The following is a 132,585-nucleotide window of genomic DNA, read 5'->3' on the forward strand; positions in this document are numbered from 1 at the left end:
TCAATGACATGGCATATAAACACAAACACACCCACTATCCCACAAACACACTCAAACGCAACACACCATGTCATACTTAAAAATCCCTCATTAACAGCACAACCTCCCCAGAAAATCCTACATGAGTCAAAAAAACCCACATGGCATGAAATCAAAGAGCTTTAACTCTCCTCTCTCTCAGCTCCTGCCTGAATGTAGGTTAGTCTATTCTCCACTCAGACCATTAGTGCGTCTGACTCTACTATTCATTGTGTGAGTGAGAGGCATCTCATTTCCATGACAACCAGAAAGGATATGATACCTTCCCAGCGCAAATTAAATTCGATTTCAGCTTCATTTGCTCTTGGTGACAACACACACACACACACACACACACACACACACACACACACACACACACACACACACACAGATACAATATGAGCTGCTGTACGCGTACTGACATATCAACAGGTTATAGGCAAAAAGTTGGACAGACCAGACACCAATGATGTGATCAAAGTATAAATTGAAAATGTCATAAGATTTAGGGAACAGAAGCGAAACCATGCGAGCTGTGCGTTAATGTTTGGTTCTGTGTGAATCTGACAACATAACAAGTGCGATATAGCACGACAGGATAACACGGATTCATTCATTCACAATTTACTTACTGATTTGCTGTAGCGGTTCCGTCTTTACATGTGGTAATAACCTCGCATGAAGTATCCTATTTCCATCCAGAATAATCACCAAGAGTCGAAGTAATGAGGAGAAAACTATATATAAAAAAAGTCTTAGTCGTATTGGAGAGGTACAGGATGCATCGGTGGCAAAAAAAAGTTCTTCCTCTTACTTTTTCTGAAGTCGAGCAAAGTAGAAAAAAATGAAATAGAAAAATAAAAAAATGAAAAATAAAAACTCCCGAGTGTAAGGAGTGTGTCTGCGTCCGTGAGCTGAGTGTGTCAGTGCTGATGGGTGCTTTGCAAAGTGTGGAGTTGTAACGCGGGTTTGTTTATGTGCGCCGTCTGAGGGGAGAAAGTCAAATAGTGCATTTATGTGGGCTCTGCCTCCACATAGAGCGGCTGGTATGCGCTACGTCAATGTGACGCCATGGGAGAGGTGACGTCACTCAAAGTAGAGCTCTCCCTCTCGCTCTCTCTCTCTCTCTCCGTACAGTACCAGACACATAAGCCCTGCTCGCCGTGCCAGAGAGTGAAGGAGAGAGAGAGAGCGAGAGGGAGAGAGAGAGAGAAAGGCGGTTGGTTTGATGGTTGCAGGGGAGGAAGTAGAGGGGGATCCAGCGGGCAAGCTTGCACAATTACTGGTTACGGCAGACAGCCGCGCACCATGTGCATTTGCCAGGCTCTTCAGTCCAAATTTGAGGCTTAGCATTACCATGGAAAGTACTTTTAAAAGCTTTAAAACAAAAACGACAACAACAACAAAATGTTATGTTGTTTGAAAAAAATACTTATCAAATCAAGTAAGCAAAATGAAAGGTCAAATCACATGTCAGTCACCACCTACTCTTTCTATAGGGCAATACATGTCAGGAAAAAAATCTAAGTACATTTACTCAGCTAGGCCTAGTTTATAGTACAATCTTAGAATATTTTATGAGAATATTTCCATTTTAAGCTACTCTCTTGCCTACTACATTTCAGAGATATTGCACTTCTCACACCACTACTTTTATCTAATATTTGCTAATTTGGAGATTCAGATTCTACAACATATTACTGTATTAAAATAGGATGCAGTTTTAAAAAAACTACTCACTGACATATAAAGTAGAATTAGCTCCACCAGGACCAACTACAACATTAAAATGACACGTCCATGCCCTTGCATCAATATCAACACAGAGACGTTGACTTTTCGACTTAATGACCTACTGAAGTGCCCTCTCTCTTTATCCTGCTTTGTGTGTTTTTAATGAGGTGACAGAGATAAAATTATTATTGTTACTTATATTTGTAAAGTCTGTGGCCTGTAGTTGACCTCATGCTTCCCTCGTCACATGAGCCTGCCAGTAAAGATGTTCAATTTAGTCTCTGTATACCTAAGGCCATAATAAGACTCTGTTGTCTTGTCATGTCACAGACCATCATTAAAATAAATCAATTGATAGGATATCTGAATTGCTTCTTAGGTTAATTTTATGATCTTTCTTTGACTTAAGTTATTAAAAATCACCATCATTATTTGTAATGTAGTCCATTATCAAGCCTTCAAGTGTTATTTTGTCAAGTCAAATGATACAGTTAAAAGATTTCACCCTTTTTCAAATGTATATCAGCCACAATCTGATGTCAGTGTCCAGCCTTATTGTATCCTGGCACAAAGGAAATTGCAGTGGGAGCAAACAGAATAATCTCATCCCGTAAGCAGAATTTATTAATTTTTTTTTACATATTGGGAACTTGTTAAAATAGTGCTTTTGTAATTTAAACATTACATTTTAGCTTCCTATGTGTCCCAACAGTGAGGCAATAGTAAAAGGCCCCCAACATAAAGAAAACGTGACTAAAGTTAAAACTTGACTCTATCGAGGGCCATTGTAACTTGCTAAAAACTGTGGTTTTATTGATTGCACATACACTTGGTCAAGAGAGAGGAAATCCTAACACTAATCACATACGGCAGACGAGCAGGTACAAGAAGAAACGATCATTGCAGCGTACCCGGCAACCTCAGAATTAAAAAGGCGCCTCCAGAGCCACCGAGAACAATAACTCACAGCAGCCAATCACGAGGCGCGTATTTTTTCACTCAACGTCCTCATTCTGACCAATGATGAGCTCCCGGGGGCGGGGGATGCCTTGACGCACTGAGGCTCGTGATTGACGCAAGCTTTGTTGCTAAATTTAGCAGCTGGCGAACGGAGGCAGAGTGAGATAGCAGAGAACCCATTCATTGTGCCGGGGCGGGCCCGACTATTTTAGCGTTGTGATTGTGATCCAGCCAAGCCAAATATAGTCGTAGACAGGTATTTTTAGCCGTAAACCGTGCCCCCGTTTTCATTCGGCTAAGGCAACCTGGGAGATATGGGATGCAGTTTGAACTGAGCCCCGACTCCACAGTCAGCACACTTATTGACAACCTGTTAAGTCAGTAGGGGATAGTTTTACAGTCAGCTGACAGAGAGAGGGAGAGAGATAAACAACTGTAGGAGCCGTTGAGAGTAAACTCTCACTGCCACTGGCTCTCTCTCTCTCTGTCAATCTTTGTCTCTCTCCGTGGAAAAGGTTGGAAAAGCGGGGGAATGAAAAGACCTTAGATCCGAAGATGCTTAGCCTTCGGTTCGTCAAGCAGACACTTACAACAGGTTTGTGAATGTGATGGCTTGCAGCTTCGCACAGCAGCGCCGCTTTTTCCTCACCAGCTGCGCAGACTTAAGGCGTCTTTAGCTGAGAGGACTTGGCGGGGGTAGGTGGGGGTACAGCCCACTACCTTAGTCAAACTACAGTGAAATTTGTAGCAGCCAGGGCGAAACGTTTTTTTAGGTTAAAGGTGTGTTGATTTTGAAAAACAACCCGGGAAAGAAGACTGTGCACACTTTTAGGTAGGCTTTAAAGTACCCGTCCTCTCTGGGAAACCCCTCCTCCGTGGAACACCTTGAAACCGATTCTCTCTGGACTTCAGTTAAGGAAGCCTCACATTTGCTTATGCATGTGTGCAGACAGACGTGGGGAGCCTTGTTTGTCCAGTAGAACATGCAGTGACCCAAATTCTCCCCCTTCCTCGAAGAGGCAGTGAAATGTGCAGGGGACCCAGCATCCCAGTCCTTTGCTAAGTTTGTGTGTAACGTGCTTTAAATGTGACTGGTTAATGCTGGGGAAAGGGAAATCTGTGGCCAGTCCCACTGTGCCAGGATCAGCTGCAGGGCATACAGATCACATGCCACCGGGCCTTAGACCACTAGAGCCTTAGCGCACACCAGCATTCACGCGTTTGTAATTTGATGTAAAATATGCCTACTCAATTCAAATTTGAACTCAGTTCATTTAAACGATTGTGCATAGTATTGTTTCTTCAATCTGATGGTGGTGAGCACGGTTAAGTGCGTGTCATCTTAGGTGCACAAATTGCAGGGTGATAAGCACCCTTCAGCCTGGTCTCATCTGCTCTTTGCTGCGTTTTTTAAATCTTTTTCTCATGTGCCATCTTATCGTGACAATATCCAATAAATGATAAATTAACCTTACCCCCCCCCCCCCCCCCCATTTTGTTTTTAGGGCAAAACATATCCTATAGGCATAGATCACAAGTTCGTCTGCATGTCCCTCTCGTCAGAATTGTAAAGAAATATCTGTCATCTAGGGTGATCTCTAAATGGATTATTTATTTTTTATAAATGGACCTTTTATCATTTTATTATTGTTGTTATATATTGTTTATCAATATTGTTTATTGCATGTCAGAACCTTTTGTAGGTCATATTCCCTGACAGTATATGTATCTTGGTCGTGTTAGGGTAAGATTTAGTAAATAGATCATTTATCTCTAAAAATAAAGCATCGTCTTCTTCACTGTTTTTCTTCTCCCCTCTGTGTGTTTCACCTGTCTCTCTCCCGCTCTTCCTGGCTGGTCAGGGTATCAGCTGCCTCGGCTGTGACCTCACCATGGTGACGTGTAAATCCAGATTAACCTGCTCTCTTATTCCGCCAGACTTGGAAGTGATTAGAGATTATGACCGTGTCCTTTTAATAGCATTGGACATGTGGGTAATCAACTGCGTCCACCAACGTCTCGTGTCAGGTGACTCTCTCTCTCTCTCACACACACACACACACACACACACACACACACACACACACACACACACAAGCACTTATTTTTATCACAAAGGAGGACATTGCATTGATTTGCACAAATTCCCCAGAGACTCACCCTACTCTAAACCATAAACAATACATGCCTACACCTAACCTCAACCATACACCGAGTTATAAGCCTGAAATTGAGTGGCTTACCTCAAAGGCACTATGTTTTTGTTCACAATTGGGGAATGAGTCCCAATAATGTGACTGTGACACTTTTATGACAGTATTCGGATCTTGACCCCTATATATCATTCATATCATTTCCTCAGTGTATGTTGCCTCTGTCCTTTAGTTTTGTCTCGCTACATCTGAAAATATATTTCCTAACTTCATCAGTTACTTGTGCTATCTCACCACGCAGCTAGGGGTGGAAAAAAGGGGAAAAAAATGAAGGAAATGTAAAAGATTACTCAGCAACACAAACTACCTTATTGGAAAAGCACATAGTCTGGTAAAACAAGATGTTTTTGCTCCAATGTCTGATGAAAACCACGTGCCGAAACTTGAAGTGTATGCTCCTATTTTTTTCTCTACGTAGTCAGCACCCCAGGAGAACTCATCTCTTAACTTTAAGGAAACTTACATTTTTAGATATTCAAGCTTTTCTTTAACTTTACCCCAACTTCATTTCCCCCTTCAATGCCTTATTTCTTCATATATTTTGGTGAGAGTCAGGTGGAACTTGAGAAACACTACCTTTCCACACTAAAAATGATACACCTATTTATATTTAACACTTTGTTCTTTGTACCCCCTGTTCCTGTTGGATCCCCCTTTTCTGCTGCGTTTATTCGTCCACTGTGCATTTATATAAATATAAAAAGGCTACAGTTAAAAACTTGCTGATGACAAGGTCACTCCCATTGGCAATTGGTTTGCTTTTTTTTTTTTTTTTTGCAGGGTGAAGTTCATTTAGACTGAGTTCCTCACAAAGTGAACAACGTGGCCAATTTGTGCAAGACAGCAGGAACATCTTGGATGAATGGTGAGTGAATTTTGGTATCACTATTTTCTGCCAGGCAAATTGAATTTTACAAATCAAATCAATTCTTTTTGTTCTTGAGCTTCTTTTTCTGCCTCTGTTTAAAACTAATTATCCAGCAATAAAGAATCACACTGACAGGTTGAGTGTTTTCCTGCCTCCGTGCAGAACTGTTAAACCTCTGCAGGCTTGTCACTGTTGTCAGATTTATGACAGAGGAAGTTATGGCCTTTGTGTAAAAAAGTGCTTCAAAGATGCTACCATTCACAGTAGTCCAGGGTTGTAAGTATATAGAGTGGCGTAGCACCTTTAGGCCTCTTGTACAAAGCTGCTGACTGTATGGTGGAGATAATGCACCGAGACACTCTGATCTCTGTCTAATCACACAGCAGAAGTGAAAAGTAATTGTGTCAGTTTGAATGAGCTCTCTATGTGGACAGCAAAGGCACCAGCACTCAGCACTCTGGTGACACTGGAGAAAGAGGAAAGCAGAGAAACAGAGAAACAGAGGAAGGCTTTTATCATCGTGTCACCAAATCTGCTCCAACTGTACGTCAGAGTGCAAGTGAGGACGGGAAGGGGTGGGGGTGCGGGTGCGGGGGAGAGGATTGCTGGCGCAATGGCAGGGTGCTCAATGGTGGCATTCTTCCCTTTCTGTGGACACACACACACACGCACACGCACACACACAAACACACACACACACACACATAAACAGCAACACCAGGGGATTCCCCCCGGGAGTACCCAAGTGAGGTAACACTACCCATCACTGCCTTATCGCACCAGTGCCCAAAGACAGGAGCGAGGGATTGTGGACCATTTTATGATGTTATCATGATGCATTTTTACACTTTTTTTTGTGTTTTAATGTGTGGGTGTGTGCATATGTGTGTGTGTGTGTGTCAGTGGAGGGAGAGGAGGGTAATGTACAGCAGCTTGTGCGTAATGTTCTGTAGTTTCCCTCGCTTGTTTGATGGCAGATTTATCACCTTTCTTATTATTACTCTGCAGTGAAATGTAACCGCGTGATTCACCGCTTTGTGTAAATTTTGGAGGGTGTGTGGCATTGAGAGTAAAACCCAGTCGAGTGTTTGTTTCCTTTGTGTGTGCATTTATCTCTACTTTTGTGCATGTGTTTATATACAGTATGTGGACATATTTATGCTTGTGTGCTGCAGTGGCAGTTTTACAAGACCACCACCACGCACCCATACATTTTTCTTCAGTGTAAAAGTTGAGCAAGCACATTAAAGGGGATGTCTGCAGTGGATTCATTTGCATGCACACAGTGAAATACTCAATAAGCTCATGCATTTTTTTGCTGTTAAGCCCACATCATCTTCTGTGCACATCTGTAGAGTCAGAGGGTGATAGAGTTGCAGGCTTGCTGCGACAGTAGTGGGAGGTCAGACAATGTTGTGGGACTAGAATAACCTCTCTTTACATCATTTCAGAAATCTTTCCTGAAGCACTTACGCACAAGCTTCTGTGTACGAAAAGAACAGTATATATAACCGTCTGTCATACACACACAATTGTGAGAAGCAGGTGTGCGTCATGCAGGATCCAGCATGTTAGAGGCTATTTCATACCTTCTTAAGTGACTGATTATTTCACTAATACCACCTGCCAGTAGGAATCTCTTGTGTTTCAGCTCGATTTATAATATTAGAAGTGCATTATATATTGATATTACTTAAGAATAAAGTTTAGAGGTCAAATAGAAACTTTAGCATTGCTATGTTTTGTGATATAAAGCTGGAATCACGCAGTCAGTCAAACTGGCTTGACTTTTTTTTAATAATTCAATTCAGACTTTTGCAAGTTCGTCTACACCCTTCAAGTCTGAGTAAACTGGCAGATTATCTCCATTATTAGCCAGTCTGCCGGGCTGCTATGTGTTTGGGCGGAACAGTTGTCAGTTGCAGACAGTTGCAGACTGTACTCAACCAAACAGGTAACAGTAGTCGTCCCAGGTTTAATGAGACACTGCAGCAGCAGAAGATTAGTAATTAAATGTAACATTTGTATTGTGTGTATCGGGCTGTTGATGGTGGGCATATCAATCGTTTCAGTCACACAAAAGATCCCATCTGGGTGATGGTGCACTCGTTGACTTTGGAGAAACACAAGCAGCTCGAATATTAGTACATAATGCAAATGTGAAGGAAGCTTATTCATATCCAGATGTTACTGACAGAGAAGAGATTTCTGTCACCAACGTAAACCCACTGATGATTATTTTGTCCATGTAGTGTTAGTGTGGCACACATTGTCGTTTGCCAGGCTGCAGAAAAGAAAGATATAAAACCCCACAGACATTGAACCCAATGGAATTTAGATGTTAAGCAATCTTGGTATTGAGCAATGTCATCAGATGAGCACATGCCTTCCTTTTGTTCATGGTTATGGTCTCTTTATCCCAAATCTGCCTGCCTGGTTTTCACTTGTGTCATCTTGGATTAAAAGAAAATCCTGTCACTCAGCACCTGTATACCTGCCGGTGAGAAGCCTAGCCACTCACCTGTTATGTACTTGAATGACTACTTGTATCACTATTGTAGGTATTAAGTTTACAACCCAACTACCAGTGGTAATTTAAGTGTGTGTGGGGGTGTAATTTATAATATAGTGTGTTGAAATATGTGAACAGTGGGTGTATGAGTCACCTTAGTGTGGGCAGTTGTTTAAAGGCCATTTTCTAGGAGATGTCAGAAACAGGAACGTGTATTAGCACAAATGTGTGTGTGATGTGGTTTTGTCGTTTCAGTTAAAACATCGCAGGACTCCCCCTGTTAGCGTGTTTAGATCAAGATAACAGACATTAAACAGATAGATTCTCTGCAGAGGTATAGTAGGTGTCCACTTGAAAATACATGGTGTGGAGTACAGCAAGTGATAGAGGAGTAACCAAATATTTGCATGCAGTCTATAAATAAACTTAATATAAAACATGCTGTTGAGGGTCTTGAATGATACAGTACATGTTATCCTAAAAGTGTGGGAATTTCGGCTGCATGCAGAAGTGTGTATATGTATTTGCAGACTGTATTGAAGCCGTATTTGTGGCGCTTGTGTGAGAAACAGTTGCCCTTTAGTTATTCACATCTGGGTGCTGCTTTGGGAAGCCACTTGTGCCATTTGGCTGGATGCCCTGCACACCTCGATTAGTTTCACCTCTGCTCCAGTCCCACAGCTTCAGCCCAGGTATGTGTTTGAGAGCTTGTAATTGTGGTTCCGGCTTACTTTGTATAAAGACATGATGACATTTTAACGAACTGAGTCAGTGTCTTCGTCGTCCTTCAGATATTCAACACTTGAGTAGAATGTGTGTGTGTGTGTGTGTGTGTGTGTGTGTGTGTGTATTCTGTGATTTTTAATCTCTATGGGGTCTAAATAGGTGCTTGCTGTTTGACGCTATGCTGCGTCTCAGAGTAATGTCACCCTGGGTCACGCATTGACCACATGGGCATTTACACTGGCAAACAGGCACATACACACACACGCAAACACACACACTCACAGAGATAAACAAGTGGTTGCATTTCTGCATGAGTCACAGTCGTGGGTAGAGGTGGAAAGTTTCCTTGTTTGGGCTATTCCCCCCTGCTGACACTTTTGATACTTTTTGTAGTATCTGATGCGTTTGTAGTGGACAGCAGATTCAGCTCATACCTTCTAAGACTACGTATATCCTAACCACACTCCCTCTCTTCCACTGCTGTCATATCAGTGAATATCAGCACACTGTTATAGAACCGTACACACCTCTATTATTTTCTCTCTGTGAGTTGAAAGATCAGATCAGATAGTTGATCTATCTAGTGTAAGGAGCTCAGACATCTGGAGGCAGCTCAGAATAGAGCAGCTGCTCCTTCGCATTGAAAGGAGCCTTTTGAGGTGGTTTGGGCATCTGATCTTCTGGGCACGTCCAACTAGTATGAGGCCCCGGGGTAGACCTGGGAGAGGGAACGCCTCAGGGTCCCCCAGGAGGAACTGGAAAACAATGCTGGGAAGATAAATTGCTGCTTCCAGCTTCTTAAAAATGGGGATTTGTTGCTTGTTTTATCATATGATTGTGGAATATTTTTTGGTTTTGGACTGTTGTTCAAATCAAACAAGCAATTGAATCACTTTACACTCTACGAAGTTTGGCATTTTTATTAGCCTAATTGTTGACATTTCATAGCCTAAATGATCTTAAATCATAGTCTGGTTTATTGAGGGAATAATGGGCAGATTACTTGATAATGAAAGAAATGATCAGCTGCAACACTAGTCTTAATTTCCGAGAAAATAAATCTTCAACAAATCTGCATGATTCAAATCCGCTTTCTAGGTGTGAAAGTATGTAGTGTGCCAAGCTGAAAAAAAAGGAAGACAGACTGGAAAAAAAGAAAGGGCGTTCACATCCTGTGGTTATACACTTTCACACCTGGAAAAGAAAGACAGACTTGTTCTCGGTGAAACTTCCCGTTGATCAATAAAGTTTAAAAACGTTTTGCATTATCATACCATAACAGTAATCGGACAAAATCATCCTCTCTGATGCGTTAAATCAACACAATAAATCTTCCAGTTTGCATATTAATTGTCAGCTGATTAAAATGTCTGTGACTTTGCATTGTCAGTATTTGGTTTTCTCACTGAGGTAATTATTTATATTTGCAATATTGGATTATAAAGGTGTTTTTTATTATTATTCATTTATTTTTCGATTATACACCCAAGAATTAACAACACTACCAGCCAAGCTTGCATTCACCCTCTCCCTCGGAGTGTGTGATGAAATGTTTGAAGGCCTGTGCAGTGAGAGTCTCTTGGTAATGAGACATAATAAGTTTATGCTTTATAAACCTCAGATATGTGCTGCTTTGCACAGAGAGAGGAAACAGCAAACGTTGGCCGACAGGGAGGAACTTGTCTAACCATGTCTTTGCCTGTGGCTATCTGCGGGTACACTCGTGTGTATTTGTGCGTGGATACTTGCGTGTACATGTAACATAAAAGTTGATGACATTTTACAGGTTGACTCATTAAGTGCGATCATTTGCCAAAATCCCGTCAATCTTTGGTATTTTGGGAAGTGTGGGTGGATAGGATTAAGAGAATTTTTCGATGTAGTGTCACAGGTTTACCTCATAACACATTAACCTTCAAGGATGGTTCACTTACAAAACTATCTACCTGCATCCTACATTTAGATTTCTATTTTTTTTTTTTTTTAATTTTTTGTCAGTGTTGATTGCAAATATGCAAACGTTTTTCTTAAGAAAAATAAAAAACTTGTGATTTAACATGATACAAAAAAATAACCCTTGTCATGTTTATCAGTAGGGAGTTTCACACCTGCATATTTTGGTGCACATAGATCACTTTTGAGAACTTATCACACTGTGAACTTCTGGTGAAGCCTCATTTTCTCTAAATTAGGCCGCAGTGGACACTGACAGTTCACATTTGTTGATATTCTCCCCTTTTCATCACAGAATGTCCTCGAGATGATCAATGTTAAAATCATTCCAAAAATAACTCTAATAATAGAAATAATACTACTGAACGAACGTGAATCAGTTATGGAAATGTACACATTCTAGGATAGTCTGATGTTAAAAGAGAAAACTATGTGCTTCAAAATGATTCTAAATTTTCTTTAGTAGCATAACTATCACATGACTTTATTTATTAATATGTTCATTCATCATTTCACAGACAGTCATTCAGTCAAAACCAGAAACAAAGCAACACTTTCACTTTTTATTTGGTCACATTATGAGAGGTGTTGGTCTTCTGGTCTGCTGGTTTTCATGATGAAAACAGAAGTCATACTCACTATTGGAAGCAGAGCATTCATTTTACAGGCAGAATTAAAACATCATGGTAAACTATGTACTGTTATTAAGTATACAGTATGACTAAATTACTCACTATACACTGTAGCTGGATACTTGATGACCCTGAATAACCTCATGCAGTCACTTTTATTACTGCAAGCCTGGTCATCATTAACACCATCAAGAGTCTTCTTATAAGTTTAACAGTATTTTTTCCTTTATTCTTCTTTTTTCATGTTCGTTATCTTTTTGTTTTACAGAAAATAAAAGTCATTTTGATAAGATCGGCATCTCATTTGTGAGTAACATCTCGCTATGGGTTAAATGAGAGGATTCATTTTGTTATTTTAGTTGGCTTCCCCTCAGCCTTGACCTTTTCTTTTAAAAAGTTCACCTCTTATGATTCACTGCATCTCAGCTTTGACATTTAAATTCCTTCTCCTTCTCACGATAGAAACCTGGTGCCCAACAATTACCTGAGAGTGACGATCTAAAATATGCATCATGGAGTATCATGGCCGCTGTGTGGGTACCACGTAACAATAGTTCCAACGCACCCATGAGTGCCATTATGATATTCCCAGAAGTCCGTCGTGCGCAGTGGGAGACACTCCCAGAAATTTCCATAAAAAAAGATTTCCTCAGGTGAGAGTGGGGCATCAGGACTTCCCTTCTGATGCCAGCTGCATACCTGAAGAGCAAGTATTTACGCGTGCCGCTCCCTGTGACTGGAAGTGCTGACTTATTGTGTGGGAGTATAGCGCCAAAAACACTGACATAATCCCATGCTGATGTAAGATGTTCAGAGGGAGTTCCAGTACAACGTAGAATTTTCAGGAATACTGGAAATCAAAATTTAGTTTAATTGTAAGTGCACCCACATCCAAACAACCACCTGCCTGTGCAATGACAACATAGAGAATTATACTTAAAAAAAAAAAAAAAACATCTTTTTGATCTTTTTGCATCATTTGGAGACTCTGATTTTCCACATACGCTCTCAGTGTACTCTCCCACACACACTCAGATGACCACATAATAGAGCTCCAACCAGACTGAGGTTCCTGAGGCTCAAAGTTCTGCCAAGTCCCAGACCACCAAGGTCCTTCTTTCTCTGTTCAAGCCTTTGATACTTTCACAGTGCTCTGCTGCAACTTGCCTGCACTAATCTCTACATAGGTCATGATATAAATCTTTGGATCTTTTGCTTAGTTACTTGGAAATTGAAAGTGTGACAAAACTGTGGTGCATCAGTTGAAACCAGCTCATTTGATAGATTTTTCTATCATTTGTTTGAGCAGTTTATGCATTTATTTGACAGCCACAGTGAAGACAGACAGGAAATGTGGGGAAAGAGAGGGAAGGACATGCTCAGGGCATATACGCCCACTTGGTATGTACCCTAACAGCTCCACTATGGGGTCACCACAGATATGCGTAAGTTGAGTAAACGCAAGTTGAGTTAATCTCAACGTCATTGTTAAACCTGTGGAGCGTCCCTTTAATAGTAAAATTTGCTCATTTAAAAATATGTAAATAGAAGCCTGTAGTGTAGTTCGCCCAGTCATCCATCTTTAGAGAAGTTTAAAGGTGTTACCTTCATAACTTTGAGCAGAAATTGTGCAATCATTTTCATGGCTAGATAGTAGGAGTGACCAAGACAGCAGCTTTAGCTCTGTCACCTGGGCAATGGAGACATCACTCCTCCCCTCCTTCTCGGTTGAATAATCTGCTTACTCACCGGATGTGATTCACCTAACTAACGCAGTCAGAAAGAAGGTTCTGTTGTCTAAATGTTTGGTCAGTAATGTGTAATGTTTGGAAAGTTGTGTGTTTGTGAGATAAATTCATTTGAGCCTCAGTGGCTGCTGCTTGGAAATCTTCACTCAATAAATGACTGAGGGTACAGTACAGTAAGTACAGATATATTTTGCACATACAGAGTGACGTTATTATGTTAGATTACACTACGACCACAGTTTGTGAATTAACTTTTACGGAATTGGATGGATCTAACAGAGTCGCCCTCATAACCATAATAGCTACAAAATTTCTATTTAGTTGATTATCCTAGAATATTACTAAATTATAATGCACTTTGCGTGTCTCCTTGGGGCCTATAAGAAACATGATGTAGACATTAGCCAACCCAATTTTTTTTGCACATTTTCTTTTTTGAAACCAGCATTTTTACACTGGCAAACATTGTCCTTCTTTCTTCCTACCATTCACTGGCACATTGGTATGGTTCTCGGGGCACTGGCCTATGTTTTTTGCCGCTGCACGGGCAGTCTGACAAAACAGTGCTGGATTGTGAAACAAAAACCTGGATGAACTTTAGCTGGACCGCAGTTCCATGTCATTCGGTAAGGCAGTGGCCAATTCTTTGTAGGTTAATTTGCGAAATCAATGCTGTACTTCTGTTGTTTACGTCACGCAGAAAGATAAAATAATTGCAGATGTGAGAAGCTTCCTTCCTCATGGTATTATAAATTGCTATTCAGTGTTTTGGCATCTGAAGCCTTAAGAACTCATGGATCTGTTGCACCATGTTGGCTTTGTTGGTGCAGGGCTGTTTTCTGTCTGAATTTCCACATTTCTTGTCTGACCTGTTTGTCGTCTTAGTGTTTTAAGGCTTGCACACAAGACACGTTTGCATGCACCTCACACCCTCTGCAGTCAACAACAATATGTTTTGAATCACCCGTATCCTCATGTGCGCACTAATAGAGCAACATGCTTATCAAAACATTGGTCTATAGCGCTACCAGTGGTCAAAAACGCCACAGGGTACCTTTAATTTACTTTTTTTTATGTGCACACACATATGTTGTCTGAACAGGGCAGCTTGAAGCAGAGAAGCTGCTCTTATAATCTCTCAGACAGTTGCCAAACCAGACTTGGGTCAATGGCAGGTCATGACCTCAGACTGACCCTCTTAGCCAATGTCAATAGCCCCCTCCTCCTTCCCTACAACACCTTCACCATCACCGTCTCTGTTACACTCTCCTCTATACTCTGTTGCTGTCTCTGGCCACAGTTTCCTCTCTCTGTTGCCCTCTCTTGACACTCAAGTACTCACTCCTTCCTCTGCTCTCTCTTTCCTCTTTCCCTCTCTTCTTTCCCTCCTCGTGTTCCCTTCGCTCCATGAGGGGGGAACTTCCACTGCAGCTTCTATCCAGGAACAGGCTTCCACTGTGGAAACACAGCTACATAGCATTGCTCCAATTCGCTTTCCACACTGAGCAGGAGAGGGGGAGCTGGGCTTCATGTCATTGCATCAACACACACACACACACACACACACACACACACACACACACACACACACACACACACACACACACACACATTTCCACAAATATATGTGTACACAAGCACACACACAGTACATCTCTACTCACATCATGCTGTGGTATTATTCTTTTTGTTGTATAATTTTCTTTTTCTTACAAATAATCTTAACTATCTTGGCGCAATGTGATTTTATGGACGTTAAAGAAAGATCTCCTTTTATCTCACCATCCATCATTAGTGGTACTTTGATTTAAATGACAAGAGTTGGACATCTAGCGAACATCTGAAATGACAACAGCATGCAAAGCAGAGGTCTATATCTGTCACTGTGTGCGTGCCGTTTTGGATCTTCTCCTGAAAGACAGTTGCTATAATTGGCCACTTATCAGCATTAATGGATAGACAAGACATGTACGTAGGTAGGTGCTTTAGAAAGACCACACACGTGCATACACACACCGAGGAAAAGCAGGAAGAGTCACCATATTCAAAGCAGACAGGAATAGAAACAGACTACATGAGGTAACCACAGTGGCGTAAGCAGTAGCCATTACCTCAACAATGACCATGACCAGAAGTAACCTTCATTGTGTGTGTGTGTGTGTGTGTGTGTTTGTGTTTGTGTGTGTGTGTGTGTGTGTGTGTGTGTGTATATACAGGCATATAGCATACAGCTGTCAAAGATGCCTTTTCCATAATCAAGATATTCCTTTTCTCCATGAACATATCTGGTCTTTATATAAAGTATGCCTGGGACTTACATAATTCTTGGCACTTTAAGTTTCTGTGTGTGTGTCTGGAAAGCTTGTGGAACTGCAATTGTGTGATTGTGTGTGTTTTTTGTGTGTGTGTGTTTTTTTGTGTGTGTGTGTGTGTGTGTGTGTGTGTGTGTTTGTGTGTGTGTGTGTGTGTGTGTGTGTGTGTGTGTGTGTGTGTGTGTGTGTGTGTGTGTGTGTGTGTGTGTGTGTGTGTGTGTGTGTGTGTGTGTGTGTGTGTGTGTGTGTGTGTGTGTGTGTGTGTGTGTGTGTGTGTGTGTGTCTGTCTCTGTGACACCGTGGAAGCTCTCCTGGCCACGGCTGTGGAAATGCTCCACTGCCCCACTCTGCTCAGTGGAGACTGGGGTTGGAGAGGCGCATGGATGGATAGATGGATGAATGAACGAATGAATGGGGAGTGGGGTCTTTGATGGTTGGATGGTGAAGAGGAACTATTGAACTGTGGCAGTGCCAGAAAGACAGTGGCAAACTGAGAGGGGGAAAGTTGAGCTTATTCCCATCTTATGTAAACCAGACCTCCTCAGTTGTCGCTTGGCTTCGGGGTTTGACTTCGATGTGACAGACTTATGTCACTGTCACAGTTTAATATGTTTCTTGTTTTGCGTTTAGTGACACGTCTTCGCTCTGAGCTTTGATACAGTTATCTATGATGCCTAGAGGATGAATTCGAATTTTGTAATACCCTGAACTTTCCAGCAGATCAAAGTTTTCACTTATTCCGTGAAAAACATCTACTGCATGAATTGATGTAAACTTTGGTACAGACATTTATGGTTCCCAGTTGAAATATCCTAATGACTTTGGTGATGCGCCAACCTTTCCTTCATGACCTTTCCTCAGCGACCTTTCCTCCATGACCTTTCCTCCACATATTAATACATAATACAACTAATGACATTCCAATCAGCTTAATCTGTGCTTTGTGTTTAGTGCCACTGTAATTAGCAAATGTTGGTGGATGGTTTGTGTACACTGCAGGACAGTTTTTTCTCTTTGAATTAACCGTGGATTTGTAATTGTACTCTATTCTGATAATGAAGGCTCTCAGTAAATGTTTAATCCAGTGCAGAATCCTATTGATAAATCCTACACTTATAAAGCTTAAAATGCTCAATTTGTATTATTGTGTCCAGCTCCTATATACAGCGTACAGTCATACTAATACATACTGTCATAACATTTTTTCTTAAATTGCCTTATAGATGTTGTTTGTAATACTTTCTCCATACTTTTCTCAGTGTGTTTACAGTACATTATCCTTGCTTCGAGTCTCATGCCAAGTCATATGACCGTGCCTGTGGTATTTTCTTTTCTTGTCTTTTGCTTGATGAAGCGTGACCTAACTTTGAAACTCACAACATAGGTGTTAATATATTCATACACTGTATTTCACTGTGCAGAAATAACTTTTTCTTCTGTACTGGAGGGACTGCCCTCACTTTGCATTATGGGAAGCCCCATTTGGAGTCTGGTATGGATTTGCATGCTGGGTGCAGGCTGCGGTAATATGAGCTAGTTCACTGCAACAACCTGCTTGTCTGCCACTCTTCATGACACTAATATACCAATAGGTTTTTATTTGTCAGAGTGTCTGTGCTGTGCCTCTCTTAAGTCCTTGTCTTCTGTTTCCCATAGTACATTAGATAGGAATTCATCTTGAGAGGCAGCATGTCTGTGTGTGCGTGTGTGTGTGTGTGCGTGTGTGTGTGTGTGTTACTTGTAGTGGAAACTCTTTGGGAATCTGTGCCATGGAATGTCTGGGCAGGATTCCCTCTTTTCCCCAGCGGAGCGGACCATTCACACACGGTTATCTGTACGCAACAGGAACACGTAGCACAGCACAGCATGGAGACACATGTCCATTTGTGAGATCTCTGCTTTGGGCTACTCTATCCAAAATTTGATTTACATGTTACTGAGGATGTGTTACCAAATCACTAAAACATAAACTGCCTCTGTCTGTCTGATTTTTCCCTTCTCTGTCTGACTTCTGACTTCTTCGCTCTCACTTTCTCTGACTTATTCTTTTCTTCTCTCTTCCTCTTCTTCCCCCTTCACTGGAATGTAACTTCAGTTTGACCCTGTGACTCATCTCTCCCACGCTGACCACACCAGTGCTGTCTGTCCTATACAGACGCAGTGCTGACCTAGACTCTCATACGGTACACGCATGCCAACACACACACACACACACGCAATCCTACACACACACACACACACACACACACACTGTTGCGTCACTCTCCTGTGGTGTGGTCTGTAACTACTAGACAGCTGTTCCTGCTTAGCTGTCATGTCAGCCATGATGTCAGAGCTTTGTTGTGTGTGATTGGCTGACGTCTGATTGTGTCCTGTGTATGTGGGAGACTGTCGCTCTTTGTGCCATAGAGAGTCGTGGTCATGGGCAAAATGGTCAATTGGTCTGTGACCTCTTATCCTACAGTGGAACACTTACGTCTTTCTTGTCACCACATTGTGAAAATGTGTTGCGCTTCTGTCACAGTGTTGCGCTTCCGTCATGGATTGCAACAGATACATTAGTGACCCAGAAGTCACACAGGCATGTGTATGATAAAATGAAAACACTGCGCTTCAAAGTTGAACTCAGTGCTGTCTGCAGCTTCAGAAATGAAAGATCAGAATACAGGAGAGAAGGTTAGGCCAACCATTAGCTTAAGTACAGTTTAATACAATATGGGGCTAATTTCTGGCTATCATTTATAGCAGTCCTGGCACAAACCTGGCGCCTACATTACCCACAATGCAACTCAATCACCAACAATTTGTTTGGAGATATTGGTGTGTTGATCTAGTAGAAGCTAATCTAACTTTGAGCTGCTAGCCTCAACCAGAGATGAGAAGTGACCTACAGGTGTCTGGTAACCTTACTTTTTTCTAACTCCACACTTGTAGTACAACGCTGACTCAAGTGACATCACTTGAGGCAATTTAGCAGAATTCTTGCAGCTCCCTCTGGAGCTCGACCATAAGCGGTAGTAGCCCCCAAGTGAGCATGCCCGAAAATTCCATCACAATCATTGGCTGCATAGGAAATTTGTGTGAGCACAACTACGGCAAGTACAGTAAGACAAACAAACAAACAAATTTGAACCAGGAAGTCAGTTTGCAAACTGTGATGGATGTTGACAACAGACAGTTTGGGTAATCATTTTATAGTTTAACAATTATTTGTGAGTGATCAAAGCGGATAACAAGTCCACTTGGATTTAATCATATTGACACGCAGACCTGAGACCACAGGAATACAATAGGACGAAGTAAGGCTTAGAATATTTTGCACCTGACTCAGGTTTCCATAACTAGTTGACCAGTTAAAACCTCCAATTCATGGGGCGTCGTGTAGCGTAGTGGTTTAAGCAGGCGCCCCATGTGTAGAGGCTACAGTCCTCGCTGCAGTTGGCCCCGGTTCGAATCCCGCATCGGACGGCCTTTCGCTGCATGTCATTCCCCCTCTCTCTGCTTCCCTGTTTCCTGTCACTCTCCACTGTGCTGTCCATTAAAGGCATAAAAGCACAAAAAAATATACTTTAAAAAAAAAAACCTCCAATTCATATCCAAAGGTTTATATTAAAAGTGGCTTTTAATCTGGGTTTAAAAAATATCAGTGGTTGGTTCTGAAGCAGCAGGAGCTAATATGACACAAAACCTTTTTCTTCTCCAAAAAAAGTCAGAGACTAGAAGAAATATTCCATTGCGCTGGATTAAAAGTGTGTGTTCTTGTGTGTGTCCAGTCATGGTCACCATGGAGAAGTCCTACTAAAAATCGTCATGACAACTCAAACCATCGACAGCCATGTTGTAAGCCAAAACACGTAACTGTCTCCTACGCATCAACAACATTCACACATACGCTCATGCACACGCATGTGCACATGCACACACACACGCACACAACAAAGACGCCCACGCACACAACGACGTATACGACAGATTTAAAACTGGGTGTCAAAATAGAGTTACTTGTTTATGAGATAAATGAATATGTTGTTTACTCTGCTCAGACTGATGGAAGAAATGAGAGGTCCTGAAATACAGCTTCTTTTATTTTTGTCTGTATTTTTTATGCTGCTTGTTGGTGAAGTGATGACATCCTGGGGGCTCTCACCACCAGCTCACCCAAGTCACCTTTGAACACACACACACACACACACACACACACACACACACACACACACACACACACAGACATACATACACATACACCCTGCCTCAAGCACACGCACTGCTTGATGGTCGAGATAGACGCGCCCCCCACCTCCCAATCCATTCCTGTATCTGACCCATTTTCCCGTGTACACTGCAGACGCTGGTGAGCAGCCCTTCCACCCACCCCTCCTTGTTTCCACTGGGGTGGAAAACACTAGTGGAGTGGGGAAAAAGAGGGGAGTGGGAGGACAGGGGCAGTGGAAGATGAGCTTAAGGGGGGGAGGAAAGTATCAGGGTGAGTGAGTACGTCCATTAACCCTCCCAGAGGAACACCCCAGGGGTGCTACGGGATTGGCCGTGTGCCTGTGCTAAATGTGTGCGTGTGTTTATGTGTGTTTGCTTATGTGTTAGAGGAAGATTGGAGTTGGTTCTGAAAAAATGCAACTCTGCATCGAAAACATCCTCTCTGTCTCCTGTGTCCACAATATTAGAAAACCTTTCTGTTCTGTGTCCTCTTTACTTCTACTTGTGCCACCTTGTTTGTTACTGACTTACATGCTGTTTTTATTAAAATTTTAGTCTATTAAAGAGGTTTTTAGTTTGTGGACCTATATGAAAAGGGTCAAAATAGTTGCAGAAGATGCCGAGATATCTCGACTTTTAGTCCTGAGTATATGTTAAACCCCTTTGTCCCACATGTCCCATAATGCAACTTAAAACCCCGTATTTTTCACACTTCTGTTTTGCTATGCAGGCTTTTAGTCCAAGCTGAGATACTCATGTGATGTCACTTAAGTAATTGTTCTCAGATTTGACAAGGCTCCCCCACAGCCATTATACAGCTGTTTCCACAGGCTGCATGGGTACTCTCCATGTTGTGTAAATTGACTTTGACTAATTGATGGAATGCTCCTTATTGCAGCGCCTTTGGACTGATTTCCCACCTCCCACGGCAGCCATTCAGGCAGTTTCCATTAATTTGGTTATACAAGAGAAAAAATAAAAATCACCTTGTAGTGTCACGAAAATTTAATGGGACAGGTACCATAGAAAACAATGACTTGCCTTAATTGTTTCAGCATCTTTTAGTAATGCATCTCTGGAATGGAACAGTATGGAAAACTCCTTGTTTGTTGATGCATTCAAGTGCTTGTGGGGGAACTCCAACTTTCCATCTTCCAACATCAGATACAAAACAGCAACTTTTCTTTTGCGTCATGTTTTACATGTTTACATGTACATGTTTCTTCATTGCCTCATGATTCCTTCGGTTTTGATTTTCTGACATTACAATGCTTTTTTTTGTAGCCAAATGTCAAATCTTAGATATCAGAGCTTCCTTAAATGCAGAGTATTAAAACAGTACGGGCTTGGCTTCCAGCTAATGCTTACTTTGAAAAAGACAGAAAAGCAGTTGAATTTTTATTGCAATAAATTATCTGCAGCATGTAGAGCAAGCAAGGACAATTAGATTTTCCCATTATCTTGAAATAAATACAAACAAATGGCTGTCTAGCAAACAGGAAATTGATCTAAAAATGTATTGTATTCTTTAACAAATGCTGTTCAACAAAATAAAGAATACATGATTGGGACAGCAGATAAAGGCCTGAAACATGGTACGGTTTTAAACAATAACAAAGCAGCATTCTTTGCATTATATTCAAGAAGAAAGTTTAACTGTGCTGTTTCTTTGAACACTAACATTAAACAGGCCTTAATTTTGAGTTTCAGTGGAAAATGAAAATAATGAACAGATTGGGCACCGCCTACGTTTCACTAATCACATTTCATGAGACCCGAGGCCAACTCTTTCGATACTCACACAGTCCTGCGGGGATTGAGGTTTTAAACCGTAGGACTGGCAGTGCCCAAACAATGTGCCGAGCGCTGATCACATAGTGAGCAGACTTTTGGTCCAGTGATCCAGGTAGTGACAACGTCGCCCACAAGTCTCACTTTTTGGTTTCATCCTGCCACCATGTGATGTAAATGGAAGTGAAAACACCTACTCTCTTCTCGGTGCCATGACAATCATATGACATCAGTATTGCAATGACATTGCTTTATTTTCACCTGGTTAGTGAAGCATTTCAGAAGGCAGGATTAAAAAGTTTCTGATCGGCTGGTTAGGTGATGGAGACTTGAAACAGTGTGTCGGTGTGTCTGTGTGTAAGTACACTTGGAAATAAGCGACTGTACCTTTTGACCTTATATATGACATGTCGATTTGTTTTCATTTTTTCGTTCTACTGAATGAATGGAAATGAGTGGAAGTGTATTGGCTGCAGGTCTGCACGCCGTTGGAAGAACATTACCTGCAAGGGATGATTTTTATTTTTTTTAACCTTCGACACATTGCATCAGATCTACCATCGTGTACCGCTGGAAGACTGTGTGGGTGTTTGTGGCAAGGAAGTGTGCACTTTCACTGGTTGTCGGTGTATGTGTGTATGTGTTTGTGTCTGTGTCTGTATTTTGTGTATGTGCTAATCCTGGAAAGAGAAGTGAGATGGACACTACACTTCCGCTCTTTTCTAAAAATAGACCTTCCATTGCAGCTTTTCTCTTGCATCACTTCCTCTTTCTGACACACTATGCATACACTCACTAACTTCTCTCTCACGCTCACAAACACACACACAGACACACACACACACACATGCATGTATGTAACCTAACAATACTTAACAATTTCCTTATCTGGCTTTGCATGGTAACCATGTTCTGTGTGCATTTGATTTGTGTGTGTGTGTGTGTTTGTGTGTGTGAGTGGAAAGTCGTTTGGTGTAATAGCACAATGTGTGGGCTGGGAAACAGCTGGTGACTTTAGTTAACGTGCATGGATGCATAAAGTGCTGTGCTGCAAAGGCTTACTATGTACGTACATCTGTGATAACACATGTATATGCATTTATGAGTGAATGTGTGTGCGTGTCATTGTGTGTGTGAATTACTGAGAAAGAGTGAGAGTTGGAAAGTGGCGTCTCACCACGTGACGTAGGTTTCTGGTGTTTTCCAAACCAAAGAAGTGGAACCAACAGTGACGAGGATGTGATGTCATCATCAGGCTTTCTTTTTCACCCTAACTGCGGCCCCACGTCTCGCGCTACTCTTTTGTCACTTTCTTTTTGTCTGTGTCTATATTTCCGTCAATCTTTGTGTCTGTCTCTGTACAGTATGTGTCTCTCTGTGCAATTTTCTATCTGTTTCTCTCCCCGTCTTTATCTCTTGCTTCCCCTCTCGTTACACTGTAGGGGAGTAGGCGTTCACTGTCTGTTTTTTTTTTTTTTTTTTTATTTTTTATGAATGGGATGTGTTGTTTACTCTCTGACAGAGCGCTATTTCTGTCAGCGTTGATGATGAACACATAGTGTGACCACACTAACTTCCTCCTCTATCGCCCTCCTTCCTCTGATTGGCTAAGGCTCTCCTCTCAATGGCAAAGGCTGTGCGTCTTTGAGGTAGCTGTGAATGTGTACTTTTTTTTTTTTGTGGGTGTACATATGTGCGTGTACATGTGGGCCAGAGCGTTGAGGGGTCTCAGTGGGCTCCTTTTCAGAGATAATTGATAAAAACATCCTGTTTCCAAGTGAGAAAGAAACAGTTAAAAAAAATTTTTCCAAATGATGTCACTCAGCCCACGCCAAAAAGAACAAATTTATATTTCAAAGTATGACTGCACAGTCTCACAGCTGTCAAGTGATTTGCGTCTTTCTTGATAATAGGGAACAGATATTTTAACCTAAATGACAAATCTTTCATTACGCAACCGTGAGAAAAAAAATTGAAGCACTGTTGTTTTTTAAGTGTATGCTTTTCCCTGTTGCAAATTTAAGTTTGGTTGTTGTAAATACTCACTGAAAATATTTTTAAATGGAGATTGGTTTAAATAGATTTTCATCCAGATTTTTTGTTCCCAACTAAAGATTTGCTGTGTCCTGCAGCAATGTGATGCAGATCACAGCAGATTACTGTAAACAAAGTCATCTGGAGCCATGGTTGCCAGAGTAGTTGTATTTTTACGATCTTTTACATGGAATTTTTTTCATGTTCATATAATTTACATAAAATGAGTTTTTTGCACTATATGGATGAGTTATTGACTTTTCTGTACCAAGTACACCTTTGTCCTTTATCACTCAGTCTGATGCCAGTATCAGAATAATGTGATTAGCATGTTACTTAACAGGTTGCTCCACCTGCTGAATTAAGTGGTTTTGTAAATCCTGTCAGGGTTTTTTTTTTTTTAACTTTTTGAGTAACATTCTTGAGGCCTGAAAAAGTAAATTGCACATACAGGACATGCACATACTTGTATGCAAATACTGACATACACAGACAGTGGCTGTAAGGCATTTTTACTCACATACTCAAGAATCCACCATGATTTGGATAATACATACATGCTATGCCTGAGGTTATAAGTTTAGGATGAGAATATCAAAAGACAGGTGTAGTCCTGTACCTAATTACCCATGTAATGTAAATACACACATGAATTGTGTGTTTGTGCGCTTGTGTGTGGGTGTGTGTGGTAGTGGTCTGTGTGTGAGAAGGTGTATGATTGATGTGTGAATAAGTGGGGCTTTTAGGGTTAGGTTTAAAATGACAGAAGCTGTGTCAGAGGGCGCGAGGGGCATGCTGACCTTGAGTTGATCCTTTTGTAATATGACTTTGATGAAAGGTAACGTGCTGAAACGGGCCTCATGTTTGAATTCCCCATAGTGAGATGTTGCTTCATGGATGGTTCAGATGAAGAGCTGAATGTTTAATTAGAATGCCATGAAAGATCTGTGGTAACACGCCACATACAGCGCTTTAAAACACAAACACACACAATGAAGCTCTCAATATTCTAACTGGTGTCCTCTCCTGTGCACTGTTCTCTGACTCATTCAGTCACAATATGTGTTATTGTTAACAAACACTCTTCTGTGTTTGTTTTGTGTCAGTGTGTCCTGAAGAGGTAAGTGCAATGTTGTCTCCAAACAATAGTTAAACTCTACATACGAGAGTGTTGGAAGATGTCATTTTAAAGGGTTGATACAAACAAATTACAAAAAAACATATTTGGCTAGTTTCAGTTTTGTTTCTCATGTTGTTACTGTATCTATCGCTAAGATCTGCGACGGTGAATTTAATTTATTTTTCAGATTCTCTTTCGATTGAAAAAAAACAGTCCCTATGACTGATAAAAGTATCATCTGTGAAGTTACAGTTTCAGCAAGCACCTGGAAATGACATATGTTTAAGTTTACGCGACAAAGCCCTGCAGCAGATGAAGTCATTATGATGGGAGGAAAGGTGTCCGTATGGTGACTTTAATATAGAGTGACAAAGTCAACAAAACATTGGATTGGCGCTTGTTTCCCATTTCCAATTGACAGTCAACTTTTTTTAAAGCATGATCACGATCATTTCGTAACCCTAACCAAGTGTTAATTATTATAACCTCAACATAGTCCTCATTTTAACCCTTTAACTGCCCCGACCTAACTAAACCTAACTAAACCATAACTGTAGCATAAAACATGTAATTTTCAGCAGTCATTTTCAACGGATTTGATATACACAGACAAATGATGTTTTACTGCCGATGGGCGTCAGATTAGAAAATATTTGTTCTGGAGGTCGTGGACAAATTGAAGGATGTGTTGGTACAGGGGTGGAGGCAGGAATCTCAGGCGTGGATATCTCCAGGATGTATTAAGAGAGCTAGATACGGTGTTGCCACAGTCAGTCTTGCTGCTAGTTTGCATCAGCTTCCCATCTACCCAAGAAAACATTTTCTCCACCATTGTAACAGACACAACATGACACCTCAGACTGCTAATGAGATCAATCATTACCCGTTGTATAATGAATTTTTAAACCATGTAGGATATATCTTTGCAAAACTTTCCAAGAACCTAGAAAAGCTATTTTTATGTACATGACATCAGCCCAATGTAAAGTATAAGAAGCTGAGGCGGGGCTGGACCGGTGGGAGAAACAATAATGAACATGTGCACTCAACGTGGAAGCAAGCCAAGGAGTGAGAAAACTTTTCTGGGCTTGTGTGCTGGGCAGGCAATTTTCATTCAAAAGACTGGGCACCATCTCAGACTCAAACACACAAAGGCTGCAGCGCCAAGTTGCGATGAACAGTAGAAACCACGCAGCTACTTAATATTGAGGAAAATGTTTGTAGCGAGCTACGTAGCATATTTGTTATCCCTGATAACTGTCTGCTTATGTTTTGACTATCTGTTGGTTGTGAATGTTTAAATGCTTTTCTTTGTGTTTGATAGTTAAAACTCATGTATAAATAGTATGTGATGAAGTTTTCAGATTTTTTATTTTTTATTTTTTTGAACAAGTTCTCTTGCTCTTGCTCCCATTCAGTGTACTCTCAGAATGTTTCTATTGCCAAAATTCAGTATTGACATCCAGTTTGAGTGTTTCTCCTCCAATGCTCTTTCCGGTTGAGGAACAGTAGTTTTTCTGTCGATGGGGCTTATGGATTGGCACATTCAGTATCCCTGCCCCCTCTCATTCGCCCACACATGCAAACACTGCAGGAAAAAAACTGGATCTAGACTTTATTGCATTGGTCAGGTGACAGAAGGGAGACTTTTTGAGTTAGAACATTATTGCGTAACACTGTAAATTAACCATGGAATTATTTCATTGTTGGGTTGTACATTGTACAGACGCACAGAGAGCTCTTTCACGTAAACATCGATGCATCATGCTTGTCAGGGATGTACATTTCTTCTTCTTTTTGTTCTTTGTGCAAGGATATTTAGGTTTTAGTAACTCAAGAGACATAACTTAAGGCCTTGCTATAAGCTTAAGCCTTAACAAACAGTTCTTTAGTTATGGACTAGAAGAACATGCTGTTTTCCCCATGAACGTCGCAAGCTGGTCAGTGAAGCATAAGAACGGTCTTTGTCTTTACCCTTTGTGGAAATTAGTTTGTGTCTTGAGTTGTGCACTCAGTGCATAAGTTCATCCAGTGTCAGGTAGACTTGCAGTTAATGAAGTTGTGGGTATATGTATTGAATTACTTAAGTAACTTTTCTCAATGGCGCATGAAGCTCAAACCTCACATGAATTCACACAGGATTCAGCAATGGCAGACTTTAATACTTGATGTCTGGGTGAGAAGCTGGCTACACCCTTTAATTAACCCACAGGTTTAACACATATATATATATAGAAATGCACATTTTCACCTATAAGCAATTTAAAGATTCCAGTTTACCTATGTGTACCTGGACTATGTGTTCAATCCCCAGAACCGTCTGATGCCCAAGAGGATTCATCCGTCCGTCCTTTATCTATACCTGCTTATGCATTTTTCTGGAGCCTGTCCCAAGGTAAACTTGGTGAGAGGCAGGGTACACTCTGGACAGGTTGCCAGTCTATTAGAAAAAAATATAAATATAAAAAATATGGGGCACCATTCACAGATTCAGTGAATGAAACAGTATGGGTAAAAAAGAGTCATAAATTACCTTAACTTACTTGTCTTTTGACTGAGAGGGGAAGCCAAAAGAACCTGGAGAACCCAGGAACCACTCATCATGAGGTAACCAACTAAACTATACTATACTAATCACCAAGCCACCTCAAAGCCAAAAAAACACTGATTACTGACTGAGTTATGTAATCCTGGTAACAGATAAACTTTCTTGTGTTTGTTGTTGGGGCTGTCCCACACAGCAGGCTCCATCTCCTGTCAAGACTCAGACTTGATTCCATGGGAGAGTTAGAGACTCATTAACAGCTTGCTCTGTTGGATCCCGTCAGGTAAATTAGTCTTTTCCTCTCTCCCTCTGTCCTCTTCTCACCCAGTGACGTCTTACGCGTGTTGCTGATGGAATCTCCAGCTTGTCGTTGCCGTGGCAGCAGGAAAAACCGAGTCATCGGGTCACAACGGCGACCGAACAACTGTCTTTGAGAGTGACGTCACACGCACGTCTTACCCCAGCAGCTTTACTATACACACCGCGCACACGGTAAGCTGGGGAAACCCTCTCTCTCACACACACACACACACACACACACACACACACACACACACACACACACACACAGACATAGCCACAGTCACTAATCCAATTAGGATATTAGTTAGTGGCAGCCTTGCCCAGACCTCCTTGGACACATGCTGATCCACTTATTACTGGATGGATAGGCCGGGCAATCCCAGTGTTTCCCAGCTCTTAAGCTTAAGTGGCACTGTGCCACCACATCAGGAAGACACCTCATACGCACAAAGGATCCCCCTGCTATTTCTGTGGACATAAACGCTGCCTGCCCGGTGAGTCAACAAAGACGACGAGGAGGCCAAGAAGTGACTTCCACTCAGTCAGCAGAGTTGCTGAGAGTGAACCGGAAACCCAGAGCTTAGCCAGGGTAAGACACTTTCCCCTACGCACGGCTCTGTCTGCACAAAACTCCTAATCACATGCCAGGAATAGTCACGGACATATACACTCTGGAAATTATTAGCAGGAATGAAGAACAATCAACGGATGGAAGACCTTGGGATGCTGCTTTCACCCACAAAACATGCACTACTTTTCCATGTGCTAGAAAACCATTGATACCATTTGTAGTGAGTGTGTGTGCGTGTGTATGCAATTGTGTATTTTCTGAGAGCCTCTTCATTAAACAACACACCAGAATGAGGGACACTCCAAACAAGGCCACAAGTCCACACAGAGGCTCTTACCCAACACTCATAGTGTAGTGAGGCTCTGCAGAGCTGTTATATTCTCTTTTATTCTCTTCTACACTCAAACACACACACATACACACTCTGCATACCGCATTGACAGCTCAGGCAGTGTGATTGTGCACAATGGCCTATCCTCTTTTTATGTGATGAACTGTGCTTTGGATGCTGCAGTCACACATGTTTACGGCACATGTATGACAAAGAAAGAAAGAAAGAAACAAAAAAAAAACAGGCCGCAGGCAGGACAGAAGAGGTCGCCGCCGTGTTTTGGGGGAAGAAAGCTCATGAAAAGGTGACAGAGAGAAATCAAGTTAGTTGCGTCTGTCATGTGTCATGTCAGGCCCTCCCTTATGCTAATGTACTCTTCATCTGTGTCATAGAAGGATAATGACTCTCAGCGCAGAGAGGCCGCTGAAGCACTCAGACGCAGAGTAAAGCTCTGCTGTCCACTCCACAGTCAGCCTCTCTGTCTGAATGCTCCACTGTTTCTCTCGTTCTTGCTGTTTCTATTTGTCTGTCTCTGTTTCTACTCTTCCCTGTCTCCGTTTGTCTGTCTGCCTCTCTGTCTCCACACTCTCCTCCTCTTGTCTGTTTCCCTGTTTTTATCTCTGTGTCTATTTCCCTGTCTGACTTTGTCTTTCTAATCTGTCCTTGTATGTGTGCATCACCCATTTTTCATTCATACCCTATTATGTTTACTTCCTGGAAAACCAGACATTTAAAGTGTTTCTTCATGATGTGCACGTACAAGTACCTAAAAATCCAAACCACAATATACAATTTTTTAAATCTGGGATTTTTTCTGACTTTAAATGTATTATTTAAAAAGACATTTAATTGAAAAATCAAAAATTTGTTTGCCAGTCTGGTTTTGAGAAAAAACATGTGGCGGAGAAACACTCACTGTTTAATCAGTTATTGTTTTTCTCACAGTCCAGTTGCTCTATTTTCCTTGTACATTTCTATAACTGGAAGGTTGCTCATCACAAGGGGACATAGCTTTTGTATTTGCTGCATTTAAAAAAATCAGCTCATATTTTTTGGTAAAGAAAAAGAGAAAGGACGGGAAAAAAGTGAGCTTTATGCATACTGTAGTCTGTGTGAGTATGTGTGCCCGTTGCAGACAGCTCCCTGTGTTTCCCAGGCGAGCGGCATATGCTATAGCAGTTGTCCAGTGTGAGTGAATGGCCTGTCTCACATGGAAAGTGAAGGGTGGAGAGAAACTGAGGTTTCAGCTTGAGGGGACGTGGGGGGATAGCACATAGCCCTGGGGAAGTTTAACGATGTACAATGCAAGAAGAGTGTGAGTGTGTGTGTGTGTGTGTGTGTGTGTGTGTGTGTGTGTGTGTGTGTGTGTGTGTGTGTGTGTGTGTGTGTGTGTGTGTGTGTGTGTGTTGTGTCTGCCTGAGGTGAACTAGAGGATGTTGATGTTGATGTGTTCTGATGGGCTCACACACAGACACAGACCCTGCCTGTGACTCACAGACGAGATGCACGTATCCCCTCTGGGACACCCTGAGGAACACACACACACACACACACACACACACACACACACAGACATACATATGCTTGCCAGGTTAGATATCTGCCGGAGCCACTCATGGATCTTGTTCTAGCAGGAGAGAGGGATTCGAGTGGGGAGGGGAGTGTGGGATCGTCGGGACGTTTGACTGCAATTCTTTAGAGATTGAAGCTGCAGTTGAAGCATCTCATTGTGTCTCTGCAAATTTTTTCTGCAGTGAATTTCTCTGTGAAATTAGATTGGGACTTCTAGGGGTTTCTTGCTCACCTCTGGCTCACCCCCTACATTGGAATAAATGTGTGTAAGCACAATGTAGACAATGTTCTGTCCCTATAGTGTGGGCCATGAATAGTCCTTATTGAGTGGCTGTGTGGAGTGCGAGGGAGGTTTCTGGGTGCATGGCTGACTTCTCTCGGGGCACCGACCACAGAAGTTTAGGACAGCAACCGGAGGCTGCAAGCTTGATAAAGATGGATCATGAGGCTAGATGAGAAGAGCGAGGCGGTACTCAAGTCGTAGCTCTGAGCCAAAGACTTTGCCTCATTCTCTCCCTGACTCACTGCACATAATCAGACATTAAAACATGAGTAAAGCACTTACATTAGCCATCGCTTGCTGTGGATGAGGACGGTCATGTGCACATAGGAATGTGCGTGTACATTTGGAAAGATAGAGAAGAAGATACAAATACACAATCTTGGAGACACAAAAATGAGCCCGAGGGTTAATATGCTGTGTGTGACGCCAACCGTATGCTCGTTATAATAGTGCTGGGAGCCTCCAAGTGACAGATATCTCTCACACACACACACACACACACACACACACATACACAATGGATGATCAGTAGTTCATTTTGAGATCAAAGCATTCGTCACAAGTGACTGCCCATTTATTAGGACAAACAGAAAATGAATTTGACATCAGCGCAGCTGTTAGACGCTGCATTCACTCCTCTAAAGTTCTTTGAGTCTCGGAAGCAATGATGTCTGTGTATGAGAAGGTGGTAAGAGGAAAGACACAGGATCACAATGCGAATTTACCCAGCACAACAAGAGAGATGCAGTAGTGGGAAGTTGCTCTTGACCAGACATTCGTGTCTCTGCTTTGTCAGAAAGAAATAAGATGTACCTCAGGCAACAATGTTGTTGAAGGTTGTTGATGTGACTGTTAATTTATAGCACAGCAATTTAGGAGTATCCTTTCACCCTGTTCACAAGTTTTCAGTAAGCTGCCAGCTATTCATTCTTGAATGCATCTATTGTCCCCAATGGGCCACTGTAGGTGAGTTGTGGGAACTGGTGACGTGGGGATTCTTTCCAAAGCATTCTGAGTGTGGACAAGCGTGAATGTGTGGTATATTATGATTTAAAACTAATCAGTATTGGACAAATGGAGAGTTTGTTTGCCAACATGCAGTAAAAATGTATTATGTCTTTGTTTGAAGATAAGTGTGTGTGTGTGTGTGTGTGTGTGTGTGTGTGTGTGTGTGTGTGTGTGTGTGTGTGTGTGTGTGTGTGAGAGTGTGTGTGTGTGTGTGTTTGTGTGTGGAGAGAGAGTTGAGGAATGCCCACAACCAAGGTTTTGAGGACATAAGGGCTCAGATGAAAAACCATTTTGAATGGTCTGCAACATATGTGATGGCAATGTAATGGGGATCAGTATGAGGTCGGAGTAGATAATTACGTTTGGGAAAAAAAATGCATAATGGCACATCAAAGGGCAATAACCTCAGCTACTGCAGGGTCGACAATCCAAAATACTCAGCATCAAATGCATTACAACATTGACTGCACAAGTAACACTCATCTAAATGCATCACACCCACAGCTGCAACACTGTGTCAATCAAACAATGCCAAAATCATCTATTGTAGAAAACACCAATGCATGTCAGCTCAGGGATGATAATATCCTGAGCAGTCCGGACCGCTCGGCTGATGAAGGATGGTGGTACAATACACAGCCTTTTACCACTGTTATGCTGCAACCTGAACTTATATAGACACTTCTAAACTGACTATTCAGTAACTCACTACCTGTAGCATGTACTTCACTGTGAGTGGCTGCGATAACATGTGAGTACTCTGCACTCTCACACAGGATGGAGAACTTCTTCCCATGACACCCCGATGATATACGTCACGCCCACGCAGGTTACCCACAAGCCCGTGTTTTCTTATTGTGTAAATAAACCTTTCTCAAAGCGTTCTTATTTGTTAGTAAACATGTCTTGGTGCAGACTATTTTTCAGAACATTTTTAACAAATAATGCTTATTTAAGTGATGGTGACAAAAAAATCGAGTCCCCAGACAAGTCCCCAGTGTGAATGACACCTATGCCCATAGCTGATCTCCCATGAGCCCTGTGTTTGTGTTTATGTGTGTCATGTTCTTCTTAACCGCCCTAACGTTCCACAAGGTGTGCCTCTGTGCCGCCTCTGGCATCATTTTAATATCAGTTCCTGATGTGCCTGCCTGGTGAACCTGATCCCTGTCCATTGTCACAGCTGTGGTTACAAAAATCACAAGAGAAGGACACATACACACCGACAAACAGATCATGAAACGGGAGCAGAGTTGCTCCACACGAAGTGTTAAAGGATTATTCTGCTTTATTAAAACATATTATTTTCGTCATTTTGTTTCTACCAGTGATAATGACATCACACTCACCAAGTTAAAGGTGTAATCCACTGATTTTGTGCATCAGTTTACAATTCCTTGTTGGTACTCCTAACTGTGAAAACAGCTGTGTAATGTCTTCTGTGTCTCTGGAATAGCTTTGTAAAGTCTAAGAAAATAACTCTGATGATGCTGTCACAGTTACAGTCTCAGCTTTGACTTTACCAGCCATGAGAGGTGAATATAGAATACTTTCTATTGATAGTCTGTCTTCTGCAAGTCCTCCACCTTTATGGAAGTGCAATACTAAACCACTGGAGAGCCCCCGTTATTTGCTCAGAGCTTTCCTGTGGGATATCTCCAAATAAAGCGGTTTAGATAAATCGGTAAATCTGTTCTCTCGCTAACAAGCCGTTTGATCATCTGACAGTGATATTGTCATTTGAGTATGAGATCTTAGATACTGTCCTTCGGTGCATAAAATACTTTCATTTGGTGTGTATAATGTTATCAGGATTCTTATAAACACTGACCACAGCCATTAAAATAAGAGGAAAATGATAAGTTTTAATAAACCAGAATCATCCTTTAAGCCGTGGTTTCGTTTGGTTGACTATTCTTGTGTTAACATTTGTCTGTCTCCAGTGTCAACACTCTGTAAATGGGTTTTTAACTATCAGCTGTGATGTTAACAGGGACAAAGAAAGAATGTGTCACGGCTCTGATTCAGCCTCTGTCCCTCTCTTCACTTTTCGCCTGCATTCCTTTCATCTGCGAACTTGTTTCTTTTTTCCTCTGCATGACTTCATGAGTGTAATGGCAAATCATAGATTTTGTTTTATTGCACTTTAGACTGCTATTAGGTAAACGTCTTCAACGCGCGTCTATAGTGAGGAATAAACCTGACCACTTAGGTATTTGAGGAATCCACAGCATCATCACATTCTGGTCTGATAACAGTGGAACAGCCTGATTCCTATCACCTGCGATGTTGTAATTGTCTCTGTCTATGTGTGTATTTGTCTGTGTGGGAGTGAGACGTGTTGTGTCCTCATACCATAATAGGCTTCTCCGAATAACTGTGCCATAATTCTAGTCTCGTGAGTAGATACAGCCGGCTGTAGCCTGAAAAGGAAGAGAGAGAGAGAGAGATAGGGGAAGATAGTAGCTGTAGCTCTCACTTTCACTCACTGTTTCAAACACACACACACACACACACACACACACACACACACACACACACACACACACACACACACACACACACACACACACACACACACACACGCGCTGGACTCTAATTCACCCTCTATGTCAGACATCAAGGTTTCCGGAAGGAATTCCAGGCATCCCGGGAACTATCTTCCTGATTCCTAAAGGCTTAGCATTATGCTCATCCTGTCTAGATCCTCAGCCAAGAAACACACAGACACACACACACACACACACACACACACACACCACACACACACACACACACACACACACACACACACACACACACACACACACACACAGTCCAACAAGCCCAGATATCCACTTGGACGAGCTGAATTTACGTTGTGACTGAGCAGCAGGGAATGCTGTTGTAATCCTTGCTGTGCTGAACCACAAATGATTTATTCCATCGGCGATGCTGAGCTGGCAAGCGCTTACACACACACACACACTAACGGGGATACCACATAGACAACAGTATATGCACGAGTATGTTCGGATTAGATGAGAGGGAGAAAGTTAAAAGATAGATAACCTGTTGAAAGATGTCACACTTGACTCAAATTGGTGGTTTGGAGATGAGAGGCGGGCTCTCACCACAGCTCCTCTTACCCTCAGCCTGCTCTCATGCCTGTCTGTGTCAGACCCACAGACTCTCAGGTTCACTTTTCCACTGTGAGGGTAAAGTCAGGGTCTACACTCCTCTGTGTTTAGACAACACAGAGTCAGCTTGTACAAGGGACAAGGGACTCCAGAGCTTTTTACTCAACAGGGGTGGTAGGTACATGGACAAAAGTAAGTGGACACCCAAACACTACCCCAATTGAACATCTCATTCTAAAATGATACGCAGCTACAACAACCTCCACTCTTCTGGTTTCAGGCTTTCTATCAGATTTTGGATTCTGGCTGCAGGGACTGATTTTCTATTTGTTACTGGGCCTAGCTTTTTTTTAGAGAGGCTTTGTCATATTTAAACAGGAAGGGATCTTCCCAAACTAGTGCCACAGAAGCACATTTTCATTTTTAGAAACACTGTATTCTGTAGAATTAATACTTTACTTAACTGGAACTAAAGGGACTAGCCCAAACCATGGGTTAACATTGAATAGTCCCATACAAGAGTATACGAACAGGGGTGTCATACATTTATACATATAAGTACTTTGTGTGTTTATATAACAGTATATGTAGTTTATTCATTTACTGGCTCATGACAAATTAAAGGAAAAAAAATAGATAACTGGGTGTAGGAATATAAACATAAATGCTTCTATACAGGACATGAAAAGTCTCTAAATGGTTTGATGAGCATGATGTGAATTTTATGCTGCGACCACTGCAGTCACCAAATCTCAACCCAGCCTATGGGAGATGTTGGATAGACGTGTTATTGGGTTTTCAGACTGAAAGCAGCACTTTACCCAAAAACACAAGTGGATGTGTTGGTGGGGATGTGTTGTTTCAGGTGCCAGTGAGATGATAAAATATGAAAGCGCCGGTTTGAGTGGTAGATCCATGAGTTTGAAGGCTTGTTTCAGCTGCCACATCATTCAGCAGTGGTTTATTATATATGATAAAGTGATAAAGTTGCATTACCGCAAAAGTAAAGCCAGGTTCAGCTTTCTACACTTCTCCAATGTCTTTGTGGGAACAGGTTTAGACAGAGCTCTTAAGGCAAGGAGCAGTGAAGCTGCTCTGGCAGTTTGCTGTGGCACACCAACTTATGTTGGTTTTTCCATTAATTTGTCACCTATCTGTATGTGTATGCTGAGCATTTTTCATGTGCTCTCTCTGTTGCAGCAGCTGATTTTCAGCGTTTTTGAGTGTGAACCTTCTGAATATAATCAGAGATATTTCACTCTCATCGCCAATTCCCACTTGCTCGTTCACTCAAATTTGAGATCTCGCACTCCATAGTGGACGACGGGTGAGTGAGTGCTTTGGAGTGTGCGTGAGTGTGCAGCCGGTGGAGTGCTGTGTCCATGAAAGACTCTTCTTCAACCCACTTGGCGGGGAAGAGAAGAGCGGGCTGCCGTGGAATTGAGAACCCTCATCCCCTTCACTACAGTGTGAGAGAGCCACTGGGTCCACGCTAAGTGCTGCTGGGCACTATTACTGTGAAAAGGACCCCTCTCTAGGGTGTCCTTTCAAGTGTCTGCTGAACGGGACACTACTGAGAGCCATGGCCAACTAGTGTGTGTGTGTGTGTGTGTGTGTGTGTGTGTGTGTGTGTGTGTGTGTGTGTGTGTGTGTGTGTGTGTGTGTGTGTGTGTGTGTGTGTGTGTGTGTGTGTGTGTGTGTGTGTGTGTGTGTTGTGTGTGTGTGTGTGTGTGTGTGTGTGTGTGTGTGTGTGTGTGTGTGTGTGTGTTGTGTGTGTGTGTGTGTGTGTGTGTGTGTGTGTGTGCGTCTGCATGTGTGGGCCAGTGTACTCACTTGTATAATGCGTTGCCGGGAAGGTTTGTGCAGCTGAAACCAGATCAGGTATGTGTGACAGCCACCGCGTGAGTGTGCATTTATAGAGCAGCGCGTGTGTGTGCCAGGTTACAGTATTAATAGATGGCAGTGTGTTTGTACAGGCCACTAATAGCCACATGGCTGATATTAGTGGATCAGTTTCCATCACACTCTGTGGCGTAGAAGCGCCTGATTCAGCAGGTGTCCCCCTGAATGTCCTCACTGTTCTCTGGCTCCTTCAAAAGTGTCTTAGTGTCCTAAGGAGGGTTTGCCTTGTGATGTGGCCTGACCGCTGACCTGCTTAACTGTGTGACCCCTGGCAGGTATATATATCCATGGAAAGGATGGAGCTGAGGCTCGGGAGGAGCTGGAGAGCGTCGCGAATGCTTATAAAGCATTTTTTAATTTATTGATATTTCATCCATGTGTTTTATTAATAGAGCGATAAAATTTAAAAAGGATCCAAACAACTAATATATAGATAAATAAAAGTGTGATATGTCAATGTAATTTAATTTAGAAATAAATTTAATCAGTTTTTAAAATGAAATTAAACATGAAATTAATGATAACAATATCATTTTCAAAAGGAGCTTAGTCTTTATTGTTTTCATGAAAAACAGACAAAAACACCAAAAAGAAAATAAAATGAATAGGAAGAAATAAATTATCATAGAAATTAATACAAAAATGGATATTTAAAGGAGGGTTCTTCTTTCAATTCTCTCTTTTACGAATTGGCTCTCCATTTCCTTTTCCATTTGCCACCTCTATTAGCATTGATGTGGAACTCTGGGACCTTGTTGTGGCAAAGCTATGCTAATCCGCTGTGAGAGCTCTCGTTGGGTATCATCTGTGCTTGTCGACAGCATGTACTCTTGAAAGCTTCAGGATGGCAGTGATTCATTTGTGGCTGAGGTGTTTTTTGGAGTAGAGACTAATGGAGAAGGGAAGGGACCTCGGAGTTAGTAGACAAAGCTAATTAAGTGAGTCTTGAGATATTTGTACCGTGTTTCTCAGTATGGTAAAATGTAGCAAAGTGAAGGGTTTGAATCCCACGTGATGGAAATGTAAGTACTTGTAGCGCCTTCAGGATAATTTGCATAGTTTGGATGGAATTTTTCCAGAAGGCATATTATTTATTATTTCTAGTTTTCTAAAGGGTCTGAAGCATCTTTCTATATTTCAGTTTCTGTAGCAATTTTTTTTTTCACCTGAGTAGGAAAAAAATATGATTTGCCTTGTTAGGCCTTTATCATCATCCTTAGCTTTGCCTGGTTAATACCCAGAGTTCTCTGTGCTGTCGATTCGGAAATACGAGTCCTGCCTTGTTTTTTTCTTGACCACCAGGCATTTTTGAGTTTATCTGTTGTAACTGGTTTTGAGTTTAAGTGTCATAGAGTTTTATCTCATCCAATTCAGGAGCATGTAGTTTTTCAATTGAAGTTATAACATAATATTTTAGAATGCCGAATCTTCAAACTGTCTTTATAAAATGTCCAGCTGGCAGTGATAACATGTTAGTAATCAAAGTTATAGTGAAACTGGATATTGATTCTTATCTTGTTCTCCTTCCACACGCTGATCCAATGTGTTGCTGTAGTGCTGTATGGGATGTGTTGGAGGGTCAATAAGTAACACCACAGGAACAGAAAGTCTCCTCAACTTATGATGAGTTATGAAGAGTTTGACAAGTTTAATCTGGGTCATGCAATTTGTGGAGGATCATGTTACTTTGCGCAGCAGTAAACTGACAGGTGGTGTGATCATGTTCAAGGCACCTGTGTGTGTGTGTGTGTGTGTGTGTGTGTGTGTGTGTGTGTGTGTGTGTGTGTGTGTGTGTGTGTGTGTGAGAGTGTGTGAGAGTGTGTGAGAGTGTGTGTGTGTTTTTGCGCGCTCATATGTACGTGTTACACAAGCCCATAATTATACTGTCAGGAGGAGACTGAGTGGAATTATACAGATATGAATACAGTATGCTAGTGCACATATGTGCAGACACACACACAGACATACACACACTTCACTTAAACAGCATCATGAGTTGGCAGTGGGCTCCTTTTCCACCTCAGGTCAGGCTTAGTTCATGCACAAAGAGTGAATGAGACTGTGTGTGCGTGTGTGTGTGTGTGTGTATGTGTGTGTATGTGTGGGTGTGTTTGTGTGCGTGTGTATGTGCGCGTGCACGTGCATGTGTGTGTGTGTGTGTGTGTGTGTGGTAACCCTGCTCCAGTTTTATTTTTAAAGTGAGCTCAGACAAAGGCCTCCAGTCAGACTGCTCTGAGAACAGGACCTTGGGAACATGACCAGTGACTGTTGTGTCGCTGTGTGTGTGTGTGTGTGTTGTGTGTGTGTGTGTGTGTGTCGCTGTGTGTGTGTGTGTGTGTGTGTGTGTGTGTGTGTGTGTGTGTGTGTGTGCGTGCGTGCGTGCGTGCGTGCGCGCGTGTGTGAGAGAGCGAGAGAGAGAGAGAGAGGGTGAGAGTGTGTATCCGACTTTTCTCTTGTAAAGAAGTCGCTTATTCAAGCTGAAAAGGAACAGAGAGGAAAAAGCTCTTGAAAATCCTTGCCAGATGTGCAAGAGCACAACTCTCTCTCTTTCTCTTTCTCTTTCTCCCTCTCTCTCACACACACACATACACACACACACACTAACATTGTGCCCTTGAAAGTTGGCTTAGTGGACATTTGAATGTCAAGGGACGTCACTGTGTGATGTCATAGGAAGGATTTTATTTGCGATAGGAGCAATTTACCCACACACACACACACACACACACACACACACACACACACACACACACACACACACAAAGTGTTATGCACAGTGGACACAGTGAGTAGACTTTGCCTACACACAGACCACACCACACCCAGCAAAGCACTTTCTCAACAGGTTTGTGGAAAAGGAAAAGAAAGAAAGAACGGAACAGAAGAAAAGAAAATAGAAGGCAAGAGGATGTAAGGGAGGAGAGAAGGTAGATGAGGGGAGAGTGTGTGGACAAGAAAATTAGAAAAGATTAGGAGAAGTGAGGAGAGGAAACAAGGAAAGGAAATGAGGAGAGGAGAATGAACGAGAGGAGATGAAAGGAAACAAGAGGAGAGGTAACGAGAGAAGAGGAGAGGACAGGAGAAGAAAGAAAAGAGTAGACTAGAATAAAAAGAGGACAGAGGGTGAAAGGAAAGGAGATGAGAGAGGTAAAGAGAAAAGAAGAGAAGGGGGGATAGAGAAGATGAGAGAGGAGGATCCATAAGACAAGAGGAGAGGAGAAGAAAGAAGATGGAAGGGAGGAGAGAGGATGAGAAGGAGAACAGAAGAGGAGGGAAAGAAGAGAGGAGAGGAGACGATCACATCCTTCTCAATACCTCTCCCCTGTTCCCTTTTACTTTCAAAGCTTCTCAGACCTGCAGACACCAGAGGACTTGGGGAAGTCTGGCCTCAGTTACATCACATCACACACACACACACACACACACACACACACACACACAACTTGAGCGTAATCTGTCCCATAACTACACCGCTGCCAGCCCCCGTCTTTCCTTTCTTTCTTTCTTCCTTTCTTCCTGTGTTTTCAAGTCTTTTTTTCCAGCGCTCATGACGCACTCTGGTATAATGAAACTGTTAAAAGGAGTCCGGTAGAGGCTGGGGCCGAGACCAAGAGGGGGTGGGGAGGGTGGGGGGAGGTGTAAAGTGACACCACACCAGGGCACTATATTTACAACGTGCCTCTGTAACACACAGCCTATTTATAGCTGCCAGATCTTTTCTCAGCGTCTGCCGCACACTGTTGCACCGTCACAAACACAGGCATCAGATGGCACTGGTGGATTCACACTGCGCGGTGCTGCCAAAGGGAACACGCCTTATCCTTGAGCATTTTCCTTTGCAAACCCAACCTCACCTCGCTACAGCCACCTTCCACCCATCACACTCGCACATTCAGGACATTCTCTCCTCGCCTCTGTTTGCTCTCGGTCTTTTCTTTCCTTGTCTGTCACCGATCTGTCTTTTATTAAGATGAAAGGAGAGAATAGGGACTTCACCTTCTTTCATTGCTTAACTTTGCCATTAGGCAGGAGAGAAAGACAAGAAAAACAGGTGAGGTAATTATAAGGGCTCAAATGTGATTATGAATTAAAACAGTCATATGCAGTGATATTGTGCATGCACACACAAACATGCACACCTGGCCAGTGGTGAAGGAAGGAAGTATTCAGGCCCTTTACTTTAGAAAAACTAGCAATACTGCAACATAAAAATACTTTATCACACATACAGTAAAAGTGCCGCATTGATGGAAGTAAGGAAGAAGTATCAGAAAAATGCAAAATGCACTTAAAGTATCAAAAATCAAAGTACTCATAAAAATTGCCCTAGTGAGTGTTATTGTTTTGCATTAATTTTGTTGTAGTTGGTTGAGGTGGAGCTAATTTGAACTATTTTATATACTTAGTTTAATCCATAATTGTGCATCACATTTTATAAGAAGATCATTCGAGGAAGGTTTTCACCGTGTTTGTGTCATGGTGTGATGTTGCTGAGTCAGGACAGAAAAATTGGAAAAAACAGGCAAGATAAGTGAAAGGATTTAAATGTGGTTAAATATTATACACACTTTCATATGCAGCACTTTTGTACTTGTACACACAAACACACACACATCTGACTCAGGTTTCTGGTACAGGAGAGGAATTCATTCATAGTATCATGACTGCCCCCTCTGGACTGTTGTTACTGTGTCAGTGTTTCTGTCTCTTGGTAAACAAACATCACTAACACGCACACACTCAAGTAAAAAGCCAAATTACGCATTTGATCACTCACACAAAAGGAGGCCAAAAAAACAATATTCTCAGAATTTTCAGAACACACGCAATAACTTCACCCTTCGCCCAGAGACACATTTTCACATCTAATTCTGACGTCCTGAGCTCAGTGTTTTCATCAGCCTGTGGCCTAAGGCCCATACTAAAATTAAGTGTCCTTAACACCATTACAAAATCCCATCGTGCCCTTCATGTGAGAATATTTAACATTTTTTCTCCCTAAGTAAAATATTTTTTGCCTCAGTACACGGTTTTTCATATTCAGCCTTTTGTAATCTCCCTGCCTGCAGCTCCCAGCAGTTCGCTGTTCCTTACAGAGTCTCTGTTGTGCGTGTGTGTGTGTGGTTGTCAGAGGGAACAAACAAGGTTAATATCAACTGTGTAGTTAAAATTAATAGATTACTTTAGCCTAAAGGCGCTTTTTTCATCATTGATTAGTATAAAGATAACCATAACTGTAACAACATTTAAATGAATAAGAGTGAATAGAACATCTGTGTGTACAATGAGAGCTATAAAATAAACAAATCTATAACATAACTGCATGTTTAGTTTGACTTTGTTGGACTCCAGGGTGATTTAGAGGCATAGACATTTAAACATATACAGTCATTTTAAATGAAGTTGTAAAAGTGGGGTAAGGGTTTGCTAGTTTACTGCAGCACGGTTTCATTCACAAAAAACCTTTCATTGGTCAAGTATGAGTGCTTGAGCTAAGAAAGGGTGACCAACCTAACAAACATATCCCCCGGCGTCCCAGAAGCCCCTGATTCACTGCATGTCGACTGGATTTGGTATATAGTTGCGTCAGAAAGCATTCAGATCCCTTTTCTTTTTGCACACTCGATTGTGTTGTAGCTTTAATTGTCAATGGATAAAATTGATACACTCAGTCAATCATAATGACAAAGTGAAAACTTGGTTTTAGAAATGTTTGCAAATTCATTAAAAATCAAGGTATTATAAAGTAACCCTAACACTTAATTAAACTCATCAGACCGGAGAGTCCTTTAAACTCGCTCTCTTTCCCTTACATGCCTTTTTTTTCAAAGTGGCTTCCGTCTAGCCGCTCTACCATAAAGGCCTGATTGATAGAGTGTTGTTGAGATGGTCGCCTTTCAGCAGGTTCTCCCATCTCTCCAGAGGACTTGTGAAACTCTCTCAGAGTGACCTTTGGATTCTTGGTCACCTCCCTGACCAAGGCCCTTCTTGCCCAATGACTCAGTTTGGACACATGACCAACTCTAGGAAGAGAGTCCTGCCACACTCAAAGGTTTAGAAATGGTTTCATATTATACCCTTGCACCAATCTGTCCCTCACCCGAGGTCCACAGAGAAGTCATGGCTTGGTTTTAGTCCTGACATGCAGTATGAATTGTGGGACCTTTTTTATACACAGGTCTGTGCCTTTCTAAACTACTGTATGCCCAATCAATTCAGTTTGCCACAGGTGAATTCAATTTATAGATGCATCCCAAGAAAAATTAAAGCAAAGAGGACGCACCTAATCATAATCTGGAGAGCCAGAGTAGATGGTCTTTATACAATAGTAAATGTGAGATTTCAGTTCATTCATTCACAACAAAGTTGTTGTATTTGTTAGGGGCCCTGTGGCAAGATCTATTTATAAGATGTTGTAATTATTTTATCTTATACTGTGCTTATGCTGCATATTCCCAATTAAAGTTGTTTAATAAAATAACAGCAAATTTGTGTCAGTACCACAAATGTATAATGTACAGAGGACTGGATTGTTGGGGTTGAATTGTATTTATAATAATAATAATAATATAATATAATTTTCATAGTTTTCTTAATTAACATTTTACATATGACTTGATTTTGAGTGTGAGAGCAAGACCGAGAGGGAGTGAGATGTCTTCTTTTTTTTTTCTTTTGGTGTGACCTGTGTCTCTCTGTTTCTTTCCCTGTGGGGCATGACAGTGAACTGTGTTGACAATCTGAGACTGTTAAACCATAATACAGGTATGTGCTGTTGTTTTCAGTGGCTGTATGTGTGGGAAAGCTGTAGCGAAGCTGCTCTGAACCCTGAGCTGGCGCTGTTTGTTGGGCCTATCGCCATTAACCAGACGACTGTAGACGGAGCTGAGGTGCCTGTAGGCATCTGAGTGTGCAGGGGCTGTCGTACGTCGCTGCGGTGGTGTGAGTTAGGGTGTGTGTTTACTCAACAGGGTGTTAACGTCAGTCAAGGAAGTCGATGTTTATCCTCACACGTGTCAAGAGAGAAGCATGTGAGTGTGTGTACACCACTTTGCTTTGCCATCATCTCTCTACTGTCCCCAAACACACAGATACACACATATACAGAGACCAATGTGTCCTGACTCAGCCTTTATTGAGCCAATGATAGTGGATATACCCACCAGCTGGCCAATACAACCATACAACAACTGTATGGTAGTTTTCCATGTGTGTGTTGGAGGGCTAAGGGGGGCACAGGGTACAGTTGCTCAGTAGCCTGTGCTTTTCGATTGTAATATCTATGGTGGGTGGTGTGAGAGCGTCACCACTGCTTCCTGTGCGCAGTGCTACAGATACACACATACACAAAAACACAAGACGATATTAGTGACTACGTAGAACAATGTGGCACACAATATGAGAACAGCATCACAATACATCCACTAATAACATGTTGCAGTCAGGGTCGTCCCCTATCTGTCTCTCGCTGAGTCCTTTGGGGGGAGGTTTGTGGCCACTTTCCCAGCTCTCCCTCGGGAGTCCGTTCCAGCTGCTGCAGCTCCACATGGTCCCAAGCCTCAACCCGACTTCGCGGACCACGGCCGCAGTCTGTGTGCTGACATCACTGTCCGGGCTTCCACGCACAGGCAGCTCAGACCAGCACATACGCACGCCTACAGGGACGTCACGGCCGAGACGACTCACACGCAGACACATTGTTGCTTGTCTGTGGAAGCTGTAGTTCCCTGGGCCTCTGAGTTGTAGTTCTCAGGGGTAAAGCGTTATGGGCACTGGACTTTAAATATTTATGAGTTGCTATGAAACTGACTCGTTTGATGGGACACACAGGAAGAACAGAGATCTTATTAAAGGCTCAATTACACCGGGTTAGTCTGTTAACATTTGCATTTTTGTGTGAAACATTACAAAGTGATGTGGTTGGTACATGATGTGAACATTTCTTGACCATTTTAATTTGCAGCTCTGAAAGCACATATGACACACATCGCTTGGGCCTGTAAGAAATCTTGTGCGACATACATTAACAGCTGAGATGCTGCATGAACAGAGCTGGATATTTGACCTCAGTACATTTTGTGTATTGACTGAAATGTATCCATAGCACAGAGTAGTGAAAACTGTCACTTACTGAGAGGTGACATCAAATGCTTATTATTTGATCTAGATTATGAAATAATGAAGTATAAGAGTATAGCTCTGCCAAACCAGCCACAATAAGAGAAAGCAGCTGTGTGGGTGTGAAGGACCTTTAAACACTTAGGTTAGAGTGATCGCAGGTGTAGTTAAAGGAAAAAGGGTTTTTTAGAAGAACATGTTGCTATTCCTCCAACAAAGGTACTGAAAATTAGTTCATCTGAAAATCTTATATGGTTCATGGAAGACATTTTGACATGTCACAGTCGCATATTGATGACGGAGTTCCATTTAGCTGCCTCAGGTTGAGGGTCCCGGCATTGTGTATGCGGATCTGAGTACTGAGCCATTGTTATAAATAGTGAACGTTGGTTCACTACGTTATGGTTGTTGTGCTTTAAAGCCTGTGTAGTTGATGGATCTGTGAGGTATCAAGCAGCTTGCATGGGTAGTCCGCCTTTCCCCATCGCTCCGGCTTCTGGCGCAACAGTCATGTTTTCCACATGGAAGAATAAAAATGTGTATATTTGTGTGTGTGTGTGGGTGGATCTGTTGCGTGTTGAGTGTTGGTGGATTTGTGAAAAGGGCAATCGGGATTGAGGGCTATATTCCACATTGTTCTCTCTCCCATTTGAGGAAGAGTTTTCCTATATTTTAAACACCCTTTGGCTCCATTAAGACATTACTTGTAACTAAAGATTGTAAGGCTGAATGAACTTGAAATTTATAAAACTTAAAGATAATGATAAAAGATGAGTTGTTTCCACTAAATTCATGTATAATTTTTACTAGTGTACAAACTGATCTATATTTACTTTTGGTAATTTTACTGTGTATAGTTAAGTAGGCGTAAAAAGGAAAAAAAGAAAAGAAAGATTTTGTGTTCATATAAATTATTTTCAGCTCAGTTTGCAATTTTGCAACTCTACAAAACACCTGTCAGTGATGCATGCCTGAAATCTCTTTACTGCTGTTTACTGCTCACCTTGGAGTAAACTACAAGTGTGTTATGGAGAAAATAGTGAATGAGTGTCTAAGGGAGAGATTTCAGACACTGCTTAGGAAGTATGGGACACGTAGCACAAATTCACACTTCTCTGGTCATTGTTGGACGTCTGACACTCACCCACCCCTGCACCACTACATCCTATCACCTTGATTCTTTCTCCCTTCTTGCGCCTTTCCCCCTCTTTCCTTCCCTATTTTGCCTCTGGCTTTACAGCCCTGTCAGAGGAGGTGTCAGAGGCACTGGTGTCCGCCTTGCTGTCTCTCACTGGCTGTCATCCCTTGAGGTGAACACTCTCAGTTTTCATGTTCACAACTCTCACAACTCAATCTCAGCAGAAAAGAGTACAGTGAGGGGAAAATAATCTTCTGAGAAATATTGAGGAGGACGGTTGGAAGGATGTAGAAATGGAGGGATGGAGGGATGGAGGGGAAGAGCCTGAGGGGGACAGGTTGTCCTGTATCAGGCCTGGTTGAATCTCGGCATTGATCTCATGAATAATAGAGCTCCAGTGGCCATGCGACGATATTAAACGTGACATCTGACGAGAACCTGGATCCACCTCTCCTCAGAGCCACATACACTCAACAAACACACACACAAACACACTCTTGCACATGCGTATATTTGTTTGTAACCTTGTAAATCTGTGACTAATCCAGTCTATCAGTGAGAGCATTTCAAATGAAAGTTTCCAAAAGGTCATTGTTAAGTTCCTGAAACATTAAGTTGAATCAAAGTTATCTCTGTTTGGCTACAAATCACTGACTCACAACAGAGTCATCAATATGAAACACCCTCATAAAAGAATAACAAGTTGCCTGCTAAACAAGACAAGCTCCTGTGTTTCCTTGTATTTCTCTGCTCCTTAATAATACATAGAAAAACAGCTAAAGTCCAGTGCTGACAGCTCTCACTCACACACACACGCACACACGCACACGCACACACATACACACACACACACACACACGCACACACATGCACGCTTCCACCGTTATGTTTACTCATGTTTACTGTCTGTCCCTCGCTCATCAGTCATTCACCGTGACAAATCTCTGTGAGAAGAATCTGCAAGTCTGCATTTTTCTTCCCCTGCAGATCGTATCTTGGAGTTTGTTTTACCTGTTTTTCTTTTCATCCATTTATTCATGCGAGCAACTGGTGAACGTCAGGGGGAAGCAGGAGCCCGGAGTGAGTGAGGTGAACGGACGAGGAACAGGGAACCAGTGGTGGAGAGTAACTAAGTACATTTACCTTTGTACTGTGCTTAAGTAGGGTACTTGCTTTTTACTTGAGTATCTCCAGCTTATGTTACTTTACACTTGCGTCACATGGAACATTTTTCTCAATAATGAATGCACTTTTACTTTTTGTACTGAAGTCAATTTCGCTGATTATATTCTGTACTTAGGTTAGATTCTGAATGCAGGACTTGTAATGGAGGATTTAACAGGATTGCCCTATTTTCACTTAAGTGAAAGAAAGGATGATGGGAAGGAGTTCAGAGACGTCAGGCAAACACAGAAGAACAAAGAAAAGAAAAAGCTCCAATCATCTTTTTCCCTGACACACCACCCACCCGCAAACACACACCTCACCCCGAGGCTTTTGGAGACTTAGGACTGGAAGACTGGCCTGTCATTATGTTATTATCCGCTTTATCGCCTGGGGCTTTGAAATGTGTATGATCACACACACACACACACACACGCATTGCATCCAAACTCACGCACAAATGCACAGAAGCCACCCCCCACCCCCACCTCCAAACCCACCCACTCCCGAACACTTACTCTGATTTATAGTTGAGTAATATGAGGGAATTCCCTGCTCAGACCTGCAGCAGGTAGGCAGCTGAGAGAGAAAGATAGATGAGCAGACATCCCAGGGGTGTAGTACGGTATGTGCTCATTCAGCGCAAAAGAGCCACGAAACGTAAGAGCAAACTGGACTAATATGCAAATTCTTGAGTCTCGTAAGCAGAGGGAGAGGGTTACGTAACCATTCAGGAGGATGTGTAAGTCAGGGCAGTGTGTCAAGACTGCAGTTGTTGCTTGTCCGGTCACAGCCACAGGTTAACCGAGTGCTGACATCATTTGAAGGAGAGTTGTGAATGAAAGTATTGTCTGAAAAAGAATTAAAAAAAGAATTGTTAATCAGATAAGAACAAAATGCAGTAAACTCATGTAGGTATATCTATGATGTATAAAATTAAACCATCACACCAGCTGTACGATCTTGAGATTCATCCACAAACACGCTTGGCTAAAGTTTGTGTTTGAAGCTTTGGGTATGCATTATATGAGAAACTGATTCACATATGTCCCCACTCCCTGAACACTTGGGATTCCATAATGCGCAGTCACATGCCACAATCACACACACACGCGCACACACACACACACACACACACACACACACCACATGCACTGACATGCCCTGAGAGCCCTGAAGAACAGAACATGCCTTAAAACAAAAAGAACAAGTGCTATGAGCAAATCAGGCAGCCACTATATGCAAATCAAGTGGCCTGAAAGAAGCCATTGCTGTGATAAGGCGGTTTTACAACATGTTTTACAATGTTTCAAAATGATCACAGACTCTTTTTTTGTTCACATAACAGGTAACTGTAGAATTAAATTTGTAGGTGGGGAAAGATATGCAGTTCATAGACCCAATCAAGACATGTACTGATGACTCATTCAACTCATTAACCTTTAATTCTGTATTACCTTTAAAGCTAATTTATATTTTTATAGTAACAGATAAATCAGTACATACTGTGTGTATATATATATATATATATATATATATATATATATACACACACACACACATACATATATGCCCTGAAAGGTGGGGCTTGTGGTGAAGAATCCACCACAGAGAATTATCACCTGAGTCTGCAGTTTCTCTTCCTTTATAACATCTTTCAGCTCATTGTTTTGTTTTTAAGGCCCACAGCTGGACACTAAAACAACTCCAGATGAATGCTATTGTTGCTCTGTATCTTTTAGCAGTATATATAGGCCATTGTTGGCCAAGAATTTCACTGTATGTCAGCACTGTGTTCACAACTTGTGTCCGCTGCCCCCAAGTGACCAAAAAAAAATCAAATATTTCAGGTTTGAGGAAACTCAGCGACTGTTGTTACAGACGGCCTTCCCCCATTCATCAACACTGCAACTCTGCTGCTCATTGTGTGGAAAGCATGTGAAATCAAAATCCACAAAGCCGCCACACCTGATATCTACAAGCTGTTTGGCATCGTGCAGAGAGAGAGAGAGAGAGAGAGAGAGAGAGAGAGAGAGAGGGGGAGATAATCTGAGTGCTGACATTCATTTATGCAACATCTCATAATAAACAATAGACATACTATTAAATCACCATCTACCACACCCAATTCATGTATCTGGAGTATGTACACACACACGCATGTTGGTCTTTCTGGTTTATAGTTGTGAGGACTCTTGTTCACATAATGCATTCTATAGCCCTTACCCTAACATTAACCATCAAAAACACATGCCAGACCCTACAGCTACATCTACCTCCAACCCAATTATAACCCGAACCTTAAAATCAGGTGTTACTTGTCATACAGTCCTTTGATGTAGTGAGGATCAGTCAAAATGTCCCCACAAAACGATAGAAAGATGACACACACACACACACACACACACACACGCACACACACGCACACACAGACACACACACGCACGCACACACGCACACACAGACACAATAATATTTGCTGTGCTTGCAGTCCTCACAGGCAAACTGAATATTTCATTTCATACAATCACAGCTTTTCCCACCACACACAATAGATTCTGCAGCTACCAAACCGTGACATTCCATTTTTGTTCTTTCGCATTCAGGATATGGATCTCAGAATATTGTTTCATTTTTATGTAATGTAGGAAACATTTCATTTAGGAACACAGGACAGATGGATGAGCCAAGAAACTGATAAATATGACTCAGAAATGTAGAAATAGTACATCATCATATCATTATAAAAACCAGAAAAGAAGGACTGTGTACATGATTATTTGGACTGTTTCTACCACAGGTAGAAATTGTTAGATTTACAATCATTTTTGACTGACTGAAAGCAAGAAAGCAAGGAATGTAATGATAACACAATTAGAGAGCATGCTCAGAATGTCTTTTAAACTACATCAATCTATAATTATTTTAATGACATATAAATGTAATGATATGAGGGCCAGGTGATCCCCAGATTCACTGTACAACCCAGCCTCTGCCTCACCTCTCCTTTCTGTTGCTGCCCTGGAGAGCTGCACAAGGAGTGGAAAATACAGTCACCTAAAAATACACTGCACATAAACAACACGCTTACAAACACATGGGTACACTACACACACACCCTCGCGCACACAGGCCAAGTGTCTTTAATATTAGAAAGCACAAGGCTGACACCTGAGACGCTCAGTGCAGCGGTGTCACCCCCCCGCCTTAAATTAGTCCAGCCCTGGCCAGCATGTCCCTGAGGGTCCAGTCTGATCTGCTCTGCTGCAGGATGGTGCTGAGTGAGGAACGGACGGGCGGGAGAGGGGGGGGGTGTTACATGCTTATGACATCACAGCCCAGTTGGCCCTGCATGCCTGTGGCAGTCACACGGGGCATCACTAGGCCTGATGTGTGTGAAATGGTCATTGGGACCAACGTGGCCTCCATCCTGGCATTCTCCTTATCGTAGCTCCCCCTGTGCACACACACTATGGCACGTATACACACACAAAACTCGGCATTTACAGCATATTTTCCTATATAACACCTCAGTTTATGATATATTTTATTTACGGTTTGCGCATGGTTTGAGACACTTTTTGAATTTTGTCTTTTAACTGATCCCTCGCCCTGTGCTCGCTGTCTTCTCATCAAAAAGCACAACTGTGGTATTTAGTTTCCTCTCCTGTTCCTTTTAGGTTTTATTCAGCGCTCATCTTTGTCTTTACTTGAGCCTCCACATTGTTCCATTCTGTGAAATTCTTTGCATGTATCACTGTAGACCTGTTAAATTTCTTTTGGTTTTCTCCCACCATCGACTGTCTCCACTTGTTTCCATTTCTATGTAGTTATTCATAGCTTTCTTTCTCCAGCGCCTTGTGTTTCTTCCTCTCTTTGTTTTACCCCTTGTTTCTGCTCTATTTCTTTCAACTCTGTATATTTGTTTTCTTTCTTTTGTGTTTTTAACCTCAGCCGTTGGAGCTATATCCTTCTTCAAGATCGTAATTTCCATTTCTATTTGACTTTTATCTCTATTTTGAAACAATTTCTTGTCTTGACAGTTATGTACATTTTTCTTTTCTCTCTTTATTTCCTCTTTGTTTTGATACATTTGTTATTTTTTTATGTATCTCTTCTGCAAAAAAGGCATGAGAGTGAGTGCCAGTACCATGGAAATCACATCTCAGAAAACATGTAAACTGAGTTACAATACAGACTTCGCAGCTGTCTAGACTCATTCCTATATGACATTAGTTTTCCAAACACAGCTGGTGCCGGAATTTTAAATTAACTTGTCATGGTTTACAGATAATTTATTTTTTGCTTTATTTGTTTTTGTGACCAGCTACTTCATAGTTGGGAAAAGAAGAAGGCAAGAGACACTGAACTGCTTATTCATGACCGGTTAATATGTGTGAATGGGTGTAAGTCTATGAATGGTTCAAATGAAGACATACCAACTCTAAATACTTGAACTGACTGAGAAATTGACCTTTGACATCAACGGGAAGTATAGCCATCAATGTGCTGTGTTTAAGTATGATAGATGACAATAAAAAGATGAAAAAGAAATACTACAGTAAAGTATTACCAAAGACACAAATAACCTGTTCTGTCACTGTAAATGTTCTGTTATCAACATATATCATTCTCAATATTATTATTATTATTATTATTATTATTTTGCATAATGGGTAAATGGAATATAACTTAATAGAAATGTAAGCAGTTATTTATACTTTTTAAGTGTATGGACTATCACATAGAGGATTAGAGAGAGAGAGAGAGAGAGAGAGAGAGAGAGAGATGAGGTACTGATAGATGCAGACTCAGCTTTGGATCCAAGTCTGACTCTCTTATTTCTATCTGAAAGAGGATCTAAGTCCAGAAAGATCAGGGAGCCTCCAGCTGGCACACACACACACACACACACACACACACACACACACACACACACACACACACACACACACACACACACACACACACACACACACATTCACAATTTCTCTCTGTGTGTCCCCTCTCCCTCCGACCTCTGTGACCCACATAACAGGACATATGACAGTGCCCATGTGATTTAGATGTCAAAATATGGAGTCAGATTATTTTACAGTGAACAAGCTCTCACCTCTCAGCAGATCAGTGTGTGCTACTGGTCACTGGCCATTAAGAGAGTGTTGCACCAATTGGCTGCAATGTTACTGACTAATCACTGCCTGATCACTGGCCTTATGATCACAACAACCGGTCCAACATGAGCACATATAATCATTAATAAACATAAATAAATTCTGCTTCAGTGTTCTGACCCAGAAGACGAAAGTAACAATAACTAACAGTAACTATGTGCATGTATTTAATTGCTATAGTTTGGTAGAATTTTGAGGCACTGGTATAAATGATATAAGCAATTTATTATAATAATATTGCAGTATAAATTATATACATTTCTCAATAAAATAAATAAAGCGTAGAGAAATTAGTTAAGTAAAAGTCATTAAACAATAAGGGGTAGAATGAGATTTCATTTCACAATAAAAGCTTGTTCCTGTAGGTCACAATTTTCCAAGCAAAGCATACAATAAGCTCATGATACATGATATAATACTTGAATGCTACAACATATCTCTATAGATGAAATTAGTTCGCTGATGGGCCTGTGCACAGCATTTATACCATTTCACAATGTAGATTCTGTCACAGGTGTCTCTACATCCCGTCCACCAGCCCTCATTTTTCAGGACATCCCTCAGGACGCACTTGGTCAGTGAGTGGGGATCGATTCCACTCGTCTGTCCGTTCATTCCACGCTTTACCAACCGTGTGATCTGTTCAAGAATACACACACATACTTGACATGCGTGCATGCAAGACTGGGTACTCACACTCATCTAAAAACAGAATATTCTGCATAGTCGTTGACAGGAAAGAAGAGTTTCAAATCATAAGCCCTCTGCTGCATCTGATATCCTGATAGCTGTGGTGATGGATGAGAGGAGGGAGAGAGATAGAAAGAGAGAGACAGAGAGAGAGAGAGAGAGACTGAAACTTTCTTTTTCACACTGAACCAAGGAGCAACATGTGTCATGTAGAACAGAAAATACATATGACCTATTTACAAGTCTTCTCAAGATTGTGTCTGTGTGTGTGTGTGTGTGTGTGTGTGTGTGTGTGTGTGTGTGTATGCTGATCTGTTTCTCTGTAAGGGGCCATCCCTTGTAAAAGTATGTGGTTTCTTCACAGGATATGGGTTCTGTTGAAAAAGACACAGAGGAAGAGCTCTGAAGAAAGCTTCGCTTTTTCTTTCTTTCTCTCTCCTGTCTTTTTTTTTTCCACGAGACAAATGTTATCTGGTATTTCAATGTTCAAATGAATATAGGCTTCGCGTGTCCGGTAACATAACATGCACATTGATGAAATCTCTTCTGATGCAGCTTTGATGTAGTGAGAATGAATATGTATCCAGACAGCTTTTATCTAATAATCTCATGTGCAGGGGGAATAAATCACTCACTTGTAAATTCCAGTTTAAACAAAGACATTGCAGTGTTTCTTAAGAACTGTTCACAACCTGGTTGACTTCAGAAGTCACATTGCAGCTGAATGCATTAACTTATCCTCCTGTGCTTTTTAAATGTCTTTTTTGAACCTAAAAATTGTTATATAATGTTATCTGATGTTATGACCTATGAATGAAAGCCATGTTTTCTCTATGTCAGCCTGTATGAATAATGTTTACTGAATATTTGCTGCAGATTTAAAGGAAACACATACCTATTTTAGTGAAGTTCTGGCATACATCAAAGAAAGAATCAAAAAGTCACGTACTCATAACTCAGATTCTTAGATCATTTATTTCTGTTTAAAAGATTAATATTTTGGTAAACTGCCCCCTTCGGGATAAATACAGCTTTTTAAAGTAACTATAAGACTATAAGTGTCTCAAATCAGAGCTCTTAGGGTAACCAGCTTGACAAACAGAGTCCCTGAGAAGCCTGCAACAAAAACATTTCCACATATCTAAAAGCCAAACACTGCAAACTAGAGGAACACAGAGAAACAAGATAGAAAAGAGTTTAGTACTTACATCTCTACCTCTGAGTGATTTCACAGCATGATTGATTCCTCTGTCTGTCTGTCCAAAACACAAGGACTGATGACTTTGGTCCCAGCATTAGGACATAAACATTTCTACCTATTGATGAAATATTGAGTTGACTTGAATATATGGTGCCAAGAGGAGTTGGGAACTACAGGTTGCAGCAGTGTGGAGGGTCACAGTGCTCCACATGCTGCCTGGGCCTGTTTGACTCCTGTACACTGAGGGACCGCTTCGCCACAGCTCCTTCATATTTAATTGTTATGTTGAATTATTCTGGCTCAGTGCCGTGTTGTGCCACCGTGAATTGGGTCGCGGAGTTTGTGAGTGTATCTGTGTGTGTGTGTGTGTGTGTGTGTAGGACAGGGACAAGAGGGAGAATGATGTGGCAGTAGTGCCTGAGTCTGCCACGAACACTGGAAGCCGGTGGGAAAGCAGAGCCATAGCAACAGAATAAATTAATGAACAGGATTCGAATGCTACGTTTAACACAAGGTACAAGATCTCACACTCACACACACTCACACACACACACACACACAATGACACAAACAAGCACAAGCCATGCCAGCTGGTGGTTTCATATTCAACACAGATAACCTGGTGATGCAGGCTGGGCCAGAACTACATCTCCAAATGTAAAATATCCAGCCAGCAGCATTCACTACACTGAACATCATGTTTTAAGTTCTTCTGAGTGTATCACACTCTTTAACTTGATGTAAACCTATCCAATCTAAAGCTTTTTCTCATCACTTCATTTTGTTCCACTCAGCTCCATTATAGTGACGTTCATCTAAAAAGAATTTCCTCAACACGAAAAAGTCTGATTATGAACCACGTTATTATCAAACAGACTTTTGTGGAGGAGACTGTTTTTTTTATGTTACACCACAAAGTATTTGACTGAGTAAAAAAATCCCCGCTGGGAACATGTGCTCATACCTGTCCCGGACAGGCATGAGAGAGAGCATGAGACCTGATATCCTCGGAGCCAGTGATATTCAGAAAATAGTCTGCAGCGCCCCCTTCAGGAGAAGAGAGAAAAACACTGTGGCCAAGATTCAAATGACAACCATTCAGGATAGGTTTTCAGTGATTATACAGGTAGACCTAATGCAATTACTATTCCTTTGATTGTGCAATTCAGTCTCTAGATTAACATCAAAACAAATTTCAAGCCATTTTCAAGCAATCAAAAAGTGCAAAAAAATTTTTGAGGAACATAATAAGAACTGATTTCATGTGTTTCAGTGACAGATTATTGTGCTTTGGATATATGCAGGTATATGCTTTCCTACAACATCAGCTGATTGTTCTTGCCTTGTGTAACCTTGTTATGGCAAATATGCATATTTGACAATTAAAGTTGATTGCACTGAGTATACAGGCAATTTTAGGTGCCAGTTAATGTTGAACAGATGAAAAAGAACATTGATAGGATTACTGAGTGGTGTAATGCCAAAACCTTCGTCAAATAAGTTGCAAGTAGCTGGAATTTGTTTAAACGAACTGTCTAAAACTGTCAATGATGCTGAAACTTGACACTTAAATGTTCCTTTTTAATATTCCTGTCGTCCTGTCTGTCCACCGTCCACAGTGCAATCTTTGTTGAAACAAAGGATGGTAAATGCCTTTTGGAAAAACCTGTCTGGAAGAAGTCTGTTAGTGGTTACAGAAGTTATAAAGTGATAACACTACCTCACCTGTCACTAAAAATATGGGTGAGGAATTATTTTCTTTCTGACTGTAGACACAAAAGACTTTTTCCCACATTAAAACAGGGTTCAAAAATGAAATAACATTAAATTTGAATGCATTGATTTTTACTTTTTTATTGTACAATATTACAATTACATTTTGTACAAATGCTGTTAACAAAAAAATACAATTCAGGCTAGATGGAAAAATGTTTGCTCATGGCCTGAAAATAACAGTGTCTTTGAGCACAGCACTGAACCTTCATGCAGCAGTGGAGGGAGCACCTGCTGCTGCTGCTGCTGCTGCTGCTTGGAAGTACAGCCACACACACACACAGTCGGGGTAGCATGGCTTCCTCCAGATCAACCAATCAGATGTTCAAATATGGGTGGACAAAAACAGCAAGGTGGTTACCAACATCAGATTCAAATGAAGATCATGTACTGACACGGTTGCATAAAAATCCAGTTTGAGTGCCTGTGTGTTGTAATGACAGAGGAGAAGGGAACAAGGGACATAAGGTTGTTGTTCGGTTCTTGTTTGGTCCAAGTCCAATATGTTAAGAAGAAACCAATCTGCAGGGTCAGGGGTCATCGGGTGGGCCTTAAGAGCGGGTATACTTCCCCCAGATGTGCAGCATGAAGACTGAAGCAATGAAGAGCAGACTCATCACCAGCACTGGCACTGGACCACTGTCACAACAAAGAGCCACTGATTAACACTCAGATTAACACACATACACAGACACACACAAAATCCCATCATTTTCTGTAACCCCAACCAAAGTGAGAGTCTCAGTTGAGTGGCTGATTTTATTGATGAGCTTCGGAAACAAGGAGGGGCTCTCATCTGTCAAGGAGGGATTGAGTTGGGGGAGGGGTGGAGGGGCGCATCACTAAGTAGCAGTATTGCCATGCCAACCATCTCCTCCGCGGCCCCCTCCTCCCCCTGTCAGAAGGCTGTAATTGAGTTGACCTTTCAGAGTGGATCCTTTAATGAAGCTTTGAGGCCGGTGTCTAACGCAGAAACAAACATGCACTCGATATACAGCACTGTATGGCGAGTCTGCCCTCCTTCGACTGCTGGAGAGACACACTCAATAACCACCACAGCACCATCGATCAACCATGGCTGGCTATGACCAGACGACAGGATGCTTTCTCTAATATTTGGGGTGAGGATGCAGCAGAATGGAAGTTTATGAGTTAAAGAGTTCTCTAAATATGCGCTTTCCTAACGCACATAATTGTATGTGTGTGTAGATAGACACACACTTAATGAAACAGATTTGTTTTACCACAGTGGCGCGTCTGCCCAATTTCCTGCCATTAAACATTCCTCCCATTCTACCCGATGAACATAAATGACATTAATGGAGGTGCAAGTGTCGGAAATCCTGTGAATTAGTGTCTGTTTTTGAGTGGATGTAAGTTAAAATATAGAAGGGTAAATTTGTTGTACGTGTATATGTTGTGGAGTGTGTGTGTTGGGGGGGGGGGTATAACTGCTTTACAGCAGCTGCTTTTATAAGCTGCACTTACACTTTGAGGCCTGGTGAGTCTTCTGTGTAGAAGCGCCACATGCCACCAGTGCCAGCTGATCCTGTGGTCCTGCCACCGCTGCGTGTACCACTGCTAGTGGCTTTCCTGTGGAAAACACACACACACACACACACACACACACACACATATATATGCATAAAGTAACCATAGTAAGACTGATACAGTATTTGAGTGAGGAAATTTCTCATTATTTCGGCCTTAACAAGACAATCCCCCACTTATCATCCAGCAGTTTCTCAGAACTTAATGATCACACTAACTGCAACCAAACTTTTCAAAACCAAGCCTCAAAAACCAACTCAAAAGAATCTTGAGACCATTAAATCTGAATGTACGTAAGCCATTTACCAAAAAATATATGCCATTATACACCTTATTAAAAGAGTAACTCCAACTACAGTAGCAGGTGATGAAAGAGTGGAGTGATTCATGGCTGCTTCACTCATGTGATGAGATTAAACTGAGGTTAATGAGGTAATGAAGAGGGTGATAGTATCGGTACATAATGAGAGAGGTGACAGTGAGCCTCTGATTACACACTGATTAAGCCCATAGTACAACATCTATCTGCTGCTCCAATCTACAGAGGGCACACAAATATACAGAGAAGGACCATGTAAAATTCATCTATCACTCTTTACAGTATGATGACATGAGCAGGTGGGGTCAATGCTGAGGGTATTTGGAAAATAATTATGGGGAGTGTGTTCAGGCTGAGACAATTGCATAACTTATCTTTCATGTTTGATTTAAAATGACCACCAATAGCTTTACATTTACAGTGGTAGTCTTTAGTGTGTAAAAAAGAGTTGTGTGACAGCTTAAGAAGAAACAAAGTGTCTCAGTAAAGTGTTGGGTCACTACAAGTCTCTGAACTCTACTGAAGAGATAAACACCATTCTTCCAAAATATATTCCCTTGCTGGGTGTTTTGAGGATGGTGGTAAAGATTGACATCAGCCAAAAATCATCTACAGCTTAAATGGATCAAAGTGTGAGGACTGTGAGGGCAATATGATATGATTCATGTGATTGTCAGACTTCACTGACCATTCAGAGACCCACTGTGGCCTGTGTGGAAACATGTTCTGACTTTTCCTTTTATTTATCATCCATCTGTGTGTAGTGTTCACTTGTGGAAAGTTTACCCTCTGTATCTATCTGCTTGGTTGAATGCAGTAGAAGTACAAGTAGAGTGTGTGCATACCTCTGTCTGACTGTGGAGCCTGCTGCACGGGGAGCCACTGTCTTACTGGGGGAACGGCCAGACGCCCCAACATTGGTTGCACTTGCTGCTGGTCCAGGCTGAAAGAGAAACACCAGATATAAAACATAAATGGGATTCATTTCCATTATACCAGATGTCTGTCACTCACATAAACATATTTTATAAATACACATTCACAGTTAAAAGTAACATTCAGCATTCAGATAAAGAGACTTAACAATGATTCTTGGATTTCTAAGTCACATTTGATTCTGAACTGTACAGTATGTTTTCTGTTAGAGACTGGTGGTAAAGGCCTTGACTGAGTGTCCACACTGTTCATTGCTTTCAACATCTAGTGTTAACATACAGTCTCCACCAAATGTGTTCACAAACATATACAAGCAATTCATTTTGTTTTGAACCAGCTTAAAATGTCTTGTGGGACTGTTTGAGCTGCTAAAAAACAGCCACGTCTACAAATGATGAGCTAACGTTAGCAACCGAGCTAACACATAGCAAAACGTTACTTCAGGTCTGAATGAGTGCAACAGAGCCGCTTAGCTTTAACAGCAGTAACTGTTGAAGATGGAGCTGAGAATCTTACCATTTTGCTTTATTCTTCCAGATGCGAACTGAAACCTTAAGTCCCTTTCCCAGCCGATGTCCACGTTAAATGAGCAGCAGCAGTCGGTGTATGAACGGCTCAAAACTTGAGAAGAGATCTCACAGAGCTGACGCTTGTCTGAAAAGGACACGACTGCAAAACACAAGACCAGAGCGGGCGACCGAGCAGAAGCCTGACCGTCTGATCGCATCCAGTACAAAGAGAAAGACCCAAAATTAATTTTAAGGAGTTTACTTTTGTAATACTTAAATTATACGTATTTTATAAAAGCATACGATTTATAATGTCTTGAAATTAGATGCTTGTTTGAACTTTTATTCAAAGGCAAATTAATGACCCGCTTTAACTGGAATGAGACGTGTCCCCTTTACGTCAGGGAAACTGGCGTCATTGTGGTTCTAACGCGAAGTCCGAGTAGCCTGATCCAGACGGTTATTTTGAGCCAACATGGCGCCGACACGACAGAGTTTCATGGCAGCTGGTCTTGTTGCTACGGGAAGCTAGACGAGCATAAGCCCAGGTTTCCAAGCTAAGACAAGGTAGTGAAGATATCCAAAGGTAAACACATAGTATGTTTAAATTATAACGTAGTTGTGGTGTTTAGTTACAAAGACAACTGTTAACCAAGTTGGCTATTTGGGGTTGGCTAACAGGGTTGTAATTTCATTAGCGACAGGCTAGTTAGTATCCACAATCTTATCTCTGTAGCTAAAGACACTTATGTTAGCTTTTTTAAGTAAACAGCTAAATAAATAAGGACTCATTTGTGTCCTTACCTGCAATTCAGTGTCTGCCAGCGGTTTTCGTTATAATACATGGGGCCACTGGGAACGAGTGACAGCCATAGAGGTTGGCAGACAGTAGTACTATGTACTTTTCCCTGTTAAACAGTCATGAAATAAAGTGCTTTAAAGGTTAAAAGTTACAAATTGAATTAAGTTACAAACCACAAGTATCGATTCTTTAAGTTTGCCAACAATGCAGCTCTTACACGTTCCTTTCTTGACATCAGAGTAGGTTCATGAATTTCTTCTGTTGGAAAGAGTAATTTGTTCTCGACAACATCAAGTTAAAGATTGTTTGAATTCCGCTGAAAATGAATTCCCTTCATTGATGTATCTCACAGGTTAAGGTTAACTCCTATAATTGCCAACTGTTGTGAACATGAGCTTTGGACTCTTTGCACTACTTGCTCTTCTGGCTGTCTGTGCTCATAGTCATCAGTTTATCATTGTAGTCATTCTACACAATATAGTGATGTTTCATGTATTTTATTGTATGTAAAACCTTTTCTGCAAACTAGCACTGTGTTTTTGGAAAATATACTCCAGTTTCACTTTATTCATTCTTTTGTGCAGGATGGCACGAGTGGTGTTCCTCCATCCAGACCTGGGTATTGGTGGTGCAGAGCGACTGGTGGTCGATGCTGCTGTCGCTCTTAAGGCTCAGGGGTGTAGTGTTCAGATCTGGACGGCACATTATGATCCAACACACTGCTTCTCTGAAACCCTGGACCCAGACCTGCCTGTAGTAAGTTAACACACCGTACTACATAATAGTGTCCCTCGAAGATACACAACAAAGACAAAGAATAGTGTATGTAAAATGCAGAATCTATAATAACTGTAACTTCATTGTTTCTGTTACTTTTCTAATAGGTATGTGTGGGTGACTGGCTTCCTACTGGTGTGTTTGGCTACCTACATGCCCTGTGTGCCTACCTGAGGATGATCTATGTGGCCCTCTACCTGGTGTTCCTCAGTGGGGTGGAGTATGATGTCATCTTCTGTGATCAGGTGAGTTGACTATGTGTCTGTTTCGTCATCACTTATCTGAGTTCTTCTGAGCCTTCTGTATCTCGTAACTGACTCTGCTTCTCGGAGAATAGCTTCCATTGTTATCAGCAGTCTGTTTTGTGTCACACCTTTTTACTATACACTCCCTTGCCTATTTTCTACTGTTTCGTCTTTCATACAAATAGACACACGTATCACCCTTCTCTCTAGCACATAATTACAGAGAAAACCACAGATTGGCTTCTGTAAGTGTGATACTTGAAGAGTCTTCATTACCTAAATTAATTAGATTATCAGCCAAAACATGTAATGCAAAGGTCACAAAGAGCTGTCACAATATTTCTATCCAGCATTGTTGAGCATTAACATAGTGTATGTTTTATATATGGAGTCGTATACTGTATATGTAAATGTTTAGTTACCATTTTAGACTATTACTTGTTTGTTTTATTCCCTCTCCCTATGTGTGAAATGATACATCACATCACTCGTGACATTTTCACACTCACACTAATTGCTATATCACACATCAAAGCTGCCATATTTGTCACTGATTAGCCATGAGGACAGGATCATTTTTGTATTTTTTGATAAAACAATTTCCATTCCTCCCTAGGTGTCGGTGTGTATCCCAGTGCTGCGTCTGTCCCGTCACAGGAAGAAGGTTCTGTTTTACTGCCACTTCCCAGACCAGCTGCTGACCCAGAGAAAGTCAACTTTGAAGAAGCTTTACCGCGCTCCCATTGACTGGCTGGAGGAATACACCACGGGCATGGCTGATATGGTACGTAACGGCTGAGCGTGGGGTTGTATCATACAATAGGTTGTTATGGAACAAACGGAATGCCAGCACTGATGACACTGATGATGGCTTATAGCTGAAACATGTTTGTTTCTTCACTCCCTATTGAACAAGAGGACTATTTATCTGTTTAGATTGCAACGTGCACCTGATACATTGCTTGAGTACTTTGGAGTTGTGCACACTGCTACTTTCTGTTGCATGCCCTGGTTACAAGACAAGACTCAGGTCATTTTATTTCATTCAGATGAAAAAATAAATAAACAAATATATAAAATAGCATCTTTTTGAAACCGTGGTAATGAATGCAAAGCAAGCAGGAAAGCACAAAAACATAAATACAGTATAAAAATGACACATTAATTAGGGCAAGCTAAAAATATACGACTAAAACTATTTAAAAAATATGCATGGGGTTTGATTTCTTGAGTTGCTTGGGTGGTGCGTATTAAGGGTGCTGACAGTAAATTCTGTCTGGATTGGAGAATGGCCAGAGAGTCCTCAGAGTCTGAGTCTGAGGAAAGTCAAGGGCTAAACCTTTGCATGTCTTGAAGGCAGTCAGTAAAATATCAAAATTAAACTAACATAATATTATTAATTTGCTGCATATTACATTGAAGCCTTACTGATGCATTTTGTGCAGCAGGTTGGCAGTAAAGTGATTTCTGATTTCTGATTGTAACTATAGTAACAAGTGATATGAAAGACATTTTTTGTGCATGTATGTTGAGGAAAGGATGTGTTTGTAAATGTATGACATATTGCATATTAAAATGCAGAAAATATCAGCTCAGAAAAAGCAGTGCTACTTGATTATGTATATATATTTTTATATACACCCTGCAATCATGAAAAGATGTAGTTGTATTTTTTGCTGTACAATGGTGAGACAATACAAAGAAAATACCAATATATACACCCAAAATATACAAAATAAAAAAGAAAAACTTTTACTGGATAGAGGCACGGATTGACTTCATGCAAAAAAAACTTGTGATTGAGTTGTTTTGACTGTTATAATTTTGTCTACCTCCAATGCAATTTGCTGCTGAAGTTTATACAAATCCGTGATTAACAAATTACAAATAGATTCAGGTGTCAACTGAAATTTGTTTTTGCCTACTAGCAAATTAGATTGCATTTACATGCTGCTGAAGTACTGCTCTGTTAAATACAGCCAGAGTTGATTTTATTTTTATCTCACCAAGATGTCGTTTGACAGGCTAACATGTTTCTTTCTGACTGACTTGAGTTTTGTAATATAATAAATTAAAATAAAAGGTATATTATTTTGACTTAAACAGCTTGAATAAACCAAAGTGACTATTTAAAATGTGATACAGCCTGATCTTCACAGACCGGCTGTTGTAAAAGCTCAGGGCCCTGATAGAAATGAAATGACATTTCAATTTTAGTCTAGACTTTAGGATAATCAAAGACCTCAGGCTGCTATCCAACTCATAGGGACCTGTGATATATGTGAGATCCTTATGAACTAATCTCTCTCTACTTCCTCTTAGATTCTGGTAAACAGCCAGTTCACTGCAGGCATCTTCAGGGAGACCTTTCATAGTCTAAGTAGAGTCCAGACAGATGTCCTCTATCCCTCCCTCAACACGCGTACCTTTGACCAGCCGTCCACTGAAGCACAAGGCCTTGAAGGGCTGCTCCCTGAGGAAACCTCCTGCCTGTTTCTCTCTCTGAACCGATATGAGAGAAAGAAGAATCTGGGCTTGGCTCTGGAGGCTCTGGCAGCCCTGAGGAGCAGCCTTCCTCCAGGCCAGAGAGCAGGCATTCACTTGGTGGTGGCGGGGGGCTATGATGACCGAGTTACTGAGAATGTTGAACATTACACTGAACTGAAAGAGCTGGCAGCGCAGCTCCATTTGGAGGACTGTGTCACTTTCTTGCGCTCCCCTTCTGATTCACTGAAGGTGGCGCTGCTGCGGGGCAGCGCCGCTGTGCTCTACACCCCGAGCAGAGAGCATTTTGGTATAGTTCCCGTTGAGGCCATGTACTGCTGCTGCCCTGTTATCGCTGTGAACTCTGGGGGCCCCCTGGAGAGCGTGGCAGACCAGGAAACGGGCTTCTTGTGTGAGCCCACAGCTGAAGCCTTCTCTAAGGCCATGGAGAGGCTCGTCAGGGAGCCACAGCTCCGCAGGGACATGGGACAAGCTGGAAGGAGGAGGGTACAAGATAAGTTCTCTCTTCAGGCCTTCTCAGACCAGCTGTATGGGTACATTGTCAGGCTGAGCCAGTGATGTGAAGCTGGAGGAGAGGCAAGAGAAAACCAGTGAAATTGTGGAAAAACGATCCTCTGCTGAACTGTGAAACTGAAGACTGGGGTCTGAGTTGAAGTGGATGTCTTCTAACAGAGAATGTATGTGTATATGTGCAGGTAGGTGGTGGGGTATTATGAGGACTTAGAGGACAATTAATCAGCATTCCCTTGCAGTGGTTGCTGAGAGGAAAAAAAGGATGGAATCTCTATACTAATTAAGAAAAGAGTAACGAGTTTACCTACCCTATCTCTGGAAAAATACCACCCCTGCAAGTGTGTACGAGCGTTCGTGTGTAATTGTGCATGTGTAGCAGCGTGGCAACCAAGAGCCTAGCAAATGAGTGTACCAAAAGGATTGATTGTTAGAGTGAAATGTTTTGCACTGTGTATGTTTTTTTTCTTGCTTTTCTACAGTAGTCTTTGTCTTTGTGTGTTTGGGGGTTGAAGAAGAAGAATGTAGTTACAACTATGTGCCATCAGGCAGTACACAGTCTCAGATCGATAAACAAGATGCTTTCCGCTACTTCCTGTCCACCCAGAGCTTAGCTTCACAAGATGCTGACAGAGAGTGTTTTGCTTTATTAGAGGTCTGGCTGATGGGCAGTGTGCCTGTGTCTGGGTCATTATCAGCGAGGAGAATAGCAGAAGGTCATTGTGTCTGCGCACTGGCCTCCTCAGCCCTCCTACTGTATAGAAATGCTCTTATTGACATTCCTGAAGTCTTAATAAACAAGAGGACAAATAGTTTCCTGACTCTTATGGGCTTTGCTTTGTTGTTAAGTTTTTTTGGCCTTTAATAGAGTTTGCTAAGGACTTTGTGGGTGAGTGAAGAGACACAGAAACATTGTTAATGCTGTGAACATATTTTATTGTGCCTTGAGTTGTTAAATGAAACATTCTCAAAGTAGCAGTGAGGGATTTTTTTTTATTTTCCTCATTAACTAAGTTAGTGTTACAGAGGTGCATGAGAGGCACCACAGAGGATCTCAAGTTTCTGTCTCCATCCGTTGCTGCATTATCATTTGCAGAGTTTCAGTTGTATCTGTATGCGCTTCATTCTTTTTCTTAAAGGGAATCTAAAAAAGAGTAAAGAATTGGAACATTAAATTGGAGGCTGCAGCTTATGATTATTTGATTGATAATTGATTCACCTGCTGATTATTTTCTTGATTAATCAATTAGACTATAAAACATAACAATACAGTGAAAAATGGCCATCATATTATCCTAGAGCACAAGGTGATTCCACTGAATGTCTTGTTTTGTTTGAGCAACAATCGATACAATAAAATATGTATAAAAAAATAGAAAAGCAGCAAATTCTCATTTGAGAACCTGGAACCATCAAATGTTTTGGTATTACTTGAGAAATTACTTTAACGATGAATCAGTTAGCAATATAGTTTAGATTAATATTCTTTCAATTGGATCTCCACAATAAATTACAGGTTGACTGCTTATAGACCTAATATACCACATCACTCAGTCACTGTCACTTAAGTATGGCTGAACTCACCTGGTTGCACACTGCGTAGCCATGTCGAACAAACGTGGCGAAATGCTCACTGTTGAAGTTCATGAGGTCGTACTTGAACTCCTGGTGGAGAAAAGTCTCACAGCGATGTGTCATCATCTCCAGTGGTGATGGAACCAGGTTGTGGTTGTTGTTGTTGACCCTGATTCGAGTTGCTGGAGGCACTTTGATATCCGTAATGCACTGCTTGCAGACTTTGGTCTTCTTCAGAACACGATCACCATTCGACTTTGGAACCATTTGTTGAATGAAGCTGCGGCAGGCTTTCTGTGTCATGTTTTCATCTAGAGATAGATAAGAGTGAAAACGATGAAAATAAATCTGGTGTATTTAAGTTTTTAGAGAAGTTTTATTTTTAGAAAAATAAATAAATAAATTCTGCCAGAGTGAATAGCAGAAAAAAACATTTGTAGCTAACTTGAGAAAAACTAATTGGTTAAAATAAAGTCACATTTCTGTTTCTTACCTCCTACCCCAAAATGGATAACATGGCCTTCTCCAACATAAACACCCCAAAGAGACAATCCCAGTAATGGGTTCACAAACTCAATCAGGTCTCCAATCTCTGCTGTGGACACACTCTGATCAATCTGAAGACAAACAGATTAGAAGTTCGAGCAGTTTACTGTTTCCACATGCCTTTTTTTCTTTCTGCTTGCTTTACTCATTGAATTCAAACGAGAAAAACTTTATATTTATGATGGAAATCTGGGAAAAAAAAGAGGAAGGACGTGAAATTGAATAATGTGTCTGATTTTAATAGCTACCTGTAACATTAAAGGACGTTACAAGAGAAGAGAATGAGTGAGACAATATTCAGCAAACAATCTGGAGCTTAGCACTAAGGAATGACTCAGTAGGCTATGTAATAAAACTGTATTCGTACTGTATGTAGAGGAGGTCTTAATGTTGAGAATAATTACACGAAAAATTAGAACTATAATAGTTTTTTAAGTGCTTGTATCTGAAATTATTTTATAATGAAGTGTTCCTGTTTATATCACGTCTTATACAGGAAAACATGGCCGGCAAGCATAAACAAGCACATGCCTTGTTAGGACTATAGGGAGGTACTGCTGTATGAAGATAAAAAGTATCTGGATATATTGATTAATGCTCACCTGTTGTCGTGTCATTTGGGGAAAAATGCTGTTCCAGTTTCCCAAAAGATCCATTGTTGCTGTGAGCTGGAGTCAACAGACAGACTAAAGTGTGTTTTTGAAATATTAAGACGCCGTAATCAGGTTGTGTAAAATGCCGTCACAAGTGCAGTCACAGATAGCCTTGACTGTAACTGTTTCAGGATGATAGGCAACCTAATATGTTACCTATTAATCTAATATATGCTGTAATATGCTGTCAGACACTATGAGCCTCAATCATATTTCATATTCAGAAATATTTGTTTCTGTCATTTGTCTCAGTTTGTTTAAAATGTGTGGCTCACCTGCACTTAGTTTTCAATTCCCACATCTCATATTGATTCAGACATTTCTGAATAATCTGAGTCAATTTCAAAAGCTGAAACGCAAAGAAACCAGCAGTAATACAGCTTGTTTTTCAAAACTGCAAATTATTTGTCCCTATAGGTCCAATTAGTGTCGATGGCCTTGGTTTCATTTAAAATAGATAATCAGGTTTGGAATATCACAGAGATATGTCAATTTATGTATGTGAGCTTCATATTTTCTTATGTGTGAAAATAGAATAAAAAAAAAAAAGTTTTTATTTAATATTCGGTCTAGGTTGAAAATCCCAGCTCTATACTTAAAACTGTGACTGTGATTTGTTTTGTTGTTGGTTGTTTGATCGGTCACTGTTTGGCCATTCAATAGCAGACACAGATTAATTGTTGCTAATCTACCCCGTAAATAAATAAGATTCATTATGAGATACTTATTGACATTTTAGGGTAGTTTTTAGAAATTTGCCTTGTGAGCACCTATATATGTTTTATGTACAATATAAGACATGAAACATGGTAAAAGTTGGTAGTAGTGCATAAAACATAATTGAAGACAATATGCGAGTGTAGCATTAGTGACTTAGCTCTGTGGATAGAGGAAATGTGCCAGATGCAGTGCTTTTTTCATGACCATAGGAAATCCATATTGTCCTTGTTTTAAACTAATGAGCCTATGTGTGATTTTCATATTTAACTTATTTTTTTATAAAGTAATTATAGATTACATGGCAAATACCTGAGCTTTTGGTTTTTGGCTTTCGACAGCCTTTATGTTGGGTAAATTATTAAATTACACTAGTCAAAACGTGTTGTCTCCACAGCACACAATATACAGTGAATATGTTTTGAGTAAAAATTGGGAAAAAATTAAGAATATGAACCACACTACTTATTTATAGACGGCTTTAAGAATGCAAAATGCTAATAGAGCAAGAATAAAAGCAGATGTGTATATATGTTTGTGTGTGTGTGTGTGTGTGTTTCTGCAGTGTTTCCACATGCAAAAGTATTAAGAGGAGATGATGAGGAGGGCGGTCCTGCAGTGATTTAGGGCCCCTTCTAGGCCAGATGATAAAAGGGTCCCGTGGAGCCTGTAAGGGCGACAAAGACACACACACAAAAACACACAGCAGTAAACACTCACCAGGCTCCTCTGTATTAGTTCAGAGTGAATGTGTCCCACTTTGCTACCTACACAGAAAGATGATGTCTGAAGTCTCCCTTTTCTCTCTTCTTGTCTTTACCTCAAAGTTGTGAAAGAAAAATCGATGTCCCTTCTGTCCTCTCCACCCCCACCTCCCTGCTCTCTCAGTGCCCTGTGGTGGGGTGGTTATTGAGATCACGGTGTGTCTGAGTGGCAGTGATAACCGGTACCCAGGTGCCACTGGCACATGGTGTTTAATTAATTAATGAGACCGCGGGGTTGGTTTTCTAATTCCACCTAGCCAGCACCGGGGTGTGGGGGAGATAGCCGCAAAATGTTTAGGTGTGTGTTTTCAGGCAAGGAAAGGAGAGATGTATGTGGGAGTGTGTGTGTGTTATGGGTGTATATCTATTTTGTTGGCAGTTTGGGAGCTGGTTTCCTTGTTAGTGGAATATTAAATATGTATGGAATATTTTTACTCCGACTTTTAATCATGCCTCGTGATTGGGAGTTAATCATGAGCTAAATGAAGCTGATGATGAGAGAAACACAGTTCGTGTTAATACATCAATCTGAACTCTTCTTCCTGTACCAGTAACCGGGTCATGGACTCATTGCCTTGAAAACACAGAAATATACATGAAATGTAACTGCAGTGCAAGAACTGGATGGTTTTTAGTGCGCACTATACACTGTTTGTTATGCAGGTTAACATGAAATGAACTTGGTAATGAAGAGCTAAGATTGATAGAAGTCATTATAGCAAAATGTTTGTGTATTTTCTTAAATTATTGCTGAGATTCTTGTAACATTTTAGCAAAACTGATACAAACCAAATGGGGACAAAATCCTTTCTCTCATTTTGAACATTGAACATTTTTCAGTTACATTTAGTGCCAGACGCTGCAGAGCGAGAATAAGACTAATTAATAATAAACATTATAATAAATGATATATTAAATGCTCTAATATACCAAGAGGTTACTGACAATTTGTCATGAATTAGTCATGTGACTTTACAAATGAAATATATCCATCACAATGAATACAAAATAGGCCTATAAAAATCATCAGAATTAATGAATGAATTAGGGAAGAAAATCACTGAACTAAATATAAAGATTTAGAAAAAACATGGAATATTTGTGAAAATATGGACCTTCAGATGAGTTTGTGTTAGTGCAGTTGTATGATATATAATGTATTTATAATTCTGTACACTAGATACGTGATGTAAGTGAGCTGTGCAGTTATAGACTCGATATATGGCAGCTTCAAAAACGTTTCAAAACCAAAGCTTTAAGATTACAATCTTCAGCTTTCTCTGATGTATAGAGACATAAATACGCATATATCTGACCATCCCTCTCGCTCCAAATGTTGTCACATTCTGTACAGATGACAGGAGGGGTTTTACTGTGAGCGGGCGTACAGAGGGGAGAAAGAGCCTTTCTGGTCATGAATGATAGAATATGCTTAAACAATAGGAAATCAGCATTTGTATTCACAGCTCATCTTTAAGAGCTGTTTTACATGGTACATGTTAGCAAATTATGTATTTCACACTTTACTACTTCCATAAACTATTCAAATATATTAGCTTACACCTCATAAATGTTAACACTGCACAACTCTTCTACTCACACTGGCAAACAGTCATTGGAGCTGGTTTCACAGAGGAAAGGAATGATTTACTAAAGCTACATAAAACTCATCTCTCTGTGGGAGATCACAATAAAACTTCTATAATCTCTGATAGTGGAATATTATAGATAGCCTCTATAAAAATAGCTTTATGGTGCAGGAAAGAGAAGCATTACGACTTGTTCTACCCTGTGTTTTCTGGTTTAAACCATCTTACAGCTTAAAGATAAATGAGTCCATAGATTTCATGCATCAGACATCACTTAATTCACGCTAGGTTTATCAATAAAAATGTTAGCAGTCTTGTTTCAGATGAAAAGTTATGAGGAAATGTCCATCAGTATTGAGGCGGTCCATATAAGAAGATAAGAAACAACACAAGATAACAGGAAGAAAAAACAAAAGTGGGTTACACTCTGTTCTCATAATAGAATATTTAACTCATTGATAAGATTAAATAGTCACCAAAGTTTCCACAAATCAGGGATGTGCCTCCGACGTTTATTGTTTAGACTGAGACTACACACACACACACTGGTGTTGTGAATATTATTTGATTCTTCCCAACTTCGGATCCTTTACTGCTGTTCTCATTTACAACAGAAAAACATCTGGGTGTATTAGCATTAATACCAGAAAACACAAAGCAGGAATGTTTGTACAATTTCATAGCTTAAAACGAGCTTGTAGCATTATAAATCCACTCCACAGTTGGTACCTCAAACCCTCCCCTGTTGTTTTGTAATGAAGATAATCTCTTCTGTGGCATGCGTGTTTAAACCACACCACAGACATACTAAACAAACTACTTCTTCACGTAGCGCGTGTTATTAAGGACAGAAGCTGGAGGATAAACTCCAGCAGAACAACATCAAGGACGTGATGATGGGCAGGCTTCAACATCAAAGACCGTCAGCAGGGTGGCAGCCTAGAAGGACACATCTTCACTCCTGAGAACGATACCGGAGCTATGGAAGAAATCCTCCTTGATGCCAGTACCCAAAAAGGCCACCCCATCTGGCCCCAATGATTTCAGACCAGTTGCCCTAAAGTTACATGTCATTAAGGTACTGGAGAGACTCGTTCTGGCTCACCTCGGACCGCAGATCAAATCTTCTCTGGACCCTACAAGCCTAATGAGGGGGCGGACGATGTTGATGTTGATATCTACGTGCTTCAGCGTGTTTGCTCTTACCTGGGTTGTACCGGGTGGCCGCACTGTGAGAATCATATTTTTCAATTTTTCCAGTGCTTTAAATGCCAGCCAACCAGTTCTGTCTTGCGCGAAGCTGCTCAGGATGGATGTCAGCAGGTCTACTGTCTCCTGGATCTCTCACTATCTGCCAGATAGGCCCCAGTTTGTTCGGCCAAGGACCTCCCTGTCTGATGTGGTGGTTAGTAACACAGGAGTGCCACAGGGGAGTGTCCTGTCTCCATTTCTGCTCACTCTGTTCACCTCCAGTGTAACTCTCAATCAGAGGTCCTCTGATGATTCTGTGGTGGGGGGGCAATTTTAGAGATGGCCAGGAGTTGGAGTCAGGTAACTGGTAAATAACTTTGTGGTGTGCTGCAGCAGGAATCATCTGCTCCTATATGTGGACAAGACCAAGGTGATGATGGTCGACTTAAGGAGGAAAACTACAACCACGACCATTATCATAATCAGGCTGAAGTTGTGAAGCACTATTGGTAGTCCACTTTAACAGCAGACTGGAGTAGGACCAACATTGACGCAGTGTACAAGACGGAGATGAGCACTTTCTGAGGAAGCTTGGATCTTTCAACTTGGCAGCAAAATGCTGGAGCTCTTCTCCCAGAAAAAAAAGCATTTTTTTGCAGCTGAATCTGTCCACAGATGTCCATCGCTCAGCTTCTGTGTTGGTATAACCCAAACTATCCCAGGTCAAGATGCTGAATATACCTTAAATATATTCAGTAATGTTAGTTGTGAGCTATAAATCAGGTCTAGCATAGAAGTGAATTTGGTAATCATATCATGAAATTTCTGCTTGAATTCATCTGCAATGTTAAATTTATGTCCCAGATAAGCCTACATCTGAACACACACAAACACACACAGATATCCTGGCTCCCTGGTTGTTCTTCCTGGAGCAGCAGGGTGATTCAGGAGGAGGAAGAAGAGGGGGAGGGAGTGAGGAGAGGGAAGAGAAAGGAAGAGGCAACAGGAGAACAGACCGCCCATTGAACTTGGCTCGCTTCCAGCGCTCATTCACCCAGTAATCGGCTGTGAGTCAGTCATACTGGCTTTAAACAAACACATTAACATTTGAGCGAACATTACAGGAGAGCTCACTTGCGCATGCACATGCTGTCATCACATCTTAATGCACCCACACACACACACACACACACACACACACACACACACACACGCAAGTAAACCACATTTTAGCTCCCTGGGTTTTCTTCAGCACTCTTACCTGCTGCATTTTCAGATTTTTACGCTTTTCACCCACAGATGAAGGGGAGCGTTTGTGGCTTTACAGACGCTGGCCTGAGGGGTACATTTGGCGTACAGCTGATGGGGACTGGCTGAGAGAAAACACCGAAAGCTTTCTTTAATGATGAGGGGCGAGGGTTGAGATACACAGTGGTGCATTTGTGGAGCGGGTGTGTGCAGGCAGATGTAAAGAGGGAGGCTGGCTTGGTACACCCTGATCAAGGGGAACCACAGCCCACCTATGGCCCAGAAGGAACTCACACTCGCTTGCGGGTATGACACCGCAGCGCTGAGCAGGAGGAGCTGAAGCAGATTCTCACACAGCTGGGGAGGATAACCTCCGGTGATTACACTCACAGGGGTGAATGTCAATCACGCTGTCTTCCTGAATGTGTGTCTGCATGTGTGAGACAATGCCCCCCTCGATTGTTGATACAAGTATGCTTTATGTACAACCATGCATTCTTAGTGTGTGTGCGTGTGTGTGTGTGTGTGTGTGTGCCCAGTGCCCAGTGATGGCCTGTTAGATTGAGCTGTCAGTCGGCAGGCAGCAGATGAAGATTAATGGAGCAAGCAAACAATAAGAGGCTGGCAATGATCATAAATATGCTAATGGCCATTATCAATACACACTCACTGACATGCATAAGAGAGAGAGAGAGAGAGAAAGAGAGTGTGTGTGTGTGAGTGTGTATACAGTATTCATGCAAAGATTTGGGATAGGAGGTGATTCAGGTTACTGAGTTAAAATCATTCTCCTTTCCCTCAGGACACACACACACACACACACACTCACACACACACACACACATACACACACACTTTTAGACCAGCAGTGTGTTGCCTGACTGATGGATGGGAGAGATGGGCGTCCCATGTGTTATGTTTGGGTTGTGGGCTACAAGAGGGAGGGGAGGACGGGCTCATTGAGGAGATGACATGATTGGTGTCGCATTAAAATGTGTTTATTTAGTGTTTGTGCGCGTGTGTGGAGGTGTGTGAGAAGGGCAATGGATAGCTATGATGTCTGTTGCCAAGCCTCTGATTAAGACTACAGGTTCAGCTAATGGCACAATGAGAGGCTGATTAAGAGAGGAAGAGATGGTGGAAAAAAAAAGAGCGGAGGGAGATAAAAGGGATAGATAGACAGATCTATTCACTAAATTGATGATGGGGCTCTTTGTTGTCTCATCCCATTCTGTGGTTCTCTGGGGTCCTTCCTGTGTCTGCAGCCTACTCTAATTTGTTATATGAAAAGCCTTTTTCTTTATTTCTCTCAGCCTCCCCCTCCTTCCTATTTTTCTCCCTTGCCGCCCATCTGGGTCACACAGCACAAAAGAGCAGTGTAGGGGCCCTGAACTGAAACCTGGTCACCCACTTCATCACCTGAAAACACACTTCTTAACCTCCTTCTGCCTACTTCTCACCTCCAGTTGTCTCCTCTCCTGTCTCCTCCCGCCCACTCCTCTCTGCTCTAGTAGGGTCTGCAAAGTCCACTGGGAAATGTTGGGGGCTCACGGGGCTCTCCGACCTTCCTTGTCCTTTAAACACACATGTATTCCTACAGTCACAGACACACGCTATCCATCCAATCCTGATGGAGGGTGTAATTTGTGTGTGGCAGGATGGCAATGGATGGAGCGTGTAAAGTAGACATAGGGAAGTGGTTATGATTGGGGCTAATGAGCTCACAGGGGACGCTGGGTTAGAGGAGGCTGGCCAATGGCAGGCCTGGATCAGATACACCTCTCTGGAGGGTCCCTGCGGAGCTGAGGCCCCTTGTGCCCTCGTGGGAATTTGTTTGTGTATGAGTGTGTGTGTCTGGGTAGTTCTTGTTTGAAAACCCAACAGTCCCTGTGGTCATTATACACTCATTCTGCTGAGCTGGTTGTTACTGTGCTCCACAGACAGGGGTAGTTAAGCATTTAGATGTCGAATCACATTGGTCATTAAGTCAAGGTCACAGCTAACTGGTACGACTCAGAGGGACTCGCTTGTTTTTGGAGTGCTATTGAGCATAATACACCGCTCTTGGAAGAAGAGCAGAGCAAACTCGCAAAAACTCAGTGATGATTGCTAACACTGCATCAGTGGGAAGTGTGGGTATGTGCGAACAGGTGTGTGTGACAGTGTGTCATTCTGTGTGTGTCTCATTACCATGCATCATGTGTCAGTGTTGTCCAGGAGGCTGAGCCTCCGCGCTGTGCTCCAGGGGAGAGTTATAGATTACTGGCTGGAGCAGGCAGGGGCCAGGGGAGCCGCTGGAGCCCAGACCCGAGAACTGTAGGCTGGGCACGGCTCTCAGCTCATCAGCCTGTCTCTTGAGGCTGCGGAGCTTAACCTGGAGCAAGGCTCTGATTAACCAGACTAATGACAGTACAGCCCCCAGCTCCCACTGCCCAACACCATAATCACTGCTTAAGGCCCTGGCCAGTCGGCGTGTCTATATGGAGAGAGAGCAGTGTCACAGCTTAATGGATAAGTCTACTGACAACAAGCATTTTAAGTCAGCTGTCAATACAAGCTTTGAGAGCCACTCACATGGCAGGTGACCGATGTATGCGAGGCTAGAATGAGATCAAATACATTCAGAGCTTCAATACATTTTTCTGTTTGTCATCTTGTACCTGTGCATGTAGGTGAGTGTGTGCATGTGAATGTGAGGCTCTGTGTTTGTGTTTGTGTGCTAGTGTGGGTCACCACAGTTGAAGGTGTTTAATGAGTGCTGATCGATGTCTCATCTGTGCCTCCTTATCTCTAAAGCAAACACTTCATCAGCACAATGGAACCTTTCAGCCTTTGGTACACACAGAGACCCCAACAGACAAACTGCCCAAATCAAACGCGCTATGCAAATAAGACAAAGACAGACATACTTTTGTTCATATCCCACTGTCACAGAGAATTACCCAATGAGAGCAATAAGCATACACTGATAGAGATGTGTCTCTTTTAGTGTCTTGGTGAGTGTAAAGTTGGGAGGGGTCGGGTAGGGTTGCATTTGCTCTGCAGACAGAAGAATATGCCAATAGTGCTTACTGTCTTCTGTGAGTAAAGTGATTTCTGACAACTCCTAAATGAAGCCCTGGGGGTGCGGAGGCCCGCAGCTAGATCACAGACCTGCTTTATGACTGTTTGTGTGTGTGAGAGAGTTAGAGACAGAGGTAATAGCTTGGCGTTATAAGCCTGGTTGAGTCGATAAGTGATCTAGCTACTGTCCAGGAGAGAATGAAGTGGGAGGTATCCAACACAGAGTTCAGGTGCCAAAATAAAAAATAAAAAAAAACCAAAACAAAACACAGGTTTACTTCTGCAGCTCTGTGAGGGAATAAAATGAAACCCTCTGCAATTCTGCTGCAAATACAGTGTTAGACATGAGCAACTAGATACAACAGAAGGAATGAGGAGAGGTTAAACATTTTATACATAGATATACATGTAAAGAGGAGGCAGTTACCTGGATTAAAAGGTTAGGCTAGAGTTGTTCAATATTTCTCTTAGTCAACAAATCCCATGAAAAGATTGAAGCCAACAATATGTTAGACTGTCTCAGTGTACTGTCTGACTTTTCTGTCCTGAATGTATCACCCTTAAACATGTAATTTATGCATTTTTAATAGTTTTTGGACAAAGGAAGGAATGAACCATATCGGGCCTCGTGACTTACTAGTCAGATGAATTCCTTGTTGTTTTTGGTCCCCCTCACAGTTTTGTTGACAGTAATGAAAATATAGACTATTGCCCGCTTTATCCTTTGGTGACAGAGGGAAGAAAAGAAGCAGTGGCAGAGAAGATATGAGTATGCAGGACTTATGTTCAACTGGCCAGTTTACATGAGTCTGCAGGGGCTGTTACTGACTGACAGCCCTGACTAAGCCATCCACATCGCGACTGATCCCCTATAACATCCAGGGCTTACCTTGTGTGTCCGGATGCACAATTGTGTGTGGCTGGATGTGTACCAGGAATGCATTTTTGTATCAGTGTGTGTGTATGTGTTTAGTTCTGCCTTTACAAGTGCTGGTTGATGGCTAAACAGACGACAGATCCAGGCATGCACTCATAGCAGCTGTGTTTCTGAATGGATCCAGCGGCCATTGTTCTCCTGTCACTAACTCGTCTCTCAGGCCCAGGAGACACACCGCTGACATTTACCAGACTCCCCCCTCATTCCTCCTCTTCCCCCGGCGTGCCTCACCCTCTCCTCATTGCTTCTCTCCCACCATCCCCTTCCTCTCTCCTGTCTCATTCTCTCCCTCTCTCTCTCCTACTGCTTCCATCAAGTTCCTCGCTCATTCCCTCTTTCTGTCACTCCATCTCTCTCTATGTCATGATGTGCGTGGACAGATGTGTGTGTGTGTGTGTGTGTGTGTGTGTGTGTGTGTGTGTATGTGCGTGCGCGCAAGCACGAAAGACAGAGTGAGTGTTTGTGTTAATGAGTGGCCCTTTAAGGCTATTAAGATAAGATTGGTACGCCCAGAGTCCCTCATTACCCAGCAAGCATTGCTCCCTACATGGAATGGTAATTGGGAAGGAGAGGGAGAGAGAGAGAGAGAGGTTTGGAGTAGAAGTGGAAATAATAGGAGGATAAACGAGGGATAATTGGGCGGATTGAGAATAAGAGGAGCGATTGATCAGGTTCATTTGTGTCTGCAGAAAGAGATGGTATGAAGAGAGGAGAGGTTAAAGGTCACACACTCTCGTATGTACACACACGTATGTGCACAGGCATGATACAAAAAACACATGTTTTACATGCATGAGTGGATGTTCTTCAGACCTGGTCACAGTCCAGCATAAGCTTAGAAGCACAGACGCACACATTGAAGCATATTCACAAACATGCTGGAACAGGCATGAAAACTCAGAGTGCAAAGGTGGTCTCCTTTTTTTTTTAAAGGTTTATAAACATATGAGTGTAATCATTGTATTATTTCAGTCTTTGTGCAGATGTTCATCAGTCTTTGGGTTTTTTTTTTTTTTTTTTAAACCATTTACATTGCTAGCCTGTATATTTGAGTGTGTTTGTGGGATTGATGTCAGTCACTCTCCGGCGGTCATTGTACACTTTCAGTCTCTTACACACAGTGAAACACCAGCATCACCTACAGGACACAGTGTTAACAGCAAAATTTTCTTTCTTTCTATGAAACTCCTTGGATTTCTGACACGGTAACTTTTTGGCCAAATACTGAAAAGTAAACAATTAACGTAACTTGTTATACTATATCGTTTTTTTTTGTTTTAGGTTTTTTTTTTTAATATACAGTTTATAATTTTTATATTTATTAATTAACCAAAATTTGCACTATTGTGTAAATGTATGAGTGTGATATAATGTCTACATTAAATATGTTGTCTGCAAAATGTATTACAACACCAATTTAATATTACGTATTACATTTATTTCAAAGGATCTGGGTGTCACGACCATCATTGTGATTTCTTTAAGATTTTGATGCAAATTTAAATTTCCCTGTGATGCTCTGTCCAGCTTGCAAGTAGTGTTAAACTTTAACAGTTAATGGAGAGTGTAGACTAAATGGACTGACTCATGAAATATTAAAGTACTGAAAATATAAACCGTAACCCTTGTGTGTGTTAATGAGTCAAAGGCATTTACAAGTCTGTGATGTCTATTTTAGCAAGGGTACAGTGATAAATTATCCAACGGCTACAGATGAAGTTTCATGATTTACCAGGATTTAATCAGCTGCTATTCTAATAAGACACAAGCCTGCTGAGGTGACTGCAATCCTTACAAATGTGTCGGTAAAACCCAGAAGTAAAACAAAAACCATGATAAGACCATCAGTCAACCAGAGACAATGTAAGATACGGCGCTGTGTCAGTTAGAAAGTGTGGGTCTTTTCTTGGTTGTGATAAAATAAAAGTGAAAGTGGAACAGTTAGATGGTACTCCAAGAGCAGTCTTCCCAAGCAGACCTGAAAATGAAATTAAAACTGTGGATTTATATCACCATCAAGTGGCAGGATTGTGTGCAACCACAGAGACAGACAGGATGGAGGAAAATCGATGGGTGCAAGCAAGGATGGTCAGATGATATATATGAGAAGAGTTACCCCTTTGTCAATTTGAAACAATGCATCTTCGCAGATTCAAATTATGTATACAGTCATGTCTACCCGTGTGCTGTGTATGAATTTAGAAATTCAGCAGGGCTGCAGGTACACCACTGCAGTGTTCCTAAAGCAGCTGGGATAAGACTCATGGGGACACTGTGACACAAATTCACAAATTAAAGCTGAGCTGCACAATATTAAATAAATAATGCACTCAGAAGACTGCACAATCCTTTATACATTTTTAAAATATCATCCAGATCTGGACTTGCATAAAAATACACATTGGAGAGCAGTTTAGGGATAGGTTAAGCATAATGGTGCAATAAGCAGGGCAGAGGCTATAACTGAGGACACAATGGTCTCATCCATATTTAGCATATTTTTCCTGGCAAAGCATTTTAAATCCTTGTTTTTTGAAAATAAAGTTGACAGAAAATGTTGATTAAACAGATAACTGACAAAAAATATGTATTCAAGTGATCTATTATAGTAATTTTAGAAACTTTCTTTCTTTGTCTATTGTCTTCAGAGTGTTGGGTGGACTAAAATCCTGGCTGTGACCCTGGTAGTTTATTTAAACATGTTCATTGTTTTGTTCTTTACAGAATCACATCAAATGATACGTAACATGTAGGCTACTCCAAATCCGTGAAATGTTGCGTGTCATCGGTGTTAAAATTACCTCTTTAACGGTGTCTATGGGGCATAATCCCCAATTGATTGATCCTGATACAGCACGTATCGGCTCCTCATTGGACGTTACTGTGACTGACTGACTGAGGAGGGAGTGGAGAGGCAGACCGGACGAAACCATTCATCCAGCCAATACTCCGACAGAAAAATACGTTAAGATTAATGAGCACTAGTGGCCTAGCCATCTAGATTCGGATTTCAAAGAGGATTATGGGGGTGTATCTGAATTAGATGGTAAGATTACGAATCTGGGTAATTTAAAGTAGGATTAGCGTCTTAATCGCACCGTCCGCGGCGCTGAATCCCCCCGCATCCCTGCGAATAAACAGCCAAACAGACAATTAGGATGCGGAGATGATTTTTGTGACGCTGCGATGGCTACCTGCGGGGATACCGAAATGAAAAGCACAATGAGGATCCAGTTTGGTTTCACGATGGTTTAGTAGTTGTATATTGGTGCTTTCTGATTTATTGGCCATGATTTTCCTGCGGAGGCTCGTGCAGCTGGTGGTGCTGCTGATCCAGAGCGGATTGTGGGGGGTCGCGCCGAGTCCCACCGATGAAGGAGCACTCCGGGCAGGCCACGGGGAGCACGGAGAGCCGGGACACCAGGAGCCACACAAGGACTCCTACAGTACTTTTGCTTCTGAGTTCCTGGAGTCCAGATATCTGTCCGATGATGGTAAGGATCTAGTCCCGTTTACTAAAAGTCCCCAGCAAGTGTATTTTGTTTACATGCAGTCAACGCTAGCTATAGCTGTAACATAGAAGCACAGAGCACAGGTTAGAGACAAATAAACAGAGACTGTAAGTAGAAACTCAACATGTGCTGTTTATTTTGTCTTGCATCCAACTGTCTCCTCTGCACTGGGCCTTTCAGCACCCAGGCCAGCTCCCTGGTGGTAGTTGCCTACCACACACACACACACACGCACGCACGCACACACGCACAGTGCAGATGGCCTCCCCTTAGTTGGCCCTTTGACTGTCTTGAAAACAAGCATCAATTGTTTTTGTGTGGAACCAACAGAGTTGCTGATTTTGCATTTTGCAGGTTATCCGTTCCCCACCGCCCCACCAGTGGATCCCTTTGCCAAGATCAAAGTCAGCGACTGTGGAGTAACCAAAGGCTGCATAAGGTCAGAGAAGGATACATCTTTTGCCAGCTCTCTCCTTCTGAAAACAGAGCTCCAGTGCAGCTGTATTCCCCAGGGCTGCTGTATCCTAGTTTGCTGTGGCCTGACTACAGAGATTCTGTTAGGCAGGAGCTAAACATGGAAACTCTCCTCTGTCTAGTCTTTTTGGATGAAATTCATTTAAATATTGATCTACTTTGGCTCTTTGATTACTGTAATATTCCGAAATATTTTAATCAAATGTTCTCCACTGGGCTCTGTTTGATGGTATAATCTGTGAGCAAATATGTGTGTGTATTTGTGTATATCCAGGTATGGGAAGCCAGGTTGTGATGCAGAGACGTGTGACTACTTTCTGAGTTATCGTCGTATTGGTACAGACGTGGAGTATGAGATGAGCGCAGACACTGACGGTTGGGTGGCCGTAGGTTTCTCCTCTGACAAGAAAATGGTGAGTAGCTGTACGACCTCTCTGACTGCTGAGACTGAAATTCCTGTGTCCTGCTTTAACAGAGCTAATTTGACTTTTGATGTATCAGACCAAGTTACTGCAAATGCACACTCAGTAATCCATAATCAAACACATGCATATGTTGAAAATTATGCAATTTTGATGATGATGCAGTCAGTTAATTATAAAACCAAATCATTAACTACACAAAAATTAAGTCTTAAGGCTTTTATTTCAAAATGAATTGTCCCCCTTCACACAGTGTGAGGCATCTTTTTCAAACTTTGTTGGCATGAATGTTAAAAGCTTTCTATTAAGTATGCTAAGACATTTAAGTACAGAGTTTATACATCATACTTTAAGGCAGTGGGGGATCCCAAGATAAATATCAGTTACAAGATAATTAGAATTATAAAGTAGTAGACATTACTTCATTGTGATGGCTCATAAGCCAAGAAAGTTGGGAACCACTCTTTTTAGATGTTTAACTTACACTAAAGATATTCAATATAATTTACAATAAAACCTTTTATTTAAGATTAATTATTTTTGATAAACATCCCTATCAATCAATATGAATATATATCATTACAATCAAGTGCTTAGAGCCTTATAATGAAGGCTCATCATATTTTCATATTGTTTGTCACATTTAAACTAACTATACAAAACAATTACAAAATTGCAAACACTTCTCCCATTAATTAGCTTGGACGAGTTTGACATCCATAGAACATGCAGTTCATTGTGACAGGTTTTCAGTTAGTGTGGTGCTATACAATATATCAATATGAAAAGTTATCAGTTATTGTTGTTGTTTATTTTGCCTATATTGGCTATCCCAGGAAAAACATGGGACTCACACGGTGCTCATGTGCAGTATAATGAACCGTCTTATTAAAAGTTTAGAGAATCTTTTGTTCAAGAAATAAATATGTAGCATTTTGGAACAATGCTCTTTATTCCTTGTTATTTCATTTCTATATCCTCAGGGAGGAGATGATGTCATGGGCTGCGTCCATGATGACAACGGTCGTGTGCGGATCCATCACTTCTACAACGTCGGTCAGTGGGCCAAGGAGATCAAGAGGAACCCAGCCAGAGATGAGGAGGGCATTTTTGAGAACAATCGGGTGACCTGCCGTTTCAAGCGTCCGCTGTATGTCCCCAGAGAGGAAACGCTTGTGGACTTACACCTGTCATGGTATTACCTGTTTGCATGGGGTCCTGCCATTCAAGGTGAGTGTTTGAGCATCATCATAAAGTCAACTCCTTTTAATGTTCCTTCTGCCTTTGATGCCATCTTACATTGTGTTACCTTTTCCAACAGGTTCCATCACAAGGCATGACATTGACAGTCCGCCAGTCAGCGACCACATGATCAGTATCTATAAGTACGAGGACATCTTCATGCCTTCCACAGCTTACCAGACCTTCAACTCTCCCCTCTGCTTACTGCTCATTGTAGCTCTCACCTTCTACCTACTAATGGGAACGCCATAATGAAGCACAGCAGAGCACAGACTGGAGAAAAAAGGGAAGAGAAGATGAAGCAGCAATAAAAGAAAGTTGCCATTTTCCTTAGATGCCACATTCAAGTGTTCACTTTGCACAAATAGACCCAGTGTTAGATATATGAAACATTATAGAGAATATATATTCATTACTCTGATCTCATACAGAGGATCTTGACAAATTATTAAACCTATACTGTAGAGGTGTTATGTACTGGTGTCAGTACAAAACAAGAGGTCTAATAAGAGTAGTGTTATATTATAAATAGGCCAATTATTTTCAGTATTTATTATAACTTCCAAGTATTTAACAAAATATGAAGAGTACACATGCCAATAAATAAATCACAAATCTTTGAAAATGTTGCATGCACTTGAAAATCTGGGAATGATTTCAAAAATCCACTGTTCACTGGTGATGAGAAGACAGTGGCCTCATGTTGAACTTGGCTAAAACACAAAGGTTTTCTGAGGACAAAAGAAACCACACAGCTCACAGCCTTTTGCACACACTCTTCCTGTCCCTTTACACATGCTTAAAAGGAAAAAAGACGGTATATCTAGTGGTTTGCACTATCGAAATATAGTTTCCAAGGTTTGAGGCACTGCCTACTGTATAAGCATTTACCATATAAAGGTTTTCATTAACGTTTTTTTTTTTTTTGGCTCATCTTATTTTTCCACAATTTCCGTTAGCAGCTCTTCCCCCATCTTTCACCACAGTGGCTGTTGGGTTTGTTTATCAGTACTGTGGCACTGTGACTGTAACAGAGAGAGACTGCTACATGACTTCTTGTTGCCTACGTGTGCAACAACACACTGAACAGGAACAAACTGTGGATTCAAGAACATTTTTCCTTGGGCATGGACTAATTTTTTCCCCACATTGTTAATGTAGCCTTTTGATCTGTATAAAGAATGACTGGATATGTTAAAATGCCTCCCACTGAAACAATCTGCCATGATTGTGTTTATTATCAATAAACATTTTAAGAAAATACAATACAGTATATTCAAGAAAATACAAATAGCCAAATAAAGCCATAGGACATATTTTTAGTAGAATTATAAGGATATTCAGGACTGTAGCTAATACTGAGACACTGAGGTCATGTCCCTTGTATATTTTGATAGAAGTCAGGTGAGGAAAATAGTCTTCCATGTTAACAATCAGTGACTACCTCAACTTACATTTGAAAAAAAACAAAATTTTGAAAATATAAAAAAAAAGCCCCAAATTAAAATTTTGGTCTTACCCCCAACAGAAACCTTTTTGGTGTAGTTGAGAGAAAGAATACATCAGTGTTTTTTTTAGGGACCTGCCTTCTCTGTTTCCATGCGTAACATGTATAAATAAGACCCATTTATAAATATATGTCTAGTAGATCAAATAGTAGCTGTACCCAAAAGCTTTTAACTACACTGGACCAATACGCCTTACTTTAAGTACTGGTTATGACCCTTGTTATTCATTTTTTTCCCGACGTTGTCAATGTGGCCTTTTGATCTGTATTAAGAATGAATGGATATGTCAAAATGTCTCCCACTGAAACAATCTGGCACGACTGTCTTAATTATCAATAAACATTGTAAGAAAATACAGTAGAATATATTTAAGAAAATACAGATCTTGCTGGGCATGAACAGGCAGCTCTGTCAGACAAACGGTACAAAAGCCATGAACCAAGTAGTCTAAAAGTGATGTACTAAGTTTGGAGAAGCTTGGATGTCAGTGAGGGAGTGAAAAGAGTTTGTCTAGCAAAAAAAATTCAAAATTGTGGGAGATTTATTTGACGCAAACGGGCGTGGCTTCAGCTATCTCTTCAGAGATAAGAACCAAAAATATTTTTGCAATAGTTGTAAGCTAACCACACGGTGGCCCTGTCGATACCAGTTTCAGTTGTTTCAGTGTTGTAGCTTGTTTAAAAATTAAGATGTCTTGCTTATTCCCCATAGAAAACCACAAAAAACAACAAATATCTGTTACAAATATCTGCACCAAAGGTAATAGGACACATCTCATAAACATGCTTAATGTAGGTTATCAATTTTGGAACCGTGTTATAAAATAAACGAAGTGGCTTGTTTTTCATTTACACTACATTGCCCATAGTGCCCTTGGGGGGTTTGGTTGGATTACGTCATATGTTTTCCTCCTTCACGCGGGCACATCTCCCGGCTAGACAGCAGAGGCGGAATCGTAGAACATGGCAGACGAGGAAGACTCAGCGCCGGAGCCTGCCGCTGTCTCTCCGCCGGAGACCCCTCACACTGAGCGCCCTCACACTGTATCCTTCTCCGAGAGTGTCCAGCCGGCCGTCGGGATGATGAGCCAGCTCCTAACGCAGCCCTCCTCCCTCAAGTTTGACAAAAACATCAAACAGGCCTTCTACAACACGGGGGCGATGATCTTTGTGGCTATCTGTTGCGGGGCTGCTGTGCTGGTCTACTTCATCCTGGAGGCCTTCCTCCGCCCGCTGCTTTGGGCAGTACTCTGCGGCACCTTCCTCCACCCCTTCAAGTACTCCCTGGCCCGGCTCGGCCGCTCGTGGCTCTCCGGCCTGCAAGACACCGGGACGCCCATCCTAGTGGGCACCCTGTTGGTCCCGGTGTGGTGCGTAAACTACGGGGTGGAGGCGATGGGCAGGCTGGTGCTGGAGAGGCTCACGGTGCTGCTGGTGATCGGGGCCGGGGCGCCGCTAGTTTACTTCCTCTACCTTTCCTGGAGCATCACCGGCATGCAGGTGATCCTCGGGCACGCCTGTGGAATCATCGGGGCCGCGCTGGACTGTTTCCACGCTATGTGGGTAAGTGAATAGACAGTGGCAACTGGGTACACACACACACACACACACACACACACACACACACACACACACACACACACACACACACACACACACACACACACACACACACACTTTCCCTTTTGGTGACAAAAGGTCCTCTGTGTTAGCCATTGAGGATGCTACAGGTTGGGCGAGGTCAGCTCTGGTGACATGGTGATGTGGGGGCTTCACTAACACTATTGCACTTTAGAAATACTGTCCCAGAAAAAGCCCTGTAGCAAATCATTGTGTATTACATTTGTTTTACATTTCCATCATTATAAAGTCATTCTATAATAGTGATTTGTTCAAAACAATGCTGTTGAAATTTGCTTAATGATACATTACCCAAAGCTGCCTATCCCTAGTTGTCTGGCATCAAATGCTCAGGCAAGTTCAGTTCATCTCTTCTGTTGTCTCTTTTTGTCATTTAAAAAATGCTGTAATGTAGCTTTGTAAGAGATGGCAGAATTAATCAAATTATATGCCAGACAGCTGACATTAAATGTTGTAGAAAACTATGTGTTTACTTCTTTTAATATCACAGTTTATGCTGAACAGAAAATCAAATGCAATATGGCAAAATAACAGTTTTGAAAATGTGGTGCCATGTTGTTTCAAGTGTACATAATGAAAATAGCTCAGGGAAATGTTTGGCCGCAGGCCCTTAGCTTTCAGTAAATGTGGTCCCTAAACAACTTAGTTGAATGGTTTAAACCTTAGTTCCTCTGGGGCTCTTATACCTTTGCTGCTTTGGATTATGGGTAGCTTTACTTGGTTCAAGGTTGCTGCTGCTATACTTGTCTTATCCTCATTCCTGTGGTATTTGGTAAAATTAGTAATACTGTATTTCTAATTTGGTAAAATTAGTAATACAATATAGTATATTGTGTGTGTGATTTTGGGGCTGGCCTCGCTGTTGCGGTCCAGCCAGTAAAAATAATTGTTATTTGGCTCTCGACATAAACACTTAAATTTTCTTGCTCAGAATCATTAATATTGACAATAAAACCTTGTCTAAGTATGACATAATATTATCAAATCATCACAATACAACCCCATAAACAGTAAATGATAGCCAATAAACAATAGTACTGGATTAAAAGCGTTGCAGGCTGACTTAGAGCTGCAAATTGTATCTTATTTCCTTGAACATCTAAGGGCTTATTCAATTAACCTCAAAGCAGAAAGTTGATTTCTTGGAATACATGCCTAAATTTGTATGGCATCTGATCTAATTTCCTGCAATTCCAGTGTTTGATCAATCAATACCTTATTATTCCAGAACAGCTGCAGGGCCCTGAGCTGGCCTCGCTTTGACTAGATACAAATCACATTAAATGTTCCTCCTCAGACAGCCCGTTCTTTCTCTTAAACCAGAGGTAGACTGACACAGGGCCCTTGTCTATAAATAGGAAGGAGGACACTATGTTAAATTACATTGAAATATGTCTTTGTGTGGAGTGGAACTGACCAAGACATCTGTTACTAGCTGATTACAGACCGGAGCATCACATTTCATGTTTTTCTGGAAAAACCAGAAAGTACAGTTTGATCACTTATGTTTTTGAAATGTGCAATGATTTAGGGAAAAGCTGGTACATTTGGAAGCAATATCGCAGGATAACAAGAACAATATTCTGATAATCTATGATGCAAAATCACATTTATATTAAACAAATCTCCAGTGCAATAAGCTGCTCTTACACATTATTTTTGACAAAACGCTTTAAATTTGGGGTGCAACTAACAATTTTTATTATCAGAATGCCAGAAAATAGTTAAAAATGTCTGTCACAGTTTCTGAAAGTCCTAGGTGCCATTTTCAGATTGCTTAGACAAAACAAGCAATTTGTGTTTGGGCCATCTTCAAAGATTTACAGTAACTTAAAACAAAGAAAAATGCTCTGCCCTCACATGTGAGAAGCTGTAATTGGGGAACGTTTGCAGAAAAAAATACTTAAAAAATTAATTGACCATCAAAATAGTTGCCAATTGACACTAAGTATTCATTAGTTTATAATAATCAACTCATTGTTTCAGCTCTTTTTGAAATGTGAAAAGCAAAACCCACAATAACTCAGAGTCTTAGCTTCTGATTAAAAGTCGCCTGGAGTCATTGATTTGGACAGCAGTGTTTTTTTAAATCTTTTGTTTCCCCTCAGGTGTGCACTGTGGTGTTTGGCTACTTGTTGGCAGTTTGTTTCAAGTGGAGTCCCCAAACCGAGCGCTACCTGAAGGCTCTGGCTCTTCCTGTCTGGGCCGCCCTGCTCTTCTATATTGGTGAGTGGGGCGATGAGAGGATGTGTGGAGAGCCTGCTCAGACGTGTTGGTTGTCATTTCATACTTCTATGCAAATTCCCTCTTTGCCCCCTGGCAAGGTTTTTTTTCTAGGTGAGATAAAGAGAGCTGTCTCCACTGGTCCACAAGTCCATTAGACGGAGCACTTGCAGAGTTACATAGTAAGATGAAGAAGTCTTAGAGGTATTTTTAGCACACACAAGTGGCGCTGAAAAGAAATTGACCTTTAGGCGTGAAATGTTAAAAGTTGCTGACAGCTATTAAAAAGAAGTTCTGCTCAAGACAAGAATAAGCAGCAGGGGGTTGTTGGAAAATTTTAGAAAAATGTTCTCTTTTTGGCATGTGCCTTTTTATAATAATAATGTTGTCAGACAACTGGTCAAAATTATTTTATCTTATCTCAGGTCCAGCAGGACAAAGTAGTGCCAACAATTCCACCAAGATAATAACCAGTAAAGTCAACAACACAACATGCAGTTTAAGAGCAAGAAGAGAGGAGATACATAGATATCAACCTGATTTCTGTGCCTGTTTTTAGTGTCTCTGACCGGCTCATGGAGAGTGCCCATATTTGTGGTTGTGGTTATACTCCTCATCGTCGGCTCCCAAGAGAAACCACCTGTCTCTGGAAGAGGTGAAGATTTCTGGACACACACACATTCACATTTTCCCACAGTAAGAAGCCTTTGCGCCGTATCAACTGGGCACTCATACATATGGTAAAAAAGGGTACAGGTAAATGTTTTTAATATGGAATAAACAATAGCGATATAATGTGTTTATTTGTGAGCTTTACAAGTGCTGGTAGGTAGATTTATTTACATTTGGATAGAGTCAGGCTCGCTGTTGCCCCCTCTTTCTAGCCGTTATGCTAAGCTAGGCTAAAGTCTGCTGTATTTTCATATTTATCCTACAGATATGAAAGTTTCTTGAATCTCCTAAAATATTTGAGCTTTTTCTTTAAAATTCAAGTGGGTCAAATGCCAAATAAGCTGATAAACAACCTATAAAATAACTGCTAAACTACCATAGGCTATTCAGCTATCATCCTTTTAATTTAACAGTGGAAAAGTAAACCTCCTGTGTTGACAATTTTTATAATTTGTTAAGCCTGGCCCTCAACCTCAACCAGCACCTAGATTCAGTTATAACTTTTCCTTGCCCACTTTTTCCCTAAAACACAAGTGACCTTAGGTCGACAGTTTGTCTCTGAAACACTGGACTTGTTAGGAACATGAGATCACATGGGCAACACGCACAAAGAGTGTTACTTTATGCTCTTTACACCCTCTGCCTTTGTAAGTTACTGTTGTTTTCTGTTTCTCCTCATTTCCCCAGGAGAGCTGTCAGGGCAGGTGTTGTCATTCGCTGCTAATACTATTTACATGGCAATCTCCTGTAGCAACCTTCAGCTGAAAACTGAGCCCAGTGAAAACTCTACCACAGGTAAGATAGCTTACGTTTATTCAACTCAGTGCATTACAGAAGCTTTTATTACAGGTGCAACTCTTAGGCGACAGACTAATATGGAGTGAGAGTGTGGCGGAAGGCTCGGCGGAAGTGATTTGTGATAACCAATCAATAACCACAATGACTGGTCAAGCAAACAGGCCCCTAAAACATACTGTTCCATAAGTGTTTATATCTCTTTAATGGAGATTAACCATAGAGATTTTCATAAGAAGAACTAACTATTGATTATAAAGCCCCTATCTGATTGTGTAAAAATATATTCACTGTGCATTTTAATAGAGAAATTTAATTTCTGTTCCCCACTGTCAACATGCTTCTAGCACCAATTTGAGGAAATGCGGCTTAAGACACTTCTGCTTTAGTTTCACCATTCAGCCATGGTGGTTAGCACTTGTTATAGATAACTAATTTCTTTTCCTTTCTTTCTCTTCCTCTTACATGCTTCATCTGCCAAATCCCTCTCATCTCTCCCAAGATGGTGTTCAGTCTGTGGGCCCCATTCCTGCCACCCCTGGGTTCCCTCGGGGCTCTCGATCATTACCAGCTGGCCTCTTCCAGAAAGAGAAAAGCTCCCACAGAGCCAGTGATATCTACTTTATTCTACTGGTCTGGGCCATAGTTCTGGTTCAGGTCTGGCTCAACCTCTGGATCCTACAGCTGCTGCCTATCCCTGTGGCTGGTAACACACATTTGCAAACATATGAATGCATAAACCCTTTGATGTGCTTCTTCGTATATTCTACTGAGGCCCATATTGCATTGATACTTCAGTGTGGGTGCTGAAGAAGCTGATGGTCCACTTTGGCCTGAAGAGCTTTGCTGAGCGGACTCTTACCTCGTGGTGGATGGGGCTGGAGAAGTTCGGACGAGAGCGAGAGGAGGCCCTGCTGCCTGGACCAATCAAAGGCCTGGCTCAGTTCCTGCTTCGCACTGACACCAAGGTAACACCTCTGACTGATCTACAGGTGCTGCTGTGGTCCTTATTTCATACATCCTCATCCAGGCACACTGCGGTTTTCTGTTACAGTGTCCACATTGAAGACTGTCAGTGACTATCAGTGACATAAACAGGATATCAACGGGTCAATAAGGATTCTGTAAAAAATATTGAAATAATACAGCAAAAATTGATCCTTATGTTGTAAATCACACTTAAAATCTGTCTTTATGGATATTAAATTAATAAATTTGCTTCTAGTAAGATATGATAAAAAGGGATCCTACACACTGCGGTTCCCCTCAGCTCTATGGAGCGTTTTGGCATCTTTCGTTTTGGATTTCAGGTCCTCGACTTTGTTGTTATGGCTCAGTTTCACAGACTCTCCTCAGCGTTGTTTCCAGCAACAGCAGCAGCAGCAGCAGCAGCAGCAGCAGCAGCAGCAGCAGCAACAGCAGCAGGCAGCAACAGCAGCAGGCAGCTGTTTTCACAGATTAAGCTCTGATAAACATATGCTACTCAGCATCAAACTGCATAAACAACCAGTTTGCGACTAGCTGGTGAACATAGTGGAGCATTTAGCAGCGAGAGAATGAATGAGTGATAATGGTGCTCTGTGTCCTCTGGGTGTATAGGTAGGAAATTGTCTGCTAGCACCATAATACATTTGTAAGGTGATATGTCACTGTTGTATTGTTGCCCTTACAGTCAAAAATCAAATAGTATTGCTTTAAAAAGACTTTAAAAAGTGTTGAATAGAAATTTTTGATACCAGCAACTCTGGGCCTAACTAGAGGTGTGTGTTAGAATGAGTGATGGTGTTACATAAATTACATTTCTAAGGTTTTATATAATGGCATCAGTGACCTCATTGCTGACACCTTTCACACTAAAATATGTCTTTGTTCTGAAGGATTTGGGATGTGGTTGTGTTTGTAATCAGTGATTTGCATCCCACACTCCCTGTATGGTCAGTAGTTCAATCCTGCCTGTCACTCTCTGATCCCTCACTGCCTCTACCCAAACAGAAGTTGTGTTCTTGTCGCACGGGTACATGTGATGACTGCTGCACAGATCTTTTTCCAATAATAATCTTCCCAATGTCTCTTGTCTCCTCCCAAGCTCTGGCATTGGCTTAACAAGCAGGTAATGATTTGGAGGAGCAGAGTGCTGAGAGAAAGAGAGACTGACAGAAAGAGTGTGTGTATATGAGAGAACGTGAGAGTCAAGGAGAAAAAAATCACCTGGGTACATGTGTGGGTGTGTGTGAAAGCGTGAGCACACCATGTAGTAGCTTGGACTGGCGCTTTACCCATCCACTTGATCACTCATCACCCTCTCATCCTGTCTATATGTCTGTCCTCTCGCTGCTTTCCCGCTGCTTGCTTTTATTTTTACAGGAAGCTACAGTCGGGGGAAGGGGGGACTCCTTGGTCCCTCAGCCCCGTCTGTACCTTCCCTGCTTTTACTTAACTGGCAGGTTTGGCTTGAGAGTGTCTGAGCTGCATGGAGAGGAGGCTGGTATAGACGGAGCAGAGCAGAGGAGAGCCAAGGGCAGTGTTTCTGAAAAGTGCAGATGAAAAAGCCTGATTTTAAGTTTTTAATGGAGATGTAGAAAGAGAAACACTGCCCATGGTCTCCCAGAAAGAACCCTTGGAGAGATGTGATCACATCTCGGGAGCTTTTATGGGTGGGAAGGTGCTGGGCATGGACAAAACAATGGAAACACCAAACAGTCTGTGAGTGTCAAAACTAAAAAAATGTTTTATCCTTTAGAAGAGCTTCACTTCTCTTTGTGGTCATGACATCTGGGGCCTGAACTGTCTGTAGTAGGATATTAGATGTTTACACAAGAAGCTCCAGTTTTCCAGGACAAAAGGATGTGCTTTAGCATCAACTTTGCTTAAATGATAAGGCAGAAATATTCTATGTTTTTCTTAGTATTAACAAATCCCATGAATAGACCAAAACCATCAATGATCTGATCTGTGTAGCCAAAGCCTGACATTGTTGTCCAAAAACTGGTAAAAAGACATTAGTGAGCCATAACATGGCATAAGGTGACATGTTCCTTCATTATCATGAACACAGGCACTGTAGTTTATTTTGAGTCGTCCTGTTAGCATAACCACTCACTAATAAACCAAATGTGTATTAATCTATGTCTACTCCTGTTTGTGTCAGGTTTGCTATAAACTATGGTGGCGAGCTGTTTTAGTACATAACTGTCCTGTTTTTTAAGATTTATATCTTCAGTTATGGATCTTCGGGGTTGAGAGTCACTGGAATAATGACATTGGGAAGTATTAAGAGATGGCCTAACACATTGTTGGTTTTGGTCTTTGCAGTGTATTTGTTGACAGTAAGAGTTATATACAGTAATACCAGCCTTAGGCTTAAAAGGTTCAGTATAGTTTAGATCTGGGCATGGGCACGGTGGACATTGAAACCCATCTTGAATAGTAGTCTAAAAGTCCCTCATAGCATTACATAGCTGTTTCAGCAGTGCAGTTATTGCAGGCAGTTGACCTTATCACTTGAACTAGATGACTGTGGTGGGTTCATCACAATGTTAAAATAGCCAGAAGCAGAGTTGCATTAATGGTGTCCTCTGACTTCCTTAAAGCATGAAATGAAAAGGAAAATTTTAAAAGGTGGCTTTTTTTTGTGGTTTTATTGATATTTGGTTATCACAAGGACATTTATTATTATATTATATGTGCATTATATATATTTTGCTTTTCAAAGGGTTAGGGTTATGAAGCTTTTGTCGTGGTTTTTGTTGAGACAGTGTGATGGTGGCATTGATCCAATTCAGAGAGTTCTGATTACATAGTTTGTCACATGATTTTTGTACTTCCTCGTGATTTTGAAGGTTTTCCCCTTGCAGTATGAATAAAATACAGGGTTTGTAAGTAATGCATTGGGTGTGTGGCCTATTTGGACATTTATTAGTGATCTCATGTTGCATTCAGCGGTGGTGATCGCCACAACTCTTCTAAACTAGACCCCTTATTTCTGATTGGTACCCAACATACTAATTTGCTTATTTTGTAATTTACTTATTTAGCTTTTTTTCAAAATATAGTTCACTTTGATGTGGTGTTTCCATTTTTTTGTTTTTACTGGATTTAATACACTTCATTCAGCCTGCCAGGTATAACTCTCTTTAAGATAAGTGTACGTCCTTATTGATGGAACAAAAAAAACCCCTACAAGATGACAGATTATTCTGAGTTTCAGGATTTTATTGCAGTGTGTAGCTGAAATGGAGTGAAACCTTAACTGACTTCCATATCACATCGCCGTCAGTGTAATGACAAAACATTAGGGCACGTCCTTATGCCACTAACAGAGCCTCTTCCAGTAACTCGCCATGAACTCCAGTAACTTGATTTTAACACATGGGCACAAACACATACAGATGGAGACTAAATCTGTTATAAACTGGCTGTTGATACAGTTTTGGAGCATTGAGAAACCTGAGTTAAGAATTGCACCACCTTACGACAGAATGTACACTTGAGACTGGGGCAGCCTCACAATACTTCCATAATAAAAGATACCGACAGATAAGTCACGAATACAGCAGCACACAGCCTGAGTGTTTCACTCAGTTGCTTGCACTTGCATGTATGTGTGCAGATGTCCTGGCTGTTGGTTCACTCAGTCAACTACCTTGTCCTCAGGGCCCAAGGGGGCAGCTTGTAGATCCAAAATGGCCTCTTCACATGGGAAGGACACAGGTTTCTCCATGTGTCTGATCACTGTATGTTTTCAACCCCTTCAGAACAGCACTGACTTTGTGTCTATTCTACCTCTCTGCTCTCCCCTCTTTCCCCTATTTCTTTGTGTCTGTGTCTTCTCCTCGCTGTCTGTGCAGATGATCGTGTGGTTGGAGCGATCTCTGGATAAAATCATCAGCATCTTTATCATCTTCCTCCTGGTCACAGGGACCCTCCTCATGGCGCTGCTGCTGACTGCTATGGTACTGTTTTTGTTCTGCTGAATGACCTCACTGCACTTGGGCTGGTACTGACGTGGTCTTGGACAACAAAGTAACTTTTATCTTTCTAGGTCCATCATGAAAGTGTTCACATCATTGAGGTAACCAGTAACCTCATCAATGAGACTGTGTCTAATCATCCAGAATGGGCAAAGTATGACAGTTTCATCTTTTTTTCCTCAAATTTGTTTCTTTTACATTTGGAGTTGTGATTTCTTACTTGATGGACACCTTCCTTTATTTCTGACACTGTCTTATTTCTGACACTGTCCTCCTAGTTGGCTTCCAGAGGCTCGCGTGGTCCAGAGGGCTCTCAATTCAGCTGCTACGAATGTTTATCAACATGGGAGAGAATGGATAACACAAAAGGTAGGAATAATGACAGAGGTTGAGCCTGATGAAAATGTAAACAGTTTAAATAGTTTGACAGCAAGTTATGTAGCATGTATCTCTTTCCCTGTGTGCAGCTTCATAAGATGTTAGGAGACAAGGTGAACCACACAGCAGTGATTGAGAAACAAGTTTTGGAGCTTTGGGACCGACTGTACCACTCCTGGTTTGTGAAGGTAGTATAAGAACAGTGGAGTTCAGGCCCATCCTTCTTGATGTTAAGGAAAAATGTTTACAGTGGCACAAGTCATAAAATATTCCATGCATTTTCCAGAACGTGACCCACTCTGGACGGCACCGGGGTCAGAAGATAATGGCTCAGAGACAGAACAGCTGGTTAGTGGACATCCTGGACTGGAAGGACATTGCCTCATTTCTACAGGAAAATATTGAAACTCTGCTGTCTGTAAGTACGGATGTGTTTTTACACCGTCTTCTGTATGAGGCAGAGGATTTACATATATTTTATTTTCATAGATCTGTCAGTCCATCATCAAATGCAATGTTATAGACATTTGAAAATAATTTGGCTAAAGCCCATGGCGGTGGGGGTTGGGTTTGGGTGATCAGGTGCTACATTTTTTGTTTTCTTGGTATCAAAAATTATATTTCAGAGAATCAGTGAGTGAATTTTAATAAAACGATTTTGGAACACTGTACTGTATGTCTGACTCAATTAGCCTCTAATGGGTGTTATAACAACTGCAGGTCATGCAAATCACTGACACATTTATAGCTCTCTGCCACAAAGGGATGCACAGTTTTCCTGTGGATGACATGTTTACTGTTGCCTTGTTTTTGTAGATCCTGGAGTCTCTGTGGGTGGTAATGAGTAGGAATGTTGGCCTCCTCATCTCCACCACAACCACCCTCTTCACTGTCTTGTTCCACAGCGGCACGGCTTTACTCAACTTTGCTCTGAGTCTGGTATGAAACATTGACTGCTATAAACCATCTAGCTCAAAATTATATGGGATGGTTTAGTTTAGTTTTGTTTGGTCTATTGGCAACATTAGGGAAAATCTCCTTGCTGACATGCATCACCCATGTTTACCTGGTGCATTGAAACCAGCAAAACCTGCAGTTCCAGCTGGAGGTCAACTGGTTTGCTCTCAGAGTAAAATAAGTCTTCTAAAGGTCAATATTTGTTGTACCTTTTACGCTTTTGTAATGCAGTAGGGTAGCAAGTGCAGTCGTTACAACTGATGCCTTCTTGAATTCAAAGAAGTTGAGTAGGTTAAATTATAGTGTTATATATAGTTATATTGACTTCCCTCTTTAAGTTAACCTCTTTAACTCTTTGACCTTCTATTTCATTGAATTGAGTAAGTTTAATTTTTCAATTTTATTTCAGTCGACTGGATTTTAGTAAATCAAATTTAGTTTTATTTAATTTATTTTGATTCATTTTGTAAAATATATGGAATTGAATTTAATTGATTTAATATAATTTCATTAATTTTATTCTCATTTCTTTTTACATGCCTATTCTAACGATCATATTTGTGCTATTTCCTGTGTATATGCAGGTGATTTTCCTGACCACTCTCTTCTACCTGCTGAGCTCCAGTGGTGAATATTACAAACCTGTCAAATGGGTGATCAGCCTGACCCCTCTCTCCCAGCCAGGGCCCTCCTCCAATATCATAGGCCAGTCTGTAGAAGAGGCCATCAGGTAGTCACATGCACAAAATCATCATATTTGTGGTGGCAAAATCTATAAATATATCTCAAGGAGATTATTTTTGACCTTGTCTGTGTGTTTGTATTGAAGAGGAGTGTTTGACGCCTCTCTGAAAATGGCCGGCTTCTACGGCCTCTACACTTGGCTCACTCACACCATCTTTGGCATCAACATCGTTTTCATTCCTTCTGGTGAGTCAGTGTGTCCACAGCAGATTGTGCTGGCACTATATGTGCACCTGCCAAACCACACTCAGTATTTTCTCACTCTCTGAATCCCTCTCTCCTGGCCTGAAGCTCTGGCTGCCATCCTGGGTGCGGTACCGTTCCTGGGGACCTACTGGGCAGCGGTGCCGGCAGTGTGTGACCTGTGGTTGGCACAGGGCGAAGGCGTCAAAGCCGTGCTGCTGCTAATCTGCCATCTGCTTCCGACATATTTTGTAGATACAGCGATCTACTCTGATATCTCTGGGTAGGTATGTGTGTGACACAAGGGCGTAGGTTTGGTCTCAACATTGATAGGGATGCAACAACACAGCCACCGCTCCAAACAAAGAGACTGGCTTTTTAATGCTCTCAACCAAACAGTTTTTTAACATGTAAGATCTGAATTTACATTCAGGCATTCCCATACGCAAATGTAATATATGTACATAATTTGAATTTCCATATCGACACCCTCTTAAAATAATGGCCTAAGTCATTTTTTCAGGTTTTTCAGGAAACACAAAAAACTCAACAAAAGAGTCACACTTTTGACATAGGCCATTATACAACCGGGGGTAGAATTGCATGTTCCCCTCAACTGAGGATTCAGGCGATTTTACCAGAGGTGGCCAGCATCATGAGGGGGTGATTTAGGCAAAAAAAACATTTTTGTCAAAACATGACTTAGGCCATTATTTTAGGAAGGTGACGATATATGAAATATATGTATATATGAAGTAAAATCATAGTTATAAACTTATATCTTTATGTATCCAGAGGATGCATATATGTCATAATAATATATCCTCTTATAGGTGACAAATATGGTAATATCACTCTTGGTATAGGGACATATATGACATAAGTCATAGTATACTAAGGCATAAAAACATCATAGTATAGTAAGTCATAAAAAAGTTATTGTATAGTAAGGCGTAAAAAAGTCTTAGTATAGTAAGTTTTAAAAAAACAGAGTTGCCAATTAACCTAATGTGCATGTCTTTGGACTGCAGGAGGAAGCCAGAGTACACTTAGAGAACCTACACAGGCACAGGAAGAACAAGCATTGTTGAGTAGTAAAATCAAGAATGAGAATGACCAGAAAGCTGTCCAAACAGTCACTCCTGCAACAGTCTCACCTTCATATTTTATTGTAGTTATTCAATGTAATGAAGTTTAAAAACGGTTATGTACACAGTGTTAAATGTACACAATTCATAGTAATACAATACTCACATGTTTTATTCCTTCTGTACATACTGGCCATTGGTGATTCCTTTGTAGTGTGTCTACATTGAAAGAAATGGGGATGTTCTGTGTAAAAATGTATACTAAAGTTCAGCTGAAGCTGCTATGAGGTCTTGGCAGTGACTGTTGCTGGTTTTTTTCCCAGCAATTAAATTACTAGGATGTTTCCCTCTGCTGTGCCTCAGCAAGGAAACACAGAGAGAATTTAATACTACCCACCTGATTTGGCAAACTCAGACTGCTGAAGCCTCATATTAGCTACGGTTGACCTTTAGGTTTTTCTGCACAGAACTAGGATTGTGGATTCCACAGCACATTTCTTAGAGTGTAGACTGCTATGAAGGAAAGAATGACTACAGAGACCTATAACTTTCTTAATCTACATACAGTGTGTGATTATTGTATTCAGATAGATATGAAAAACTCTGAAGCCATCCTTTAATGAGCCAAAATGTAGTCCTGTAACTATGCCTTAGTATTAACACCATTTCTTGTGTCTGTGTCTCAGTGGTGGACACCCCTATCTAACAGGTCTAGCAGTGGCAGGTGGAGCGTACTATCTGGGACTGGAGGGTGCCATCATTGGGCCCATCCTCCTTTGCATCCTGGTGGTTGCAGCCAACATCTACAGTGCCATGTTAATGAGCCCCAGCTCTGCAGTGCCCACGCCGGTGCAGTCAACCTGGCCTGTCCACTCCATCAGGTAAACGCAACACCTGAAATAACTGAAACATAGTAAGTCATAAAAAACGTCATAGTATAGTAAAAGGTCATACTATGGTAAGGCCAATTAACACGAAGACAGCGTAAATACAACCACACTGTCATTGTCATTTTGCTTGTTACTTTCAGGACCTTCACAGACTCTACTCCGTCTGTCCTAAAGAAGGCCAGTGAGTGAGAGCAAGAGGGCGAGTCCCTGTGGAACATCATCTGGCTATTGGCCGATTCCTCAGGGGAAGTGCTCCCCTCCCTGAAGCTCCACCATACACCGCCCAACTCTACAGGATTCAGCCCCGACCAAGAGAAGATGGCGGTGTAATGGCTGGTCATCTTGATGCCGTCTGCTTACCAGAGCGCACGCCCTTGATCCCAAACATGGACCAATGATATCACATTGGGCTTTATGAATATGAACGATGGAGACATTGATGCTAATCACATCATCTTTCAGGACTCAGTGCCTAAATTGATTTTGTAATGTTGACAAATGACTTAAATCTTCATGTGATTTGTGAATTGTAAGATGATATATTTTATCTATCGGCCCCTAATTTACCCTGCACACCCTAACTGTGTTTAAGCAACAGTATATGGTTGTGCAGTATTTGTACTCCCTACCTCTCTCCTCGTGGAGGCTCAAATAGAATTTATAGTGAAGGCTGGCCACAAAAGTCCTCACACCTGGCTCAAGAGAACGAGTTATTGACTCTCTGTAGTTTAACTTAATGTGTTATTCACGTTTCAGTGGTACTAGCCGTGAGTCTGCATCACTAGTTCTCTGCTTTAACAAAGATGTATACTCCTGCTGGCCTGAACCAGGCTTTTTAGTATTTTGTTAATGGCTAAAGGTTTAGACTAAGGTTTTAGCCCTGCGCTCTGTGTGTTCAGGGAATCTGGTCTGAGTCTGAAAATTGACAGATTCTGTTTTCTACATTTTTAATTTATTTCAAGCTTAAAGATTGTTATGTAACACACTGTGAGTGCAACTACAACCAAGCTTTTCATTTTTAACCCATCTGCCAGTATTGAAGGACATTTACACTCAGAAGACCTTGATAAGTCTGACTGAGTATTTTTGTGAGCACTTTTCAACTTTTGGTATGGCTGTGACTTACATCCCCATCACATAATTTTATCAGTGGTTCAGACCTCAAACACCTCACATCCCTTAGCAATGTCTTGTATACATATAATTTTTACTCACTTCCTCCGTTCTTGCACTTGTCCACCCCATACTTTACAGTCAGAGCACTTTTCTGAAAGGAGAATATGAAGTAGTTTACATTGCTTGAAGCTTTAATAAAACGGCTGTACAGGTGAACTGTGTATGTAATGTGACACATTGATCATTCATGGCTACTGTGTTAGCTACTGGAGGGTGAGAGTTTGGTGATGTGGTCTGGGTTGGAACAAGCGTGTAATTTAGCGATGGTTTCAGTGTTGAACTAAAATACTGTCATTTTAAGTTTCATACTGTTGCTGTGTTTTTTTTATTACTTGTTATGCACTGACAAAATAAACATTATCATTTGAACTGCAGAGGATTTGTTGTGTAATTCCTTTTTAACAACTAATGCTTATTTTTATTGTATTTTTAAAGTATTATTAATTTGTCAAGTGTTTGGTCTATAAAGTTTTAGGAAATGGTGAAAAATGCTCATTACAATTTCTCAGAGGTGATGTTCAGACAGATAAACCATCTGAAACCCAGAACCTTCTCAGTGTGAGGTGACAATTCTAACCACTGCTCTACCAAGATGCCCCATAAGTAAATCATCGAGTAGTAAGGCATAAAAACGTCATAGTGTAGTAAGGCACAAACAAACGTGAGGGTATAGTTACAAAGAGGCATAACATTTCATAAAAAACGGCATTATATTAAGGCATGAAAAAGAGAAAAGTAAATTAAGGCATAAAAATTAAAACAAACGACATATTATAATAAATGCATAAAAAGTCAAAAAAAGGGACAGTATAATAAGGCATAAAAAGTCATAAAAACGACGTAGTATAATAAGGCATAAAAAGTCATAAAAACAACATAGTATAGTAAGGCATAAAAACATCATAGTATAATAAGGCATTAAAAGTAATAAAAACGACTTAGTATAGTAAGGCATAAAAAGTCATAAAAACGTCATAGTATAGTAAGGCATAAAAACATGATAATATAGTAAGGCATAAAAAGTCATAGAAACGAAATAGAATAGTAAGGCATACAAAGTCATAAAAACGACATAGTATAGTAAGGCATGAAAAGTCATAAAAACGTCATAGTATAGTAAGGCATAAAAACATCATAGTATAGTAAGGCATAAAAAGTCATAAAAACGTCATAGTATAGTAAGGCATAAAAAGTCATAAAAACATCATAGTATAGTAAGGCATAAAAAGTCATAAAAACGTCATAGTATAGTAAGGCATAAAAAGTCAAAAAAATAGCATAGCATAGTAAGGCATAAAAACCTCATAGTATAGTAAGGCATAAAAAGTCATAAAAACGACATAGTATAGTAAGGCATTGAGACGATACAGTATAGTAAGGCATAAAAAGTTGTAAAAACATCATAGTATACTAAGGCATAAAAACATCATAGTATAGTAGGCATTAAAAGTCATACAAACGACATTGTATAGTAAGGCATGAAAAGTCATAAAAACGACATAGTATAGTAAGGCATAAAAAGTCATAAAAATGTCATAGTATAGTAAGGCAAAAAAATCATGAGAACGACATCGTATAGTTAGGCATAAAAAGTCATAAAAACGTCATAGTATAGTAATGCATTAAGACGATATAGTATAGTAAGGCATAAAAAGTCATAAAAATGTCACAGTATAGTAAGGCATAAAAAGTCATAAAAACAACATAGTATAGTAAGGCATAAAAAGTCGTAAAATCGACACTGTATAATAAGGCATGAAAAGTCATAAAAACGTCATAGTATAGTAAGGCATAAAAAGTCATAAAAACGTCATAGTATAGTAAGGCATGAAAATTCATAAAAACTTCATAGTATAGTAAGGCATAAAAACATCATAGTATAATAAGGCATAAAAAGTCATAAAAACGACATAGTATAGTAAGGCATAAAAAGTAAAAAAAATAGCATAGTATAGTAAGGCATAAAAACATCATAGTATAGTAAGGCATAAAAAGTAATAAAAACGACATAGTATAGTAAGTCATAAAAAGTCATAAAAACGTCATAGTATAGTAAGGCATAAAAAGTCATAAAAACGTCATAGTATAGTAAGGCATAAAAAGTCATAAAAATGACATAGTATAATAAGGCATGAAAAGTCATAAAAACGTCATAGTATAGTACGGCATAAAAAGTCATAAAAACGTCATAGTATAGTAATGCATAAAAAGTCATAAAAACGACATAGTATAGTAAGGTTAAAAAAAATCATAGTATAATAAGGCATTAAAAGTCATAAAAACAACATAGTATAGTAAGGCATAAAAAGTCATAAAAACGACATAGCATAGTAATGCATGAAAATTCATAAAAACGACATACTATATTAAGGCATAAAATCATCATAGTATAATAAGGCATTAAAAGTAATAAAAACGACATAGTATAGTAAGGCATGAAAAGTCATAAAAACGTCATAGTATAGTAAGGCATTAAGATGATATAGTATAGTAAGGCATAAAAAGTCATAAAAACGTCATAGTATAGTAAGGCATAAAAAGTCATAAAAATGACATAGTATAATAAGGCATGAAAAGTCATAAAAACGTCATAGTATAGTACGGCATAAAAAGTCATAAAAACGTCATAGTATAGTAAGGCATAAAAAGTCATAAAAACGTCATAGTATAGTAATGCATGAAAATTCATAAAAACGTCATAGTATAGTAAGGCATAAAAACATCATAGTATAGTAAGGCATAAAAAGTCGTAAAAATGTCATAGTATAGTAAAGCATAAAAAGTCATAAAAATGACATAGTATAATAAGGCATGAAAAGTCATAAAAACGTCATAGTATAGTACGGCATAAAAAGTCATAAAAACGTCATAGTATAGTAATGCATAAAAAGTCATAAAAACGTCATAGTATAGTAATGCATGAAAATTCATAAAAACGTCATAGTATAGTAAGGCATAAAAACATCATAGTATAATAAGGCTTTAAAAGTAATAAAAACGACATAGTATAGTAAGGCATAAAAACATCATAGTATAATATGGCATTAAAAGTAATAAAAACGACATAGTATAGTAAGGCATAAAAAGTTGTAAAAACATCATAGTATAGTAAGGCATAAAAACATCATAGTATAGTAGGCATTAAAAGTCATACAAACGACATAGTATAGTAATGCATGAAAAGTCATGAAAGCAACATAGTATAGTAAGGCATGAAAAGTCATAAAAACGTCATAGCATAGTAAGGCATAAAAAGTTCTAAAAATGTCATAGTATAGTAAGGCAAAAAAAGTCATAAAAACGTCATAGTATAGTAAGGCATAAAAAGTCATAAAAACGTCATAGTATAGTAAGGCATAAAAAGTCATAAAAATGACATAGTATAATAAGGCATGAAAAGTCATAAAAACGTCATAGTATAGTACGGCATAAAAAGTCATAAAAACGTCATAGTATAGTAATGCATAAAAAGTCATAAAAACGACATAGTATAGTAAGGCATAAAAACATCATAGTATAATAAGGCATTAAAAGTCATAAAAACAACATAGTATAGTAAGGCATAAAAAGTCATAAAAACGACATAGCATAGTAATGCATGAAAATTCATAAAAACGACATAGTATATTAAGGCATAAAATCATCATAGTATAATAAGGCATTAAAAGTAATAAAAACGACATAGTATAGTAAGGCATGAAAAGTCATAAAAACGTCATAGTATAGTAAGGCATTAAGATGATATAGTATAGTAAGGCATAAAAAGTCATAAAAACGTCATAGTATAGTAAGGCATAAAAAGTCGTAAAAATGTCATAGTATAGTAAGGCAAAAAAAGTCATAAAAACATCATAGTATAGTAAGGCATAAAAAGTCGTAAAAATGTCATAGTATAGTAAGGCATAAAAAGTCATAAAAACGTCATAGTATAGTAATGCATAAAAAGTCATAAAAACGACATAGTATAGTAAGGCATAAAAACATCATAGTATAATAAGGCTTTAAAAGTAATAAAAACGACATAGTATAGTAAGGCATAAAAACATCATAGTATAATAAGGCATTAAAAGTCATAAAAACAACATAGTATAGTAAGGCATAAAAAGTCATAAAAACGACATAGTATAGTAATGCATGAAAACATCTAGTATAATAAGGCATAAAAACATCATAGTATAATAAGGCTTTAAAAGTAATAAAAACGACATAGTATAGTAAGGCATAAAAACATCATAGTATAATATGGCATTAAAAGTAATAAAAACGACATAGTATAGTAAGGCATAAAAAGTTGTAAAAACATCATAGTATATTAAGGCATAAAAACATCATAGTATAGTAGGCATTAAAAGTCATACAAACGACATAGTATAGTAATGCATGAAAAGTCATGAAAGCAACATAGTATAGTAAGGCATGAAAAGTCATAAAAACGTCATAGCATAGTAAGGCATAAAAAGTTCTAAAAATGTCATAGTATAGTAAGGCAAAAAAAGTCATAAAAACGTCATAGTATAGTAATGCATGAAAATTCATAAAAACTTCATAGTATAGTAAGGCATAAAAAGTCATAAAAATGACATAGTATAATAAGGCATGAAAAGTCATAAAAACGTCATAGTATAGTAAGGCATTAAAAGTCATAAAAACGTCATAGTATAGTAATGCATAAAAAGTCATAAAAACGACATAGTATAGTAAGGCATGAAAAGTCATAAAAACATCATAGTATAATAAGGCATTAAAAGTCATAAAAACAACATAGTATAGTAAGGCATAAAAAGTCATAAAAACGACATAGTATAGTAAGGCATGAAAAGTCATAAAAACGTCATAGTATAGTAAGGCATAAAAACATCATAGTATAGTAAGGCATAAAAAGTCATAAAAACGTCATAGTATAGTAAGGCATAAAAAGTCATAAAAACATCATAGTATAGTAAGGCATAAAAAGTCATAAAAACGTCATAGTATAGTAAGGCATAAAAAGTCAAAAAAATAGCATAGCATAGTAAGGCATAAAAACCTCATAGTATAGTAAGGCATAAAAAGTCATAAAAACGACATAGTATAGTAAGGCATTGAGACGATACAGTATAGTAAGGCATAAAAAGTTGTAAAAACATCATAGTATACTAAGGCATAAAAACATCATAGTATAGTAGGCATTAAAAGTCATACAAACGACATTGTATAGTAAGGCATAAAAAAATCATAGTATAATAAGGCATAAAAACATCATAGTATAGTAAGGCATAAAAAGTCATAAAAAGTCATAAAAATGTCATAGTATAGTAAGGCATAAAAAGTCATAAAAACGTCATAGTATAGTAAGTCATAAAAAGTCATAAAAACGACATAGTATAGTAAGGCATAAAAACATCATAGTATAATAAGGCTTTAAAAGTAATAAAAACGACATAGTATAGTAAGGCATAAAAACATCATAGTATAATAAGGCATTAAAAGTCATAAAAACAACATAGTATAGTAAGGCATAAAAAGTCATAAAAACGACATAGTATAGTAATGCATGAAAACATCTAGTATAATAAGGCATTAAAAGTAATAAAAACGACATAATATAGTATGGCATAAAAAGTCATAAAAACGTCATAGTATAGTAATGCATGAAAATTCATAAAAACGTCATAGTATAGTAAGGCATAAAAACATCATAGTATAATAAGGCTTTAAAAGTAATAAAAACGACATAGTATAGTAAGGCATAAAAAAATCATAGTATAATAAGGCATTAAAAGTCATAAAAACAACATAGTATAGTAAGGCATAAAAAGTCATAAAAACGACATAGCATAGTAATGCATGAAAATTCATAAAAACGACATACTATATTAAGGCATAAAATCATCATAGTATAATAAGGCATTAAAAGTAATAAAAACGACATAGTATAGTAAGGCATGAAAAGTCATAAAAACGTCATAGTATAGTAAGGCATTAAGATGATATAGTATAGTAAGGCATAAAAAGTCATAAAAACGTCATAGTATAGTAAGGCATAAAAAGTCATAAAAATGACATAGTATAATAAGGCATGAAAAGTCATAAAAACGTCATAGTATAGTACGGCATAAAAAGTCATAAAAACGTCATAGTATAGTAAGGCATAAAAAGTCATAAAAACGTCATAGTATAGTAATGCATGAAAATTCATAAAAACGTCATAGTATAGTAAGGCATAAAAACATCATAGTATAGTAAGGCATAAAAAGTCGTAAAAATGTCATAGTATAGTAAGTCATAAAAAAGTCATAAAAACGACATAGTATAGTAATGCATGAAAACATCTAGTATAATAAGGCATTAAAAGTAATAAAAACGACATAATATAGTAAGGCATAAAAAGTCATAAAAACGTCATAGTATAGTAATGCATGAAAATTCATAAAAACGTCATAGTATAGTAAGGCATAAAAACATCATAGTATAATAAGGCTTTAAAAGTAATAAAAACGACATAGTATAGTAAGGCATAAAAACATCATAGTATAATAAGGCATAAAAAGTCATAAAAACATCATAGTATAGTACGGCATAAAAAGTCATAAAAACGACATAGTATAGTAATGCATGAAAATTCATAAAAACGACATAGTATATTAAGGCATAAAAACATCATAGTATAATAAGGCATTAAAAGTAATAAAAACGACATAGTATAGTAAGGCATAAAAACGTCATAGTATAGTAAGGCCTAAAAACATCATAGTATAGTAAGGCATAAAAAGCCATAAAAACTTCATCGTATAGTAAGGCATAAAAAGTCATAAAAACGTCATAGTATAGTAATGCATAAAAAGTCATAAAAACGACATAGTATAGTAAGGCATAAAAACATCATAGTATAATAAGGCATTAAAAGTCATAAAAACAACATAGTATAGTAAGGCATAAAAAGTCATAAAAACGACATAGTATAGTAAGGCATGAAAAGTCATAAAAACGTCATAGTATAGTAAGGCATAAAAACGACATAGTATAGTAATGCATGAAAACATCTAGTATAATAAGGCATAAAAACATCATAGTATAATAAGGCCTTAAAAGTAATAAAAACGACATAGTATAGTAAGGCATGAAAAGTCATAAAAACGTCATAGTATAGTAAGGCATTAAGACGATATAGTATAGTAAGGCATAAAAAGTCATAAAAACGACATAGTATAGTAAGGCATAAAAACATCATAGTATAGTAAGGCATAAAAAGCCATAAAAACTTCATCGTATAGTAAGGCATAAAAAGTCATAAAAACGTCATAGTATAGTAATGCATAAAAAGTCATAAAAACGACATAGTATAGTAAGCATAAAAACATCATAGTATAATAAGGCATTAAAAGTCATAAAAACAACATAATATAGTAAGGCATAAAAAGTCATAAAAACGACATAGTATAGTAATGCATGAAAATTCATAAAAACGACATAGTATATTAAGGCATATAAACATCATAGTATAATAAGGCATTAAAAGTAATAAAAACGACATAGTATAGTAAGGCATGAAAAGTCATAAAAACGTCATAGTATAGTAAGGCATAAAAAGTCAAAAAAATAGCATAGTATAGTAAGGCATAAAAACATCATAGTATAGTAAGGCATAAAAAGTCATAAAAACTTCATAATATAGTAAGGCATTAACACGATACAGTATAGTAAGGCATAAAAAGTCATGAAAACATCACAGTATACTAAGGCATAAAAACCTCATAGTATAGTAAGGCATTAAAAGTCATACAAACGACATTGTATATTAAGGCATATAAACATCATAGTATAATAAGGCATTAAAAGTAATAAAAACGACATAGTATAGTAAGGCATGAAAAGTCATAAAAACGTCATAGTATAGTAAAGCAAAAAAACATCATAGTATAGTAAGGCATAAAAAGTCCTTAGTATAGTAAGGCATAAAAAGTCATAAAAACTTCATAATATAGTAAGGCATTAACACGATACAGTATAGTAAGGCATAAAAAGTCATAAAAACATCACAGTATACTAAGGCATAAAAACCTCATAGTATAGTAAGGCATAAAAAGTCGTAAAAATGTCATAGTATAGTAAGGCAAAAAAAGTCATAAAAACATCATAGTATAGTAAGGCATAAAAAGTCGTAAAAATGTCATAGTATAGTAAGGCATAAAAAGTCATAAAAACGTCATAGTATAGTAATGCATAAAAAGTCATAAAAACGACATAGTATAGTAAGGCATAAAAACATCATAGTATAATAAGGCTTTAAAAGTAATAAAAACGACATAGTATAGTAAGGCATAAAAACATCATAGTATAATAAGGCATAAAAAGTCATAAAAACAACATAGTATAGTAAGGCATAAAAAGTCATAAAAACGACATAGTATAGTAAGGCATAAAAATCATAGTATAATAAGGCATTAAAAGTAATAAAAACGACATAATATAGTATGGCATAAAAAGTCATAAAAACGTCATAGTATAGTAATGCATGAAAATTCATAAAAACGTCATAGTATAGTAAGGCATAAAAACATCATAGTATAATAAGGCTTTAAAAGTAATAAAAACGACATAGTATAGTAAGGCATAAAAACATCATAGTATAATAAGGCATTAAAAGTCATAAAAACAACATAGTATAGTAAGGCATAAAAAGTCATAAAAACGACATAGTATAGTAATGCATGAAAATTCATAAAAACGACATAGTATATTAAGGCATAAAAACATCATAGTATAATAAGGCATTAAAAGTAATAAAAACGACATAGTATAGTAAGGCATAAAAACGTCATAGTATAGTAAGGCCTAAAAACATCATAGTATAGTAAGGCAAAAAAAGTCATAAAAACATCATAGTATAGTAAGGCATAAAAAGTCATAAAAACATCATAGTATAGTAAGGCATAAAAAGTCATAAAAACGTCATAGTATAGTAATGCATAAAAAGTCATAAAAACGACATAGTATAGTAAGGCATAAAAACATCATAGTATAATAAGGCTTTAAAAGTAATAAAAACGACATAGTATAGTAAGGCATAAAAATCATAGTATAATAAGGCATTAAAAGTCATAAAAACAACATAGTATAGTAAGCATAAAAAGTCATAAAAACGACATAGTATAGTAATGCATGAAAACATCTAGTATAATAAGGCATTAAAAGTAATAAAAACGACATAATATAGTATGGCATAAAAAGTCATAAAAACGTCATAGTATAGTAATGCATGAAAATTCATAAAAACGTCATAGTATAGTAAGGCATAAAAAGTCATAAAAACATCATAGTATAATAAGGCTTAAAAGTAATAAAAACGACATAGTATAGTAAGGCATAAAAACATCATAGTATAATAAGGCATTAAAAGTCATAAAAACAACATAGTATAGTAAGCATAAAAAGTCATAAAAACGACATAGTATAGTAATGCATGAAAATTCATAAAAACGACATAGTATATTAAGGCATAAAAACATCATAGTATAATAAGGCATTAAAAGTAATAAAAACGACATAGTATAGTAAGGCATAAAAACGTCATAGTATAGTAAGGCCTAAAAACATCATAGTATAGTAAGCATAAAAAGCCATAAAAACTTCATCGTATAGTAAGGCATAAAAAGTCATAAAAACGTCATAGTATAGTAATGAATAAAAAGTCATAAAAACATCATAGTATAGTAAGGCATAAAAACATCATAGTATAATAAGGCTTTAAAAGTAATAAAAACGACATAGTATAGTAAGGCATAAAAACATCATAGTATAATAAGGCATTAAAAGTCATAAAAACAACATAGTATAGTAATGCATAAAAAGTCATAAAAACGTCATAGTATAGTAAGGCATGAAAAGTCATAAAAACGACATAGTATATTAAGGCATAAAAACATCATAGTATAATAAGGCCTTAAAAGTAATAAAAACGACATAGTATAGTAAGGCATGAAAAGTCATAAAAACGTCATAGTATAGTAAGGCATTAAGACGATATAGTATAGTAAGGCATAAAAAGTCATAAAAACGACATAGTATAGTAAGGCATAAAAACATCATAGTATAGTAAGGCATAAAAAGCCATAAAAACTTCATCGTATAGTAAGGCATAAAAAGTCAAAAAAATAGCATAGTATAGTAAGGCATAAAAACATCATAGTATAGTAAGGCATAAAAAGTCATAAAAACTTCATAATATAGTAAGGCATTAACACGATACAGTATAGTAAGGCATAAAAAGTCATGAAAACATCACAGTATACTAAGGCATAAAAACCTCATAGTATAGTAAGGCATTAAAAGTCATACAAACGACATTGTATATTAAGGCATATAAACATCATAGTATAATAAGGCATTAAAAGTAATAAAAACGACATAGTATAGTAAGGCATGAAAAGTCATAAAAACATCATAGTATAGTAAAGCAAAAAAACATCATAGTATAGTAAGGCATAAAAAGTCCTTAGTATAGTAAGGCATAAAAAGTCATAAAAACTTCATAATATAGTAAGGCATTAACACGATACAGTATAGTAAGGCATAAAAAGTCATAAAAACATCACAGTATACTAAGGCATAAAAACCTCATAGTATAGTAAGGCATAAAAAGTCGTAAAAATGTCATAGTATAGTAAGGCAAAAAAAGTCATAAAAACATCATAGTATAGTAAGGCATAAAAAGTCGTAAAAATGTCATAGTATTAGTAAGGCATAAAAAGTCATAAAAACGTCATAGTATAGTAATGCATAAAAAGTCATAAAAACGACATAGTATAGTAAGGCATAAAAACATCATAGTATAATAAGGCTTAAAAGTAATAAAAACGACATAGTATAGTAAGGCATAAAAACATCATAGTATAATAAGGCATTAAAAGTCATAAAAACAACATAGTATAGTAAGGCATAAAAAGTCATAAAAACGACATAGTATAGTAAGGCATAAAAACATCATAGTAAAATAAGGCATTAAAAGTAATAAAAACGACATAGTATAGTAATGAATAAAAAGTCATAAAAACGTCATAGTATAGTAATGCATGAAAATTCATAAAAACGTCATAGTATAGTAAGGCATAAAAACATCATAGTATAATAAGGCTTTAAAAGTAATAAAAACGACATAGTATAGTAAGGCAAAAAAACATCATAGTATAATAAGGCATTAAAAGTCATAAAAACAACATAGTATAGTAAGGATAAAAAGTCATAAAAACGACATAGTATAGTAATGCATGAAAATTCATAAAAACGACATAGTATATTAAGGCATAAAAACATCATAGTATAATAAGGCATTAAAAGTAATAAAAACGACATAGTATAGTAAGGCATAAAAACGTCATAGTATAGTAAGGCCTAAAAACATCATAGTATAGTAAGGCATAAAAAGCCATAAAAACTTCATCGTATAGTAAGGCATAAAAAGTCATAAAAACGTCATAGTATAGTAATGAATAAAAAGTCATAAAAACATCATAGTATAGTAAGGCATAAAAACATCATAGTATAATAAGGCTTTAAAAGTAATAAAAACGACATAGTATAGTAAGGCATAAAAACATCATAGTATAATAAGGCATTAAAAGTCATAAAAACAACATAGTATAGTAAGGCATAAAAAGTCATAAAAACGACATAGTATAGTAATGCATGAAAATTCATAAAAACGACATAGTATATTAAGGCATAAAAACATCATAGTATAATAAGGCCTTAAAAGTAATAAAAACGACATAGTATAGTAAGGCATGAAAAGTCATAAAAAAGTCATAGTATAGTAAGGCATTAAGACATATAGTATAGTAAGGCATAAAAAGTCATAAAAACGACATAGTATAGTAGGCATAAAAACATCATAGTATAGTAAGGCATAAAAAGCCATAAAAACTTCATCGTATAGTAAGGCATAAAAAGTCATAAAAACGTCATAGTATAGTAATGCATAAAAAGTCATAAAAACGACATAGTATAGTTAAGGCATAAAAACATCATAGTAAAATAAGGCATTAAAAGTCATAAAAACAACATAGTATAGTAAGGCATAAAAAGTCATAAAAACGACATAGTATAGTAAGGCATGAAAAGTCATAAAAACGTCATAGTATAGTAAGGCATTAAGACGATATAGTATAGTAAGGCATAAAAAGTCATAAAAACGACATAGTATAGTAAGGCCTAAAAACATCATAGTATAGTAAGGCATAAAAAGCCATAAAAACTTCATCGTATAGTAAGGCATAAAAAGTCATAAAAATGACATAGTATAATAAGGCATGAAAAGTCATAAAAACGTCATAGTATAGTACGGCATAAAAAGTCATAAAAACGTCATAGTATAGTAATGCATAAAAAGTCATAAAAACGACATAGTATAGTAAGCATAAAAACATCATAGTATAATAAGGCTTTAAAAGTAATAAAAACGACATAGTATAGTAAGGCATAAAAAGTCATAAAAACTCATAGTATAGTAAGGCAAAAAAAGTCATAAAAACGACATAATATAGTAAGGCATAAAAAGTCATAAAAACGAAATAGTATAGTAAGGCATTAAAAGTAATAAAAACGACATAGTATAGTAATGCATGAAAACATCTAGTATAATAAGGCATTAAAAGTCATAAAAACAACATAGTATAGTAAGGCAAAAAAAGTCATAAAAACGACCATAGTATAGTAATGCATGAAAATTCATAAAAACGACATAGTATATTAAGGCATAAAAACATCATAGTATAATAAGGCATTAAAAGTAATAAAAACGACATAGTAAAGTAAGGCATAAAAACGTCATAGTATAGTAAGGCTAAAAACATCATAGTATAGTAAGGCATAAAAAGCCATAAAAACTTCATCGTATAGTAAGGCATAAAAAGTCATAAAAACGTCATAGTATAGTAAGGCAAAAAAAGTCATAAAAACATCATAGTATAGTAAGGCATAAAAACATCATAGTATAATAAGGCTTTAAAAGTAATAAAAACGACATAGTATAGTAAGGCATAAAAACATCATAGTATAATAAGGCATTAAAAGTCATAAAAACAACATAGTATAGTAAGGCATAAAAAGTCATAAAAACGACATAGTATAGTAATGCATGAAAATTCATAAAAACGACATAGTATATTAAGGCATAAAAACATCATAGTATAATAAGGCCTTAAAAGTAATAAAAACGACATAGTATAGTAAGGCATGAAAAGTCATAAAAACGTCATAGTATAGTAAGGCATTAAGACGATATAGTATAGTAAGGCATAAAAAGTCATAAAAACGACATAGTATAGTAAGGCATAAAAACATCATAGTATAGTAAGGCATAAAAAGCCATAAAAACTTCATCGTATAGTAAGGCATAAAAAGTCATAAAAACGTCATAGTATAGTAATGCATAAAAAGTCATAAAAACGACATAGTATAGTAAGGCATAAAAACATCATAGTAAAATAAGGCATTAAAAGTCATAAAAACAACATAGTATAGTAAGGCATAAAAAGTCATAAAAACGACATAGTATAGTAAGGCATGAAAAGTCATAAAAACGTCATAGTATATAGTAAGGCATTAAGACGATATAGTATAGTAAGGCATAAAAAGTCATAAAAACGACATAGTATAGTAAGGCCTAAAAACATCATAGTATAGTAAGGCATAAAAAGCCATAAAAACTTCATCGTATAGTAAGGCATAAAAAGTCATAAAAATGACATAGTATAATAAGGCATGAAAAGTCATAAAAACGTCATAGTATAGTACGGCATAAAAAGTCATAAAAACGTCATAGTATAGTAATGCATAAAAAGTCATAAAAACGACATAGTATAGTAAGGCATAAAAACATCATAGTATAATAAGGCTTTAAAAGTAATAAAAACGACATAGTATAGTAAGGCATAAAAACATCATAGTATAATAAGGCATTAAAAGTCATAAAAACAACATAATATAGTAAGGCATAAAAAGTCATAAAAACGACATAGTATAGTAATGCATGAAAATTCATAAAAACGACATAGTATATTAAGGCATATAAACATCATAGTATAATAAGGCATTAAAAGTAATAAAAACGACATAGTATAGTAAGGCATGAAAAGTCATAAAAACATCATAGTATAGTAAGGCATAAAAAGTCAAAAAAATAGCATAGTATAGTAAGGCATAAAAACCTCATAGTATAGTAAGCATAAAAAGTCATAAAAACTTCATAATATAGTAAGGCATTAACACGATACAGTATAGTTAAGGCATAAAAAGTCATGAAAACATTACAGTATACTAAGGCATAAAAACCTCATAGTATAGTAAGGCATTAAAAGTCATACAAACGACATTGTATATTAAGGCATATAAACATCATAGTATAATAAGGCCTTAAAAGTAATAAAAACGACATAGTATAGTAAGGCATGAAAAGTCATAAAAACGTCATAGTATAGTAAAGCATAAAAACATCATAGTATAGTAAGGCATAAAAAGTCCTTAGTATAGTAAGGCATAAAAAGTCATAAAAACTTCATAATATAGTAAGGCATTAACACGATACAGTATAGTAAGGCATAAAAAGTCATAAAAACATCACAGTATACTAAGGCATAAAAACCTCATAGTATAGTAAGGCATTAAAAGTCATACAAATAGGGCGTCGTGTAGCGTAGTGGTTTAAGCAGGCGCCCCATGTGTAGAGGCTACAGTCCTCGCTGCAGTTGGCCCCGGTTCGAATCCCGCATCGGACGGCCTTTCGCTGCATGTCATTTCCCCTCTCTCTGTCTCCCTGTTTCCTGTCACTCTCCACTGTGCTGTCCATTAAAGGCATAAAAGCCCAAAAAAATATACTTTAAAAAAAATTAAAAAAAAGTCATACAAATGACATAGTATAGTAAGGCCTAAAAAGTCATAAAAACGTCACAGTATAGTATGGCATAAAATGTTGCAAAAACATCATATTATAGTAAGGCATTGAGACGATATAGTATAGTAAGGCATAAAAATATCATAGTATAATAAGGCATTAAAAGTAATAAAAACGTCATAGTATAGCAAGGCATTAAGATGATATAGTATAGTAAGGCATAAAAAGTCATAAAAATGTCATAGTATAGTAAGGCATAAAAAGTCATAAAAACGTCATAGTATAGTAAGGCATAAAAAGCCATAAAAACGTCATAGTATAGCAAGGCATAAAAATTTATAAAAACGTCATAGTATAGTAAGGCTTTAAAACGATATAGTATAGTAAGGCATAAAAAGTCATAAAATCCTCATAGTATAGTAAGGCATAAAAAGCCATAAAAACGTCATAGTATAGTAAGGCATTAAAAGTCATAAAAACGTCATAGTATAGTAATGCATGAAAAGTCATAAAAACGTCATAGTATAGTAAGGCCTAAAAACATCATAGTATAGTAAGGCATAAAAAGCCATAAAAACTTCATCGTATAGTAAGGCATAAAAAGTCATAAAAACGTCATAGTATAGTAAGGCAAAAAAAGTCATGAGAACGACATTGTATAGTAAGGCATAAAAAGTCATAAAAAGCTCATAGTATAGTAAGGCTTTAAAACGATATAGTATAGTAAGGCATAAAAAGTCATAAAAACGTCATAGTATAGTAAGGCATAAAAACCTCATAGTATAATAAGCATAAAAAGTAATAAAAAGGTCATAGTATAGTAAGGCATAAAAAGTCATAAAAACCTCATAGTATAGTAAGGAATAAAAAGTAATTAAAAACCTCATAGTATAGTAAGGCAAAAAAACATCATAGTTTAATAAGGCATAAAAAGTAATAAAAACGTCATAGTATAGTAAGGCAAAAAAATCTTAAAAACGACATAGTATAGCAAGGCATAAAAAGTCATAAAAATGTCATAGTATAGTAAGGCATAAAAAGTCATAAAAACGTCATAGTATAGTAAGGCATAAAAAGCCATAAAAACGTCATAGTATAGCAAGGCATAAAAATTCATAAAAACATCATAGTATAGTAGGGCATTAAGACGATATAGTATAGTAAGGCTATAAAAGTCATAAAATCCTCATAGTATAGTAAGGCATAAAAAGTCATAAAAAGCTCATAGTATAGTAAGGCTTTAAAACGATATAGTATAGTAAGGCATAAAAAGTCATAAAAACGTCATAGTATAGTAAGGCATAAAAACCTCATAGTATAATAAGGCATTAAAAGTAATAAAAAGGTCATAGTATAGTAAGGCATAAAAAGTCATAAAAACCTCATAGTATAGTAAGGAATAAAAAGTAATAAAAACCTCATAGTATAGTAAGGCAAAAAAACATCATAGTTTAATAAGGCATAAAAAGTCATAAAAATGTCATAGTATAGTAAGGCATAAAAAGTCTTAAAAACGACATAGTATAGTAAGGCATAAAAACCTCATAGTATAATAAGGCATTAAAAGTAATAAAAAGGTCATAGTATAGTAAGGCAAAAAAAGTCATAAAAACCTCATAGTATAGTAAGGCATAAAAAGTCATAAAAACTTCATAGTATAGTAAGGCAAAAAAACATCATAGTTTAATAAGGCATAAAAAGTAATAAAAACGTCATAGTATAGTAAGGCAAAAAAAGTCTTAAAAACGACATAGTGTAGTAAGGCATTAAAAGTCATAAAAACGACATAGTATAGTAAGGCATAAAAATGTCATAGTATAGTAGGCATAAAAAGTCATAAAAAGTCATAAAAACGACATAGTATAGTAAGGCATAAAAAGTCATAAAAACGACATAGTATAGTAAGGCATAAAAAGTCATAAAAACGTCATAGTATAGTAGGCATTAAGACGATATAGTATAGTAAGGCATAAAAAGTCATAAAAACCTCATAGTATAGTAAGGCATAAAAAGCCATAAAAACTTCATTGTATAGTAAGGCATTAAAAGTCATAAAAACGTCATAGTATAGTAAGGCAAAAAGGTCATGAGAACGACATAGTATAGTAAGGCATAAAAAGTCATAACAAGCTCATAGTATAGTAAGGCTTTAAAACGATATTATATAGTAAGGCATTAAAAGTCATAAAAACGTCATAGTATAGTAAGGCCTAAAAACATCATAGTATAGTAAGGCATAAAAAGCCATAAAAACGTCATAGTATAGTAAGGCATAAAAAGTCATAAAAATGACATAGTATAATAAGGCATGAAAAGTCATAAAAACGTCATAGTATAGTAAGGCATAAAAAGTCATAAAAACGTCATAGTATAGTAAGGCTTTAAAACGATATTGTATAGTAAGGCATTAAAAGTCATAAAAACGTCATAGTATAGTAAGGCATAAAAATGTCATAGTATAGTAAGGCATAAAAAGTCATAAAAATGTCATAGTATAGTAAGGCATAAAAAGTCATAAAAACGTCATAGTATAGTAAGGCATAAAAAGTCATAAAAACGACATAGTATAGTAATGCATGAAAATTCATAAAAATGTCATAGTATAGTAAGGCATAAAAAGTCATAAAAACGTCATAGTATAGTAAGGCATAAAAAGTCATAACAAGCTCATAGTATAGTAAGGCTTTAAAACGATATTGTATAGTAAGGCATTAAAAGTCATAAAAACGTCATAGTATAGTAAGGCCTAAAAACATCATAGTATAGTAAGGCATAAAAAGCCATAAAAACTTCATCGTATAGTAAGGCATAAAAAGTCATAAAAACGTCATAGTATAGTAAGGCAAAAAAAGTCATGAGAACGACATAGTATAGTAAGGCATAAAAAGTCATAACAAGCTCATAGTATAGTAAGGCTTTAAAACGATATTGTATAGTAAGGCATTAAAAGTCATAAAAACGTCATAGTATAGTAAGGCCTAAAAACATCATAGTATAGTAAGGCATAAAAAGCCATAAAAACTTCATCGTATAGTAAGGCATAAAAAGTCATAAAAATGACATAGTATAATAAGGCATGAAAAGTCATAAAAACGTCATAGTATAGTACGGCATAAAAAGTCATAAAAACGTCATAGTATAGTAATGCATAAAAAGTCATAAAAACGACATAGTATAGTAAGGCATAAAAAGTCATAAAAATGACATAGTATAATAAGGCTTTAAAAGTAATAAAAACGACATAGTATAGTAAGGCATAAAAACATCATAGTATAATAAGGCATTAAAAGTCATAAAAACAACATAATATAGTAAGGCATAAAAAGTCATAAAAACGACATAGTATAGTAATGCATGAAAATTCATAAAAACGACATAGTATATTAAGGCATATAAACATATAGTATAATAAGGTATTAAAAGTAATAAAAACGACATAGTATAGTAAGGCATGAAAAGGTCATAAAAACGTCATAGTATAGTAAAGCATAAAAAGTCAAAAAAATAGCATAGTATAGTAAGGCATAAAAACGTCATAGTATAGTAAGGCTTTAAAACGATATTGTATAGTAAGGCATTAAAAGTCATAAAAACGTCATAGTATAGTAAGGCATAAAAATGTCATAGTATAGTAAGGCATAAAAAGTCATAAAAATGTCATAGTATAGTAAGGCATAAAAAGTCATAAAAACGTCATAGTATAGTAAGGCATAAAAAGTCATAAAAACGACATAGTATAGTAATGCATGAAAATTCATAAAAATGTCATAGTATAGTAAGGCATAAAAAGTCATAAAAACGTCATAGTATAGTAAGGCATAAAAAGTCATAACAAGCTCATAGTATAGTAAGGCTTTAAAACGATATTGTATAGTAAGGCATTAAAAGTCATAAAAACGTCATAGTATAGTAAGGCCTAAAAACATCATAGTATAGTAAGGCATAAAAAGCCATAAAAACTTCATCGTATAGTAAGGCATAAAAAGTCATAAAAACGTCATAGTATAGTAAGGCAAAAAAAGTCATAAAAACGACATAGTATAGTAAGGCATAAAAAGTCATAACAAGCTCATAGTATAGTAAGGCTTTAAAACGATATTGTATAGTAAGGCATTAAAAGTCATAAAAACGTCATAGTATAGTAAGGCATAAAAACTCATAGTATAGTAGGCATAAAAAGTCATAAAAACTTCATCGTATAGTAAGGCATAAAAAGTCATAAAAACGTCATAGTATAGTAAGGCATAAAAAGTCATAAAAATGACATAGTATAATAAGGCATGAAAAGTCATAAAAACGTCATAGTATAGTAAGGCAAAAAAAGTCATAAAAACGTCATAGTATAGTAATGCATAAAAAGTCATAAAAACGACATAGTATAGTAAGGCATAAAAACATCATAGTATAATAAGGCTTTAAAAGTAATAAAAACGACATAGTATAGTAAGGCATAAAAACATCATAGTATAATAGGCATTAAAAGTCATAAAAACAACATAATATAGTAAGGCATAAAAAGTCATAAAAACGACATAGTATAGTAATGCATGAAAATTCATAAAAACGACATAGTATATTAAGGCATATAAACATCATAGTATAATAAGGCATTAAAAGTAATAAAAACGACATAGTATAGTAAGGCATGAAAAGTCATAAAAACGTCATAGTATAGTAAAGCATAAAAACATCATAGTATAGTAAGGCATAAAAAGTCCTTAGTATAGTAAGGCATAAAAAGTCATAAAAACTTCATAGTATAGTAGGCATTAACACGATACAGTATAGTAAGGCATAAAAAGTCATAAAAACATCACAGTATACTAAGGCATAAAAACCTCATAGTATAGTAAGGCATTAAAAGTCATACAAATGGGGCGTCGTGTAGCGTAGTGGTTTAAGCAGGCGCCCCATGTGTAGAGGCTACAGTCCTCGCTGCAGTTGGCCCCGGTTCGAATCCCGCATCGGACGGCCTTTCGCTGCATGTCATTTCCCCTCTCTCTGTCTCCCTGTTTCCTGTCACTCTCCACTGTGCTGTCCATTAAAGGCATAAAAGCCCAAAAAAATATACTTTAAAAAAAGTCATACAAATGACATAGTATAGTAAGGCCTAAAAAGTCATAAAAACGTCACAGTATAGTATGGCATAAAATGTTGCAAAAACATCATATTATAGTAAGGCATTGAGACGATATAGTATAGTAAGGCATAAAAATATCATAGTATAATAAGGCATTAAAAGTAATAAAAACGTCATAGTATAGCAAGGCATTAAGATGATATAGTATAGTAAGGCATAAAAAGTCATAAAAATGTCATAGTATAGTAAGGCATAAAAAGTCATAAAAACGTCATAGTATAGTAAGGCATAAAAAGCCATAAAAACGTCATAGTATAGCAAGGCATAAAAATTTATAAAAACGTCATAGTATAGTAGGGCATTAAGACGATATAGTATAGTAAGGCATAAAAAGTCATAAAATCCTCATAGTATAGTAAGGCATAAAAAGCCATAAAAACGTCATAGTATAGTAAGGCATTAAAAGTCATAAAAACGTCATAGTATAGTAATGCATGAAAAGTCATAAAAACGTCATAGTATAGTAAGGCCTAAAAACATCATAGTATAGTAAGGCATAAAAAGCCATAAAAACTTCATCGTATAGTAAGGCATAAAAAGTCATAAAAACGTCATAGTATAGTAAGGCAAAAAAAGTCATGAGAACGACATTGTATAGTAAGGCATAAAAAGTCATAAAAAGCTCATAGTATAGTAAGGCTTTAAAACGATATAGTATAGTAAGGCATAAAAAGTCATAAAAACGTCATAGTATAGTAAGGCATAAAAACCTCATAGTATAATAAGGCATTAAAAGTAATAAAAAGGTCATAGTATAGTAAGGCATAAAAAGTCATAAAAACCTCATAGTATAGTAAGGAATAAAAAGTAATTAAAAACCTCATAGTATAGTAAGGCAAAAAAACATCATAGTTTAATAAGGCATAAAAAGTCATAAAAACGTCATAGTATAGTAAGGCATAAAAAGCCATAAAAACGTCATAGTATAGCAAGGCATAAAAATTCATAAAAACGTCATAGTATTAGTAGGGCATTAAGACGATATAGTATAGTAAGGCATAAAAAGTCATAAAAAGCTCATAGTATAGTAGGCATAAAAAGTCATAAAAAGCTCATAGTATAGTAAGGCTTTAAAACGATATAGTATAGTAAGGCATAAAAAGTCATAAAAACGTCATAGTATAGTAAGGCATAAAAACCTCATAGTATAATAAGGCATTAAAAGTAATAAAAAGGTCATAGTATAGTAAGGCATAAAAAGTCATAAAAACCTCATAGTATAGTAAGGAATAAAAAGTAATAAAAACCTCATAGTATAGTAAGGCAAAAAAACATCATAGTTTAATAAGGCATAAAAAGTAATAAAAACGTCATAGTATAGTAAGGCATAAAAAAGTCTTAAAAACGACATAGTATAGTAAGGCATAAAAACCTCATAGTATAATAAGGCATTAAAAGTAATAAAAAGGTCATAGTATAGTAAGGCATAAAAAGTCATAAAAACCTCATAGTATAGTAAGGAATAAAAAGTAATAAAAACCTCATGGTATGGTAAGGCAAAAAAACATCATAGTTTAATAAGGCATAAAAAGTAATAAAAACGTCATAGTATAGTAAGGCAAAAAAAGTCTTAAAAACGACATAGTGTAGTAAGGCATTAAAAGTCATAAAAACGACATAGTATAGTAAGGCATAAAAATGTCATAGTATAGTAAGGCATAAAAAGTCATAAAAACGTCATAGTATAGTAAGGCATAAAAAGTCATAAAAACGACATAGTATAGTAATGCATGAAAATTCATAAAAATGTCATAGTATAGTAAGGCATAAAAAGTCATAAAAACGTCATAGTATAGTAAGGCATAAAAAGTCATAAAAACGACATAGTATAGTAAGGCATAAAAAGTCAAAAAAACGTCATAGTATAGTAGGGCATTAAGACGATATAGTATAGTAAGGCATAAAAAGTCATAAAAACCTCATAGTATAGTAAGGCATAAAAAGCCATAAAAACTTCATTGTATAGTAAGGCATAAAAAGTCATAAAAACGTCATAGTATAGTAAGGCAAAAAAGGTCATGAGAACGACATAGTATAGTAAGGCATAAAAAGTCATAACAAGCTCATAGTATAGTAAGGCTTTAAAACGATATTGTATAGTAAGGCATTAAAAGTCATAAAAACGTCATAGTATAGTAAGGCCTAAAAACATCATAGTATAGTAAGGCATAAAAAGCCATAAAAACTTCATCGTATAGTAAGGCATAAAAAGTCATAAAAACGTCATAGTATAGTAAGGCATAAAAAGTCATAAAAATGACATAGTATAATAAGGCATGAAAAGTCATAAAAACGTCATAGTATAGTAAGGCAAAAAAAGTCATAAAAACGTCATAGTATAGTACGGCATAAAAAGTCATAACAAGCTCATAGTATAGTAAGGCTTTAAAACGATATTGTATAGTAAGGCATAAAAAGTCATAAAAACGTATAGTATAGTAAGGCCTAAAAACATCATAGTATAGTAAGGCATAAAAAGCCATAAAAAACGTCATAGTTATAGTAAGGCATAAAAAGTCATAAAAACGTCATAGTATAGTAAGGCATATAAAAGTCATAAAAATGACATAGTATAATAAGGCATGAAAAGTCATAAAAACGTCATAGTATAGTACGGCATAAAAAGTCATAAAAACGTCATAGTATAGTAATGCATAAAAAGTCATAAAAACGTCATAGTAATAGTAAGGCATAAAAACATCATAGTATAATAAGGCTTTAAAAGTAATAAAAACGACATAGTATAGTAAGGCATAAAAACATCATAGTATAGTAAGGCATAAAAAGTCATAAAAACGTCATAGTATAGTAAGGCATAAAAACCTCATAGTATAATAAGGCATTAAAAGTAATAAAAAGGTCATAGTATAGTAAGGCATAAAAAGTCATAAAAACCTCATAGTATAGTAAGGAATAAAAAGTAATAAAAACGTCATAGTTATAGTAAGGCAAAAAAACATCATAGTATAGTAAGGAATAAAAAGTAATAAAAACGTCATAGTATAGTAAGGCATAAAAAAGTCTTAAAAACGACATAGTATAGTAAGGCATAAAAACCTCATAGTATAATAAGGCATTAAAAGTCATAAAAAGGTCATAGTATAGTAAGGCTTTAAAACGATATAGTATAGTAAGGCATAAAAAGTCATAAAAACGATATAGTATAGTAAGGCAAAAAAGGTCATGAGAACGACATAGTATAGTAAGGCATAAAAAGTAATAAAAACGTCATAGTATAGTAAGGCAAAAAAAGTCATGAAAACGACATAGTATAGTAAGGCATAAAAAGTCATAAAAACGTCATAGTATAGTAAGGCATAAAAAGTCATAAAAACGTCATAGTATAGTAAGGCATAAAAAGTCATAAAAACGACATAGTATAGTAATGCATGAAAATTCATAAAAATGTCATAGTATAGTAAGGCATAAAAAGTCATAAAAACGTCATAGTATAGTAAGGCATAAAAAGTCATAAAAACGACATAGTATAGTAAGGCATAAAAAGTCATAAAAACGTCATAGTATAGTAGGGCATTAAGACGATATAGTATAGTAAGGCATAAAAAGTCATAAAAACCTCATAGTATAGTAAGGCATAAAAAGCCATAAAAACTTCATTGTATAGTAAGGCATAAAAAGTCATAAAAACGTCATAGTATAGTAAGGCAAAAAAGGTCATGAGAACGACATAGTATAGTAAGGCATAAAAAGTCATAACAAGCTCATAGTATAGTAAGGCTTTAAAACGATATTGTATAGTAAGGCATTAAAAGTCATAAAAACGTCATAGTATAGTTAAGCATAAAAACATCATAGTATAATAAGGCATTAAAAGTAATAGAAAGGTCATAGTATAGTAAGGCATAAAAAGTCATAAAAACGTCATAGTATAGTAAGGCAAAAAAAGTCATGAGAACGACATAGTATAGTAAGGCATAAAAAGTCATAAAAAGGTCATAGTATAGCAAGGCATAAAAACCTCATAGTATAATAAGGCATTAAAAGTAATAAAAAGGTCATAGTATAGTAAAGCATAAAAAGTCATAAAAACCTCATAGTATAGTAAGGCAAAAAAAGTCATAAAAACGACATAGTATAGTAAGGCAAAAAAAGTCATGAGAACGACATAGTATAGAAAGGCATAAAAAGTAATAAAAACGTCATAGTATAGTAAGGCAAAAAAAGTCATGAGAAGGACATAGTATAGTAAGGCATAAAAAGTCATAAAAAGGTCATAGTATAGTTAGGCTTTAAAACGATATAGTATAGTAAGGCATAAAAAGTCATAAAAACGATATAGTATAGTAAGGCAAAAAAAGTCATGAGAATGACATAGTATAGTAAGGCATAAAAAGTCATAAAAACGTCATAGTACAGTAAGGCATTAAAAGTCATAAAAACGTCATAGTATAGTAAAGCATAAAAACATCATAGTATAGTAAGGCATAAAAAGCCATAAAAACTTCATTGTATAGTAAGGCATAAAAAGTCATAAAAACGTCATAGTATAGTAAGGCAAAAAAAGTCATGAGAACGACATAGTATAGTAAGGCATAAAAAGTCATAACAAGCTCATAGTATAGTAAGGCTTTAAAACGATATTGTATAGTAAGGCATAAAAAGTCATAAAAACGTCATAGTATAGTAAGGCATAAAAACCTCATAGTATAATAAGGCATTAAAAGTCATAAAAAGGTCATAGTATAGTAAGGCTTTAAAACGATATAGTATAGTAAGGCATAAAAAGTCATAAAAACGATATAGTATAGTAAGGCAAAAAAGGTCATGAGAACGACATAGTATAGTAATGCATGAAAATTCATAAAAAAGTCATAGTATAGTAAGGCAAAAAAAGTCATGAAAACGACATAGTATAGCAAGGCATAAAAAGTCATAAAAATGTCATAGTATAGTAAGGCATAAAAAGCCATAAAAACGTCATAGTATAGTAAGGCATAAAAAGCCATAAAAACGTCATAGTATAGTAAAGCATAAAAACATCATAGTATAGTAAGGCATAAAAAGCCATAAAAACTTCATTGTATAGTAAGGCATAAAAAGTCATAAAAACGTCATAGTATAGTAAGGCAAAAAAAGTCATGAGAACGACATAGTATAGTAAGGCATAAAAAGTCATAACAAGCTCATAGTATAGTAAGGCTTTAAAACGATATTGTATAGTAAGGCATAAAAAGTCATAAAAACGTCATAGTATAGTAAGGCATAAAAACCTCATAGTATAATAAGGCATTAAAAGTCATAAAAAGGTCATAGTATAGTAAGGCTTTAAAACGATATAGTATAGTAAGGCATAAAAAGTCATAAAAACGATATAGTATAGTAAGGTATAAAAAGTCATAAAAACGTCATAGTACAGTAAGGCATTAAAAGTCATAAAAAGTCATAAAAACGTCATAGTATAGTAAAGCATAAAAACATCATAGTATAATAAGGCATTAAAAGTAATAGAAAGGTCATAGTATAGTAAGGCATAAAAAGTCATAAAAACGTCATAGTATAGTAAGGCAAAAAAAGTCATGAGAACGACATAGTATAGTAAGGCATAAAAAGTCATAAAAACGACATAGTATAGTAATGCATGAAAATTCATAAAAACGTCATAGTATAGTAAGGCCTAAAAACATCATAGTATAGTAAGGCATAAAAAGCCATAAAAACTTCATCGTATAGTAAGGCATAAAAAGTCATAAAAACGTCATAGTGTAGTAAGGCATAAAAAGTCATAAAAAGCTCATAGTATAGTAAGGCTTTAAAACGATATAGTATAGTAAGGCATAAAAAGTCATAAAAACGTCATAGTATAGTAAGGCATAAAAACCTCATACTATAATAAGGCATTAAAAGTAATAAAAAGGTCATAGTATAGTAAGGCATAAAAAGTCATAAAAACCTCATAGTATAGTAAGGCATAAAAAGTCATAAAAACGTCATAGTACAGTAAGGCATTAAAAGTCATAAAAACGTCATAGTATAGTAAAGCATAAAAACATCATAGTATAATAAGGCATTAAAAGTAATAGAAAGGTCATAGTATAGTAAGGCATAAAAAGTCATAAAAACGTCATAGTATAGTAAGGCAAAAAAAGTCATGAGAACGACATAGTATAGTAAGGCATAAAAAGTAATAAAAACGTCATAGTATAGTAAGGCAAAAAAAGTCATGAAAACGACATAGTATAGCAAGGCATAAAAAGTCATAAAAATGTCATAGTATAGTAAGGCATAAAAAGCCATAAAAACGTCATAGTATAGTAAGGCATAAAAAGCCATAAAAACGTCATAGTATAGCAAGGCATAAAAATTCATAAAAACGTCATAGTATAGTAGGGCATTAAGACGATATAGTATAGTAAGGCATAAAAAGTCATAAAATCCTCATAGTATAGTAAGGCATAAAAAGCCATAAAAACGTCATAGTATAGTATGGCCTAAAAACATCATAGTATAGTAAGGCATAAAAAGCCATAAAAACTTCATAGTGTAGTACGGCATAAAAAGTCATAAAAAAGACATAGTATAGTAAGGCATAAAAAGTTATAAAAATGTCATATTATAGTAAGGCAAAAAAAGTCATAAAAAAGACATAGTATAGTAAGGCATGAAAAGTCATAAAAATGTCATAGTATAGTAAGGCATAAAAAGTCATAAAAACGACCTAGTATAGTAAGGCATTAAGAAGATACAGTATAGTAAGACATAAAAAGTCATAAAAAGCTCATAGTATAGTAAGGCTTTAAAACGATATAGTATAGTAAGGCATAAAAAGTCATAAAAACGTCATAGTATAGTAAGGCATAAAAACCTCATACTATAATAAGGCATTAAAAGTAATAAAAAGGTCATAGTATAGTAAGGCATAAAAAGTCATAAAAACCTCATAGTATAGTAAGGAATAAAAAGTAATAAAAACCTCATAGTATAGTAAGGCAAAAAAACATCATAGTTTAATAAGGCATAAAAAGTAATAAAAACGTCATAGTATAGTAAGGCAAAAAAAGTCATGAAAACGACATAGTATAGCAAGGCATAAAAAGTCATAAAAATGTCATAGTATAGTAAGGCATAAAATGTCATAAAAACGTCATAGTATAGTAAGGCATAAAAAGCCATAAAAACGTCATAGTATAGCAAGGCATAAAAATTCATAAAAACGTCATAGTATAGTAGGGCATTAAGACGATATAGTATAGTAAGGCATAAAAAGTCATAAAATCCTCATAGTATAGTAAGGCATAAAAAGCCATAAAAACGTCATAGTATAGTATGGCCTAAAAACATCATAGTATAGTAAGGCATAAAAAGCCATAAAAACTTCATAGTGTAGTACGGCATAAAAAGTCATAAAAATGTCATAGTATAGTAAGGCATAAAAAGTCATAAAAACGACCTAGTATAGTAAGGCATTAAGAAGATACAGTATAGTAAGACATAAAAAGTCATAAAAATGTCATAGTATAGTAAGGCATAAAAAGTCACAAAAACGTGATAGTATACTAAAGCATTAAAACATCATAGTATAGTAAGACATAAAAACATCATAGTATAGTATGGCATAACATATACTTAAAACAATATAAAATATTAAGGCATAAAAATTAATAAAATTGACAACGTATAGGAAGGTATAAACTTGTCATAGCTTATTAAAAGTCATATAAACTTCATATCACAGTAAAGCACAAAAAGACATGAATACGAAACAGTATTGTAAGGCGTAAAACCATCTCAGTATAGTACGGCATAAAAACTCACGAAAATGAAAAAGGATAGGAAGCATTCAAAGTCATAAAAAAACAAAACATAATATTGTACAAAAACATATCATTGTAAATCATGAAAACTCATAAAAATTCAAAAATAACTTGTGAAATCGTCATAGTACAATAAGGCATAAGAACGACATAATATAGTAAGGCATATAAAGTCACAAAAATGACATAGTATAGTAAGGCAAAAAAACATCATAGTTTAATAAGGCATAAAAAGTCATACAAACGTGATAGTATACTAAAGCATTAAAACATCATAGTATAGTAAGACATAAAAACATCATAGTATAGTATGGCATAAAATGTCATAAAAAAGACATACTATGATACGGCATAAAAAGTCATGTAACTGTCATAGTACAATAAGGTACAAAAAGTCATGAAAATGACATAGTATAGTAAGGAATAAAAATTCACAGAAACGATGTAGTATAGTAAGGCATAAAAACTCATAAAAACATCAAAGTATAGTAAGACACAAAAACAAAACATAGTATAGATAGGCATAACATATACTTAAAACAATATAAAATATTAAGGCATAAAAATTAATAAAATTGACAACGTATAGGAAGGTATAAACTTGTCATAGCTTATTAAAAGTCATATAAACTTCATATCACAGTAAAGCACAAAAAGACATGAATACGAAACAGTATTGTAAGGCGTAAAACCATCTCAGTATAGTACGGCATAAAAACTCACGAAAATGAAAAAGGATAGGAAGCATTCAAAGTCATAAAAAAACAAAACATAATATTGTACAAAAACATATCATTGTAAATCATGAAAACTCATAAAAATTCAAAAATAACTTGTGAAATCGTCATAGTACAATAAGGCATAAGAACGACATAATATAGTAAGGCATATAAAGTCACAAAAATGACATAGTATAGTAAGGCATAAAAACTCATAAAAACATCAAAGTATATTACGGTATAAAAAGTCATGAAAACAAGAGCATATAGGAAAGCATTAAAAGTTATATAATTATCAAAGTATAGTAAGGCAAAAAACCGACATAGTATAATAAAGCATAAAAAGTCACAAAAACCACATAATACAGCAAGGCATAAAAATTCATAAGAACAACATAGTATAATAACGCACAAAAAGTCATAACGGGGGCGTTGTGTAGCGTAGTGGTTTAAGCAGGCGCCCCATGTGTAGAGGCTACAGTCCTCGCTGCAGTCGGCCCCGGTTCGAATCCCGCATCGGACGGCCCTTCGCTGCATGTCATTCCCCCTCTCTCTGCCTCCCTGTTTCCTGTCACTCTCCACTGTGCTGTCCATTAAAGGCATAAAAGCCCAAAAAATATACTTAAAAAAAAAAAAAAAAAGTCATAAAACGAAACAGTATTTTCAGGTTAAAAAACTCAAAAACCTAAAAATACTGTAAGCTATAAACAGACATAGTAAAGTAAGTTATAAAACGTCACAAAAACGCCATATTATAGTAAGCCAAAAAACCGACATAGTATAATGAGGCCTAAAAAGTCATAAAAACGATTAATTATAGGCAAGTATAAAAAGTTACAAAAATGACATAGAATAAAAAGTCATAAAAACATCATAGTATCATAAGGCATAAAACTTCATAAAAACGACATAGTATAGTAAGGCACAAAAAGTCATAAGAACGACATAGCATAGTAAGGCACTAAAAAGTCATGAAATCTTCAAAATATATTCGGGCACAAAAACGTCATAATTCAGCTTAAAAAGTCATAAAAACGACAGTGTATACTTAGGCATAAAAAGTCATAAAAACGATGGATTAAAGTAAGGCATAAAAAGTCACAAAACCGACATAGTATAGTAAGGCAAAAAGACATAAAAATTACTTAGTATAGTAAGGCATAAAAAAACATGAAAACGACTTAATACAATAAGGCATAAAAATTCTTAAAAACATTTAAGTATAGTAAGGCGTAAGGCATAAAAATTACAAAAATGACATACTATAGTAAGCCATAAAAAATTATACAAACAAAATACTATGGTAAGGTATAAAAAATCACGAAAACAATATAGTATAGTAAGGCATAAAATGTACTAAAAACGATATAAAATATTAAGACATAAAAAATATTAAAAAACGAAGTATTGGATGGCATAAAAATGTCATAGTTTATTAAAAGTCATACAAACTTCATATTACAGTAAAGCACAAAAAGTAATTAAAACGACACAGCATAGTATGACATAAAACATTTTATCATTTTAAATCATAAAAAGCCATAAAAATTCAAAAATATCATTGTTGAGTAAGGCATAAAAATTCATAAAACATGCTAGTACAATAAGGCATAAAAAGTCAAAACACATAGTATAGTGAGGCATAAAAAGTCAAAAAAGTACATAGTACAGTAAGGCATAAAAATTCATTCAAATTCAAGTATAGTAAGTTATAAAAACTCAAAAACCTCAGGGTATAAAACGTCATAGGCTCACAAAGTCATAAAAACGACGACTCATATAATCATCAGTAAGGTAGAAAACGTCCTAAAAACGACATAGTACAGTAAGGCATAAAAACTCATAAAAAGGATACAGTATAGTGTGGTATAAAAAGTTATAGTATCGTAAGGCATAAAATGTCATAAAAACGACATAGTATGAAAGGCACAAAAAGTCATAAAAACGACATAGTATAGTAAGACACAAAAAGTCATCAAAACCACATAGAATAATGAGGCATAAAAATGTGATAGTATAGTAAGGCATACAAAGTCATAAAAAGAACACAGTATATTAGGGGACAAAAAGTCATAAAAACGATATAGTATAGTAAGGCATAAAAAGTCATAAAAATGATATAGTATAGTTAGGCACAAAAAGTCACAAAAATGCCATAGTATAGTAAGGCAATAACATCATAAAAATAACATAGTCTAGTAAGGCATAAAAACTCAAACCTCAAAATATAGTCGGGCATAAAAAGTAAAAAAAAGGACATAGTATTGTAAACCACAAAAAGTCATAAAAATGTCACAGTAAAGTAAGGCTTAAAAATTCATAAAAAGGACACACTATAGTATGGTATAAAACGTCATAAAAATGACATAGCATATTAAGGCATAAAAATCTATAAAAACGACACAGTACAGTAAGATATAAAAAGTCAGAAAAATGACATAATATAGCAAGGCATCAAAAGTAAAAAAAAGGACATAGAATAGTCAGGCAAAAAATTCAAAAAAAGGACATAGTATTGTATTGTAAATCACAAAAAATCATTTAATGTCATTGTAAAAACATAATAATATTGTAGGACATTAAAAGCCATAAAAACATTGTTTAGTAAGGCATAAAAAGTCACATATATGGATGGATACATTCCTTCTAATCAAATCATCTTTCAGAACTCAGTGCTTAAATTGATTTTGTGATGCTGACAAACAACTAAAATTTTCATGTGATTTGTGAATTGTAAGATGATATATTTTTTCTACACAGCCCCCTAGTATACCCTGCACACCCTATGGTTAAGCAACAGTATATTGTTGTGTTGTTTAGTATTGTACTCCCTACCTCTCTCCTCATGGAGGCTCAAGTAGAGCTTGTAGTGAAAGCTGGCCACAAAAGTCCTCACGCCTGGCTCAAAAGAACGAGTCATTGACTGTCTGTAGTTTCACTTAATGTGTTATTCACATTTCAGTGGTAGTAGCTGTGAGTCTGCATCACTAGTTCTCTGCTTTAACAAAGATGTATACTCCTGCTGGCCTGAAATAGGCTTTTTAGTATTTTGTTAATGGCTAAAGGTTTAGACTCAGGTTTTAGCCCTGCGCTCTGTGCGTTCAGGGAATCTGGTCTGAGTCTGAAATCTGACAGATTCTGTTTTCTACATTTTTAATTTATTTCAAGCTCAAAGATTGTTATGTAACACACTGTGAGTGCAACTACAACCAAGCTTTTCATTTTTAACCCACTTAGCTGATCTGCCAGTATTGAAGGATGTTTATACTCAGAGGACCTTGACAAGTCTGACTGAATATTTTTGTGAGCACTTTTCAACTTTTGGTATGGCTGTGACTTACATCCCCATCACATGATTTTATCAGCAGTTCAGACCTCAAACACCTCACATCCCTTAGCAATGTCTTGTATGCATATAATTTTTACTCACCTCCTCCGTTCTTGCACTTGTCCACCCCATACTTTATAGTCAGAGCACTTTTCTGAAAGGAGAATATGAAGTAGTTTACATTGCTTGAAGCTTTAATAAAACGTCTGTACAGGTGAACTGTGTATGTAATGTGACACACTGATCATGTGTAAACCACCGGAGGGTGAGAGACTGGTGATGTGGTCTGGGTTGGAACAAGCGTGTAATTTAGCAATTGTTTCAGTGTTTAACTAAAATTGTTTTAATTTCGTATTTTTGCTGTTTTTTTCATTTACTGATTATGCACTGACACAATAAACATTATTATTTGAAATACAGATGATTTGTTGTGTAACTCCTTTTTTTAAAAAAGCTACAAAATCAGTTAGTCCATGTATACCCTGAACAGGTTGGTCTGGAGATTTGAGTGTTTACTCAGTGATACGAAGGAAAAAAGTTGACAAGCAAAACATCTCAACTGCTGCTAAACTGCTAATATATTTCAGTAGACTTTAAAGTGATGTATAAGATTAGAATCACAGAGCAGAATATTGTACTGTGTCAAATGAACATGAGAGCTTATCATGGGTAATGACTCAGTTCTGGCTCTGTAATAAAGAGAAAGGGTTTACAAATGGAAAAGTATTATTGTAAACCCTTCTGAAACCACTAAGTGGCCTTCGGTGGGCGAGCGAGTAAGGAGCAGCAAGCAGCTCACCAGGCAGATATTGTTGACCTGTGTTAATATAAAGCAGGCCAGAAAATTAAGAAAAATCAAGCATTCAAAATCTTACTTTCCCTGGATGAATTCAAGTTAAACCCTCCCTCTATGTTTGTGTGAGTTGAGTCAGATGGCATCATCTGTTCTGTGAAGGCTTTACAGATTGTTAATGTGTCAGCAAGGCTCTGGACAGATGGACAGAATATATATCAAATCCATGGAAATCTACAGCGCGGCTGCTGGTGAAGCCAGCCATCTTTTCCTGTTAAATGTCTAATAAAACTAGAATTAGTTTTATGCCTCTGCCAAACAGCCACGTTGCAGGAAATGTCACAATCTGCCTTTCCTGAGTGTCAAGTTATACCAGATTTTTGTTCAGCGCCTGCCCAATCTTGAAAATGGCTTGGTTACATGGACACACAGGACAACTCACTTTACTTTTCTTACTTTTATTCTCAGTCCAGTTTGTTTTGATACCGAGTTGTTTTTTAATTTGATAAGAAACCTCTAAGAAACAAAAGAAAATTGTACACAAAATCTATTATTCTCAATATAAAACACATCCTCTCTTTAAATTTCCTCATTTACCTATTATTCATCTCTTACTTAACTAATTTTTTTTTTCAGTACATTCGTTTTTATTTCATGAACAATTAACCATACATTCACATTTTTTGTTTGCAGCATTATGCTTAAATCATTTTAAATAATATTCACATCCCCATAATCAAGTAAGAGCAACAAACATCCAGAAATTAATCGAATCAAACTATGCCATAGACTACATGCTGCTCAACATAACAGATCAATCATTTCATATTTATCAAAATTATTTAACACGCCTACACCTAAACTAAATGCATTGCTTCTGGTTGATAATGTTCATTTAATCCATGTCAGTAGCGTCTTTAAGTCG

General features: G+C 38.1%; 6 protein-coding genes and 1 long non-coding RNA gene across 13 annotated transcripts in view; 3 read left to right on the forward strand and 4 right to left on the reverse strand.

Moving 5' to 3' along the window:
- The window catches only part of nr4a3 (nuclear receptor subfamily 4, group A, member 3), a 21,991-nt gene extending 21,172 nt beyond the window's left edge, over positions 1-819 (reverse strand). For 2 of the 4 annotated variants that reach the window (XM_056380766.1, XM_056380765.1), the window contains exon 1: positions 1-319. This exon is cut by the window's left edge. The gene's annotated coding sequence lies outside the window, so the exon portion shown is untranslated. Of the gene's footprint in view, positions 321-653 lie in introns of those variants that run through there. The other 2 variants (XM_056380769.1, XM_056380768.1) reach the window with 2 other exon arrangements.
- A 2,158-nt stretch (positions 820-2,977) lies between these two features.
- Positions 2,978-64,709, forward strand: alg2 (ALG2 alpha-1,3/1,6-mannosyltransferase). Of its 3 annotated transcripts, XM_056380665.1 has the most exons (8): positions 2,978-3,310; positions 4,578-4,743; positions 5,709-5,793; positions 27,710-27,873; positions 60,430-60,601; positions 60,730-60,867; positions 61,484-61,651; positions 63,190-64,709. In XM_056380665.1, the coding sequence occupies exons 5-8, from the start codon at positions 60,431-60,433 to the stop codon at positions 63,928-63,930; spliced, it is 1,218 nt and encodes a 405-aa protein (XP_056236640.1). In that variant the 5' UTR covers positions 2,978-3,310; positions 4,578-4,743; positions 5,709-5,793; positions 27,710-27,873; position 60,430; the 3' UTR covers positions 63,931-64,709. The 3 variants fall into 3 exon arrangements, with proteins under 3 accessions (XP_056236640.1, XP_056236639.1, XP_056236641.1); XM_056380664.1 differs by lacking the exons at positions 2,978-3,310; positions 4,578-4,743; positions 5,709-5,793; positions 27,710-27,873 and adding an exon at positions 59,472-59,629; XM_056380666.1 differs by lacking the exons at positions 2,978-3,310; positions 4,578-4,743; positions 5,709-5,793; positions 27,710-27,873 and adding an exon at positions 59,519-59,610.
- LOC130172183 (uncharacterized) lies at positions 52,271-54,266 on the reverse strand. Its single transcript, XR_008828235.1, has 2 exons — positions 53,963-54,266; positions 52,271-52,703 (listed from the first exon to the last, which is right to left on the reverse strand). It is a non-coding gene; the product is annotated as an uncharacterized LOC130172183 (long non-coding RNA).
- Positions 55,794-59,209, reverse strand: sec61b (SEC61 translocon subunit beta). Its single transcript, XM_056380667.1, has 4 exons — positions 59,051-59,209; positions 58,444-58,541; positions 57,217-57,321; positions 55,794-56,367 (listed from the first exon to the last, which is right to left on the reverse strand). Exons 1-4 carry the CDS (start codon positions 59,051-59,053, stop codon positions 56,280-56,282), a joined length of 294 nt encoding a protein of 97 aa, XP_056236642.1. The 5' UTR covers positions 59,054-59,209; the 3' UTR covers positions 55,794-56,279.
- A 139-nt stretch (positions 64,710-64,848) lies between the features above and the next one.
- Positions 64,849-77,856, reverse strand: LOC130172182 (phospholipase A and acyltransferase 4-like). Its single transcript, XM_056380669.1, has 4 exons — positions 66,606-77,856; positions 65,951-66,074; positions 65,467-65,768; positions 64,849-65,026 (listed from the first exon to the last, which is right to left on the reverse strand). The coding sequence occupies exons 1-4, from the start codon at positions 66,657-66,659 to the stop codon at positions 64,937-64,939; spliced, it is 570 nt and encodes a 189-aa protein (XP_056236644.1). The 5' UTR covers positions 66,660-77,856; the 3' UTR covers positions 64,849-64,936.
- A 1,221-nt stretch (positions 77,857-79,077) lies between these two features.
- LOC130172229 (DOMON domain-containing protein FRRS1L) lies at positions 79,078-82,524 on the forward strand. The gene is made up of 5 exons (XM_056380792.1): positions 79,078-79,659; positions 80,032-80,116; positions 80,426-80,564; positions 81,557-81,803; positions 81,895-82,524. The coding sequence occupies exons 1-5, from the start codon at positions 79,455-79,457 to the stop codon at positions 82,065-82,067; spliced, it is 849 nt and encodes a 282-aa protein (XP_056236767.1). The 5' UTR covers positions 79,078-79,454; the 3' UTR covers positions 82,068-82,524.
- Positions 82,525-84,155: 1,631 nt separating this feature from the next.
- On the forward strand, positions 84,156-99,413 carry tmem245 (transmembrane protein 245). Of its 2 annotated transcripts, XM_056380789.1 has the most exons (18): positions 84,156-84,885; positions 87,072-87,189; positions 87,746-87,841; positions 88,546-88,653; positions 89,156-89,359; positions 89,452-89,621; positions 90,740-90,763; positions 93,501-93,605; positions 93,695-93,777; positions 93,902-93,992; positions 94,091-94,189; positions 94,288-94,419; positions 94,818-94,940; positions 95,543-95,688; positions 95,788-95,888; positions 95,994-96,168; positions 97,660-97,854; positions 98,004-99,413. In XM_056380789.1, exons 1-18 carry the CDS (start codon positions 84,286-84,288, stop codon positions 98,050-98,052), a joined length of 2,619 nt encoding a protein of 872 aa, XP_056236764.1. In that variant the 5' UTR covers positions 84,156-84,285; the 3' UTR covers positions 98,053-99,413. The 2 variants fall into 2 exon arrangements, with proteins under 2 accessions (XP_056236764.1, XP_056236766.1); XM_056380791.1 differs by lacking the exon at positions 90,740-90,763.
- The last annotated feature ends 33,172 nt before the right edge of the window (positions 99,414-132,585 follow it).

The sequence above is a fragment of the Seriola aureovittata genome, chromosome 7, assembly GCF_021018895.1.
Source record: "Seriola aureovittata isolate HTS-2021-v1 ecotype China chromosome 7, ASM2101889v1, whole genome shotgun sequence".
Classification (NCBI taxonomy): Eukaryota; Metazoa; Chordata; class Actinopteri; order Carangiformes; family Carangidae; genus Seriola; species Seriola aureovittata.

Excerpts from the sequence above, each read along its gene's own strand:
- tmem245 (XM_056380789.1), top strand. The coding sequence starts at position 84,286 with ATGGCAGACGAGGAAGACTCAGCGCCGGAGCCTGCCGCTGTCTCTCCG. Across the intron at positions 94,190-94,287 it reads ACCACTCCTGGTTTGTGAAG|AACGTGACCCACTCTGGACG; the intron begins GTAGTATAAGAA and ends TGCATTTTCCAG. Across the intron at positions 97,855-98,003 it reads TGGCCTGTCCACTCCATCAG|GACCTTCACAGACTCTACTC; the intron begins GTAAACGCAACA and ends TGTTACTTTCAG.
- alg2 (XM_056380665.1), top strand. The coding sequence starts at position 60,431 with ATGGCACGAGTGGTGTTCCTCCATCCAGACCTGGGTATTGGTGGTGCA. Across the intron at positions 60,868-61,483 it reads ATGTCATCTTCTGTGATCAG|GTGTCGGTGTGTATCCCAGT; the intron begins GTGAGTTGACTA and ends ATTCCTCCCTAG. Across the intron at positions 61,652-63,189 it reads CCACGGGCATGGCTGATATG|ATTCTGGTAAACAGCCAGTT; the intron begins GTACGTAACGGC and ends ACTTCCTCTTAG.
- sec61b (XM_056380667.1), bottom strand. Across the intron at positions 57,322-58,443 it reads GGCTCCACAGTCAGACAGAG|GAAAGCCACTAGCAGTGGTA; the intron begins GTATGCACACAC and ends TGTTTTCCACAG. Across the intron at positions 56,368-57,216 it reads GACTCACCAGGCCTCAAAGT|TGGTCCAGTGCCAGTGCTGG; the intron begins GTAAGTGCAGCT and ends TTGTTGTGACAG.
- LOC130172182 (XM_056380669.1), bottom strand. The coding sequence starts at position 66,659 with ATGGATCTTTTGGGAAACTGGAACAGCATTTTTCCCCAAATGACACGA. Across the intron at positions 65,769-65,950 it reads TATCCATTTTGGGGTAGGAG|ATGAAAACATGACACAGAAA; the intron begins GTAAGAAACAGA and ends ATCTATCTCTAG. Across the intron at positions 65,027-65,466 it reads GCTACGCAGTGTGCAACCAG|ATTCCCTTTAAGAAAAAGAA; the intron begins GTGAGTTCAGCC and ends ACTCTTTTTTAG.
- LOC130172229 (XM_056380792.1), top strand. The coding sequence starts at position 79,455 with ATGATTTTCCTGCGGAGGCTCGTGCAGCTGGTGGTGCTGCTGATCCAG. Across the intron at positions 79,660-80,031 it reads CAGATATCTGTCCGATGATG|GTTATCCGTTCCCCACCGCC; the intron begins GTAAGGATCTAG and ends TGCATTTTGCAG. Across the intron at positions 80,565-81,556 it reads TCTCCTCTGACAAGAAAATG|GGAGGAGATGATGTCATGGG; the intron begins GTGAGTAGCTGT and ends CTATATCCTCAG.